Consider the following 144,179-nt stretch of genomic DNA (forward strand, 5'->3'; position numbering starts at 1 on the left):
TATCCTGATGCACTGGATATGTGATGAGAAAAAAAGGAGTAAAGGATGATTCTAAGTTTTTTGGTTACTGGAAAGATTGAGTTTCCATCAGCTGACATGGGGAAGACTGTGGTTTGAGCATGAGAAGATCTCAGTAGTTTAGTTTTGGAAATTTTATGTTTGAATTGGCCACCAGACATCCCGGTGGAGATATCAAAACCAGGCAGTCAAAAAGATGAGTTTAGAGACTAGAGAGAGGTGGAGGCTGGAGCTATAACTTGATTATCATCAGCAGGTAGCCACACTGACAGATGAGAGCCCCAGGAGAGGAGAGAAGAGAAGAGGCCCAGGATGGAGACAAGGGCACTAACATGTTAAGGAAGAATGGGAGGACCCAAGAATGAAGACAGAGGAAACTGCTAGTGCGGTGGGAGGAGAGCCAGGATGGTGGTGACCCGGAAGTCAAGGGAAGAAAGTGTGTGTAAAAGGAAGGAGTGGTCTGCTGTGTCACATGCTGCTGAACAATCATATGTGGACTGAGAACTGACCATTGGGCTTAACAATGGGGGACTCACTGTGACCTTGGGCCTTACTGTGACCTTGACATAAGAAGTCTTGTTACAGGTATGAAGGCAAAGTCTGACTGGGATGGGTTTCAGAGAGAACAGATGGAAAAGAATTGGACACAGTAAGAAGAGGCAACCCTTTAAGGAGGCTTGCTGCAAAGGAGAGTAGAAAATTGGGGGAAAACTTGTCTGGAAAAGTGAAATCAGAAAGGTTTTTGTTTTTTAATGTGAGGAAATTATCAGCATGTTTGTAGGCTGGTAAGAATGATTCATTAAAGAGGGAAATATTTTTGATGCAGCAGAAAGGAGAAATGATGACACTATGCTTCTAAATCTGTGGGGGGATGAGACAGGTGCACAAGTGGAGCAGCTGGCTTCAGGCAGGATCGTGGAGATCTAACCAGATTAACAGGGGCTGTGTTGGTTAGTTTTTGCAGCATACCAACCACCCGAAAACTTAACGCCTTTGCAGGTAGGACGTGGTTCCTCTGGTCTAGCTTGGCTTGACTGAGCTTCCCAGGTTTGCTGTGCTCTGTTAGTGTGCTGGCTGGATGTTGGATGATTCAGACCTTCTGTCTGTCTATTTGGCACCCATGTGTCACTCCTACACCTGGCCATTATCTGGCTGTCCACTAAGGTACCTCTGTTGTTTTCCACATGGCCTCTTATCTGCTGAGAGGCTAGTTCACATGGTGGTCTCAGATTTCTGAGCTCAGCCAGGGGAGACAAGCTCCAGCATGCAAATATTTCTCAAAGCCTCTGTTCGTATCACATTTACTGATCTCCCTTATGGCTAAAGCAGGTCACATGGCCAAGTTCAGATTCAAGAGTTAGGTTAAATAGATTCCACCTCCTGATGGAAGAGCCTGCATAATTACATTGCAGTAGATTCAGGGAGGGAGAGAAATTGTGGCCATGTTTACAGTTTGCTACAGAAGGGAAGGCAGTGGATATGGAAGAAGATGCTAATAGGTAGGTGGGTGCAATTGGGAAATTCTGGGAAATTCTGTTCTGACTGCTGCAGTTTTCTCAAAGGTAAGGGCTCAGGTTCCAAGCCCACACCAGGCTGATGTTGATTTATTCATTTACAATGAATATCAAAACTGGTTAGAGAACTGAGTGCTCATAGTAGTTTTCTAGAGTCCTCTTTGAGGAAAATATTTCCTAGAAGCCACCTAACAATAGAGGCTGGAATTCTTGTAAAGGGGGCCAATTGATAATGGATGTCTGATGCCAAGACAGCAAAGACATACCCATCCTTGAAAAGGAGACTTTCCAAGCTGATAGAAATATCTAGAAATACCCCACCTCCTAGGCACCCTACTCTGGATGTGCCACGTGGGTGCCACTGGACTCTGCTTTTGACTGTATTCTCTCTGTGGACCAGCCCCTTTATCCACCTATTCTCTCCTGCATGTTATCAGTGAGAGTGCAGAGGACTTGTGTCCTTGCTGTGGTCCTGGGATGCATTTTGGTTTTTCAGATATGTTTCATCCCAACCTTTACCTGTTGATCCTACTAGTTTAACTACTAGTATTCTGACAGGTACTTACACTTGGGTTTTTCTTTCTTTGAAGATATAGATTTTTTCAGACTTCTGTTTCTTCTGGAATGTACACTGCCGCCCTATAATTTTATGAAATCTCAGTCAGTGACCAGAAGCTTCTATTGGCCTGGCTTTATGATCAAAGAATGATTTGTTTCTTGTAGTAACATTACTCTCTCTTTTGCTTGGTATGAAAGTATTTGGTTGGAAACTAATAATTTTAGAGGGTAGAAAAGGAGGCAAGGTCAGTTTTGTGTACTAGATGTTTATGTAGCCCTCACACCCCTCCAAATTAGTGTCTGAAGCCCTAATCGCCCATGTGATGGTATAGGAGGTGGGCCTTTGGGAGCTAACTAGGTTTTGATATGAATTAGTGCCCTCATGAGAGACCAGAGCATGTCCTCTCTCTCTCCACCATGTGAGGACACGATGAGAAGGCAGCCAGCCATCTGCAAACCAGGAAGAGGACCCTCACCAGACACTGGATCTGCTGCACCTGGATTTTGGACTTCCAGCCTCCAGAACTGTGAGAAGTGAATGGCTGTTGTTTAAGCCCCTGGTCTGTGGAATTTGCTATAGCAGCTTGAGCTGACTGAGACAGTGGGCATACCTTTGCTACACCAAATGTGGTGTGACTTGGCTGAGGAAGCTTGGTTCAGTTCCTCTAGATGGCGTTTGAGGTGCACTTCCAGTGGGGCTCCATGCTTGCTGATTCTCCCCGCCTCAATCCTGGATTCTTTAATGAGTAAGACTCCCAGGAGAGCCCCAGTGTCTTGCCAATGGGTTTTAGCCCCCAAGAAGTTCACTATGGATTCAGTGTGACCAAAGAAATGACAGTAGAATGTTTCTTTGGGGTGAAAGCATTTATTACCCAGCTTGTTCTCCGGTGGTAGGTTGAGCACTAGCGTCTCTGCCTCCCCCCAGAGCACTGGGCCGAGCTCTTAATATAGCGCAATAATAGCTTATTGCCTACCGGTGTGGAAGCAGTAGCCTAGCAACAGGCCAGTTACATCATCAGGTGGTTTAAGTTCAGTGAGGATCCTGGCCATAGGAACCCCAACTTACCCACACCCACGTCTGGTCAGAAAGTTCAGAAAAGTTCCTGCTACTTCAGTAAGATTCCTGAGCACTTTGGCCAGTCGTGGGTGTTCTGGGGCAGGGAAGGGGCTTGGAAAGTGGGGTTTCTCCTTGCCACCCATTCTCTAGGGCTGGGTGCCCTGTGCTGAGTGGCTGAGTGCTGCCCTGATAGGGTTGCTGTAGGGATTAAGTGAGAGTAACGGTGGGAGAGTTCTGGCATGCCGTGGTGACTCAGGCAGAAGGAGAAGTGGCTCCTCCTGTTGCTGATACATGATATGTTCATATAATATGCATGACATGTAAAGGGAGGTTGGCTTTCAAGAGGGGAACATGAATCAGCCAGAAGGATGCGTGCTGTGAAGACAGATAGTAGAAGTTAGCAGTTATATTTAGTAAAACTATAAGCCTAGGGAGAGCACTGTGCATCTGTGTTTCTAGGCATGAAAGCACAGAACGTGCTGGAGGAGGGCTAAGCTTTAGCTGCACAGATGGTTCAGTTGCAGCCAGTCCTGCACAGGTTGAAATCTGGGTCTTCACTCTGTAACTTACCATGATGGATCCATTTATAAGGCCTTCACTGAAAGGCTGCATGGATAGAGGATGTGCAGAATGCAAAGGACGTGTTGGACTTTGTTCTTGTGCTTGACGATTTTGCGGAGAGAGAACTGTGAAACAACTGGACATTATTTGCAATCTAAACCACAGACCACATATTCGGCTGTTCACAGGAGCTGGCAGGTGGTGAAGCTGAGGAAGCACATCTGTTGTAAGAAAGGCCATTGCATACAACTGCATAGGCGTGATATAAGGAACGTTTGGCTTTACTGTGAGTTATAGGGGATGGTAAAAACAGAGGCAGACTGAGGATATGTCCTGTGGAAGGGGGTGGCAGCCTCAGCTTGGCTTCCAAGCTGCCAGGTGAATGCGAGCTGATAATGGCCAGATCTTCTGGGATGGCCAAAAGAAGCAAGAAATCCAGGTGTTTATATGCAATTTCTCAATTTGTGCAAGTTTTCAATTACTTATTAAGAATTGCAAAATGTGGATCTGCAGCTGTCTTTATGACCTCTGCAAATGTGGTGGTGAGTGGAAAGCTGGGGAAACAGAGAGGAGAGAGGGTGTGGGTGATCCTGGCTGCTCTGCTTCCCCCTCTTGACACCTGTTTCCCTTAGGGGGATGGTAGGGACATGGGGAAGAGAATCATTTGTGTGTTCCTATTTTACAAAACAATACTGAATTGTAAATGCAACAAAGGCAAAATTGTCCAACATTTGGAGAGTACACACTAAAAGTAAGAGCTTTCCTCCCTTCTCTGCACTCCCCTCATTTCCATCTCTAAGAGGGAGTCACTGATAACACCTTGTGTGTGTATCACACCAGAAATTTTCTAAGCATATGAAACATAGATTGATTTCTTTTTTCCTCTGGTTGTTGGAGGAAAGATGCGGTTGGCCATTGAATGGAGCAGAGCCCCACCTCTGTGCCTCTGTGTCTGCCATGTCTCCTGCTGGAAGGCCTTACCTTCTCTCACTTCTTTGCATCAGTGCCTCAAAAGGCAGCACAGTGTTTTTGTGAAGGGGACAGACCCTGTGCCAGACTTTCTGGCTCCATGTTCTGGGCTCTGATTCTAGCTGAGTTTCTTAACCTTTTCATGTCATGATTTTCTCACCTGTAAAGTAAAATCTGTCTCAGATGGTTGTTATGAGGCATGAATAAATACTTTAAAGGGCTTGGGGTAGGATCTGACACAAAGCAAGTGTTATAAAAGTGTTTACTGTTACATTGTTCGCACAGACCCAGCACTTGTTTTCTTTCTACCAGGAAACCTTCCTCAGCTGTCCCTAACTCATGCTCCTCTCTCCTCCTCCTATGTGCCTCTTTTAGTGTAATAATGCCACCTAATTGGCACCTGATTATATTAGCTCCTGTTGTTTCGACAGCTGACACAAGTGCATGTGTGTTGCTGACCTGTGGGAGGCAGGTGCCACACCTCTCACTTCCTGGTGTCTGAGGAGGCGTTGCAGGATCAGAGCTGGGGAGGGATGCAGGCAGAGGGTCCCAGAGGTCAGTGATGCTGCTGGGAGCCTGGGACCCAGCTGCTCCTTCCCTCCGGTGCCTGTTGGAGAGGAAAATCGAGTGTTTCCTTTGCTTTGAGCTGCTCTTGATAGTCCCCAGAAGGCGCCTTGCCAGAAATTTAGAGCAAACAGTTTTGGAAACCTTTTGCTAGCATCAGGGCCCTAAGGACAATGATGTTCAGCACTCTCCCCTCTCCAGGGAGCCTCTGAGGTTATCTCAGTAAAACTTTAATGCCTGGAAGTCAATTAGAGTGGAGAATTCTGTAATCAAAGTGGCAATGCTTTTATTGAAAAGGTGCAAACTGGAAGGGAAGTATGGCAGCTGTGTGAGGCTCGCAAAGCTAATGACTTGGGCTGCAGAAGGTTTGACAGAGTTAGGCTTATGTACCAGGCACCAGGGCAAGGGCAGGCTGTGGGGTGGGCCAGAGAGAACAGACGGGAGGGGGCCTTAGTAATTCTCTGTGGGGCGCTGCTCAGTTCCCAGAGCAGGTTCACACCTTCACGTTCCTGGCAGGTCCATGAGAGAGTTACTCCCATCTCCCATTTCATGGAGTTCAGAGAGGGTAATAGGGCACCAGAGTTGAAACCCTGACTTGCCATTTCTTTTCGGAAAGCAGGCCTGTTGGAGTGAGGAGCGTGATGGAGGGGAAACCCTGCTTTCTCTAAGCACACCCTCCAAAAGCAGCACCTCCTATGGCACCTCCTAAGGGGGTTCTGAAACTGTTAGAGGAAGTCACGGGAGATTTATGACTTAAACATCAGTGGACCGAAGCACAGGCTGTATGTGTCTGTTCCAGTTTCTTCTGCATAACAAACCACCCAAACCGATTGTCTTCCAACACCATCTTGTCTTTGTGGATTGTGTGGGTCAGGAATTCAGGCAGGGCAACAATGAGATGGCTTTCTACTCTGTCATGGCTGGGGCCTCAGCTGGGAAGACTTTTAGGCAGGGGTTGGTGGGGGGGTCACTTGGCAGCTGGAGCCACAGTCTTCTATGGGCCCAGTGGCTGGATGTCCAGGATTGCTGTCACATGGCTGACAGTTGATGGGGACTGTCAGCTGCGAGCTTAGCAGCTGGGACTGTTGATGAGAGCACCACATGTGGCCTCTTAGGTGTGGTAGCCGCAGGGTATCAGGTGCTCTTACATGGACTCTGGCTGTCCCCATTGAGTGTCCCAAGAGAACCAGGCAGACCTTTTTAGACCTAGTGTCCCTCCACCCCACTCTTTCAGAGCAGTCACAGCCTGCTAAGACTCAAGGGATGGAGACAGACCCCCACCTCTATATAGCAGCAAAGAGCATGCAGCCATTGTTTAAAAGCACCATACTGTCATTCCTTTATGACCCCACTAACCCCTAACTACTTTAGGATCTGTAGTTGGAGTCAGCAGGTGCTGGAATCCTGCCTTGGCTCTGCCACTAACTAGCTGTGTGACCTTGGACAAGTATCTCACCCATCCAAATTTCTATTTTCTTTATTTATAAAATCACTTATTATAAAATAAACTTTTAGATATATTGTCATTTATAAAGTATCTTTAAAATGTAGCCCTCCTTTAAAGCTCCAAACGGGATCATTAGGAAGGTTTAGAATATTCCCAAGTTGCAGACAGAGCTCTCATGCTGGGCAAGGGCTTTGTGACAATGGGGGAGAAAGAGGAGAGGGCCTTGAGAACTATGGTGGGGAGATGCACAGGCTGGATGGAGGAAGAGGCATGTGTGAGGACCCCCTGAGGCAGCAGGAGGCTGGAAGGTGATAAAGGAACGCAGGTGTGGGCTGCAGGCTCACCGCTGCTACCCAAAACAGGAAGAGAATTCTAAGGAAGATGTGTGGTCCAGAACATCCATGATGGGCCACAGGCTAAGTACCTGGCCAGGGAGGTGGGAAGATGAAATTGCCTAGGCTCAGAGAGCAGAGAGACAGTAAGTAGAGGGAAGAAGAGTATTCCTTTTTCCAGTCTGGTGGGGCTCTGCCCAGGGCTGGAGGAGCATGGGGAGACTGAATGGATGCATGTCAATGGCAGTTGTCTAACCTGATGTTTGGGGAGGAACAGGTAGGTGCGGCTGGTTTTATAAGTGTGCAACCTGTGCAGGTACACAGCCTGTGCTTGGGGGGCCTTGTGCTTGTTTTAATGCTCTGCTGTCACCATTTTGAAATTGTTAGTCATTTCTGAACAAGGGGTCTTCATGTCCTATTTGCCTTGGGCACAACAAATTGCATCCTGCAGGCAGGGCAGCTGGCCTGTAGCCTCCAGGCTTTGCCCTGAGGCTCGGCAGCAGGAGATGGGCCCAGATCCCTCAAGGGAAGACAGAGTCCGGTTACTACTGCTAGCTCCAGCGGGTGGGCCTGAGGAAGGCAGGTAGGAGATTCCCCCACCAGAGAGGCCAGAGCTGGGGGCCATGGCCCTTTGTTAAGAGAACTACCCCCTCAGGGCAGGGCCTGGGCTCCCCAGAGAGCAGACCAGGTCTTCTCCCTTTTAAGGTCAGACTCAGGAAGTCTGATGAATGGTGTTCACTGAAGTGCCAGCACCCAGCATAGGCTGGATAGGTTCAACGCACTGGCTTTCTCTGGGTGAAGCTGCTGCCTCCAGGCCACATGTGTGCCAGCTGCCTCCCTTCTGTTTAGCAGCTCTCAGCGGGCGACTCCAGGTCTCAGTGTCTTGGGGGGATTGATACCTTCCTCAGACTGACCCACACTCGTGGGGAGTGTCTGTGGGGGTCCAGGCCTTGGGAGAGACCCCATCATCTGTGGAAGAAGCCATAATCTAGGAATATGGGTCCCAGGCATGCTGTTGACCTTAGGGGCTGTGATGCCTGTAAAATGGGAGGGGTGTGCCGTGTGCAGGCATGTGTGTGTATATGTATTTGAGTGTACGTGCACATGTATGTATGTAAGGGGGAGGGAAATGCTTGCACTTTTTAAAAACACTTTTAATTGAAGTATAGTTTATACACTGTTACATTGGCTCATGTGTACAACACAGTGATTGGACAGTTGTGTACATTAGGAAATACCCCACATGCTACAGTCGACAGCCGTCACCATACAGAGTGACTATAATACTATTGACTGTATACCCTATGCAGCACTTCCATCCCTTCACCTATTTCACCCCCCACCCCCAACTGGTAACCAACTGTCTTCTCTCTGTGTTTGTGAATATTTCTGTTCTGTTTGTTTCATTTTTCAGATTCCACATATAAGTGCAATCATATGATTTTGCCTTACTCTATCTGACTTTTCTCACTAAGAAATGCTTATACCTTAACAGTGACCAGTAACCTCAGTGACTGTAGCTCAGGTCTTCTCTCCCTTCTGTTGGTTACCTCCCCATATCACCAGTCACTAACCCTGGTGGGCCCTTGGTAAGTTCTGAACCCTAAGTGGGAATATAGGAGGATTTTGACAGAACAGAGACAGGGTGTGTCCTGCCCCACTGAAGTCCATCCCATAGGCCTGCAGTTACTCCCTTTGACCTGCATCCATCTCTCAGAACCTGACCGTCCTGCTCCAGGCCCCACCAGTTATCCAGGGCCTGTCTGATACACCTGCTGGCTCTGATGCACAGCCTCTGGCATCTCTGTGGGCAGTGTGGGACCAGCCTCTTGTGACGTTGCCCTGTCGCACCCACTCTCACTGAACCGGGCTGGCCTGTGGGGATGGCAGCATGACTTCTGAGGGGAGGTCCTAGAGGCAGATGCCCATTGTGAGGGTGCTCAAGTGGACTGTAGAAAGGTCCAGGTGGTGAGGGATGGAAGCTGCCCACCACCAGCCAGCCAAGCCTCCAGCCTTTGTGCCAGCCCCTGCAAAGTGGGCCCTGCAGCACCAGCCTAGCCTCCAGATGATGCAGCCTCACAAGAGACTGAGCCAGAAGCACCCAGCTAAGATGCTCCTGCATTCTTGACCCACAGAGGCTGTGGGATAAAGCAGTTCACTGTCATTTTAAGCCATTACATTTTATGGTCATTTCTTATGGTGCAGGAGACTGATGCAGACTGTGAATGGCAGGTCTCTTCCCACAGTTCACACCAGCCCAGCAAACTGCTCTGTAGTTCAGGCCAGAATCCAGGAGTGCACTCTGATTCTTCTCCTACCTGCTGCCCCACTTCAGCAAGTTTTAAAGGCAGATTTTCCTTAAAAATGTATCACAAATCTGTCTGCCCTTTTCCATGTCCACTGCCATAACTTGTACCCCAGCCACAGTCACCTCTTTCTGGACTCCTGAAAGTGAGTCCTCGCTGGTCTTCCTCTGTCTACACTTGTCTTCCACAGCCAGTTCTCAACACAGATAGCCAGAAAGATATCTTTTAAAAATCAGAATACGTCATTCCTCTGTTAAGCCCCTTAGAGGCTTATGCCACATCTTACACCCGGACCCTCACTGCAGCCTTGACACTCCATGATGGGCTTCTGCCTGTCTCTGCCCCAACCTCCTGCAGCTAGAGCCACACTGGCCGCCTTGCTGCTCCTTGACTATGTTCCCGCCTCACGGACTTTGCTTTGCTGTACTGTCCTACAATGCCCCTCCCTAACCTGTCCAGCCCTTTCCTGAAGGCCCCACACTGTGTTGAAGCTTCAGCACCCATTTCACCTCCTTGGAAAGGCCTTCCTTGGCAGCTCAAGATGAACAACTCCCTTCACTGTCTACTCCCTTGTCCTCACCACTGGAGCACCATATTGGATCTAGGGTTCTTGGGTTGCAAGCAACAGAAACCAACTTTTTCCTATTAACTAAAATATCAACTGTGGGAAGACAGAAGTTGCTGGTCTAGTTGAAGGCAGCGCTGAAGAGCAGAAGAGACAGATGTCATGCAGCTCTGAACACACTGGGCTCAGTTGAACAGAGTGCATGCCCCAGTGGAGGGGCCTCAGGTGAAGAATGAGAGAACCCATCTTGGGGAATGTGGTCTAAGAGTGCTTAGTGGAAAGGGCCTGCTAGTCACAGAGCAAGACTGCTCTGGGATCCCTCGTAGGGCCTGGCAGGTGGCGGCAGGCAGAGAGCTTGGAGAAGATGACTGGTGTAGATGCCTTCCTAAGGCAGTTGGCCTAAAAAGAACTGGAAATGTGATCAGTAGAACTTCATTTACCACATTCTCCTGGGGACAGATCAGTGAACTGGTCATTATGTTCACCAGAGGCCCATTTAGAACATCTGGAAAAGCACACAGAACTGAGGGGTTGGTGATGTGTACATTTATCTCTAAGAATTTCCAACTTCCTGGTGAGTGAAAGAGTGAAACCCAACATAAGCAAGCTTACCCAGAGGGGATTTTGCTTTTTGTCTTTTAAATGGAGGTAGATCATTCTTTCATGAGAGCACTGTCTGTCATGATGGGCACAGGGCCAGGACCAGAAACTTTAGAACCCTTGCAACCCAAAGCAGTTCTTACTGTTCCTCTGCCTCCCTGTGAAGTAGGGACTACTGTTAACTTACAGATGAGGAAAGCAAGGCTCAGAGAGGTTAGAGTCACACTTGATCTTGTTTCTAGGATGGGAGGGTTCTTGTTTGTCCTGGCACAGTCCCTGCGAGTTCAGGATTCCCTTGTTTATTCCTTTCCCATTCAAACGAGGCTTGAGCTCCTGGCAGGGAAGGCCCATGTCCACTGAAGCCCCTCTTTCCAGGACAGAGAACTGCTCTTGTTCTGTCCCCAGTGCTCCTTCTTCCTGGGGGTCCTCGGATTGGGAAGGCTAGTGTCCTGTGCCCTTTGTCTGAGGATTGAATATTGATGGGTGGCCCCACCCTGGGCAGGGTGACATAGGACAAAGAGTACCAACTCTGGGGTGGAGGAGGAGTCACTGGGACCAGCTAATCCTGAGATTACAAACCTGCAAGAATCACTGTGGTACCATAAACAAAATAAGCAGGACAATGGGAGGGTGGTTGTGGATGTGGCCAAAGTCTCCTCTGAAACAGCATGGCTCCTGCTCAGTTCAGCTGTTCTGCCTCATGAGATTGTTGTGACAATTAAATGAAGTAATGCACATAAAGTGCTTGGAACATGTATCAGGCATGTGGAGGGTGCACTCATTAAGTATTAGCTGCTGCTAGTATTATCCTTACAGATGAGGAAACCGAGTCTGAGAGCAGGTCCCGCAGGATCAGTCAGTGTCAGGCGTTATGTGGCAGCCTGAACTCCTGACCCTGGTGGGCTCTCGGTTCCCTTCCTCTCCTTTCCTGAGTCATCAGCTAGCTTTGCTGTGTGGCATGACACGTGTTAATGACCACATAATGCTTTGCTATTGTATCTTTCATGCAGTATTTCTGCCAATTCCTCCTTTCAGAGAATCTCCTTCCCTTAATAAATGGAACCTTTAAGTGTGTCCAGTAGAACGAAGTGCAGTGGTTTCATCTCCCTGTAGGTCGCACAGGAGTAGTGCTTTATGGCAGTCCCTCACCCCCTGTTTTATTAGCTCAGTGGGGCTGTATTCTGTAAGCTCAGGCTTTCTCATTTAAATTGGGGGCTCACCTATTGTCTACCCAGGGCCCATTAAAAACCATTAAGAGAAATGGTGCCTTAGTAGGATAATCTGTACACTTTGCTGGGAGCAAAGCTCATTTCCTTTTGCTCTGTGAAAATGCCTTTTACGCTTATTAAAAGTTCCAGGAATTCTGCATTCTGAGTTGGTCCAGGGATGGTCCCAACAGAGCAGGCAGTGGGGCTCCCATTCACTTCTGAGCACACGGCTGTTTGGCCCTCACAGCTCCAGCCAGGGCCTGTGCTGGCCGGTCCCTACTCTGTCTCACTGGTTCCCAGGGTCTGAGTTAATGCCATCTCACCTTTCACCTCCTGTCAGGTTCACCTGCTTACCTGCAAATCCAAGGTGCAAGGGGCCACTCCCTATGCCTTGCGCTCTTTGAACTGCAATTCTTCTTGGGTTGCCTGTCACCATCCTCACTCCATGCCCCATCACAGGGCACTATGGCACTTGACCTGCAAAATCTGCCCTAAGTCAGGCGGCATAGATGCCCTTTTCCCAAGACTTTGGATGAGCACACAGACAGAAACAGGACTGATTCCTGAAGACCTCTGGTGGGGCTGGGCCCCGGAGGCCTGGCTTCCTTGGCATTCAGTCCTCTTAGCTCACAGAACTCTGGTTCCTGCCAGCAAACTTCAACCACTTCCCAAGTCTGTTTTTCTAAACTACTTCCTGGAAACAGAATTAAGATTCAAGGGAGGCAGATGCACCTTTGCATGTGTCCACCAGGTGAGGAAGTGCTCCTCCTGGGTGATGAGAATTTCCAGGTGGGAAGCCCAGCTGCAGAGAGGCTGCTGACAGGTGTGATGGGAGGAGGGTTCTGAATGAGGAAGATGGGGCCATGTAAATAAACTGCAACCTTGCAGCTGTGCTGTGCTAATGACATTACAGGCAGGGAGGGTGGACCAAGGGAGACCAAAGACCAACAGCCAGTTTGCCTGGCTGTAGCCAAGGGAGTGCGGCTCTGTGCCTGGCATTCTGGTTGTGTCTTACCCTGGGTTTTAGGCAAACCAGTTCTCCAGCATATCAGAAATTTCTGTGTAAGTTTTGGTTACAAAAACCCAAAGCAGCTACCTGTCTGCAGCTACCTCTTCCCCTTTGGTGTGCTTCAACCCCCAGTGAGTAAATTCTGGTTATTAATCTGGATTCTCTGAAATCCTGGTGCTTGAAGAAGCTGCCCAGGATAGCAGCCACTGCTATTTTGTTGAATAAATGAAATATTTCTGACTCATCAAAGCTGAGGGCAAGATTCTGGGTTTGACCCCATCCATCCGTGAGCTCCTCTCTGCTGGACCTACAGAAACTTGAAAGCCCCCATCCCTTCTGGTCCCAGAGGGACTGAAGCCTGGTTACAGATCCCAGCACCCTCTCCCCCATCACTCCTTGCCCTCCTATCTTCCCAAGAGCCTCCAATCTATAACCTCTTGCGGGTGTGGAGGCGGTGCCTCACTGGTGCCGCAGCGTGGGCCCTTGACCCCATAGGTGACAGGATCTGTGTGCCATGTCTCTGCATGGTTGCCCGGCTTACCCATGGACTTCCCTTCTGGGAAAGAGGTCTTCAAAACCCTCTGCCCCTGGAAGTGAGCCCCTTCTTCAATTGTCTCTGAGTGAAGTGCTCTGTGGTGTTGCCAGGATCCATGCAGAGTAAATGATTCTATTCTTTCAAAGCAAATTTGTCATTTTTTTCCTCAAAGAAAGCAGAAGGAAACCCTTCCACTCAAATCCATGGAGCCCTACTGGAAAGGATGCCCCCTGAGCATTTGGGTAGCTGAGCAGCCTGGGCTGCCTGCTTCTCTGTTTTCTTGGGTGTGGGGACTGGTGCGTTGTCGGCCACACTCTCCTCCTGCTGGGTCCCCATGTGCCGGGTGCTGGTGTGCAGGTCTGGGCTGACTCTCAGGGTGGCCACCAACAGTTTTCTCCTTTGCTGAGCAGAGGCTGAGTGACAAGGTGGGGCCATACTGAGGAGGGCCAAAGGCTTTGTAGGGAACTGGAGTCCATTTTTTTTTAGCTCAGAGGCACCCTGCCTATTTATGCATGTTTGGCTGAGTGGAGAACTGATTAGAGAAGACAAGGACTGGTGGGTCTGTCGTAATGGACCAGATGCCAGAGGACAAGCATGTGAGTCAGAGATTGGCAGTGGAGATGGAGAAACCAAGTCAGAGAGGTTTTGGAGGCATACTGCAGACTTGGCAGAGAAGTGTTTTATGGAGGATGAAGTTTAAAAGGTTCATGGAAGCCCACTTTAAATTTTATTAGTTATGTGTTTACTTTTACATATAGAAGCTCCTTCCTGCTCTAGTCTCATGTGAATGGCATGGCACAGGTCTGCAGAAAGCAGACATGGGTATGGCAGTTCTGGGGAACTCCGAGGGTTCAGAAGACTCTGACTCTCAAAAACTGTGGGCAACATGCCCTGCTCTTCCTCTGAAGTCCCAGGAAGCAGTTCCGGACTCCCAGGAGAGAGCTTGCAGTGTCTCCCGTGCCTCCTCATTAGAGCAGAAGCACAGAAGCTGAGTAGGGACAGAAAAGCCACATCCACAAGAAATTGCAGGACTTCACTACTTTATACCTCAAAAACCCCGGGATCATTCATTCTCCCCTTCTTTCAGCAGATTCTACTGAGTGCCTACAATGCATCAGGCACTGTGTTGATGCTGGAAACTCAATGGTAAGAAAAACCAGGAAGGAGTCATAGGCCTGGCAAAATTCACATCATCTGAGGAAGAAACATGTTGATGAATATAATGATGGAAATCTGTCCTTGGGATAAGTGCTAAGGAAGTGCACAGGGCTCTGAGGTCTGCAGACGAGAACACTGGGCCCAGAAATGGAGGTCTGTGGAGGTGTTCCCAAGGAAGTGTCTCATACTGAAATTTGAAAGGCTAGAAGGGGTTTGAGTAAGCCAAGAGGGTGGAGATGAGGGTTCTGAGCCGAGGAACAGCATATGCAAATACCCCGAGGCTGCAGGAGCTGTGGGCAGAAAGGTGTGGCCGAAGTCGGAAGGGCTGGGGTAAGCATGAGGGACACGAAGCTGCAGGGCCGAGCAGCCCACTTGGGTGGTGAGCCCTGGGAGGGGGCTTGTCTTTGTCATTGATTCTTCTGTTTAAAGTCTAATCACATCATGCCTTCACTGCATTATTTTTTAGGATTGCTTTCTTTTATGGCAAGTATTAGTTTTTACTGGATAATAGCAATATACAGACTTTTTAGAAGACTGTATTTAATCTTAAAAGTTGACTTGATTTAAATAAAAATGGTAAGTTAATAGTTACTCAGGAAGAACAGGCAGAAATCACAACCGTGGAGCAGAGACAACTCTCATGGAAGGAGTGTGGGTGTGGAAGTGGTAGACCTGGCCTGGAACCCTGGCGCCTCCAGCACCCGCTCTATGACCTTGGCACTGAGCAGCAGTTTTCTTGTTTATAAAATGGGGACAGTGGCACTCACTTTATGCGGTGGCTGTGATGGGTAATGAAGGTTCTAACAGTACTTGGCACAGCACCAGGCAATGAGAGAATTTTTTTACTGAAGTATAGCATATATACAATGTTATATTGGTTTCTAGTGTACAGCTCAGTGGTTTAACAGTTCTTTACATTATTAGATGCTCACATCAACAAGTGCAGTTACATCTGTCACCATGGAAACATAATAGTATCCTTGGCTATAGTCCCTATGCTGTACTTTCGGCCCTGTGACTAATTTATATTATAATTGAGATTTTGTGCCTTTTTATCCTCTTCATCTATTTAGTGGGAAGTGAGCCCAGAAAGGTGGGCGAGGTGGGGTCCTACTGTGTGACTTCGTCTGCAGGGTGCAGAGTTCTGACCCAAGGGGATGAACAGGAGGGACAGGAGCTGCGGGCTGACGTCTGTGGGCAGTACCTTAGATGCTCATTCTGAATTCCCTCTGCCCTCTCATAGCGGCCTCATGGTGCATGGGAATTACTGCTCTCCATAACTTTCAGATGAGGAAACTGAGGTGCAGAGGTTAAGCAGCTTTCCAAGGTCACCAGTCGCCTGGGCAACCTGGCCTCTCTGGGTGTGTGCAGGCTGCAGGGCCTGAGGGATGAGGTGGGCCAGGTTCCAGCCAGCTGGACAGCCAGAGCAGAGCAGAAACCACTCTTTCCGGTTTTGATTTTGAGTGACCACCGTGTACTCAGCAACAACAGTTTCTTTTTGTTTAGCAGACATGCACATGGATGGAAATCCACCATAGCCCACTGCTTGAGGGGTCCAAGGAGAGGCCTTGCAGAGGGTGGGCTCCTCATTTGAGCTGGATGGACCTACTCCCCAGTGTGCTGCTCTGCACTCCCTGGATGGCTCCAGTCTGCCCTGTGGTGGAGGTAGGCTCCTCTGGCTTTGCCTAAGGAAGAAGGAAGGAGAAAGCTCGGGTTGGACAGCGGGCCAATCCATCCCAGATCCTGGTTATAAGAGGTGGGGAGGGGAGAGCCAGAGGTCCTGAGGCCCTGTGCAGGAACAGAGGGTGGCTAAGATCAGGAGAGCATGGCCTCTGCCTTCTCGTGTTTGTGTTTCTGTGATGTAAAGCCCAGCCGGCATCTCCCTGCACTTCTACAGTCCCCCACAACCAAAAATGTCTTCTGTGAGGTGTGAGTGGGTGAAAACAATTCTCAGAAATACAGAAACCTGGCTTGTGACAGTATGTGTATTTTCATTGTTTGCAGATTTTCTGTTTTCATATGTCTCAACTGTGTCAGAACAAGCACATAACTGCATTTTAAAATTTAAATCAAATGTCACAGCATTATCTGAAGCTAGAGCATTCAGTCCATTTTTACGGTGATGACTGATAGACTGAGAACTATTTCTACATTATTATGTCGTCTTTATATACTGTACTTTCTGCTTTCTTATTTTTAAACAATCTCTACTCTGTTTTCTTTAAAAGAAATTGTGGTGAAATACACATGACACAGCATCTACCATTGACCGTTTTTCAGTGTACAGCTCAATAATGTTGAGTGCATTTACACTGAGACCCGTCCCCAGAACTCATGGTGCAACCCTGACGCCACCCACATTGGACGTCCCTTACTACCCCTGCAGCCTGGCAGCTGCCTTCTGCTTGTTTCAATTCGTGTAATGTCCAACAATCTCCATTTTTTCCTTTATTTCTCTTTTTCTCATTATAATTTTCTTCTCAACTTGTTAGGAATTTGTATGTTCTCTATTTTTTTTTTTTAGGGTATGTTCACTTTTGATTTTTTTTATCAAAGTATGGTTGATATACAATATTACATTGGTTTCAAGTATACAACACAGTGATTCAACAGTTATACATATCATTAAATTGTCACCCAACTAGTGCAGTTACTCTGTGTCCGTTTCTTTGCAAGTTGCTGTAGCATGCCCACTCTAGTCTAAAAGTAATTGACACTTTGGTCCTGCTGAAGTAGACAACACAAGGATCTGAGAATGTTCTTAATCCTCTCCCTCTTATGCAGTATTTTACCTCTCACTACCTTTGCACTCATCCAATTATTACTATTGTTACTGTTGTTATTACTAAAAGTCACTGTTTGCTTAGCTTTCCCTGCATAGGAACATATTTTTAGTCTCCACCCTTTCATGGGTCTCAGACTTTCTGTCTGGGACTGCTTAAGGTATATTTTTTAGAGTTTTCTTTAGTGAGGACCTATTGTTGGCAAATTTTTCTTAGATTTTGTCTGAATTGTCTGTATTTCACTGTTGTTCTTGAAGGATAGCTCTATCAGCCTGGAATTTTAAGTTGACTTTATCCCCCTCTCCCTTGGTGCTTCGATATATTATTTTGTTCCTTTCTGGATCCCTTTATTGCAGTTAAGGTGTCAGCCATCAGTTAGATTGCCACTCATTGGTGCATAAGCTGTCTTTTCTCCAGGGTGGCTTTCAGAACATAGTTACTTTTGCTTTTGATGTTCTGAAATTTTTTTGATTAAAAAAAGGTTTATCTTTCTGTGGATTTATTGAGCTTCTTGGACTTGAAGATTGATGTTTTTCTAACAATTCTGGAAATTTCTCAACTATGAAAACTTAATCTGAATATTGTCTTTTCCTTCTGACATATCAGTCCTTAATTTATCCTCCATGTCTCTTAACTCCCCTTACTTATTTTACATCATTCTGTGTTCCTTTACTGCTCTTCGGTATAATTTCCTTATATTTAACTTCCAGCTTTAAAATTTTCTCTTCATATGTGTCTAATCTGCTGTTTTACTTGTGTAACACATTTCTAGCTGCAGTTGCTAAATATTTTAATTTCCAGCCATTGTTTGTTTCACTTTAAAATTTGCTAAGATCATTCTTTATAGTTGCTTGTTCCCTCATATTTTTAAGCTTTTCCACTAGTTCTTAAGTTTTCTGTCTGATAATTCTAGAACCTCAAATCTTTGTGTTGTCTATTGCTTTGATTGGTTCTCACTCACAGTGACTCACTTCCTTGTGTGTTTAGTGATTGTGAAATACTGTTTTATCATAATTTAATTGTGAGAATTACTCGATGCCTGGATCAGAGAGGGATCCCTCCAGAAAGGACTCATGTTCACTTTTGCTGGCCTCCTTTTAGAGGCAGATGCTATTTTTTGCTTACTTTACACTGTGGTTATAAACCCCTTGACACTCAGCTTTTCATGGGCCCCTCATACTTATCCCACAGGAGTCTCATATCCCACCTCAGTCTCTTGGTCCTGCCGCAGTCTGTGTAGTCATCCAGCGGAAGCGGAAGGGTTCCAGTGCTTGGAGATCCTTTAGGTAGAAACTCGTTCCCACACTCTCCTCCATCCACAGGTTTCTATTTTGTCTTTATTTGCTGAGTCTTCAGAGCTTCTTAAAGGTTTTAGTTTTTCATCTTTTAATATTTTATCTGGTATTTTAGCTGTTTTGACTGCAAGAATGATAGGTATCTAACTCTTAATGTCACTTCAGAGTCTTCTTTAAATTCCACATTTCCTAATATATAAACTATTGCCCCATATTCCTTTCTTTGTTAGCATTTTAATTCTGAAATATTACTATATTTTTTTCAGTGCTGACTCCTGACTACAGGGAAGGCCTGTGAGCCTCTAATTAACTGGCTGTGAACAAACTTTATCTCCTGGGGTAAAATTTATTTACACAAACACCTCATGGAAAGTAGTACAGCAATTAAAACTCTTCCTTGTGATAAAATTGAAGGTTGAGAATAGTCTTTACACAAAAGATGAAATATAAATGTAAATGTGTGTTTACGAAAAGGGCCATAAGTCTTCAAATTTACACCTGTGCTGCATAGTTCATAGCCCTATCTATAATCATAAAAATGCCTTTTAATAGTGTTTTTTAAACTATTTTGTAGACATGTGGACTTCAACATTTGAATGTTGTCTCCTGTATCATGTAACTAAACTTTCCTAGTCTTGCTAACTAGTAGTCCTGTAAACATTTCTAGTGAAATCCTGGCCTGTAATGGCTCTATGTGTTTCTGAATCCCTTTCCCATTGACCAAGCTCCTAGGCTTGCTTTGCCTGCCACAGGATTATTAACAACATCCCAGCTTTTTTGCCTTAAATTAAGTGGTGGAAACATTTTTTCTATGCAACCCACGATGGGTTCAGCGGTTGTCCTCCCAGCTGAGCGGTGCAGAGCTGCTGTGTGTTGCTCATCGATCCCCCTTATTAAGTGCTTCATAAGTTGGTAGGAACTCAGTATTATGTATATATAAGGAATAGAAGAGAAACATAAGGGGAAGAAAACAGTCAAAATCCAAGTTTCTGAATAGCAATTAAATTTGCTATTGAGAACACCTGGCTTTCTTTAGGTGCGAGATGTCTGAGTGGGACCCAGCAGAGGCAAAGTTGATGTCCAGAGCCTGGGGGATCATTAGGTGACCTCCTGCCACTTAGCCCACCCTTCTGACTCTCTCCCTTAGGCCACCTGGATGTCAACAGCTACAGCCCGAGGGGACCAGAGTGTGGCTAATGGGACCTGGCCACCCCAGAGGCTGGGGAGAGGTTGGTCCAGTGCTTGTCATTTCTGCCAAAGGGCTTTGTGGTCCTGGAGAAGCTACCAGCTTGAGTCCACTCCCACATCCCACCCCTGGTCAGGCAGGCCCAGCATGTTGTTCCCTCCAATTAACTGTGCATAACAACAAGGAGTGAAACCAAATGATTTAAGTAATAATTTATCATATTCAGTTCACCATTAACAGCCATCTAGTGTTTCCTTTGCCCTTTCAAATGAGCCTTTGTTCGGATGCTCAGCTCTTCTGCGTGCTTGTAAGCTTTTAGCAAGTGCTTCCCGCCCTCCCTCTCTCCCACCCCTCCTGCTTTTCTTGAGCTTTGAAGCGCAAGTGTCTTTCTGGAAGCAGCTGAGCCATCTCCCAGTGGCATACTTCGCCCCATTTAGTAGGGAACTTGAATGTTAATTTGTGAGCCTGAACTCCTGGCTGGGAGCTGAGAGGGCAGGGAAAGAGGGCAGTCCTTGCCCTGGACTGGCCACCAGCTTGACTGGGATGATGAAGCTCATTCAGTATGAAGTGGGCAGAAGAGGGGGCAGGGATGTCAGTGTCTGCAAAGTAAGACCTGTCCCTGGGGGAGAGAACTCAGGAGTTCTGAATGGCGTGGATTTGGGGAGAGGCAAAGGGAAGTGTAGCTCACGTGGGGCCTGGCAGGGGTGCTGGCATCTGTTTGGGGAGGAGCCTCATGAGCCTCACCTGGCTGTGAGAGTCAGGTAAGTCAGGGAGGTGAGCCTTACCCAGATAGGTGCCAGTTAGGGGGCCCTTTGCCTGCTTGCTAATTTGTCTTCTCTTTGGGATCACATGGCTTATAAGCCTCCCTTTCTTAACCCTGTGGATTTTGGGGTGTGAGAGCCTGACCTTACCAAGAAAATCAGATAGTGGCCCTAATGACGTTTTACGTTTTCTGGGTCTGTTTACTTCCCATTCTGTTGGACTGTGTGTGTGTGTGTGTGTGTAAATGTGAGTGCACACTGGGCTCTCAGGGGCTCCCATCAAACACCTGTGTGCCTGGATTTGGGGCTGGGGTAGAGAGAACTGAGTAGCTGGGGATATAGGCTGAGTCCCTGAGCTGTGAGACCCCGGGCCCCCCACAGGGGCCTTGGCAGCAGTCACCCCCGGCCACCTTGGGGCCTGTTGGGCATTCTGATGGTGGGGATGGGCCCGAGGATGGGGGCAGGGAGGCCTCAGCCCTCACAGGAGTTGTGGGAGCCTCTGCACAGAGCATCCTGAGCAACGTCCCAGGGCTCCAGTACCCGTCAAAGCTTCCGGTCAGGGTACGCCTGCAGCCACTGTGCTGACCCTTCTCAGAAGGAAACACCATCCTGAGTACTGTGGGGAGGGGGCCTCCCTCCCCAGGCCTTCCAAGGAGCTGAGGTGCTGGCCAGTGGACTGGCCAGGGCCCAGGTAATAGCATACAGTGAGCTGAGGAGGGAGAGGCTGCACAGGGATCCTAACGAGCTGACTCTCCAGCACCTAGAAGACTGTACACACACGCTCACTTCACGGTGTCTCTTGAGTAAAGTGTGTTTAAAGTGAGGCCTCACAAAAACCTTGCTAAGATTTCCAGTACCCATTTTAATTTCTAAAGTTAAATAAAAAATTGACAGCAAGCAAAACAAGTGAATATTACCTTTAATTCCAAGAGACATGCTTCTTTACTAAGATTTCTTCTGGGGAAAGCATGTTATTTATTTGAGGGAAATGCCCAAATAAATTGCTTGAGATGGAGGGTGAGACCCCAAGGGCAGGCACCTAAAAGATAGAGGTGGCGTCTTTGAAATTGCTCTGCTCAAGACATCAAAAGAAATTTGCCTCATTTGCTAGAGGAAAGAAGGTAGGAAATGGAGGCAAGCAGAAAGTACTCAGGGTGCAGTGGGGTTGGGAATGCTGTGAGCGATCCCATTATGGGGGCAAATTACCTTGGAAACCGTAATCAGTCAAAGGGAGAAATAAAGTGGGAGAAACCTGTTTATTGCTTACACGTAGTCATCCACTTCTGCTCGCCTGTGTCTCTCATGACCCAGCTGCAAAAAGGGGCCCCACCCAACCTCTCTGGTCCCTCACTCTCCATTGTAATTACCTATTGATATGGAGACGGACTACTTCTCTCCACCCCTTGAAAACACCTGTTGATATGGAGCTGCTCTAAGGCCAGGCAAGAGATTCTGGAAATACTGCAATTTTACCTACTTATGGATACTGGGGACAGCAGAGGGACAGGCAGCTAATTCTGGGCTACCTAATTCTTTTAAAGGGACATGTTTTTTTAATGGTGACAGACGGCCACAGGGTTGAGCTCTCCTGGGGTTTAGGTTGGGCCACTTACATGGAGGTGGCCAGGGGAGGTCCTGGGCTGGGATTTTAGAGCAAGAACTGAGCCTCATCAGGTATCCATCTGGGCACAAGGCCATTAACCTGAGGTGGGTGAGGACCCTTGGAAAGGCTTGCAGTTCCTCTTAATATACCCAGTCATTCTGTCTCTAAACTGGGATCTTGTCTCCTGCGCACATTGTGAATCCATTTCCAGACACTGTTAAGTTTCCTCCGGAAATACTGACATTCACTATCTACCTGGTCAGGAAACAAGAACAGAGAAAGTAACCTGAAATGACCAACCCCTGGGGTGACACGAGGCAAACCTGCCTGAACTGTTTAAGGGGCTTTCACCTGAAGCCCTGAAACTCCAGCCTCCCAGGGATTAGCGGGCAGGGGGAGCAAGGGCAGGAAGGCAGCTTAATGGCTGGTGGGCTATGTTTCCTCTGCCCTGAAGCTCATGTCCTGTTTGCTGTGGATTCTCCAGCAGTTACCTTGCAGGCAGGTAACTGGTGTTATAGCCGACTACTGAGTCTCTGTTCCCTGCCTAGCCAGGCCTCTCTTTCGAGCTTGGTGGTACTGTTGCTTTAAGGCTGTTCCTTGCCTTCCCCCACTTCCTCCCTAACAAGGGCAAATGCAGAAGAATGCAGCCAGAGTAGATTGAGAAAATATTTAAAACCTATTAAGCATGGCTGCAAGTTTATTGTGATTCTTAAGTTAATTATATCCTTTTTGACTTCCAGCCAGTCCCTTCCCTGGGCGTCCATATAGACTTGGCCACCTATCCAGCCTCAGGCTGGCGGCATGCCTATCCACCATTGTCTCCTCCCTCCCTCCACCTCTTACCCTTCCTTCCTGCAGATAGGCCAGTGATCCACTGAAGCTGCTACTTGGTGGAGCTTACAAGTGGCAGTGTCTGTGGGGTGCATAAAGAATTGGAGTGTGTGTGTTTTGTACCCCTGCGTGGGGTGGGGACCTGGTAGCTCATGGGTACCACAAATGTAAGTGCCAACTTGCCACAACCACATATATTTATTTTAGCCTGCGCTTTACAGCTTACAAAATGTCCCCTATCACTTAATTCTCATCAGTGTTGTGCACAGATTTATCAGTATAATATTATCAGTGCTACTTTTGGATGAAGAAACTGAGTCTCAGTGAGATTTTAAAAAGAGATCACACAACTATTAGGTGGCAGAACAGGGTGGGATTCAAGGCCTGGTCTTTGGTTCTGAGCTGCATGTGTGTGTGCCCACATGCTTTCCTTCTACATCATACTGGTTCCCAAATAAAAATAAAGTTGTACCTTTGGGTAATACTGAAGAGTGTTCAAAGGGGAGTTCATAGAGATTGCCCCGTTTAATCCTTAAAGCCCTCTGATGTTGGTGCCACCAGGTAGAAGTGGATGTCAGTATTTCTGGAGCAAACTTAACAGTGTCTGGAAATGGACAGATCTCTGTCCCCAGGCTGGCAGTGGGAACTGCCTGACCTCCAGCTTCCTGAACTGATTGAGTCAGGGGAAGGCCCCTGAGCCTATTGGGGTCACTCAGCTCCTTCCCTAGGAACTTGGTAGCTGAGAGTGAAAGGGTCAGCCTGTGAATGCAGTGATTAAGAGCAGCCATCTTCTCCAGGTTGGCTGAGACCTGAGAAAGCCGGTGTGTTGTAAGAAGGGGAGCAGAGAGACAGGGGCAGCAAGAGGGATGGGGCAAGGGGATGGGGGCAGCAACAGAGATGGGGCAAAGAGGCAGGGACAGCAAGGGAGATGGGATGAGGAGATGGGACAAAAGGAGACAGCACTCCCCAAGTTTCTGTGGGTCTTCACATCTTTGGCTCTGTCCCATGAAGTAAGCAGTCTTTCTTCCAGATTCTGTGTGACACCCCTGTTCCCTACCAATGCAGTCTCTTTTTTGCTAATCCTCAATAATACATACCAGGGGATGGAAGAAGAGTGAACTAAATGCTGAATAGGTGCGAGGAAGGTAGAGGATGGAGCGATTTCCACTGCTGTGTTGTGGGAGGCTCCGTGATCTGGGCATTCAGGCCTCACTACCTCCATGTATATGCAACCCTTTGGCACGCAGGAGGAGGTCGGGGCGGTGGGGCGTAGGAGCACACAGAAGCCGACTTCTGGGGAATACCCAAGCAGATGGTTTGGGCACCCCAGCCTGCCCCTGAGATCAGTTCTGTGTGCTAACCACATCCTTCTGCCTCGCTTTTCCATCTCAGTGCTTCTCCAGAGCCACTGGAGCCCTCTCAGCCCCGAGACTTGAGGTGAAGGGAAATTAACCCCCATCTGAGACTAGAGGATCTGCTTCCAACATGGCAGAGACCTCAGTCCCCACCATGGACTCTCCATATGGCTGACTGAGTGTCCTTACAGCCTCCAGAGTGATAATCCAGGACAGAAGGGAGAAGCCACATTGCCTTTTATGACTGAGCCTCAGGAGTTACATGTGGTCACTTCTGCAGTGTCATGTTGGTCACAACTATTCTTTTTGGACAGAACCACACAGGAATGTGAATATCAGACAGGGGGCATGAGGGCCCTCTTGGTGCTGGTCACCACAGTGCCCCCGTGGACGACCCTCAGCCAATGGGGAATGTCAGCCAAAGAGCAAAGGCCCAGCCTCTTAATTCTAAGATGCATTCTACTGGGCCACAGAGGTCCTGGGCAGGCAGAGCCCTGGTGCCCTGTGGGCAATTGTCCAGCATCCCTGTGCTGGCACTCCTCCTCCTTAGCCTTCTCACGCCCTCCCTCAGTTCTGCTTCCTGTGACCCCCCTCCAAATAAATTGCGCACTGACCCTCATGTCCAGTGCTTTTGGATGAACCCAAACCAGAACAGGAAGGCGACCTCTGAAATGATGGTGAATTGGTGTGGAGCTCGTCATCAAGTGTGCTATGCAATGTGCTGTTGGGATATTGATGGTTAACCATGCAGGGGTCACAGGGGAGGGATGATTAGGAAAGTGGTTAAGGCAGCAGGAATGAGATTGGGAGACTGGGAACCTGGTAAGGGGAGGGCACCTTAGCAATACTCAGAGTGGGCACAAGGCCTGGGCAGGGCACAGAGTGGGGCATGGCTGGGCAGGGCTGCCAGTGTGGGGACAGTTTGCCTGGAAGGGCTTATCTCATAGAGGCAAGAGGCTTGTAGGCAAGGCTGGCTAGAAATGAAGGATGTGGTGAAGAGCACGACCTTACAGAGGAGCACCTGCTGGGACATCTTTCCCAGAACCAGATACATGGCACTGAGGTGCAGCCTGGGTCTCAGGCAGGGCTGCGGAGGTGCTGTGCTTCTGTGCGCTCACGACTTTAAAGTGCCTGTTGAATGTTAGGTGCTGCTGTGAGCATTGGGGCACAGCTGTGAACAAGTTTGCAAAACGTGCTCTCAACCAGCGTGCTTTCTTGAAGGGTCTCCCTGGGAAGTGGATTCTGTATTTCCTCAGAGCTGCGTCCCAGAATCGGTCACAACCAGCTCTCCTTGGCTTGCTCACTCAAAGTTTTCCCATGAATCATGCTGATTCTGGCTGCTCACACCTTCTGCTGTGGTTTGCTTCCCAGCCTCAGCATCACCCATTAATGTCTGTTTATTTGTACTGCTGCTGGGCCCTCAGTGGTGTGCATTAGGGAAACAGAAGGCGTGGTGGTTGTACAGAACCCAATCGAAAGCTAAAGACAGAGCCAGTGCCATGCTGTGACTCCACGCAAATTCAAGTTCGATCTCTTTAGTGGTAATCAAGCTGTGTGTGAGGCCACCTTAGCCTCCTCTTCTTCTGTGCCCCTCCTCTGGTCACTTCTCCATCCTCATGGAAACACTTGAGATTCTCTACACGTGCTCTGTCCTTCCAAGGCTGTATGTCCTTGCTCATGCTTTTCCTGGAAAGCCCATCCCCACTCTCTACATATTGAGTCATTACTCATCATCTGAGCCTCAGCTCAAATCCCACCTCCTCTTGGAAGCCTTCCCCAAATGAGTTGCTCCCTGCTCCCTGCTGTGGAGGTCTCTGTTTGCACCTTGCTTATAGCTTTCCATGCTCTTGCTTGCTAAATAGTTCTTTGTATGCCTTTCCTTCCCCCACAGCGGACTGCTTCTCAAGGGCTGGGGCCTTGCTTTGGTGTGTCCAGGTGTTCTGCAGTGGTGCAAGGTCAATGTCAGCTTTGCCAAATAAACACGTGGGAAATGTAACTACTGCTAAAGCCGATGCATCTTATGTGGCCACTGGTGTTGAAGCTGTCAGCTCATCAGAGGGCAGGACTGAGCCCAACAGTCTTGCTGCCTGCCAGCTCCTGAGAGAGATGACAGTGCTCTGTGGCTCCAGGGATGCAACCATGGCGGCAGCCTGCCAGTTCTGACATTGGCACCCACTTACACTTATCGTTAGGACTGAGCACAGGTGGGCTGCCCTGCCTTTGGAATGCATGTTTGGCTTCCCCAAGTTCTCCACAGGAGAGATGAGACTGGGGAGAGTCCTGAAGCAAACCCCACCCTGCTGGGGTGGCCTGTGCTTGTGCATTACTCTCTGTCACTCAAGTCCTTACTTTTGGAGTCATTTGCACTTACCTTGAAGATGGAGCTAGAAAGATTCTCTGAAACATCAGAATGGGGGGGTCTGAATATGACTTAATAGCTTAGGAAAATAATATTTTCAAAGAGTTAATTTTAAAAGACTAGGACCTTTTAAGATAATGGGTTTAGAGTCTCCTTTACCTCTGCAAACGCACACTTTTTTTATCCATGTAAAAAATGCTTTTTAACAGTAAGTGCTGCTCCTATTCTTTGGTCTTCTCTTATTCTGAGAGTCACCCTGAAATCAGATGAGGCTTAGACTTTCAGGTCTCTGCCCTGAGAACAGGTCCTACACTGTGCCAGGCCTGGTCTTCGGCTTGGGGCCTAGGTGCTGGATCAGCAGGGGGAGAGAGGCAACCTGGCCGTTTCCCTTCTAAAAAGTAACACATACTTACATGTAGTATTTGCTAAGTGTTTCACTGCTATTATCATACTTGCTTCTTAAGACTAAAGAGGTCTGAAGGAATGATCACATTTTACACCCAGAAAACTGAAGCTCGGAGGAACTGAGCAACCCACTGAACACCACACAGTCTATAGTGGTGGACTTGTGCTCCATTCTCCTGACTTGTGTTCAGTGCCTTTTCTGTTGGGACCCACATCTGCTGTAATTTCAATCCAACACTCCTTTGGACACCTACTTCCTCCTGCTTCCCTACAATGCCCATCTTGTGTCCTTTATCTCAGTTGGCTGTCACTAGCCTCTGGAAGGTGACATGGCTGAAAATAGCTTGTGGTGTGACACTTCCCAGGGAGATTTAAGTTTTCCCCAAGAACTATTAACAAAACAGAACTTTACGGGTGCAGGGGGAAGTTTTGGGTTTGGGTTTGACAACAGGTCCATTTGTGGAGTTGCTTTGGTGGCCACAGGGTCTTGCTGGTGCCCCTTATGACAACTACCTTCATAGCATGAATTTTCCCAGGTCTGCAGTCCCGTGTTGATGGCACAAGAGAAAAGGAGGAGGAGGAACCGAATGTGTCCCTGGTGGTCCTGGGGGTAAGACCTAGAGTCCCAGGACTGGTGGCCTGCAGGCCAAGCTGAGTACAGAGGCCCAGCATGGCTTTTCAGACAGACTTTTCTGTGTTCTCTCAGTCACTGGGATAAGGCCAAAGAAAAAAACAACCTGTTTCTTTATTAATGATGCTTTCTGCAGAGTTAGATTAAGCACCAATTAAAGGCAGATGCTTCCAAAGGACAAGTGCAAGTACCATCTCAGTCACTTCTCTGGTTACAGGGCTTCCTACACGAGCCTTTAAAATCGCATTGGCTCTCTTCCCATTTGCCTTCCTCACACTCTCTACCCGGCTTCCGAGCTGCCCCTCCCAGAAGGGCTTTGACCGCCAGGAGCAGGAGCTCAGATCGGCAAGGCTTGCTCTGTGGCGAGCTCTGAGGGGCTCCACTGGGCCTGCTGTCAGAGCCACCTTACCGGACAGGTGAGTCCTCTTGGCTGGGGACAGCCCTGTCTTCTGTTCTGGCAAGGCCGGACCTGCCACTGTGGGGCTTGCTGTGGTTTTTACCAGCATGGAGTAAAGGACTTTAAACCATTTCCTGTCAAATCAGAGGCAGAGACCAGTTGCAAGATTCGTGGCTTAGGGGATAGAGTCTGTCAGGTGGTCCTTTGCAGGAGGTTGTGGGGGTGTGGGGGCCAGAGATGGCTGGCAGGCCTGATAGCTGCTTGCAGCACTGGACTTCGTGCTTGGGTATGGACTTCTCCAAAAAGGATGTGCTTTATCTTGTCTCCCTCTGAGGCCACGGTAAATTCTCCAAGTATTTTATGAGTTGCCTGTGTCAGTTACCTTAATCAGAAAATAATGTGCACTTTTTTTTTTTCTGAAGAGTTAGCAAACTGGCCTTAGGATTGGTTTTATATTGAGCTCAGTGGTGTCAGATCTGTTCATTCTCATTCGCTTTCCGATTTTCTTACAGGATCCATGAAAGAGGAGGGGATTTTTTTTTTGTAACCCACATTAATGAACATGGCTTATGTGTCAACAAAGTTAATAAGTTGTGGTTTAGAATGCCACCCAAAATGGAACAAAGGGAATACTGTAGGGTTCATCTACGACTGGGTTGCCTGCCTTGGGTGGGTGGGGGGAGTGCCTGTGGGAGTGACATGTGAGTGGGGAGGTGGCAGTGAGGCTGATCATAGGCAGGGAGGGTGCCTTAGGCCCAGCTCCACCCCGTGCAATCGATGTGGCTTTCTCCTTGTGATTCCCACTCACCTCCTTGGACACCTTAGCTTTGAGTTTAAAGAGCTAGGCAGGCAGGTGGATTGCGTGGTGGTGATTAACTGGGACTGAGATTCTCCAGCACTTTGCCATCATAGGCAAGTACCTCAGTTTCTCTAAACCCTATATTTTCTTCTGTAAAATGTGGATGATATGATAATACCCATCTTGTAGACTTCCTGGGAAATTATGAGATAATCTGTTTGAAGCATTGGACACAGTGCTTAGGTTCCAGCTCGTAGCTCCACTAAACCTCAGTGTGGACCTTTGGCATTTCAGGTTGTGTGGACCAGATCTGTCATAAAATGTCTGCGCATGCAGTTGTGAACCTTTGGCAGCTTCCCCATGGGCTCGCCTTACTGGTGAGGGTCAGCTTGTCCAGGGTGGCTCCTTGCCAAGAGAGGAAACTGGAGAGAAACACTAGTCCAGGATATAATGCTAAAACCTCCGCGTCTTATTAGAAGGCCTCAAATAATTCACCTTAATTTCCAGGGGAACATTTCCTTACAGAAGCCCCTAAGGATAATGCTTATGTTATGAGATTGCTCTGAGGAGTAATGAGATCATGTATGTTCACACTCAGGGGAACAGGGTAGACACCATTGACAGATGCCTGTCACTGTAAAAATGACTGTGAATATCACATTAATTGAAAAGTTCATGATATAAAATTGCATATGCTTGACAATGGCAGCTATGTGAATATATGCATGAAAGACTGCAGGAAAGGAATATGCCAGAATGTCAAAGTGTGCATATGTCAGGTGGCTTTGGTTTGTGGGCAATCCTTTCCTTTTCTTGTTTTCTAAATTTTATTTAATGGATGATTCTGTCAGCCAGGGCCCTGACAGAGAACAGAAGACACATTCAAAGTGGGCCTTTTGAGGGCATTTTATTAAAGGGGCATTCCACAAAGGCACAAGCAGAGGGCAGTAACAGAGACAGTGCAGTCCTCAGTGTGGTGACAGCCTGGCACCTTCTCATCCCACACCTGAAGGGCAAGGGGGCAGAGGGAGGATTGTGGGATGGGCCCCGTGACAGGAGTGTGGCTGCCTACAAGGAGGGAGTCGGGAGGAGCTCCCTGATCCACTCTCCACTGTTCACAGGTCTCTTGCTGGTGCCTCCCATTGGCCAAACCCAACCAGACGCCCAAGGTCAAGGGATCTGATGAGCGGTCCCTGTGGATCCGCTTCATGGTACCGAGCAGGTGGGGAAGGAGGGACTATAGCTGTGGGCAAACTGGAGATGTCTGGTGCAGCTACAGCAGGTCACTTATACAGGAACAAAAGCCCTTGGCCTCCCTCTCCTCCAAGCTGGACAACTCCCAGTTCTTCAGAACCACATCCGCTGGGCTCCCACAGCGGCTGGGGCTGCCCTCGTGCGGCCCTGCTGGTCCTTGGCTCACCCTGTTCCCCCTCAGTGGGTAAATCCCTTGGGGGTTGAGATAGTGTTCATGTCACATTGCATTTCTCATGCCCAGCACATGAACAAATGAACAAGGGGTGTTCAGACCTAAGCACCTCTGTGGTGTGTATGGATTTGTTGTGGATGAGGGTATGTTTTCTGTCTGTCTTGGGGAGTGGGACCGTGAACTAGCTGGCAGGCCAGTCTCAGAGTAGCAGGCATCTCTGACAGGCAGCTCCATGCCTCCCCACCTCCCATCACCTCAGCGAGGTCTTGCAGAGCCTCCTCATGGGCCCCCTAGTCTCTGTGACTTCTCATGTCAAGTTGTAAGGCACATGCCTCTAGCCTCCTGGTTTAGGACTGCAAGTTGAGATTATACTTGCTTCCTTTGTGACTTAGGAATATTTAGAGCCAGTTACAGTAACCTGGCATTTTGACTCTCTATTTTGAATCAGAGGGTGTTTTGAACCCTTGGAGGATTTTTACAATCCTTTTGCAATCCTATGAACTAATACATACCTGCACATAATTCAAATAGAGTAGAAGGAAAAAATGTTGGGGAGAATATAACATGAAAAATAAGATATCTCCACCTTCACCTATACACTCAGTCCCACTTTTAATCATTTCAGTTTTTCAGTCTTCTGGCCTTTGTCTTGCTAACTCTAAATAATTATCTTGCAGTTCTATTTATTTATCAAGTTTAAGTAGAAGTTACTGAATTATCTCTATATTAGATGATGAATCTTGCTTACTGACAGTAATCATGCCCACCCATGATTTCTTCCAGTATTGTTACTTGTATTTTTTTAAATTAATTAATTAATTAATTTTATTGTCATTAATCAAGAATTACATGAAGAATAGTATGTTTATAAGGGTCCCCCCTTCACCAAATACCCCCCACAAACCCTGTTACAGTACTGTCCATCAGCGTAGTAAGATGCTGTAGAATCACTACTTGTCTTCTCTGTGTTACACAGCCCTCCCCATGCCCCCCCACATTATACACGCTAATCGTAATGTCCCCTTTCTTTTTCCCCACCCTTATCCCTCCCTTCCCTCCCTTTCTCCCCAGTCCCTTTCCCTTTGGTAACTGTTAGTCCATTCTTAGGTTCTATGATTCTGCTGCTGTTTTGTTACTTCAGTCTTTCTTTGTTCCTATAGTCTTTGGGTTTGAGGTGAGTCTCTTGTAAGCAGCATAGAGATGGGTCTTGCTTTATTATCCATTCTATTATTCTGTGTCTTTTGATTGGTGCATTCAGTCCATTTACATTTAGGGTGATTATTGAAAGATATGTACTTATTGCCATTGCAGGCTTTAGACTCGTGGTTGCCAAAGGTTCAAGGTTAGCTCCCTTAGTATCTTACTGTTTAACTTAACTCACTTATTGAGCTATTTTAAACACTGTCTGGTCATTCTTTATTTTCTCCCTTCTTATTCCTCCTCCTCTGTTCTTTATATGTTGGTTCTTTTATTCTGTGCTCTTCTGTGCTTCCTTTAACTGCTTTTGTGGGTAGTTGATTTTATTTTTTGCCTTTAGTTAGTATTTGGTTGGTCTGCTTTCTTTTCTGTGATTTTATTTTCTCTGGTGACATCTATTTAGTCTTAGAAGTGCTCCCATCTAGAGCAGTCCCTCTAAAATACCCTGTAGAGGTGGTTTGTGGGAGGCAAATTCCCTCAACTTTTGCTTGTCTGGGAATTGTTTAATCCCTCCTTCACATTTAAATGATAGTTGTGCTGGATACAGTACTCTTGGTTCGAGGCCCTTCTGTTTCATTGCAGTAAATATATCATGCCATTCTCTTCTGGCCTGTAAGGTTTCTGTTGAGAAGTCTGATGATAGCCTGATGGGTTTTCCTTTGTAGGTGACCTTTTTTCCTCTCTCTAGCTGCCTTTAAAACTCTGTCCTTGTCCTTGATCTTTGCCATTTTAATTATTATGTGTCTTGGTGTTGTCCTCCTTGGGTCCTTTCTGTTGGGAGTTCTGTACACTTCCATGGTCTGATCGATTATTTCCTCCCGCAGTTTGGGGAAGTTTTCAGCAATTATTTCTTCAAATACTCTTTCTATTCCTTTTTCTCTCTCTTCTTCTTCTGGTACCCCTATAATGTGGATATTGTTCCTTTTGGATTGGTCACACAGTTCTCTTAATATTGTTTCATTCCTGGAGATCCTTTTATCTCTCTCTGTGTCAGCTTCTATGTGTTCCTGTTCTCTGGTTTCTATTCCATCAATGGCCTCTTGCATCTTATCCATTCTGTTTATAAATCCTTCCAGAGATTGTTTCATTTCTATAATCTCCCTCCGGATGTCTGTAATCTCCCTCCGGACTTTATCCCTTAGCTCTTGCATATTTCTCTGCAGCTCCATCAGCATGGTTATGAGCTTTATTTTTAATTCTTTTTCAGGAAGACTGGTTAGGTCTACCTCCTTCTCAGGGTTTGCCTCTGTGATCTTGGTCTGTATCAATTTCTTCTGCCTTTTCATGGCGATAGATATATTTGTGGGGAGCTGGCACGTGTGTTGGGTAAGATAAAGTCCCTTCTTGCCAGTTTGTGGCCTTCCTCTCCTGGGAGAACAGCGGCCTCTAGCGGCTTGTGCTGGGCAGCTGCGTGCAGACGGGGCTTCTGATCTTGCCCGGCCCCTATGGAGTTTATTTAGCTCTGCAGTTGCTGTGGGTGTGGCCTGCCTCAGGCTGCTTCTCCAATATGGCGGAGCCCCATCGGAGGGGAAACAGGTGGGAGGCTGCTTATCACCGTGAAGGGCCTCCGAGCTGCGCTGCGGGGGTTCGGGCGCCCAGAGTTCCCCGGGATTCGCAGCTGCTGGGCTAAGTGTCCCAGGGTGCTTCCATCCAGCTGTGGGTTCCCTGTCCCTTTAAGACTTTCAAAAAGCACTCGCTTTTCTTTGTCCTGGGTGTGCCGGCTGTGGGAACTCGCTCACAGGTCTTGCTGTACTGTTTCCCTAGTTTCCAGCACCCCACGCACGCACTGTGTGTCTGCGCTCCAGTGCGGATGGCTGGGGCTGGGTATTTAGCAGTCCTGGGCTCCCTCTCCCTCCCCGCTCTGACTCCTCTCCCGCCGGGAACTGGGGTGAGAGGTGCTTGGGTCCCGCCGGGCCGCAGCTTGTATTTTACCCCCTTTGCGAGGCCCTGGGTTCTCACAGGTGTGGATGTAGTCTGGCTGTTGTCTTGTGTCTTCTGGTCTCTCTTTTAGGATTAGTTGTATTTGTTGTATTTTCAAAAATATATGTGGTTTTGGGAGGAGATTTCCGCTGCTCTACTCACGCCGCCATCTTGTTTCCACTGTTACTTGTATTTTTAATTTGATTTTGCTCTTGGTTACATGTATAATTTTAAGGGGTAAACATATACTTGTGTTGCTTGTTGCATTGACTTCCACAGAATGTCTTGATTCCCCACGTATTCAGGATGAGGAAATTGGTGCCTCTGTGCTTCCTTCATCTTTTCTGTCCTACTCCATCCAGCTTGCAACAAAATTTTATAGCATTTATAACATTTGAAGTTGATTCTGTAATTGCAGTGAATTCTGCTTATCTGTAGGATAATTGTTAAAACTAAAAACTAATATATAACCTTCATGATACAGTGATTTGTAGTTACTAGTCTCTACAACCAAGTATTATATTTGGATCCATGGAGAAGGGGATGGACTCTCGTGTCACTGGCCTCTGGTGCTTGACAGAGAATATTCTAAGTGTCAAAGTCAAGTGGGCTTTCTATTTTCCTCTATTCTTGTATTCTGTTTATTGTTCAGATCATTTACTTGGCTTCCCATGTAAAACATGACTTGCTGAAGAATGTTTTGTTTTCAGGAATTTTTAACTACCACTCTACTTTCTACTAATGCTTCTCAATAGATAAAACCAGTTTCTTTATCATATTCTTTTTGACAGAGAATTTAGAGGATTTTCTCAGCGCTCTCTAAATTCTAATTCTAGTTGGATCAATTGCTTTTTAAGCTGACTGAAGTGCAGTTACCTAGAATTATTTTATTTTACTCTTGGGTTAGGTATATCTTGGAGCCCATGCATCCTTTATTTTTTTGGATTCTCTTCATTGTTTGGGAGACCCCCAGCCTGGGTGAGTATGAGCGTATACTCATAATTTTTTTAATAAGCAGGTATTTAGGGTCTGAAAAATTTGCCTTCATACTTGATTATTAGTGAGGCTTGGGAAATAATTGGACTTAGCTAATTTAATTCTTTAACCAATTTTTAATGCAATGCGATCTATTTTCTGTATAGAACATTTTCAGAATTAAGTATTTTTTCATATATATTTCACAATGAAGATTTGAATCATTCCACATCTTAGCATTTATAGTATGTGCCATATGTATTTCATTAATTATTAACGTAACTAATTTTGCATGTGCAGCTTCTATTTCTACAGGCCAATTTCCTCCAAGTCTACTTTTATTAAAGAATATTTGATTCTTCTGTCATTTTTTTTTCAGTTAATAAGAAAATTTGATTGCATGTGATTTTGTTTTGTCAGATGTATTTGAGTTGATAGTTTCTATCCAGCCGTCTTTTTTCCAAGTCCATTTTTGCAGTCTTCCATATCACAGTTAAGGTGTGGCTCTTCAGTCCTCTTGTCATCTGTAGCCAGTTTTGAAGTGTGCAGTTTCAGGGCTTGTCAGTGTTGTTTTGTGTCATACGTTTTTATCGAGTCTCTTTCCCCTGGGAACCCAGGATCTGAATGGCCTGGGTGTGCAGCTTCCTGCTTAACAGTGTCATTTTGTGGCAGCAGCCCTCTACTGGGGCTTTGCTGTACCTCAGTATATGTCCTGTGTTTGCCATCCAGTGTCTTTCTTGGCTTGTCTGTTTTATAGGATCAGCTACCCTTCCTATGCTGTTGACAGCAGAAGACTTCATTCCCATCTCAAAGGTCTTTCTTGAGCTCTAGAACCCAGCATAGCTGCATCTCCATAGATGCCCACTTTGCCTATGTAGATTCAATTATCTGTATTTATGGAGGCAGTGGGCTGGGAGGTAGAGGGTGTAATTCAAGTCTCTTGCCAACCCCACCATCCAGCTGTATCCTTGAGGAGTCTGACCTGGACTGAATAGGCAGAATGCAGTGGGAGTGAGTCTGCAGCCTGTATTTCATCTCAGTTGATTGACATTGGCTCCCGCTATGAGAATGTCACTTTACCCTTAGCGTGTCTGCACATGTGTTGCCCTGTGGCTGTGAAACACAGCATGACTGCTTTGTTTGGGGATCAGCTGAGGAAAGAGCGCCTGGCTCTGGTGCTAGGAGGAGAGCTGGCTGCATGAGGCTTTCCACCAGTGATCAGGTCTGTGTCTTCAGTGTGGTGCCTGCTGAGGGCTTTCCAAGAGCAGCTTCAACTTTCTTTCTGCAGGTGCTGTTTTCAGAGCCGACTGCATGTGATTCTCTGCCATCCTGTGCCTCCTGGTTCTCTCCTCTTGCAGGCTTCACAAGCAGCTCCAAACTGACTTTGTTGCCCCACAGCCTTGCCCACTGCCCACCATGCTTGCTGTCTGAGTGGCACCACTGTCCACTTAGCTGCCCATGCCGGGAACCCCAGCTCTGTCCTGTCCCTCAAATCCAACTTCCCATGAGCCCCTTTTTAAGGCTGTATGTGGCCCTCAGATCTGTCTGCTCCATCAGGCCGTCCTTGGGGGTGGGACTGGTTGCAAATAGTTCCCAGGCTCCTCTGATTGCAGCCTCCCCACCTCCCCATCACAAGCCCTGTCCGCTATCACCAGTAAGAGGGATATTACAGAACCCCTGAGAGCATCAATCCTCTGTGATAATACTAGTGATGGTGACAATGACAAAAACCCAGCCTTCAGCAGTGCCTCTTCCCTCAAGGTGAAGCCCGAGCTCTTCACTAAGGGTTACAGGCCCACAGGCTCTCTCAGTGCTTACCGGAGCCTAATCTGCCCAGTGCGCCCCACAAAATCCCCGTTCCAGGCAAGCAGAACCTGTCGATGGATGCTTGATCTTTTCCCAAGGGTCCCTATACACGCTGTCTGCTCCTCTGCAACACTCTAGTGTCCCTGTTTGTTCTCGTCTATGTCTAATGTCTATGTCTTCCACCTCCTTAAGACATTAAGGAGCTGATAGGCCATCCCTGATTCCCCAAAGTGGGTTAACACCTCTCCTGTGCATAGTCCTAGTGCCTTCTGTTTCTCCCCATCATAGCTTTTGTCCTACTCTTTTACCACCACCTGTCTTTCACCTGCCTTCTCCACTACACCAGGGGCCGAGAGGAGGGACTGTGGGTTTTCTCCGTCAGTGCCTTGCCCAGCACTGTGTCTAAAGCAGACACTGAGCTCATGGTGGCTGACTGGTGGTGATCATTGTTGTTTACTAATGCTATGCTAGGTTCACATTGTGATTTCTGGGAGTGGTTTGGAGTCAGTCTTAGATTGGCATTCAGTAAAGAAGAAAGGAAGAGGGTGCTTGGTATAGGGAACACAGGCATTCAAAACCTGAGTGCTGCTTCTTCCTCTGAGTCTAGTCAAAACTGAGGTTGTAGATTCTGCTCACTTGGGGTCTTGCCTCTGCCAGGTCTGAGTCTCAGCAGTAAGAACTGTCATAGGCTCCTACATGTTAGTATAAATGTCCTCGCCTGTGTTTATGGCTCTTTTGTTCATATTCCATCACATTTTAAGAGCTTTGCTGACAGAAAAGACTCATGCCCTAGGGTTTTTTTTTTTTTTAGGAGAGCAAGGTACAGGCTTTTATTTAGAGATAAGCTGAAAGGACAAAGCTCCTGGCTCACTCCAGGAGGGGACAAGAGAGTCCATAGTGGTGTGTTGTCTAGGGGTTTTATAGGCAGTTGAGGATTTTCAAGAACATGAAAAAAAGCTAAGGTGTGTGGACTTATGAAGTGGTCCCAGAATATTTAGAATTGAATTAACACAAGCAACTTCCTGCTCTGATGATTTCTCCCTGAGATACCAGCATCTTGGTCTGGGGGCCTATGAAACAAGGCCACCTGCTCAGCCCCCAAGGTGGGCCGAGGCATTGTTTGCTAAAGAGTAAGTGAAGAATTTCTCACGTCTTAACTTCTTGGGTAGTAAAATGCAATCTTATCTTTAAGGTGGAATCCTTCTTGCCTTTTACTGTGTTGTTTATGACTGGGCCTGCATACTAACTTAGTTTGCCCAGTTTGCAAAATCACTTCATCAGATCTGAAGGAGGAAAGGCAGCACATAGGCCTGGGCCTTTTAGCATGCTCAGGTGAATCTTACATGATTATGAATGATTAGCATAATAAAAACGTGTGCTACTCTTATTTATCTGGGGAATATTAACAGATCTCACTGAAGAATGACTCTAGAGCTGAATGTTTAACACAGAGTATTAGTAGGGGGTTTCCTTGCACGTTGAGCGACGGGGAGAGAAGAAAAATAGGATATAAATAAGCACCGTGTACAACTTTCAACGGTAAAATTCTCCCAGCCACCCCGCAGAGATTGGGCCACACCGAATAAATATCCAGCTTCTGTCTCCAGGCACTGGTAGAGGAGGGACAGGTCAGGCAGTTCCGGAATGGCTGCAGGGTGCACCGGTCCACCCTCTTCTCAGAGTTGGAGCCTTGGAAACCAGGCGGGCAGTGGCAAACGTAGAGAGAGTCGGGGGCTGCGCCTCCCACACATAAGGCACCGTTGAAGCAAGGTCCATCCACATGTGACCCCGCTCACTTCACACCGCAATCAATAGAAGCCACGGGAACAGGCACGTTCAAAGGACCCTGGTGCTTCAATGACAGGCGCACGATCCGGGAGGTGGGCGCGGGCGGGGCTGAGGGCGCCCCGGAGCTGTGCCAGGCGGCGACGAGAGGCGGGTGCGCCGGGCGCAGGGAGCCGTCGGCTGCCGTTTCCTGGGGAGAGAGGCGCGGGCGTCACAGCGAGGCCGGGTGGGAGACCTTCCCTCGAGCGCCCCCCCGAGCCCGCGGCCGCCTCGCTCGTCCCGGCGGCCCCAGTCGGCGCTCCCGCTGCCTCCCCGGCCCGGAGGGTCCCCGAAGGCGCCCTGGAGGCGGGCCCGGGCGGAAGGGGCTCGGTGGCCTACGCAGCCTCGGGGTACCGAGGGCTGGAGGGTGCGTGCGCAAGGACGTGAGCAGAGGGGGCAGTCCCAAGGGTTTTGATTTTGCAACCCATGGCCCTGCCCACTCAGTTCCCCTTCCTTCCTCTTCTGTTCATACTGTGACTGCTTGTGTGCCATCTACAGGCCCGCTTCAGGGTTCAGGGGTTCCGTCTTGCTGTCATGCTTGGTGCCTGTGTCTCGGGCCTAGAGACTAGGTTCCTGCCCCACTGTTCTTGAGCTCAGCTTCCTATCTATACCCAGATCCTCCAGGAACAATGCCCGGCTTTGGTCCTGCCTGGGCCCGTGGCTCCTGCAGCACCCAAAGCGGTGGTCACCTCTCCTGACCTGTCCCACAGCTCATGAACTCCCCTACCCTCTTGCCTCAGTCTCAATTCTTGCAGGCCCCCGCAATGCTGTCCTTGCCTGTTGGAGTCCCGGGTGGGCTGTGTGATTTCTGCCTCCAAGCCCTCTGAGGCTCTGCTGCTTGTCTCTGTCCTAGAGGTGAAGATGGATGACAGGTGCTACCCAGTGATCTTTCCAGATGCACGCAACTTCCGGCCCTTCACTTCTGACTCTCTGGCTGCAATTGAGAAGCGGATTGCCATCCAAAGGGAGAGCAAGAAGTCCAAGCACCAGACCGCAGAATCCCAGCCTCGACCCTACCTTGACCTCAAGGTCTCCAGGAAGTTGCCCAAGCTCTATGGTGACATTCCCCAGGACTTGGTAGCAAAACCCCTGGAAGACTTGGACCCATTCTACAAAAATCACAAGGTAGGCCTGAGGCTGGCCACGCAGTTTACAGAGGTCAGGCTGTACTTCTCCTTTGCCCTTGTTGCCCTGGGAGCTTCCCTCAGAACTCACCCTCTGTAATGCATGTCCAGAGGAGACGAGGACTGGGTGCTCCAGAAAGGTCAACAAGAGTGTAGAGAAAACAGGGTGGCTGGGGAAGAGGACTGGATTAATGGTCAGGGAAGTTGGGGCAGGCCATTTCAAGTGACTGGCATTTTGATGCTGGGGACTCACTTCCCTGATCCTCATTTTTCTAATCTGCACAATGGGAATAACACCTGCTTTCCCTATCCTACAGCATATGCATGCTCTGGAAGCAGTGTATAAGCGTAACACGTTATACTGATCTGAAAGATTAATATAACTGTCCAGAATGTCCATTTCAGCAACAAGAGTTTACCTTGAAAAGCCCTTAGGCAATAGGCCCTCTAAGCTATAAAGTGAGATTTATGAAGGTAAAACCCTACACCAATACTTGACTGGTAATAGGTACTCAACAAATTGATCTAAGAATATGGTAATCAAACAGGCACATGCCCATTAGATGTAAATCCCATGCCAACATGTGATGGGCTTTCTGTTTCATCTACCTAGATGTAGTTCTTGCAAGGAAATCCTAGTGAAAGTTCCATAAGGGGGCCCCTGAGAGGAGGTGTGAGCTCTGGGCTCTCTGATAGCTGTTCGAAAGTCCAGGCACTGACAGAGCTGTCCTCGGCAGACTGTCCCCCCTGGAGAAGGCCCAGACCTGGCAACCATCAACTCACTGTGCCCAGCAGCGAGTGGAAATCCCACCTCCCTGGATCCAGTTCTGGGAGGTAGAAGGCTGGGAGTTTGGGGGAAGTTCTAGGAAATACTGGATATGAGAGCATTCTTTGTGGGCAACCATGAAAGACTGCTTCCAAAGAAGGGTCACCTGGTTCATATGTCCTTGAATGGGGACAGACTTAGGGCTACCAGGCCAGATGGGGAAAGTGTGTAGAGGAAAGTGGAGCATGAGTAGGAGGACAAGAAAGGGCAGGAGAGATGAGGGGCAGAAACACCCTAGTGTTTCTCCTTCCTCTTATGCCCCTGAACTTGGGGTACTTCTTGGAGGCAGAGTGACTGAATGTGAGTTAAGTGTCGGAGGCCTCCTTCTGCCTCCAGGCTGGACAGGAGACCCCCAGGCAGGTGGCAGCAGGTGTGTAGTGGACAGGCCTAGGAGGACAGGCTCTGTGCCAGCCTGGGTGGGTATTCCAGGACCATCTCTGCTCAGCTGGGGTCCCCCATTTAAAACAGAAGACGTGATGCTCATTTGGAGCTCAGCACATGCATAACCCTACATGGCTGGTGCTCCACAGTCATGCGAAGTCTGTGTGGCTGTCATCAGCATTCCACCTGGCAGACGAGGAACTCAAAGACCAGATGCGGACATGACTCAAGCAGGTCAAACAGCCAGAGAGGGGTGCAGCAGGATTCAAACCCAAGGGCTTTTCTGCAGTCGCAAGCCACTTCTCTCCATTTAGGGAAAGGGGTGGAGATTGTTAGCAAGCAGACAGGAGGAGCTGGTGCCTATCATTTTAATCGTAAAACCCTGGCATGTGTAGTTAAATGCACCATTAGTTGAAATATTTGAAGTACTCAGAGGATGCATTAATAAAATATCAAAATCACAGGGCACAGCAGCAGAGCCAGTATCATGCCACCTGTTAATCGGTAAGACCTGTCTCAAGGAGAGGTTTGCCCTCTGCCCCCAAATTGTCTTTCTATGCACAGGAAGGGCCCAGAACCCCCAGAGTGAGTCTTGGGCTCCTGAGCTGGTAGCTTTAAAGAACTTGGTGGCCTGTTTCATTTGGGTATGGAGGCAACGAAAATATCCTAGTCCAAACTACTCCCCGCTGCCAGGAGGCACCAGGCAGGGAGGTTCCGCAGCTCAGAGACAGTGGCTGGCGACTGGGTGCTGAAGGCTGGTGCCCTGGTGCCTCAGCCGGGGCAGCACCCCACCCCTGCTGACTTGGGCCTGTGGGCCAGGCCTGTCGTTTCTGCCTGAGCCATGCTGGAGCATGTGCCAAGTAGTACTTTTTGTAAATCTGGAAGGAGCAGAGACACAGGGAGACAGGAATGACCCTCATTCTGTAAGAGCTTGTGTAATGAACAGCTTTGGGGACACATAAGTGGACAGCAAGATTAATTAAGTATAATTAAATGGAAAGAGGGAGGCCTGGAGCTGATATCAGAAACCTGTGAGGGATGAGCTGTTTGTCCAGGGCCTGCTTCATTCCCAGAACCCAGGAAGACGCACCAGGAAGAAATAGACGCAGGCTTGTGTTCTTCAGGGGGCCCCAACTGGCACTTTGGTGGAACAGTGCACCACTGGCAGGTCCATCCTAGGTTTTTCCTGTACCTACACACTAAAAACCAACAGAGCCCCTGGAAATTGTGACAGACAGCCCAGAACACCCATATGCATTCCAGATGCCTTCTGAGGGCCTCCCCTGCCAGATGAGAAACAGCCAGATTTGCTCCTGTGTCCACAGGAGGATGGGGAGTCCTCAAGGTTGGAGTTGGTGGCAGACTCCCCCATGTAGGACTGCTCAGGCATGACAATATGGATTTCTAGGCCCCTTCTTCTGAGGGTCATTACAGAATTTTCATTAGTAATCAAAGTAATTTAAAACAATCTGCTGAATGTGATATCCAGTGCTACTTCCATGTCTCCAAGCTCTCCTGCTGCTCTGGTCTTGGAGTACAGTATGGAGGGTTTTGTATGCCCATTGTTCCCCTCACCCCAACTGTCTTTATTGTGGGACCCTGTGTGCTCCATTTTCTAGAGCATCTGGGTATCCACTGGGTGGGTGGCCCACAGCCCAGTACTTATCTTGGGACTCTGAGTGAGACCCAGGCCACACGGGGGGACCTGTTGGCCTCCAGAGTCGCAGTGTAGGTTGGTCAGAACCGACCTTGGGCTTCCACCTCAGCTGTCCACCCAGAAGCTGTAGTTCCACAGGAGCCAGGCCACACTACAACCCGTATGTGGTTCCAGTGCATTTTCCCCAAGTGAATTCATGGAAACTTGTTTTGTCACTGCATGTTATTCTTGTTGTGTTTTTTTGCAGACATTTATGGTGTTGAACAAAAAGAGAACAATCTACCGCTTCAGTGCCAAGCGTGCCTTGTTCATTTTTGGGCCTTTCAATTCCATCCGAAGTTTGGCCATTAGAGTCTCAGTGCATTCATATCCTTTTGTGGCATCTTATACTTCACCCAGGTCATATGGAAAACACCTGAGCCCCAGGCTGCCCATGTTTGTTGTGCACCCAAAGGCAGGTGGCTCTTAGGTGAGATGGCAGTTTGGGGAAGTAGTGTGCAGAGGCACCAAGGAGAAAGGGATGTTTAAGCTGAGACCCAAAAAAGGTTGTAAACTGCCAACCTGGGCCCCATATTTAGCTGACAAATGTGTTGTGTTGGACCTGCACAGTGTTTAGAACTTTTTGGAAACATTCTCTCATGTTAAAAGTCCACATTTCCAGGTTCTCTTGAAAAATGGAACCTCAGTCAAGGGTAGGCCTGCATTCCCACCTGGAAAAATCGGGGTAGTGAGACGCCGCTCCCTCTTTAGAGTGATACACGCCCTGTTTCACCACATCTCCACTCACCCCGCTGTGACCCATTAGCAGCCCCTTTCAACCATTCATGTGACTTGCCAGCCTCTTTGTACTTCGAGTTTTCAAACCTCAGTCCTACAGGATACAGGTAGGCAGGAATTACCAAACATTTCTGGTATGGACAGTGGTGGGCCAGACCCTGGCAGCCCTAGGCTAGGGGAGTGGAAAGACCTAGCCTGGAAGACATAAAGAAGTTCTGAGGAGTTTGGGGAGGAAGAAATGTTTAGGTGGGTTCTCTAGAAGCAGAGCCTGAGATGGGGCTTCTTACTTAAGTGAGTTAGTAGAGGACTACTCTCTGGAGAAGGAAAAACAGAAGCAGAACGGGGCTAAAAGGGGAGACGAGCAAGGCTGGGGTGCCAACAGAGCCCCACAGCTGGACTTATGGGGAGCCTGGGAGCATGAACTGGTCCTGAGCTACCTGGCCGGGAAGCCCTTCAGACATGTGGTGCTGGGCTGTAGCCCTCCCGGGAAGGGGGCTGCCATTTGGCCAGGCACAGTTCCTCAGGGGAGGGGACAGGAGTGAGCTGTTCTCAGCCACACTCACACTTAGGGGCCAGGTGCCTGTACAGGGACAGGGATCCGGGGGCACCACAGCCCCACCACAGCCATGATGCTGTGTGCCACCTGCAGTGTGCCTGCCTTAACGGATGTGGCCACGCTGTTCAGCATGTTCATCATCTGCACCGTCACCATCAACTGTGTATTCATGGCCATGGCTTTCGGGAAGGACAACAGTAACATAGACACTGACCAGGCAGAGTAAGTGACTGTCCTCACTCATGTCCTAAGCTTTTAAGCAAATGCTCCTTAAAAGAAGTATGATTGCATCAGAGTTTACATATGTAGGAAAGATAGTCACCCCAAATCCCAATCCCCCAACACAGATGCTCGCAGAGTTAACTTTATTTTTGTATACAGTTGTTTGTCTTTGAAGACCTTTAAAAATGACATTCATAATAAACATCACACACACAAATTTCATGTCCAGCTTTTAAGTGGTTTTCTTGGTGCTTACAAAGGCTTGTAGGAATCTATTTTGATGGCTATATAATGTTTTCTCAGGTAAATAAACCATAGTTTACCTGACCTCTAGAATTTTACTACTACACATAGAATTACAGCAGCACCTTTTTGCATAAAACTTTTAAAAACGGTTTTCTTAGGGTAGAAATACATTTCTAGATTCTGTTTTTAGAAGTAGATGTACTAGGTCAAACAATACATTTTATTTATTTAGTTATTATTAAGGTATGATTGATATACACTCTTATGAAGGTTTCACATGAAAAAACAATGTGGTTACTACATTTACCCATATTATCAAGTCCCCACCCATACCCCAGTGCAGTCACTGTCCATCAGTGCAGCAAGATGCCACAGATCCACTGTGTGCCTTCTCTGTGCTGCACTGTTCTCCCCGTGATCCCCCACACCATGTGTACTAAACATAATACCCCTCAGTCCCTTTCTCCCTCCCTCTCCACCCTCCCTCCCACAACCCTCTCTTTTGGTAACTACTAGTCCCTTCTTGGAGTCTCTGAGTCTGCTGCTATTTTGTTCCTTCAGTTTTGCTTCATTGTTATACTCCACAAATGAGGGAAATCATTTGGCACTTGTCTTTCTCCACCTGGCTTATTTCACTGAGCATAATGTCCTCTAGCTCCATCCATGTTGTTGCAAATGGTAGGATTTCTTTCTTTCTTATGGCTGAATAGTATTCTATTGTGTATATGTACCACCTCTTCTTTATCCATTCATCTACTGATGGACACTTTGGTTGCTTCCATATCTTGGCTATTGTAAAAAGTGCTGCGATAAACATATGGGTGCATATGTCTTTTTGAATCTGAGTTGTATTCTTTGGGTAAATTCCAAGGAGTGGGATTCCTGGGTCAAATGGTATTTTTATGTTTAGTTTCTTAAGGAACTTCCATATTGCTTTCCACAATGGTTGAACTAGCTTACATTCCCACCAGCAGTGTCGGAGGGTTCCTCTTTCTCTGCATCCTCGCCAGCATTTGTTGTTCTTTCTAAGGATGTTGTTCATCTAAGGATGCTGGCCATCCTTACTGGTGTGAGGTGATATCTCATTGTGGTTTTAATTTGCATTCCCCTGATGATTAGTGACGTGGAGCATCTTTTCATGTGTCTGTTGGCCATCTGAATTGCTTCTTTGGAGAACTGTCTCTTCATATCCTCTGTCCATTTGTTAATCCAGTTATTTGCTTTTTGGGTGTTGAGGCGTGTAAGTTCTTTATATATTTTGGGTGTTAACCCCTTGTCAGATATGTCATTTACAAATATATTCTCCCATACTGTAGGATGCCTTTTTGTTCTGTTGATGGTGTCCTTTGCCATACCGAAACTTTTTAGTTTGATGTAGTCCCATGAGTTCATTTTTGCTTTTGTTTCCCTTGCTCAAGGAGATACATTCAGGAAGAAGTTGCTCATGCTTGTATTCAGGAGATGTTTGCCTATGTTGTCTTCTAAGAGTTTTACGGTTTCATGACTTACATTCAAGTCTTTAATCCATTTCGAGTTTACTTTTGTATATGGGGTTAAACAATAATCCAGTTTCATTCTCTTGCATGTAGCTGTCCAGTTTTGCCAACACCAGCTGTTGAAGAGTCTGTCATTTCCCCATTGTATATCCATGGCTCCTTTATCATATATTAATTGGCCATATATGCTTGAGTTTATATCAGGGCTCTCTAGTCTGCTCCATTGATCTATGGGTCTGTTTTTGTGCCAGTACCAAATTGTCTTGATTACTGTGGCTTTGTAGTAGAGCTTGAAGTTGGGGAGCGTAATGCCCCCAGCTTTATTTGTCCTTGTCAGAATTGCTTTGGCTATTCAAGGTCTTCTGTGGTTCCATATGAATTTTAGAATGATTTTCTCTAGTTCGTTGAAGAATACTGTTGGTATTTTGATAGGAATTGCATTGAATCTATAGATTGCTTTAGGCTAGATGGCCATTTTGACAATATAAATTCTTCCTATCCATGAACATGGATGAGTTTCCATTTATTGGTATCTTCTTTAATTTCTCTTAAGAGTGTCTTGTAGTTTTCAGAGTATAGGTCTTTCACTTCCTTGGTTAGGTTTATTCCTAGGTATTTTATTCTTTTTGATACAACTGTGAATGGAATTGTTTTCCTGATTTCTTTCTCTGCTAGTTCATTGTTAGTGTATAAGAATGCCACAGATTTCTGTGTATTAATTTGGTATCCTGCAACTTTGCCAAATTCAGATATTAGATCTAGTAGTTTTGGAATGGATTATTTAGGTTTTTTATGTACAGTATCATGTCATCTGCAAACAGAGACAGTTTAACTTCTTCCTTGCCAATCTGGGTGCCTTTTATTTCTTTGTGTTGTCTGATTGCCATGGCTTAGGACCTCTAAATTATGTTGAATAGAAGTGGGGAAAGTGGGCATCCTTGTCTTGTTCCCGATCTTAAAGAAAAAGCTTTCAGCTTCTCACTGTTAAGTATGATGTTGGCTGTGGGTTTATCATATATGGCCTTTATTATGTTAAGGTACTTGCCCTCTATACCCATTTTGTTGAGAGTTTTTATCATGAATGGATGTCGAATTTTGTTGAGTGCTTTATCAGAATCTATGGAGATGATCATGTGGTTTTTGTCCTTCTTTTTGTTTATGTGGTGGATGATGTTGATGGATTTTCAAATGTTGTACCATCCTTGCATCCCTGGAATAAATCCTACTTGATCATGATGGATGACCTTTTTGATGTATTTTTGAATTTGGTTTGCTAATATTTTGTTGAGTATTTTTGCATCTATGTTCATGAGGGATATTGGTCTGTAGTTTTCTCTTTTTTGTGTTGTCTTTGCCTGGTTTTGGTATTAGAGTGATGCTGGCCTCATAGAATGAGTTTGGAAGTATTCCCTCTTCTTCTACTTTTTGAAAAACTTTAAGGAGGATGGGTATTAGGTCTTCACTAAATGTTTGATAAAATTCAGCGGTGAAGCCATCTGGTACAGGGGTTTTGTTCTTAGGTAGTTTTTTGTTTACCAGTTCAATTTCATTGCTGGTAATTGGTCTGTTCAGATTTTCTGTTTCTTCCTTGGTCAGCCTTGGAAGGTTGTATTTTTCTAGAAAGTTGTCCATTTCTCCTAGGTTATCCAGTTTGTTAGCATATAATTTTTCATAGTATTCTCTAATAAATCTTTGTATTTCTGTGGTGTCCATAGTGTTTTTTCCTTTCTCATTTCTGATTCTCAGAGAGTACATTTTGATGCTTTTATTATTTTTATTTTGGTATCATTAATATAAAATCACATGGACAACATTGTGGTTGCTAGATTCCCCCAATTATCAAGTCCCCACCATATACCCCATTACAGTCACTGTCCATCAGTGGAGTAAGATGCTATAGAGTCTTTTTTAATGCTTTTATAAGTATATATATTGACAAATATTTTCCAAAAAATTTGTACTAATTTACTCTACCATCAGCACTGTAGTCTAATAACCACTTTTACTACATTCTTGCCAGCATTACATTTTTTCTTCATCAATGTATGGAATTAAAAATGTTTGCATTTCCTTAATTTCTGGGTGGATTGAACTCTTTTTGTGAATCATGTATTCCCATCTTTTCCCATGTATCATTTTTGTTTGTTTTCCTGGTCAGCTTGAGTGAATTCTTTGTATAATTAAAATATTAACTTTTTGTGATTTTAAATTGGCTATTCAGACATACAAGTTAATTTTTCAACTGAGAGAGTCCCATATTTTGATAGGTGTTCTTTTGTATTGTTGTCTTAAGTTTTCTAATTTAATATGTTTACTGTTTTAGTGTTTCAGGAATATATGGAGGAACAAATTGAATAAATAATAAGATACCATTTATTTCTATCACATTTTTAACATAGTATAATCAATATATAGAACATTCTAGCTGCCCCAGAAACTTCCTTATGCCTCTTTTCTGTCAATCTCCTGACCTCTGCTCCCAGCCCCAGGGAAATACTGATCTTTCTGTGCCTGTAAACTAGTTTTGCCTTTTTTCCTAGAATTTCCCGTAAATGGAATCATATGGTATTCATTATACCATACTTTTGTGCTTGGCTTCTTCCACTTAGTATAATGTTTTGAGATGCATCTGTTTATCACTAGCTTTTTTTCGTTTTGTTGCTGAGTTGTAATCCACCGTATGCGTATACCACAATTTGTTTACCCAGTCACCTGTTAATAGACACTTGGGTTGTTTCCAGTTTGGGCTATTATGAATGAAGTTTCCATGAACATTTCAGGATAAAAGTCTTTCTCTGGCTATATGTCTGCATTTCCCTCAGTTAAATACCCTGGAGCACAATTGCTGGGTCTTAAGATAAGTATATGAGTAACTGCAGAGTATCCTGAAGTGCCTGCTTGTTACATTTCTGCCAGCAGTATATGAAAGTTTGGAAGTCTTTATTCATTTCTTCCTTCCATTTAATTTGATTTTAATACACTCTTCTGTTCCTAGCTTCTTATGGAAGAAACTCAAATAGTTGTTTTTATCTCTCTCTCCTTTTATTGTACTATTATAAAAGTTATAAATATCTATCTAAGCACTACTTTAGCCATATCCCACAGATTTTGATACATTGTCCTTTTATTACCTTCATTTAAAATTATTCCCTACTTCTTCTTGTGATGCCTTCTTTGTCACATGTGTCATTTAAAAGTATGTTTAAAATTTTTAAATATTCATTTTTTTCTAGTTATATTGTTATTGATTTTGAATTAAATCCTCTGTGGTTAGAGAGTATTTTCTCTAACTATATGTTAATTACCTATATAAGTATACTCTGTGAGATCTCAATCTTTTGAAATCGGGAGAAACTTGTTGATGGTCTAACTTGAGGAATGAAAAGAATGTGAATTCTGCAGTTGTTTGGTAAGATATTCTGTAACTGGTTAGGTTAAGGTGGTTGATAGTATCATTTAGCTCTTTCATACCTTCACTGCTTCTATTAGTACATGTATGAGTATTATATCTTCCTGATGTGTACATTCTTTTATCATTATGAAGTGTCTTCTTTGTCTCTAATAAAACTCCTGTTAGTATTTGTTTTGTCTGATGTTGATACAGCTACCCTGGCTTCTTACACTTGTTTGCGTTGTATATCTTTTTCCATCCTTTTACTGTCAACCCTTTGTGTTTGTGTATTTATAGTGTATCTCTTGTAAAGTGTGTGTCCTTGGTTTTTGCTTTTTATGCAGTATGTGCCTTTTGATGGAATGTGTAGTTCATTTTCATCTAATGTAATTATGGATCTGCTCGGATTTAGGTCTGCAGTTTTTCTATTGGTTTCCTTTTTTTAAATACAATATTATATAGGTTTCAGGTGTACAAATAATGATTCAACAATTATATGCGTTATGAAATGCTCACCGTGATAAAGTTACCATCTGTCACTACACAAAGATATTACAGTATTATTGACCATATTCTCTATACTGTACTTTCATCCCCGTGACTTACTTATGTTATAATTGAAAGTTTGCACCTCTTTATCCTCTTTACCTATTTTGCACACCCTCATTTTGTTCTCTGTATTTATGAGTGTATTTCTGTTTTGTTTGTTTGCTCATTTGTTTTGTTTTTTTTAAAATTCCACATGTAAGTGAAATCATACAGTATTTGTCTTTTCCTGTATGATCTACTTTAGTTCACATAATACCCTCTGGGTCAATCTGTGTTGTCCCAAATGGCAAGGTTTCCTTCTTTTTTTGACTGATTAATATTCCATTGTGTATATGCACTGCATCCTCTTTATCCATTCCTCTATTGATGTACAGTTCAGTTGTTTCCATATGTTGGCTGTTATAAATAGTGCTGCCATGAACATGTCTTTTTTAGTTGATCTCAGGGGAGCACATATCTTTGAGTTGATCTTATCCACTTTTTTCCTTGCTTCTTTGTTTCTCCTCCATTCCTGCCTTATTTTGTGTTTATCAGGTATGTTTAATATTTCATTTTCATCCCTATTGGTTTTTTCAGCTTTACTTCTTTTTATTTATTTATTTATTTATTTTTTAAGGTAAAAATAGTTTATTGAATTCTGCCTTCTGTCTAGTCCGTAGCTTTACAAGATAGACAAATATTTTAGGGTATTAGTTATAGCTCTATTTAATAATTAGAGGGAAAATGGAGTTAGCTTTTAGTTTATCTCCTCAAATATAATGTACATTTAATTTTTTTTTTTTTTTTTTTAGATAATTATTTTTTATTGAAGGGTAGTTGACACACAGTATTACATTACATTAGTTTCAGGTGTACAACACAGTGATTCAACATTTATATACATGATAATTCTAAGTACCAGCTATCACCATACCAAGTTGTTACAATATTTTGACTATATTCCTTATGCTATACATTACATCCCGGTTACTTATTTATTTTACAATTGGAAGTGTGTACTTTTTTTTGGTTGTTGTTGTTGTTAGGGCATCTCTCATATTTATTGATCAAATGGTTGTTAACAACAATAAAATTCTGTATAGGGGAGTCAATGCTCAATGCACAATCATTAATCCACCCCAAGCCTAATTTTCGTCAGTCTCCAATCTTCTGAGGCATAACGAACAAGTTCTTACATGGAGTACAAATTCTTACATAGTGAATAAGTTACATGGTGAACAGTACAAGGGCAGTCATCACAGAAACTTTTGGTTTTGCTCATGCATTATGAACTATAAACAGTCAGTTCAAATATGAATACACATTTGATTTTTATACTTGATTTATATGTGGATACCACATTTCTCTCTTTATTATTTTTAATAAAATGCTGAAGTGGTAGGTAGATACAACATAAAGGTAGAAAACATAGTTTAGTGTTGTAAGAGAGCAAATGTAGATGATCAGGTGTGTGCCTGTAGACTATGTGTTAATCCAAGCTAGACAAGGGCAATAAAACATCCACATATGCAGAAGATTTCTCTCAGAACAGGGAGGGTGAGGTTCTAAGCCTCACCTCTGTTGATCCCCAATTTCTCACCTGATGACCCCCCTGCGACTGTGCCTGTCTTAGGTTGTTCCTCCCTTGAGGAATCTTACCCGTCTCTGGCTAACCAGTCATCTTCCGGGGCCATACAGGGAAATGTTAAGTTGGTAAGTGAGAGAGAAGCCTTATTGTTTGAAATGGTTAGCTTTTTATTTCTTTGCATATTTATGCCCTGTGGCTTCTATGCCCAGCATTTGTCTTGAGGTATCTTTACCACTTGGAGGAGTTATGATACTCGGTAAATTTGATATGAGGCACGAATTCTATTTAAGAATTCGTTGTAATTAGGAAGGAAGAAGAAAAGCTATAGAAGTAGCAGGCGGGAGAAAACATGGGAAGATTGATTATTTCTTTGACATATCTTCTTGTAGAGTAACTTCAGCATGTATAGATTTTAAACTACTACTGAAATTGCGCACACACATTAACATAATAGGAGTATAGTTACATAACCAAAGCATACCTGTAATTACCAGCCATCTCCAGTGAAACCAAGAAAACCAGTTAGGCACCCTAGGCATTTGTGAAAACTTATCAATGATATGATGGTTATTATATAACTGAATTTGAATAGTTTGAGAAAAATCAGACAAATTAAAACAACCCATTCCTGGGCACTGTTCACATCCCATATGTTCTTTTAACAGTAAATAGTCTGTAGTTGTAAGATTTTGGAGCACTACAATTTGCACTTCTCCTAATTCTTGGTTGAGTTCCAACAGTATAGATCCAGTCAAATTTGTTGTTTTACTGTATGCACAGGCCAGCTTAGATATCTCCTTCATTCCCATGGCAAGTCCAGGAACTGGTGGGATGAGTGCATCTACAGCTGTAGCAGCGCGTGGATCTTTGTTGGGGTTTTTTGATGATCATCTTCTGGCATGAGTCTTCCCGAGAGTGCTGATGTTGGAAGTTCTTTTTCATATCGTATCTTAGTTCATTTTCGGGGTAGCCAAATTAGGCTTTGATCCTCTGTATAAACACAAACAGACCCTTTGCCTACACTTTTATATGTCCTTTATATCATTGTGTAGAACTCATTAGAGGTCACCACATAGGAACTGCATTTTTTTTTTTAATCATTAATCTACACTTACATGACGAATACTTTGTTTACTAGGCTCTCCCCTATACCAGGTCCCCCCTATATACTCCTTTACAGTCACTGTCCATCAGCGTAGCAACCTGTTGTAGAATCACTACTTGTCTTCTCTGTGTTGTACAGCCCTCCCCTTTCTCCCACCCCGCTATGGATGCTAATCTTAATACCCCCCTACTTCTCCCCCCCTTATCCCTCCCTACCCACCCATCCTCCCCAGTCCCTTTCCCTTTGGTACCTGTTAGTCCATTCTTGAGTTCTGTGATTCTGCTGCTGTTTTGTTCCTTCAGTTTTTCCTTTGTTCTTATATTCCACAGATGAGTGAAATCATTTGGTATTTCTCTTTCTCTGCTTGGCTTGTTTCACTGAGCAAAATACCCTCCAGCTCCATCCATGTTGCTGCAAATGGTTGGATTTGCCCTTTTCTTATGGCTGAGTAGTATTCCATTGTGTATATGTACCACATCTTCTTTATCCATTCATCTATAGATGGACATTTAGGTTGCTTCCAATTCTTGGCTATTGTAAATAGTGCTGCGATAAACATAGGGGTGCACTGATCTTTCTCATACTTGATTGCTGCATTCTTAGGGTAAATTCCTAGGAGTGCAATTCCTGGGTCAAATGGTAAGTCTGTTTTGAGCATTTTGATGTACCTCCATACTGCTTTCCACAATGGTTGAACAAGTTTACATTCCCACCAGCAGTGTAGGAGGGTTCCCCTTTCTCCACAGCCTCGCCAACATTTGTTGTTGTTTGTCTTTTGGATGGCAGCCATCCTTACTGGTGTGAGGTGATACCTCATTGTAGTTTTAATTTGCATTTCTCTGATAATTAGCGATGTGGAGCATCTTTTCATGTGTCTGTTGGCCATCTGTATTTCTTTTTTGGAGAACCGTCTGTTCAGTTCCTTTGCCCATTTTTTAATTGGGTTATTTGTTTTTTGTTTGTTGAGGCGTGTGAGCTCTTTATATATTCTGGACGTCAAGCCTTTATCGGATGTGTCATTTTCAAAGATATTCTCCCATACTGTAGGGTTCCTTTTTGTTCTATTGATGGTGTCTTTTGCTGTACAGAAGCTTTTCAGCTTAATATAGTCCCACTTGTTCATTTTTGCTGTTGTTTTCCTTGCCCGGGGAGATATGTTCAAGAAGAGGTCACTCATGTTTATGTCTAAGAGGTTTGTGCCTATGTTTTCTTCCAAGAGTTTAATGGTTTCATGACTTACATTCAGGTCTTTGATCCATTTTGAGTTTACTTTTGTATATGGGGTTGACGATGGTCCAGTTTCATTCTCCTACATGTAGCTGTCCAGTTTTGCCAGCACCACCTGTTGAAGAGACTGTCATTTCGCCATTGTATGTCCATGGCTCCTTTATCAAATATTAATTGACCATATATGTCTGGGTTAATGTCTGGATTGTCTAGTCTGTTCCATTGGTCTGTGGCTCTGTTCTTGTGCCAGTACCAAATTGTCTTGATTACTATGGCTTTATAATAGAGCTTGAAGTTGGGGAGTGAGATCCCCCCTACTTTATTCTTCTTTCTCAGGATTGCTTTGGCTATTCGGGGTCTTTGGTGGTTCCATATGAATTTTTGAATTATTTGTTCCAGTTCATTGAAGAATGTTGCTGGTAGTTTCATAGGGATTGCATCAAATCTGTATATTGCTTTGGGCAGGATGGCCATTTTGACGATATTAATTCTTCCTAGCCATGAGCATGGGATGCGTTTCCATCTGTTAGTGTCCCCTTTAATTTCTTTTAAGAGTGACTTGTAGTTTTCAGAATATAAGTCTTTCACTTCTTTGGTTAGGTTTATTCCTAGGTATTTTATTTTTTTTGATGCAATTGTGAATGGAGTTGTTTTCCTGATTTCTCTTTCTGTTGGTTTATTGTTAGTATATAGGAAAGCCACAGATTTCTGTGTGTTGATTTTGTATCCTGCAACTTTGCTGTATTCCGATATCAGTTCTAGTAGTTCTGGGGTGGAGTCTTTAGGGTTTTTTATGTACAGTATCATGTCATCTGCAAATAGTGACAGTTTGACTTCTTCTTTGCCAATCTGGATTCCTTGTATTTTTTTGTTTTGTCTGATTGCCGTGGCTAGGACCTCTAGTACAATGTTAAATAACAGTGGGGAGAGTGGGCATCCCTGTCTAGTTCCCGATCTCAGCGGAAATGCTTTCAGCTTCTCGCTATTCAATATAATGTTGGCTGTGGGTTTTTCATAGATGGCCTTTATTATGTTGAGGTACTTGCCCTCTATTCCCATTTTGCTGAGAGTTTTTATCATGAATGGATGTTGAACTTTGTCAAATGCTTTTTCAGCATCTATGGAGATGATCATGTGGTTTTTGTCTTTCTTTTTGTTGATGTGGTGGATGATATTGATGGACTTTCGAATGTTGTGCCATCCTTGCATCCCTGGGATGAATCCCACTTGGTCATGGTGTACGATGGTTTTGATGTATTTTTGAATTCGGTTTGCTAAAATTTTGTTGAGTATTTTTGCGTCTACATTCATCAGGGATATTGGTCTGTAGTTTTCTTTTTTGGTGGTGTCTTTGCCTGGTTTTGGTATTAGGGTGATGTTAGCTTCATAGAATGAGTTTGGGAGTATCCCCTCCTCTTCTATTTCTTGGAAAACTTTAAGGAGAATGGGTATTATGTCTTCCCTGTATGTCTGATAAAATTCCGAGGTAAATCCATCTGGCCCGGGGGTTTTGTTCTTTGGTAGTTTTTTGATTACCGCTTCAATTTCGTTGCTGGTAATTGGTCTGTTTAGATTTTCTGTTTCTTTTTGGGTCAGTCTTGGAAGGTTGTATTTTTCTAGGAAGTTGTCCATTTCTCCTAGGTTTCCCAGCTTGTTAGCATATAGGTTTTCATAGTAGTCTCTAATATTTCTTTGTATTTCTGCGGGATCTGTTGTGATTTTTCCTTTCTCATTTCTGATACTGTTGATTTGTGTTGACTCTCTTTTCCTCTTAATAAGTCTGGCTAGAGGCTTATCTATTTTGTTTATTTTCTCGAAGAACCAGCTCTTGGTTTCATTGATTTTTGCTATTGTTTTATTCTTCTCAATTTTATTTATTTCTTCTCTGATCTTTATTATGTCCCTCCTTCTGCTGACCTTAGGCCTCATTTGTTCTTCTTTTTCCAATTTTGATAGTTGTGACATTAGACCGTTCATTTGGGATTGTTCTTCCTTTTTTAAATATGCTTGGAGTGCTATATACTTTCCTCTTAAGACTGCTTTTGCTGCGTCCCACAGAAGCTGGGGCTTAGTGTTGTTGTTGTCATTTGTTTCCATATATTGCTGGATCTCCATTTTGATTTGGTCATTGATCCATTGATTATTTAGGAGCGTGTTGTTTAGCCTCCATGTGTTTGTGAGCCTTTTTGCTTTCTTTGAACAGTTTATTTCTAGTTTAATGCCTTTGTGGTCTGAAAAGTTGGTTGGTAGGATTTCAATCTTTTGGAATTTACTGAGGCTCTTTTTGTGTCCTAGTATGTGGTCTATTCTGGAGAATGTTCCATGTGCACTTGAGAAGAACGTGTATCCTGTTGCTTTTGGATGTAGAGTTCTGTAGATGTCTATTAGGTCCATCTGTTCTAGTGTGTTGTTCAGTGCCTCTATGTCCTTACTTATTTTCTGTCTGGTGGATCTGTCCTTTGGAGTGAGTGGTGTGTTGAAGTCTCCTAGAATGAATGCATTGCATTCTATTTCCTCCTTTAGTTCTGTTAATATTTGTTTCAGGTATGTTGGTGCTCCTGTATTGGGTGCATATATATTTATAATGGTTATATCCTCTTGATGGACTGAGCCCTTTATCATTATGTAATGTCCTTCTTTGTCTTTTGTTACTTTCTTTATTTTGAAGTCTGTTTTGTCTGATACCAGAATTGCAACACCTGCTTTCTTCTCTCTGTTGTTTGCTTGAAATATCTTTTTCCATCCCTTGACTTTAAGTCTGTGCGCGTCTTTGGGTTTGAGGTGAGTCTCTTGTAAGCAGCATATGGATGGATCTTGCTTTTTTATCCATTCTATTACTCTGTGTCTTTTGATTGGTGCATTCAGTCCATTTACATTTTGGGTGATTATTGAAAGGTATGAATTTATTGCCATTTCAGGCTTTAAGTTTGTGGTTACCAAAGGTTTAGGGTTAGCTTCTTTACTGTCTTACTGTCTAACTTAACTCGCTTGTTGAGCTATTATAAACACAGTCTGATGATTCTTTATTTCTCTCCCTTCTTATTCCTCCTCCTCCCTTCTTCATATGTTGGGTGTTTTGTTGTGTGCTCTTTTTAGGAGTGCTCCCATCTAGAGCAGTCCCTGTAGGATGCCCTGTAGAGGTGGTTTGTGGGAGGCAAATTCCCTCAACTTTTGCTTGTCTGGGAATTGTTTAATCCCTCCTTCATATTTAAATGATATTCGTGCTGGATACAGTAGTCTTGGTTCGAGGCCCTTCTGTTTCATTGCATTAAGTATATCATGCCATTCTCTTCTGGCCTGTAGGGTTTCTGTTGAGAAGTCTGATGATAGCCTGATGGGTTTTCCTTTGTAGGTAACCTTTTTTTTCTCTCTGGCTGCTTGTAATACTTTGTCCTTGTCTTTGATTTTTGCCATTTTAATTATTATGTGTCTTGGTGTTGCCCTCCTTGGATCCCTTGTCATGGGAGTTCTGTGTACCTCTGTGGTCTGAGAGGCCATTTCTTCCCCTAGTTTGGGGAAATTTTCAGCAATTATTTCTTCAAAGACATTTTCTATCCCCTCTTCTCTCTCTACTTCTTCTGGAATGCCTATGATTCTTATATTATTCCTTTTATATTGATCACTCAGCTCTCTTAAAATTCTTTCATTCCTGGAGATCCTTTTATCTCTCTCTGCATCAGCTTCTCTGCATTCCTGTTCTCTGTTTTCTAGTCCATTAATGGTCTCTTGCATCTTGTCCATTCTGTTTTGAAGTCCTTCCAGAGCTTGTTTTATTTCTGAATTCTCCTTCCTTAGTTCTTGCATATTTCTCTGCAAGTCCATCAGCATGGTTATGACTTTTGTTTTGAATTCTTTTTCAGGTAGACTGGCTAAATCTATCTCCCCAGATTCCTTCTCAGGGGAAGATGTAGCAGATGCCGAAGCTGTCTGGGTTAGTCTTGTCTGGATCATATTTTTTTGCCTTTTCATGTTGACAGGTGCTATTGACTGTCAGCTGGGAGGGCCAAAATTTTCACTTACTACTGGCCTTTCTTTACTGGGACAACTGCGACCCCTAGTGGCTTGTGTTGGGTAATTGCGTGTAGAGTGGGTCTTTGTGTCTTGCCTGGCCGGGAGGGAGAAATTTCCCTTTCTGTGGGCGGAATTTGTCTCAGGCTGCTTTTCTGCTTTCGCAACGCCCGGTGGGGTGATGGATGGGGGGGCTGCTTGACTGTTTGCCTCCGTGAGGGGTCTCAGAGCTGTTGCCCAGGGGGTTAGTGCACCCGGTTTTCCCTGTAATTTCCAGCTGCTGTACTGTGACCTGGGTTGTTTCCGTCAAGCTGTTAAGTCCCTGTCCCTTTAAGACTTTCAAAAAGCCCCCGCTTTTCTTTGTCATAGGGGCATCAGCTTCAGCACCCGCTCAGAGGTCTTACTCCCTGTTCCCCCAGTATCCAGGGCCCCCTGGGCATGTACTGTGTCTGCGCTCTGGCCCGGATGGCGGGGGCTGGGTGTTCGGCAGTCCTGGGCTCCGTCTCCCTCCCGCTCTGCCTATTCTTCTCCCGCCGGGAGCTGGGGGGAGGGGCGCTCGGGTCCCGCCGGGCCGGGGCTTGTATCTTACCCCTTTCACCAGTCGCTGGGTTCTCGCTGGTGTAGCTGCAGTCTGGCCACTGTCCTGCGTCTTCTGGTCTCTCTTTTAGGGCTAGTTGTGTTTGTTGTATTTTCAAAAGTATATATGTTTTTGGGAGGAGATTCCCACTGTCCTACTCACGCCGCCATGTTGGCTCCGCCTCCTCAGCTTTACTTCTTTGCATTATTGTGGTTGCTCCTTCTCTATTGCTGAGTGGGACTGAGAATCTGGTTAAGACCAGCAAACTCAGGGTTGGTGCCTTTGAGTGGGGGACATGTACTCCCCTGGGAATCCTGGCAGTATCCCAGGGAGAATGGCCCCCCTTTGAAGGGTGAGCTGCTCCATGTGAGGGGCTAACTGAGAGTGTAGGGGTGCTGTTCATTGTTTCCTTCAGCATTGTGGGAGGCGTCTGGGGTCCACAGAAGGGTCCCACGGAGGAGACAGGCGTGGAAGGGGGCGTTACTCCAGAGTGGTGGTTTGCCTGCTCAGCACTTCCGGTGAGATGCAAGGAGTCCTCTTCTCAGCAGGAAGTGGTGGCCCAGCTGGAAACCAATTTTCAGGAAGGCCATTTTCACTACTAAGAGACCTGTAAGGGGAGAGACAAAGAATCTTTGTCTGGGCTGTAGGGAAGTGGAGAGGCTTGGTGGGAGGGGGGTGCTGTCCCTGGTATTTGGACTAGCAGTGGAGCTGGGAGAGGGCTGTTGAAAGTGTCCTTGTCGAAGGAGGCATTCAGCTGAGTGGTTAGTCCCATGGCCCTGACAGTGACACCCTCCAGAGGGCTCATTGCCTGGTGGGTTGAGGTCTCCCCTTCATGGAGCTCCCCCCGCCTCCTGTTGGTGGACATGGCTCTACTACAGATGTCATCACGGTCTGCCTGTCCCACACAGGCCAGGCTTCTGCTGGAAAAGAGAATGGTGGTTGTGAGAGGCTAGATGGTCAACAGAAAGGGCAGCAGGGGCTGCTGTGCAATTTGTTTGAGACCTAGATGAAAGCTTGAAAACCCCCCCTGCCACAAATCCTCAATTACAGCCTTTTTACAAAATGCTTATAACTTTATAAATTATGTCTGAGTTTAAACAATAGTATTTCAGGGTAGACATTAATTGTCTGCTGTGTTCGTTTGTCACCAAAATGGTCAGCTTAGAAAAAGGCTGAAGCAGAGAGGAGTGCATTCCTGCTCTTGGTCTTGGCTCTGGGGGATTTTTCAAGTTCCCAAGACCTTAGTTCTTTAGCTTTGGGGGCTCACAATGGCTGAATAGTATACTGGAAATTGTCCACTTCCTTTACTCTGAACCCGTAGATTGTTTGAATCGATCATTTCTGTCCCCAGTGTGGAACCTCTGTGTGTGTGTGAGAGAGAGAGAGAGAGACCCAGCATTTTTGACAGCTTGGGGTTATAACCAGCAAGGTGAGGCATTGTGCTTTTTTGTTTTGTTTTGTTTTTCTTTGGAGAAGGAGGAAGGGGAAGAGAAGAAATGAATTGGAGGGTAGAGCATGATGAAAGACTCAGGGAAGAAAGGGAAATTGTTTTTTAAAAAATTGTGATAAATGCTCAGCACAAAACGTGCCATCTTAACCACTTAAAGTGTGCACTTCAGAAGGATTAAGTATATTCACATAGTTATGCAATCATCACTACCATCTCCAGAACTCTGTTCATCTTGCAAAATGAAAACTCTGTCTGCATTAAACTGTGACTCCCCATTCCCTACATCCAGTGCCCGGCACCCACCATCCTACTTCCTATCTCTAAATGGTGATTCCAGGTCCCTCATGTAAGTGGAGTCATACAGTATCTGTCTTTCTGTAATTGGTTTATTTCCCTTTGCATAATGACCTCAAGGTTCATTATGTAGCAGGGGTCAGGATTTCCTTCCCTTTTAAGGCTGAATAATATTCTATTGTATAGACCACATTTTGTTTCCTCATTCATCCATCACTGGACACTTGGGTCGCTTCTACCATTTGTGTAGTGTGAATAGTGCTGCTATGAACATGGGTATACAAATATCTCTTCAAGACTCTGCTTTCAATTCTTCTGTAAATACATCTAGAAGTGGGATTGCTGGATCAATGAGAGTTCTATTTTTAACTTTTTGAGGAACCTCCATACGTTTTCCTCGATGGCTGCACCATTTTACATTCCCACCAGCAGAGCACTAGGGCTCCAATTTTTCCATGTCCTCACCAACCTTGTTATTTTCTATTCTTTTGAAAGTGGCCACCCTAAGGGATAGGAGGTAATATATCATTGTGATTTTAATTTGTATTTCCTTGATGATTAGTGATACTGAGCATCTTCATGTGTCTGCTGGCCATTCTTTGGGGAAATATATATTCAAGTCATTTGATCACTTAAAAACTGGATTATTTTATACTTTTGTTTTTAAATTTTTATTTTAAATTAAAAAAAATTTATTGGCATATAATTGATGTACAATATTATATTAGTTTCAGGTGTACAATATAGTGATTCAATATTTATATGCATTGCAAAGTGCTCTTCAAGTTTAGTCTAGTCACCAGCTATCACCACACAAAGTTTTTACAGTATTATTGACTATACTCCTTAGGCTGTACATTACATCCCTATGCCTTACTTACTTTAAAACTAGAAGACCACCTCTTAGTGTCCTTCACGTATTTCACCTATTCCCCACTACCCTGGCAACCATCAGTTAGTTCTCTGTATCTATGACTCCATTTCTATTTTGTACTGTTTGTTCATTTGCTTTATCTTTTTAGATTCCACATATAAATGAAATAATATGGTATTTGTCTTTGTCTGGCTTATTTCACTTAGAATAATATTTTCTAGGTCTATCATGTCACAAATGGCAAGACTTCATTTTTTTATGACTGAGTAATATTCCATTATTTACATGTATGTGTGTATATCTATCTATCTATCTATCTATCTATCTATCTATCTATCTATATCTTCCTTATCTATTCATCTATTCATGGACCCTTAGGTTGCTTTCATATCTTGGCTATTGGAAATAATACTTCAATTAACATAGGGGTGCACATATCTTTTTAAATTAGTGTTTTCATTTTCTTCAGGTAAATAACCAGAAGTAGAATTACTGGGTTGTATGGTATTTCTGTTTTTAATTTTTAAAGGAATTTCCATACTGCTTTCCATTGGCTGTACCAATTTACATTCCCACCAACAGTGTAGATGGGTTCCCTTTTCCCCACATCCTTGCCAACACTTGTTATTTCTTGTCTTTTAGATAGTGCCCATTCTAACTGGTGTGAGGTGATATCTCATTGTGGTTTTGATTTGCATTCCCCTGATGATTAGTGGTGTGGAGTATCTTTCCATGTGTCTGTTGGCCATCCGGATGTCTTCTTCAGTGCCCATTTTAAAAATCAGATTGTTTGATTTTTTGATATTGAGTTGTGAGTTCTTTATGTATTTTGGATGCTAACCCCTTATCAAATGTATCATATGCAAATATCTTCTCCAATTAAGTAGGTTGCTTTACAGTTTTATTGATGGTTTCCTTTGCTATATTTTGAGTTTGATGTTATCCCACTTGTTTATTTTGCTTTTGTTGTCCTTGTTTGAGGAAACAGATCCGATAAAATATTACTAAAACCAGTGTCAAAAATCTTACTGCTTATATTTATCTCTAGGAGTTTTATGGTTTCAAGTCTTACATTTAATTCTTTAATCCATTTTGAGTTTGTTTTGGTATATGGTGTGATTTTTTTTATTGTTATTGAGTTGTAGGAGTTCTTTATGTATTTTGGATACCAACTTTTCATCAGAAATATGATTTGCAAATGTTTTCTTCTAGGAGCCTTATAGTTTCTGTTCTGACATTTAGTTCTTTAATCTATTGTCAATTAATTTTTGTACATGGTATAAGGTAGGGGTCCAATTTCATTCTTTTGCATGTGCATATTGAACTTTTCTAACACCCTTTGCTGAAAAACTGTCATTTTTCCATTGAATAGTCTCAGTACCCTGTCGAAATTCATTTGGCCATATATGTGATGGCTTATTTCTGGGCAGTCTGATTCCAGTGGTCTATGTCTGTCTTTATGCCACCACCACACTGCTTTGATTAGATTTGTAATGAGCTTTGATATAAGAAAATGTGAGGCCTCCAATTTTGTTCTCTTTTCTCAAGATTTTCAGGATCCCTTGAAATTCCATATGCATCTCAGGATGGATTTTTTGTTTCTGCAAAAAACGTTGGGATTTTAATTGAATCTGAGGTCACTTTAAGTAGTATTGACAATTTGATAATATTAAGTCTTCTAGCCATGAAAATAGTTGTTGAAAGACCCAGTTTTGAGCTGTGTCATTTACTCTCTTTGTTCCTTTGCTATCATTATCTTCTGTACATCCAAGGGACAGCTCTTGAATAGCTGTGACCTACTACAGCTTCAGGTCCTAGTGCCCCATGTTGGCTGAAATTCTTCTCAAGAATTTGCCCATGAAGCTAGACATTGAAAAACAACTTTATCTTTGGGCCTGTTTCTCAGAAATTCTAACTACCAGGACTCGCCTGAGGAGCTTGCCTTTCTGAACCTGGTATGCCGAAGACCAGTGTGTTAAATGTCGGACGAAATGGAATAACCCTCACCAACGCCTGATCAGACAGGTGGGCTCTCTGCTGATCACATCACTTACCATGTTTCTTCTTGTTCTGAATGATTTGCTTTGCAGGTATGTCTTCACTGGGATTTATATTTTTGAAGCTTTCATAAAAATATTGGCAAGAGGTTTTATTCTGGACGAGTTTTCTTTTCTTCGAGATCCATGGAACTGGCTGGATTCCATTGTCATTGCAACAGCGTAAGAATGTTAAAAATTTTTAATTGTAGAGTCTTGTGCTGGGAAAGAACCCTTTGGCTTCCATCAGGGCTGTGCGGATGCACATGAGTAGCTAAGTGTGGCCCCAGGAGTGCCCAGAGCTCTGAGAGTAGTGTCGCTGTTCCTGAACCAGGAAGCCAACCATCCAGAGGCCTCTGCACACCAGTCTGTGTCTGGGTCAACACTTTTGCCCTCATTCAGTCAGCTATCCACTCACCAAGCACTGGCTGCGTTCTGTGCAGGATACAGGGGTTGGGGTTGAGATCCTGAAAACAGATGAACAAGGAGGCGCCCTTTTGAAGCTCACAGTCCAGGTGAGCAGAGAGATAGCCAGGGAGCATTACAGCCGGGTGGGGTGCATGCTGACATAGAGCTGGGCACATGCAGGCTGCTTTGTCTCATAGGTTTGTGTCATATGTGCCAAATATCAAGGCCAGCGGCATCAGTCTGTCATCCCTGCGCACATTCCGAGTGTTCAGAGCTTTGAAAGCAATTTCAGTGGTCTCAGGTAAGGCACCCTGACTCCACCTCAAGTCTAAGGCACCTCAACTCTCAGGGGAGGGAACATTCTTTTATATCTAAAATTGCTCAAAATGGCATGTAAACCAAACACAAACTCTGCTTTACTAATTTATTCGATCATTCAACAAATATGTATTGAGTGCCTAATATGTGTAGGCACTGTGCCAGCTGCTTGGGGGCATCCAGGCCAGACAGACAAGGCCCTGCCCCATGGGGCTTCCCAGTAGCGGACGTGGGGGACAGACACACGCAATGCCTGGAAGAGCTGTGTAAGTCATCCAGCATGTTGAGGTGACGTGAGCCATGGGAAGACAAAAAAGGGAAGGGCACCGCAGGAGGGCTACTGGGAGTCCCGGGGCCGGGGACGAGGGTCACAGTCTCAGTAGAGAAGCCAGGATGGAGTCCCTGAGCAGACAGGACGCAAGCAGACTTGAAGGAGAAAGGCAGTCCCACCAGCAGGTGTGGGGAGAGTTCTGAGCACAGGGAAAGGCCGTACAGAGACTGGGGACAGGAGGGTGTGGGTGGGGCTGCAGCAAGTGGTGCAGGGTGGGGGGTGGAGGCACCACAGAGGTGAAAGGCCATGTGAGCGCGGGGAAGGCTTGGGCTCTGCTGGAAGGAGATGGGGACCCCACGGTGCTTGGGGCAGAGAAGTCACAGGATTACCGGCTGTATGGGACTGGGAGGCTGGATGGGATTGGAAGGTTGGATGGTATTGGAAGGCTGTGTGGGACTGGAAGTCTGGACAGGACTGGGAGGCTGTGTGGGACTGGGGGGCTATACGGGGCTGGGAGGTGGAGGAGTAAAGGTAGGAGCCAGCAGACCAGATGGGGCATGGGCCTCACTGTGGAGATGTGCTACTCAGATCTCCAGTGGCAGGGAGTGCAGCTGACTAAGGTCCCCAAAGGTCCCAGCAGCCACCCGTCTGGATTCGGCCTACACTCACATTCATGCCTAGATCATGCTTTCCCTGGGTGTCTGGGCATCTAGTGCAGACCCCTCCTGGAGGCTACAGGACTCTTATCATGGGGGTTTGGCTCAGGGGCTCCCTGGAAACCTGGTTGAGGCTCTCCCATGAGTGGCACTGCATTGGAGGCTCCCTCTGTCCAGTCCTGCCTCCGACCCTCTCTCCATTCAGGTGTCAGCCCTGCATTGCAGTCTGAGGCTCTCCTGCAGCTCTACTCCCTCCCCCTTAGGCTTCTCAGGCATTTCACTCCACAAATCTCTCACACATCTGGGCCCAGAGTATCTGCTTCTCAGAGAACCCAAACCGACCCAAGAGGCCAGTGCTGGTGGTGGTCTCAGATCAGGCCGTAGCTGAGGAGTTGGTGGCCAGTGGTCAGACTCTGTTTAAACTAGAAGGTAGAAACAGTAGGATATCCTAATAGGTTGACAGTATGTGTGGTGTGAACAGAGGAAAAGAATCAAGGGTGAGTCCAGGTTTTTGGCCTGAATGACTGGGAAGATGGTGTCGTGATAGACCAAGAGCAAGAAGGCTGAGGGGGCGGATCTTGGGGTCACATTAGGAGTTAGCTTTGAACACGTTCAGTTGAGATGGCTGTGCAACAAGTAGGCAATTAGATATGAGTCTGGAGTTCCAGGGAGCGGCTGGGCTAGAGGTATCATTTTGGAAATGATGAGCCTGTAGGTGGTGTTTAGAGCTGTGAAATCTGGTGAGATCTCCACGAGGGTCAGCACAGCCTGAGACTAGAAAAGTACCAAGGACTGAGTCCAAGGCACTGCAACCTTCATGGGGAGAGAAGAGGAGAAACCAGCAAGGGAGACAAGCCGGAGCCTTCAGTAAAGTAGGAGGGAGAGCAGGGTGGTCTCCTGGGAGGCACGTGAGGAAGGCCCTCTGGGAATCAGGATGAGGCCAAGGAAGGGTTGTGAGGATGAATTCCAGTTTGTCAAAAGTAAGCTTATCATCGCACACCCTTGCCCTCTCCTTCCCCTTTCCTGTCTTTCCTTCACAAATAAAGATCTTCCTTCTCTGGGTCCTTCCCCATCCCTTCTCTCCCCCTCTGGTTTCTGCTATGGTAGGCTTGGCTCTAGTCTCTAGACTCTGGGTGGTTGGGATCCTTTCCAACAGGTGGTGGGTTACTTTCTGAAATGCCAGTAAAACAACTGCATAGTGAAAAAGAAGTTGTCAGTCAAGGATGCTTTATGTAGAATTTGTCTCTCTTCCTTCTTCCTCTTTTACAAGGTGGACCTTGTTTTCCCAGGTGGATTTGGGGGCTTTCTGCATGATCTGAGTCCCTCGTATTGCCTACGGGTCAAGTGTACATTCCCTTCCTGAGCAGCTTTGGGGTCCCTTCATCTCTGAGCAGTCTCCACTGAGACTCGTGAAACACATGAGATCCCTGATGCTTTTTGGAAGTCAGCGTGTGAGGCACAATCCTTTATGGGACTGTAAAAATTACTCAGGAATCACAACTATCTTTCATTCTGATCTTTCTTTGGAGAAGGCTCATGTCTCTCTTTATAGAAGAACATCAAGCTCAGATGATGCTGGAGTTCCTTTTGCCTGCAGCTGGGGACATAGTGAATGTCCCATCTTGGCTTGAAGGCTCCTCCTCAAGGTGGAAGGTCATTCGCTGTGGCCTCCGGTCAGATGCTGCTTTGTGTTCTCAAGTCTGCTATCCCTGTTCACCGATCAGTTGACCCATCATGTTGTGCCACCCCCCCGCCCACATTCACATCTGGTTGTTTCTCCCTCCAGCTGTGTTGAGAGCAGAGTCCATGCCTCGGAGGTGTGCAGGCTGACTTGTTCTGGTTCCCCATCAGACTGTATGTCTTTTTCCAACTCCACATCGTGGGACATCACCTTGGTAGCTTGAGACCATTTAGGGAAGAGGGGTGTGGAGAGGGAGAAGAGGGATCTGCAATGTGGGATTACACAAACAGGGAAATGTGTAAATGCTGCAAATAAGGACTTTCCCACTCGCCTGCCACCTCCCCACAGATAGCTGGTTTTAAACATTTACCAGCATACTGCAGATTATGTCCTCGTTATTCTGTAACTTTGGCAGCCTAAGAGTGTGCCATGGGCACTTAATAGAGATTTCCTGAATGAATGAAAAAACCCTATTATAAACAGTAATCTGAGTGTTTTTCCTAGGATACCGTCATTATTTGGGTCCAGACAAAGCTCCTGCTTCCAGCCCCCTGCCTCCCCTTAGCTAGTCTCTGGCGCCACCTGTACCCGGTAGCTAGGAGGTGGTGAGCACTAAATGTTCAATACAGCTCTTGCTCCTCTTGGGGGAGTGCACTTTGGCCTCTGAGCTGTGTGTGTGGCCCTGTGAGGAGGTCCTGCATGACTGTAACCAAGCTATGCCTTATGTGGGTGCGGCCTGCTTTCTGCTCAGAGTCTTCTCACCTGCTCTTTAAACAGTCCTGTGGCAGACATAGGGCAGGAGGCTGAGGCTGAGTCCTGGCCTGGTGGGCCACCAGCGACACACAGCTTCAAAGGCACACCCATGGCGTGAGGATTCCCATTCCTGCTGCCGCCGGCCCCTTGCCTGTGCCAGGTGTGGGGGCCTCTGCCCATGCTGTGCTCCTCCTCAGGGCTGAAGGTCATCGTTGGGGCCTTGCTGCGTTCTGTGCAGAAGCTTGTTGACGTGATGATCCTGACCATCTTCTGCCTCAGCATCTTCGCCCTGGTAGGTCAGCAGCTCTTCATGGGAAACCTGAACCAGAGGTGTGTCAGGAGGGACTGTAACAAGTCCGTGTACCTTGAAGGTAAATGGAGATGTCCCCCTTTCTGCCTGGCTTGTGCATGTTGAACACTGAGTTCCCCACTCCTACTGCTCAGACATCTGCATTCCAGAGGCTCCTGGGAGCAGGGATGGCTGTCCATGCATGGCTCTCATGGGGGCAGGTGCTTTGCTTAGAGAACAGCCTCACTCTGTGGCTTTCCATGGAGAAGGGAAGCCTGGGGCTGCTTGCACGGCCCCCATCCTTTCCCATGTGCTTCTCTGACTGTATCTGTGCCATGGTGAGCAGATGTCTTCAACATGCCTGGATTTGACCAAAGGTGGCCTACAACTTCCAGCCCCATCCCCAAGTGTTTTCTCCACTGCTATCACTTCTCTCTATGCTGTGCCTTCCCTGCACTGAGGTCAGCCCTATACCAGCTGCCTGTGTCCTGAATCTCATGTAGCCACACATTCTCCATCTCTGTCTTGCTTTATGAGTTTCTTGTGGGCTGAGTCTGTGTCCAGCTTCCACCATGGGTGATCTCTGGTTTGCTGTTTTGTCCTGAGAGGCAACGTGGTGGTACTGTCTCTGCTCCCCTCTCCTTCCTTTCCCCTCATCTCTTTTGCTCCCTGCTGAGGGCTTAGGCTCAGTTCCTCTCTGGACATCCTCTTAAGTCATTTAAAGGGTCTGAGCCATCTGTTCCAAGCATAATCTTGGCATATTTGCTATTCTTTTTCCTTTATTTTTTTCTTGAATTTATGATTCTTTCCTTCTCAGACTACTGCTTTGAAAAGAAAGATTCCGCTGACTACAGAATATGTGGCACCTGGCAGGGTGACAGGTAAGAGGTGTATATGCTCCATTTTCCACCCAAGCAGAGCATCTCTAGACCTTTGAAGTGATGTGGCAAAAATAGTCTTCATCTAATGATTTGTAGGAGGAACTCTCAAACAGTACTGGTTATTTCATGTGTCCAGGCAAGTTTTGATTCTAGAAAAAGCCAAAGGGAGGAAAACTAGCAAGAAATAATACAGAGAATTTCCCTGGGATTTAGGACACAAGTCCCTCAATGCCCCCTAAAGTGTCTAACACTGCATGAAAAAGGACCATGCCAAGGGCATTATCATGGCATTTCAGAACCTTTGAGGAAAAGATCTTAAAACCAACAAGGAAAAACAGATCAACCTAATCTTCTTAAGAAGTACTTCTCTATGAGCAGGAATGTAAGTAGTGATGAAGTCGGATGGGATGTTGAGGAGCTGACCCTCATTTTCCAAAGCAGGGAGTGAGTAAACAAGGAATGAAACTAATCAATTAAATGGCAGTGTAAGCCTGGTGTTTCAAGATATGGACATGAAAGAGTTATAGGTTGTTTGATTTGGAGGTGTGTAAATGATGGTTAAAGAATGGTGGAATGGTTTTTAGCACAAACCTTTTGGTATCAGTGATTTTTAAACCACACGCATCTATTACTTTGGTAAAGATACTATGTTTATTAAAAATTAGGAAATTATGTGCCCTCAGTATGTCTGATAGATGCACTTAATGATGTGTGCTTTGGTGATGTGGGTAAAGACCTGTGTTTAAGATATCCATTGTTTGCAAAGTAAAACCCAAATGTTTATAAGAGCAAAAAGACTGTTAACAACTGAAACCTAAATATTCATCATGAGCAGAGCACTTAAATAAATCACAGGACTGCAAGACATGAAAATAAATGAGACATTTATCTCCCTATAAGCTGACATGGGAAGTCTCCAGGCTACACTGTTCCATGAAAAAGCAAGGTGGAAGCGTTTGTTCAAAGACCCCTCCCACTTCTCTGTTGTAAAAGATGAACATTGATGTACATGTGCTCTACAGTCATAGAAAACTTCAGAAAGTTACAAAAGTGGCTGTTAAACCATTGCCTCTAGGATTTGGGACTGAGAGTCTGGGAAAAGGGGGAGACTTTGTAGTTATAGTATAGCTTTTTTTTACCATTGATTGTTCACTATGTCACTGCACTTAATTTTTCAGTGAAAAACTGCTAATATGAACTGACTAATCAGTCCATTTGAAAAGAGCCAGTGAGTGCCCGCATTAAGGTGGCATCTGGGAGGCTTGGTAGAGGGGGGATGGCCACTCTACAGACACCCTCTGTACGAGGATGTTCTGGTGTGAGCCCAAGGGCCTCCGAAGAACCAGTGCCATGGTGGGAAAAAGGGGAGTGGGGCTGCAGGGAATGTAATTCTTTCTCTATTCCCTTGTTTCCATGTCTAGTGCCTGTTCTGACCAGTTTGAATGCTGCCACACCAAAAATAATCCTGACTATAATTATACAAATTTTGACAACTTCGGCTGGTCTTTTCTTGCCATGTTCCGGCTTATGACCCAAGATTCCTGGGAGAAGCTTTATCAACAGGTTATCTATTGATTCTCTCCTTCCCTCCCTTATTTATTACTGATCTATCTTTCTGATCAATTATTTATAACCTACTGTCTATCTTCCAGCTTTGTCATCTATTCCTTATCAGCTCTGCTAAATTCTGTGTTAGATCTTCTATTAGAAACAGACTCCCCAAATTACAAATATGATATTTGGAAGAATACTGCCAAAACACCACATCTTCCTAGAGATAGTACCCACTCCAGGTTCCCCACTGCTTGAAGTGCCACCACATGTACTTCAGGCTTCATGCAACATTGCTGTCTGTCTTCCTTGTTAATTTTAAAATGAAAATACCCTTGAGAAAGTCCTAATAAAGTCTCTAAGATGGGGATGTGACAGGTGGGTGACCAGAGACTTGGGTGATGCTGAGACCGCTGAGCCAACAGGTGCGGGGGGTGGCCCAGTTGCTACGGCATCATTTCTGCTCGAGATGACGGCCGCCCTCTGTGGGCGAAGGTCCCAGACACGAGCATGAGCTCTGTCCCTCGCAGACCCTGCGCACCTCAGGGCTGTTCTCAGCCTGCTTCTTTGTGGTGGTCATCTTCCTGGGCTCTTTCTACCTGATCAACTTAACCCTGGCCGTTGTCACCATGGCTTATGAGGAGCAGAACAGGAACGTGGCTGCTGAGACAGAGGCCAAGGAGAAGATGTTCCAGGAAGCCCAGCAGCTACTAAAGGAGGAGAAGGAGGTAGGGACACGTGGTGTCAGGTAGTGGGGGCTGTTTGTGGGTCTCCAGAGGGCCTGGGCCTGAGACTTGGTCTCAGCACTTTCTCAACTGATGCTTTTATCAGAAATTTAGTTCCTTAAAGATTGGTGTTGCAGCTCTCTCTCACTAACGTGTCCTGGTATAGAGCTCCTGAGAACAGGGGACCCTGGTCTTGATGCTCTTTGACCTTCTGAAACCTGGGTCTTCTGGGACAGATCCCATATTGCTGGCTAGAGAGGAAAAATGTATGTTTATGCGAATTAAGGTTTCTCCCCAAGCTTGCTGTGGGAATCTTGTGGGATGTTGTTCAGAGCATTTGGGAAAGCAGAAATGGTGGCTTTAGAGACAACAGCAACTATCATCTCTGCCTTCCTGAAACTCCTGTCATGTTTACAGGCCATTCTCTTTGTTTCTCTGGTATCTTAACATTTTTCCAGTTTTAAGATTCTGACATTCAATTCTAAGATTTCAGGGCAGGGACTATGTCTTATACTCTTTCTCACCACTGACAGATATTTGTCAGGGGAAGCCCAGCATAAGTGCTTAAGGTCTGCATCACCAGCCACCAGCATTTACTGAGCATCCAGCACATGTTGGACACTGTGCTGAGGTCAGTGATACAGAGAAATGAAAGTCAACCTTGCCTTTGGGCTGCAGTGTCCCTGGACAAGCAGGACATGTTCCCCATATATATATTGACGAGCTAGCACATTCCAAACAGGTGATGAACAATCTGAGTGGTTCACGGTTACCAGAAGAGAGGGCAGAGTGCTCACTGAGATGGAGGTCATCTGCAGTGTTCTGCGGGGAGGTGTAATCTGTTCACTAATTGCTTTTGTTCACTTTCTAAGGCTCTGGTTGCCATGGGAATTGACAGAAGTTCACTTACCTCCCTTGAAACATCATCTTTTTCCCCAAAGAAGAGAAAGCTATTTGGTAATAAGAAAAGAAAGTCCTTCTTTTTGAGAGAGTCTGGAAAAGACCAGGTTCCAGGATCAGATTCTGATGAAGACTCCCCAAAGAAGGCAAGTCTTGGCCGAGGGATTAATGATACCATAGCATGGTTCACGCAGCAGGTCAAGTTGTCAGTTTAATCTAAAGGATTCATTAACTGATTTACTCATTAATCCATTCACCCTTTTGAGCATACTTTCCTGCATTCATGTGTCTAATCAATTCCCCATTTATTTACAGACATCTGTCTAAAGGCTTGACAGTATTTACTCTCTGCTTGGCTCTGGGGGGTAGGGTAGGTAGATACATGTGGTGTGTGAAACATACAGCTAGTAAGGAGACAGTTATGGCCCAACATGGTGACTGATGGGATGGTCACTATGGAAGAAGAGGGGAGCAATGTCTTAGTGGGGTTCCCTCCAAGCCAACCCTGGGACATTAGGGTGCAAGTAGATTATTTGGGCAGTGATCCCACAGAGGGAGAGGAGGGGAAGGAGGAGATGATGGACAATTAAGGTGCATTACCAAACCTACTGCTCACAAAGGTACTGGAGTCTAAGGTCCCTGGAGAGAGGGCACTAGGGTATTTGTACACCAACTTTGGTCCATCACTGGTTCAAGACTGCTGGGGTCAGGAGACAGTGTTTCCTGTATTCTGACTTCTGTGCATTAGGCAGAGGGTGTTCTGGTCACCTGAGAAAGCTCTCAGATGAGGCCCAAGGACTTACGGATACTTTGAGAGCATCTGCTTCAGACAACCAACCAGACTGGTGTGGGCTGGGGTGGAGCAGCAATTAGAAAACTGTTCCCAGAGGGAGCTGTGTCCAAGCTGAAATGTTTACTGTTTGTCCTTTGCTACAAGGCTGAATGGAGCACTAGGGCAGAGAGAGCAGCACATGTGAAGTCCTGGAAGCAAAGGAGAGCAGAACATGACTCAGGAGAGCACATGCAAGTGTGTGCATGTGGGTGTGTGCGTGCACATGTGCACATGCACATGATGAGGTTGGGGTGTGGCAAGGAGCTGTTGAGTGAGATGGGGGCCATCACAGAAGGCCTGATATCATGCTAAGAAGTTCACCCTTTATACTGAGGGCAAGGGAAAGAAGTATTGAAAGGCTTTAAGCAAAAGAGGGATGTGACCAGATTTACTTTTTTGAAATTCTGGGTGCATTGATGAGAGGTGGCTGGAGAGAACAAGACGAGGCCACTAAATAAATGGTTGCAGGAATCCGAGAAGGAAAGACAGTGGTTCAGTTATGGGTAGGACAGGAGGGTGAACAGAGATTGCAAGTAACAGTGATCTGCAGGAGATAAAGCCTGGCAGTTGACCAGGTGTGGAGGGCGGAGTGAAGAGCTCCGGAGGTGGGTGTGCTGCGGAGTGGATGGGGTGGGGAGCATGGCCACCTCTACAGGGCTCTGGGCTCCTGGGCAGGGGCTGGGGCTGAGCTCTTTGCTGACAAGTCACAGCGTATTGAAGAGACTGCAGATACTCTGAAGTACTTTGTAAGGTTTTCCTTGTTTCGCAAAACAGTAGACAAAGACCCAGATGCCTAATATAAAGTGTCTTTTCCCCTTAACTGGAACAGGAGATAGCCACAGAGAGCTTCCATGTTGCCTTCAGAACAGCCTAGCACAGAGAGACAGTCTTCTCTGGGGTCCTGGCGTGGCAGCACTTTTGGAAGTCAGGAAGGACAGCTGAGTTTTCCGGCAGTTTATAAAGGTAGTTAGTGCCCTTTAATCTCCAGAGACATTAGAATTGTTGGCATAGTGATATCAGTAGCTCTCGGGCCCACACAGCTTGAGGAAGTGCTTGAGGGTTAGTGTGTCGACTTTGTGGGACCTACTTTGACCCTTCTAGTTAACGACTGTTTCAAAATCTGCATAGGCAGCTGTTCAACGCTCTTCACTATAGGGCCCCAATCTACCTTTCTAAATGCATCCCCTACATCTGCTCCTCAAAAACATTTCCAAATTAGACTCTTCTTTGTGTTCATACCCTGTTCCATTGCTCATTTGCTTTTGTAAAGTTTTGTTTGCTCTTGGTTGACAATGGATATATCATGGAGAAAGAAAATTTTCTGTAAGTAGGACTTTCAAAATGTCCATAATGAGAAATATGGATGGTCAAACCATACTCTCGTCTATTGGCTATGAAATGGGAAAACTGAACATCTGGCATACCGTGAAGCTGAAGTGAGTTGACCTATATAAAAGACTGGGCACCACTGGATGTGGTCCTGAAACAAAGGTTGGAAGTTTCCAGGAGAGGCAGCCTCTTCCCTTGGAAGGTCTGCCATGCCTGCCTTCTCTTGCAGCCACACCTCCTCGAGCAAACCAAACGATTGTCCCAGAATCTGTCCCTGGATCCCTGTGAGGAGCACGGAGACCCCTTCCAAAGGCAGAGGGCACTGAGTGCGGTCAGCATCCTCACCATCACCATGCAGGGTAGGTTCTGCTCCCAGCCTTATGGAGAGCCTGCTGTCAAATGGCCTTCCTTCTGCCTCTCCTGCCCTGCAGAAAGCCTTCTGCAGCCCCCTGTATTCCTGCAGTGACTTCTGTGCCTTTGGGAGAATTTGTGCAAAGTGGCATGGCAGAAGGGGCCTTCCCTGTGGGCCCACCTGAGCTGGCACTTGGGTAGCAATGGGAACTGGCTAGACTTGGATGGGTCTTAGGACCAAGAGCACAGAGGGACCCCTAGTCAGGCCTGGTAGTTATAGGAGGTCTCGGTGACTATGACAATCAATGGAGAGGAGAAGGCACTGGACTCCCAGCAGGTGACAGTTGTCATTGAAGTTAGAGTGAGGAGTCTGGCATGGACCAAAAAGGTCTGTGCAGATGGCTGGAACCATCTAGTGGACCCAATTAACAGCAGGTAATAGGGACCAGCTAAAGTGTGGGTGTTCAAAGGCAGGACTCAAGTGATGAGGTCAAATGAGTCCTTAGCACTTTTGAGCTTATTGCATTACCTTATTGGACTTGCACGGGTCCCCAAAATAGGGCCAGGGAAGTTGTGGGGTGCAGCTGCCTTACGGCATGAACTCTATTAGCTGATAGAATGCCTCTTGTTTGAATGTTGGCAACTGCTGCTGCCTGAATGTCTCCTTCCCCTGAGCCCTGCTGGCCCCTTCTTCCTCTGTCACAGCTGTCACCACCATCTGCCCTGGGCTTGTGTCTGTCTTCCCCACGGTTCACAGCCAGTTGGTGTTGACTTCCTATCTGCATCTCCAGTGGAGCAGCCCAGCTCTCTGATGCTCAGCACAGCATAAAGCCCTGAAGTGCTCAATTGTACCACATGGATGTTGTATGTGGGGCCTTTCTGGCTAGTCAGTGCCCTCCTTGATCATGTTGAATCATGGGAGACCTAGGAAGGGGAGGAAGGCAGGCCCCTTGGCGAGAGCGGCCAGACTGGTTCAGAGCTAACTCTTCACCTGCTCTTTGATTCTTCTCCAGAACAAGAGAAATCACAGGAGCCTTGCCTCCAATGTGGAGAAAACCTGGCCTCCAAATACCTTGTGTGGGGCTGCAGCCCCCGGTGGCTGTGCGTTAAGAAGGCCCTGAGAATCGTGATGACTGACCCCTTTTCTGAGCTGGCGATCACCATCTGCATCATAATCAACACTGTCTTCTTGGCCATGGAGCATTACAAAATGGACCCACATTTTGAGAATATGTTGTATATAGGGAATTTGGTAACTTGAGGCTTTTTAAAATATAAAGCATATTTCAAACTTTGAATTATAACTCTTTTAAAGTTTAAATATTTTGTGAGTTTTGGTCCTAGAGTTTTGGTCCTCTTAAATAGAGTAGGAAACAACTGTTCGGATTTTGGTTTTACCCAGTTCAGTGCTTTTCTCTGGACCCTGTATAGGCCCTCTAGTATGTTAAGGTGTTCTTTGTCATCTGGTGGAGAATTTTAGCCCATTAGCTCATTAGCTAATTAGGGTAGAACAGTCAGTGGGTAATTATTTATTTCTGTTATTGGGAAACCAAGTTTCCCTTGGGAAAAGTACCTTCTGCAGAACTATGAACTGAAGAGTTCTTGAAAAATCCAGAGGATGACTAGTCATCCAGGAGTAAGCCAGAAGTAAGTAGACAGCTTCAAAGGCTACCTGTCTGGGATAACCAAGAAAACATCAACCATATCCAGAGACCCATGCTAATGAGTACCATGCTCCCCAGTGATGCTGATGACATCATTTGTCACAAGATAATGTGACTGCCATCACTTGGGGTTATTCCCCCTGCGGTGGAGGGTCAGGGCCTGGCAGCTATGGGAGTTAATTTTGCTGGGAGGAGGTAGGGTGGGCTTGGATTTCCAGACTTGAGCTTGTTTCAGTGTGTTTCTCATTGGGTGGATTCAGTCTCAAGTTAAATTGGGAAAACTAAGATAGGGGAACTGATTTTTCAAGAACTCTTCACTTCAGTTCATAGTTCCTGCTGAAGGTATTTTTCCTAAGGGAAACTTAGTTTCCCAAATAACAGAATAGCAAATAATTACCCACTGAATGTTCTACTCTAATTAGCTAATAGGCTAAAATTCTTCTTCAAGTTTTATTTTTCCGATTTAGAAAGCAATACATACCTGTTTTAATTTTAAAAATAAGTAAAAACACAGAAAAAGGAAATGCAAAGAAGAAACTCTGGATCCTGCCAGCAAAGATGATCACTTTTAGCACTGCAGAGTATTGCTGGGCAGTGTGTGTGTGGATATGTGTGTTCATAGTTCTTAAGTTAATTTTATACATTGATCAGAGCCCTCTGTACATACTGAATCCAGAGTTGGTTCACAGAGCTGCTTCTATGCATCAAGTTTAGGATGGAGTAGAAGCAGAGACAGGTGCCTGTCACCCCTCGTTCCACATCCCTCCCTGGAGCAGGGATGCAGTGAGACTGCAGCATAGGACAGGCAGTTCTCCTTGCAAACAGTTTGCATTTAAGTTCCTTAAGTTTCTGCCTTCTTCCCAAATGTATGCATGGATCTGGCTAGAGGCCAAGCTACATGACAAACCTAACACACAGTACTGTCTGCTTGGCTGGGGTCTTCCAGACTCCAGGCCAGTAGACTCAGCTATCTCCTGCTGAAATATCCCAGAAATGGCCTGACAGTGTTTCGCTTGGAGGCAGAACACTGTCCCCTCTGGACCATGGCCCTGCCTCAGCAGAGGCAAGCAGATCCACCTTTCAGCACCTGGTGGGTGGAATTATTGGATAAGTTCCAGAGAATACCCAGAGAATACAGAGTTGTCCCCCTGGACAGGGTTTCCTAAATGCAAAGGTGGTCTGTACATCCCTTCATTTGCTGGTCTGACTGTGGGAAGTGACAAAAGCCCCTCTCAGGTTTCCCTCTGAGTAGACATCCCGGGTGTCAAGGTGAAGCTGCACTTTGTAGTTGGAAGCTGGCTAGTTAAATGACATTCTCCTTCAACTCTCCAGGGGCAGGTGGGGGCATGGGGACACTTGGTATCCAAGTATACAGGCAGCAGCTGTACCCCGGCTCCTGAAAATTGGAAAGTATGGAGAGCTGGCCTGTTGCATGTGCCCCAACCCTAGACACACATGACAAAGGTGGCAGCCACCTCATCCATCGTGTCACCATGGTGGTAGAGGGAGGCGTCGGAGGCTTCAATTCCAAAGAACACAGTCAAACGTCCTTTCTTGAAGGGGTGGGGCAGGATTAAGCTGGCCTGTCGAGTTCTGTGGGACTGGACTTGGAAGTGGACTCTGGGCTTTGGGATCGTTTGAATCAGCAGAGCGCACCAAGCTCCCAAGAAGCCATAAAATAGTAATTGAATTTGATTGCAGTACCAATGGTCCCAAGGCATCCATCTAGGGATGCTGTGAGACTAGCCATCTAATGCCTGAAGGAGACAGGAGGAGGAATGTGTCCAAGGGGATGGGGGCCAGTGCGGCGTATTAGCTGGAACAGGCAACACTGACTTCTTTTAGGACCCACTGTGGCCTAGGGCAGGGGTAGGCAGCAGGGTTTGAAAGGAAAAGACAGCTTTCAGTCTTCCCTGCCACCTGGATTTCTTTTTATTTCCCTATCTTGGACTGACCTCTGCCTATCCACCCCTTTATTTTAACACATCATTTTACCTTAGGGATTTTAAAATAAATAGTTAAGTCATTGAATCACCTATAAAAGCCCATCATCTATAACTTTTGATAAGTACATTTAAACATTTATGGGTTATTGATCTATCTTTTCCAATACTGCAGAGGAGTGTCTTCTGACAGTCTCAATATTACCTTATTATTTCCATACCATTGTTTTCTCATTTGTGTGTGTTTGTGTATGTTGGCTATGAATGTGCTGTTGGCCATGAAGAAATGCCTCACTTTCTCTTGACAAAAATAGAGAAGATCACTTTAGTTTTGAATTTGGCTACTTATTTCAACATTCTGCAAATTTCTTATTTATCTAATTTACAACGACAAATTATTTTTGCCCATTGAAATTACATAATTTGGCACTTTTGGGGACTCTTGCCCCTCTTTTAAATTCTTGGCTGTTTTTCTAGATCCTGTGTCCTGAGTGAGTTTTTAGGACTATGTTCCACAGCTAACCTCCTTCCAGCCATAACCAATCTGGGTTTATCCTCCATATCGAGTTGCTCAAAGACATTTTCTGTCCCCGGCAGTGATTTTCAGCTCTCGGTTCGGGGCCCCCTTTTGGTTTTGTCTGGTCTGGGTATTGAGGCTGGGTGGTCAGGCAGACCCCTCCCGGACCCGGCTTTAGGCAGGATGCTCGCCTTCAGTGCTCAGAGCTGCTGTGGCCCCTCCGTGTTGGAGTTTTTCTTAGTATTTGAAAGAGAACTTGGAGGAGGTATCACCAGACACATCCTGTCACTGTACCATCTACAAAGAAGCCAATTTTGCCTTATATTCAACAGAATTGGAAATAATTATTCTGCATCCTGATGTCCACAAGCTTGGGAATGTCGGAATGGTACTAAGGAGTGGGCAGGAGCCCACAGAGGCAGAGTGGGGTTCTCTTTTCCATGCACTTTAGGGTGTATTGTACCAACAGGAGAGTATATTATATTTCCATTTGGAACTTCTGTAATTCCCTCGGACCATTCTTAAAAGTGTATCTCCAAGGAGAGGTAGCTTCCTTTCCTCATTCTTCTTTGTCTCACTGTAGGTTTTCACTGGCATCTTTATGGCAGAAATGTGCCTAAAAATCATCGCACTAGATCCCTACTACTACTTTCGCCGAGGCTGGAACATTTTTGACAGCATTGTTGCTCTTCTGAGCTTTGCAGATGTGATGATCAGTATAATTATGGGGAAACAAAGTTGGCCATTTTTCCGTTCCTTAAGAGTGGTAAGGCATTCATTGTCTTATTTTACTGAATAATTAGCTGCCAGGATTGGAGGGAGTCTTGAGTGAGTTCAGTAGCTCTTTTGGATTAAACTTTAACTCATCTTGCCTTAACCCGAGAATCAAACGCATTTCTCTTCCTGCCTAGTTCTTTAATACTCCTGGGAGCCCCAAGGGTCTTCTCTCAGCTGAACCCCTACTCCCTACTCCCCCACAAGATGACCCTTGAAGCAACCTGGCACAAAACTGTGTCTTCTGGTGGCAGGAGTTTGCTCTTTGCATTGTGTGTGACCCCTGCAATGAGCCTTCCCCCATGGGGCTCTGAGCCAGGTACCCACACATCTGGGCTCCCCATTGGGGCTGAAGCCCAGGAGGGGCAGTGCAGGCAGCAGGCTCCTTCCTGTAGGGACCCTCCGCACTGCTGTGCCTGCCATATTCCTGTCCTGCAGTCTTCACCCTCCATCCACAAATCACCGGAGCATTCTGGCAACTTTGCTGAGTCCCCGCTCTGAGCTGACACATGCCAAGGCTCAGCCATGAGGAAAGCACTGTCTTCAAGGAGTCTACAGTCCAGGCTGGAGACAAGATAGGGCCAGAGGCATAGCAGAGAGGCCTGCATGGAAACTGCATCTGACAGGGGAATTGGAAGACTACAAAAAAGTGGCCTTTTGTCCTCCACCAAAGATTTACTGTTTTTGGAGGGGGATAGATAGGATTTCTAAGCCTGCAGAGTAAGGTGTTTGATTCAGTTACCTACGCATACATTTATACTTGGGGAATGTCAGGACATCTCACTGCTCCAAGTCAGGCATTATAGGCTGCTCTTCTAAAGCCTTACTGGCACTCAGGTGAGTGAAATTACATTAGCTTTATGATTGCTGAGGGTCATTACAGCCATGCTCTGAGGCGAGGAACTCTGTGGTGTTGTCTGTCTAAGAAGAGAAACATTTCTCCTTGAGATGATTTCTCCCCCTGGCTCCCCTCTGCATAGGCAGCTTGGTCGTTCTCTTGGAACTTAAGTCCTGCTGACCTGCCATATTTCCACCCCCACACAGTTGATACTTCAAAGGACTGTACTTTGGAGTACAACCAGTGGTTCCCATTAAAAGTTAATATAGCAAATAATGTGTGAACGTAGTTGCTGTGCTTTCTTTAAGGTTATTGTCTCCTGCAAGGTCTGGAAGGTCCCATGGAAAAGTTTCTCTTTGAAAAAGATGTGTGTGTCTTGAGTAGCTGATGCTTTTTCTCTCCTGGGTACAGAGCATTATCTTACTCTCATCACTGTTACAAAGTTTAGATTCAAACTTGTGACCTGAATTATATAAAGAGGAGTTAGCAAACTTTCTGTAAAAGGTCAGATGGTGAAGATTTTCAGCCTTACAGGCCACATGGTCTCTGTCAAAGTCATTCAACCTTGTTATCATAGCACAAAAGAAGCCACAAATACTTGAGAACTAATGGGTGGGGCTGCATTCCAATAATACTTTGTTTATGGACAGGGAGATGTGAAAACCTTACAGTTCCCCTATGTAATGAAGCATCCTTTTTGATTATTTTCCGACCATTTAAAAATGTAAGAAACGTTCTTACCTCTTCGGACATACAAAAACAGAAAATGGACTAGACTTGGCTCTCAAGTCAGATCTTTTGATCCCTAGTATCTTGTATAGGATTCCAAAACAGGAAATGTATACAGGATATGTATGTTCAGTTCCACCATTGTGATCGCAAATTCCTCATGATTTTTAAAAAATTAGAACAAAATATTTCCATGTTTGAAACACAAAGTAGACACAGGTAAGAGATTGGGACAGGAAGTTGTGTGACTGTGTTTAGGATGGATAGCTTTGAAAAGATTTTTGAAAGTCATAAATGCTCTGGTTTGGGAACACGCCATTGACTTTATTCCTGAGCAGATGGAATTTGTCCTTAACTGGCTTTTCTTCCATTTTTTTTTTATTGTCTGTTTTTACAGCTGAGGGTCTTCAAGTTAGCCAAATCCTGGCCAACTTTAAACACATTGATTAAGATTATTGGCCACTCTGTTGGAGCCCTTGGAAATCTGACTGTTGTCCTGGCCATTGTGGTCTTTATTTTCTCAGTGGTTGGCATGCAGCTTTTTGGCTATAAATTCAATGCTGAAAAGAAAAATGCGAAATCCTGTGACTCTACAACCCCCTGTTTTCGACGCTGGCACATGGGGGATTTCTACCACTCCTTTCTGGTGGTATTCCGCATCCTCTGTGGGGAATGGATCGAAAACATGTGGGAATGTATGCAAGAAGCTGATAAACCACTGTGCATTATTGTCTTCCTGTTGATCATGGTGGTAGGAAAACTCGTGGTGAGTGTCTTAGAGTTTTTTAAAGTCTGTGGACTAAAAAATGCATAAGCTTCCTTCGCAATACTTCACTAGTGAAAATTGTCATTTTAAACATAATATTACAAACTGAATGTTATATTATATGACATTAAAAATCTGCACTTAAGTTTGGCTCGAGGAAGGTGTGAGAAGCATGAAGTGAAACCTTGTCTCGTGTGCTTGGGTTGACTGATGCCCCACTGTCCGTTCTGCTCCTGTGATTATTCTAAAATAATCATGTTCTCTTTGCCAGTGATTGGCTGAGGTAGGGCTTGTGACTCAATTTGACCAATAAGGAGTGTTCACTAAGGAAGGTTTATTTTTCTTATTTATAAAAAGAAAGGATGAGGGAATAAATGATTCTATTTCTTCCTCTGGCCCTTCTTACGACTGTGACTCCTGGTAGGACTGCAAACTATCCATGTGGGCAGTTCCAGCAAAAACCCCTTGTGATTCTGTCTGATCCCCAAGGAATACACACTTGATTTTGCCACGTGGCTCTACCATTCTGCTTTACCCTGGCCAGGGTCCACAATACATGTTGCTTTTGTGTGGATAACCTGGTTTTGGCTATTTGTACCCTTTAACTCCAATTTTTCTTTTGTCTTATCTTGCTGTCTCTATTACTTCTTACATCTTCTCTCCTTTTATTTATTTTATAGATGAACTTCCTTTGGAGACAGAAGGACATGCACTCTCATTTGCCTTTGTATTGGATATTGGGGGAAAATTGTCCTGAAAACCTACTGTGTCCTCTGCTTTGCTAAGCTTTACACTTTCCTTGTTCGCCAGGTGCTCAACCTCTTCATTGCCTTGCTGCTCAATTCCTTCAGCAACGAGGAGAGGGATGGAAACTTGGATGGAGAGGCCAAGAAAACCAAAGTCCAGTTAGCCCTAAATCGGTTCCACCAGGCTTTTTGTTTTGTGATATATACTCTTAAGCATTTTTGTTGCAAGTGGTGCAGGAAGCAAAACTTACCAAAGCAAAAAGAGGTGACTGCAGGCCCTGCTGCAGAGAGCAAAGATATCATTCCCTTGGTCACAGAGGTGAAAAAGGGCCCGGGGACCTGGGAGGAGTTTGGTGCACACCTTTCTGCACCACACACCTTGATTGTTGGCCATGACCAGACTTGGTTGGCACCACTTGCAGAGGAAGAAGATGATGTTGAATTTCCTGGTGAAGATAATGCACAGCCTGTCATACAACCTGAGGCCAGGAAACAGGTATGAAGGTTCACACATAAACTTAGAGGTCACACGAAGCTAGAGTTGCCATGGGGCACTGGTTACCTGCCCTGTTCCAAGCACTGTGCAGGAATAATAAGGGTGTAAAATGTGGGGCTGCCCCTCAACACCACATACATATCCCAAGGCTGGTTCTAATCATGGTCCTGCGCATGTAACCCAGATCGGAGGTGTCAGAGGAGTTCAGAGGGTGAGATCAGTGTGACCTGGGGATACAGGGGAATCTTTGGTTGAGCCCTAAAAGAAATATAAAGAAGGATTGGTTGACAAGTGAGGAAAGGAAGTGTGGAAAGTGAACTAAGTGGCATAGACAAGGAGACAGTGGTGTCAACAAACTCAGTCTCTGCAGGGACCAATGAGGGGCTCGTGGGTAAGGGGTGGTAGAAGATGAGGGCTGTCAGGAAGTGACAGGAAGTGACAGGGTGATGGATACCCTAAATAATCAACTATGGACTTCATTCTGGATGCAGCAAGGCTGTTTGTATAGTCCTGAATTTTGCACGGGTGTTGTAACATACTGCATCCCACCAGCAGAGTATGGGGTATATTCCATTTGCTCTACATCCTTGCCAATGTTTGATGTTGTCGGCCTTCTTCATTCTAAGCATCTTAATGAGTTTGTAGTGGTACTTCATTGTGGTTTTAATTATTATTTCACTGATAGATAATGATATTGCATAACATATCTTCATTGGTGAAAGGCCTTTTGCCTGGTTTTATTGAGGGATTTGTTTTCTTATTATGGGGTTGTAAGAGTTTGCTACATATTCTGAATAAGAAGTCCTTTGTCTGATATGTACATTGCATGTATTCTCTGTCTGGTTCAGCTTTTACTTTCTTAATAGTATCTTTCAATGAGCAGAAACTTTTAATTTTGATGAAGTGTAATTTATTTATTCTGTTCTTAAAATGGTTTTGTTTCTATTCTAAGGAATCTTTGTGTAGGTGCTTATAGCCATAAATTTCCCTCTAGGCACTGCTTTAGCTGCATCTAACAAATTTTGGCATATTATATCTTCATATCCATGGATCTTAAAGCCTTTTCTGATTTCTTTTGTTATATCTTCTTTGATCTGTTATTTATTTAAGGATGTTTTGTTTAATTTCCACATACACGTGAATTCTTCAAATGTCTTTTTGTTATTAAATTTTAATTTTGCTTCAGTGTGATCAGAGAACGTGCTTTATACAATTTCAATCCTTTAAAATTTATTGATGCTTGTTTTGTGGCCTAGAATATTGTTTATCCTAGAAGTGTTCCATGCACACTAGAGAAGAATGTGCATGCTATGTGGGGTTGAGTGCTCGATAGATGGCTATAAGGCATAATTGGTTTATAATGTTCAAGTCTTCTGTTTCCTTGTTGATCGTCTACTTAGTGTTGTATTCATTTCTGAAAATGGGTTTTTGCACTCTCCAACTATTAACTGTATATTTCTCCTTTTAATTCTATCAGTTTTGCTTAATATATTTTGTGGCTCTTCTGTTAAGTGCATATATGTTATAAATGTTTTATCTTTCTGATATATTAGTGCTTTTATCATTATAAAATTTCCCTTTCTGTAGTAAACATTTATTTTAAAGTCTATTTTAAAGTGTATTTAAAGTCTGATATTAATATAGTTGCTCCATTTTTCTATGGTTGCTGCTTGTATAACATTTTTTTCCTATTTTTTTCTTTCAAGTTATTTGTATTTTCAAATCTAAAATGTGTCCTTTGTAGACATTGCATAATCTGGAGCTTGTTTTCTTACTCAATCTGACAATTTCTGATTTTGTTTAGAATTGTTTAACCAATTCATGTTTAATATTATTATTGATCTAGTTTTTTTCCTCTAATATTTTACTGTTTTTTAATGTCTCATCTTTTTTATTTCTCTTCTCCTTCACTGCCTTATTTTACATTATTTGAATACTTCCCAGTATAACATCTTAATTCTTTTAATGATTTTTTTCCCAGTTTTTTAAAGTTATTTTCTTATTGGTTACTCTGGAAACTACCATATTAAACTAACCTATCAGAATCAATGGCTGGTTTAAACTAACCTAATTTCAGTGAGATACAGAAACATTACTCATATAGCTCTATTCTCTCTCCACTGTTTTTGTATTATTTTTTATTATACATATTACATCTATATATGTTAGAAGCCCAGCAATACATTTTTATTGTTACTGTTTTATATAATTATATTGCTGACAAATCTCTTGTAAAACAAGAAATTTAATTAAGAAGAACCTTATTGTTAAGAAGCAATTTGCAAACTGGGGAGGTGCAGCCCTTGGCTAGGAACCAAAAGTCACTCCAAGGAAACAAAGAGAAGAGGTTGTGGTCATAGTAGTTTTCTGCCCAGTTCCCCACACTGGCCTGTAAGTGAGGGGTGAAAGCTTGTTGAGACTTGATTGGTTGATGTAAGTCACATCTGACTGATTTTCCAGCCATTGTCTGTTTGGCAGTAGTAGCAGGGCCATATAAAGGACCGTCTCTGCTTTGGAGAGTAGACTTCATTTCGTAGTTCTTCTAAGGATAAGAATACATGTGTGGTCTCCTGTCAATACGTGGCCATCTGACTCCATTTTGTTTCAGGCCTTGTTAGCCTGACAAACCCATCATGTTTTCTGGCATAGCTGGATTTGCAGGGAGGTGGAACTCAGTTCGTTTGTCTTATTTTCACAGTGTTTGCTAGAGAAGCTGAGAAAAGAAAGGAAAGCAAGTATATATTTATAGAGCTTATTTTTTTATTTTCTTATTTACCATTTCTGGCTCTCTTCCTTTATTTCTGTGAATTGCAGTTACCTTCATATGGCATTTTCTTGCTCCAGTAGAACTTTGCTTCCACTCATCTCTTTGGTGCTGTTACTATCAAATATATTTTATTTCTATATGTTACTTGCCCAACAGTACATTAATTTTAAACATTATTTTACACAATTTTAAAAAAATCAGTTAAGAGAAGAAAGGGAAGGTATACATTTATATTATCTTTAATAATTACATATTTACCCTTTCCTGTGCTCTTTGCCTTTTTGTGTGGACCTTTATTGCCATTTAGCATCACTTGCGTTCAGCCTGAAGGATCTCCTTTAGTATATCTTGTAAGGTGAGTTAGCTAGCAAAGAATTCTGGTTTTATTTATCTGGGAATGTCTTTATGTCACCTTTGCTTTTGAAAGATAGTTTTGCTGGATATTAAAATCTTGGTTCACATTTGCTTTTTAATTTCAGTGCTTTTAATATACCATCCCACTGCCTTCTAGTCCCCATTGTTTCTAAAATGGTAATTTCTTTGGGATCCCCTGGTACATTATGAGCCACTCTTCTCCTTGTCTTTCATCATTTCAGATGCATGTAGGTGTGGATCTCTTTGGTTTATCCTGAGGTTTGGTTAACCTCAAAGGTTTATCCTACTTTGATGAGTATTATGAGCTTCTTAGATGTGTAGATGAATATTTTTAGCTAAATTTGAGAAATTTTCAGCCATTATTTCTTTGAGTATTTTTATGCTCCTCTTTCTCCTTTCTTTCTAGTTGGTGTACTTAATGGTGTCCCACATTCCTCTGAGTTTCTTTAAAGTTTTCTCTCTGCTCTTTGGATTGCATAATCTATTGATCCCTCTGCAAGTTCACCAATTCTTCCTTCTGCCAGTTCAAATGTATTGCTTCTTCTAGTGAATTTTTTTAGATTTCTTCACACTCTGGGCAGGATCCCTTAGCCACTACTCCAGGTACTTGGGGAAGAGTAGCCTCTCACCCTCTCAGCTTCCCTCTTCCTGCATGGAAGCTCTGGCCTACAAACTAGGTGGGGTGATGACTAGTATTATCAAGCTGTTGAACCCAGAATAGATTGTCTGTCCTATGAATGGAGGCTGGTTTGAAAAAGGAAGCCCAAAATGTTGGGCTTATTTTCCAGGAGGAACTTAGCCTCTTTAACTCAGAGTTTGAAGGGATAAGAAAAGCTAGGCGACTTACATCTTCTGGCAAGAAAAATATACCTTGATTGGGAGGTGAGGGTAGAGGAAACCTCACCTTCTTGGTCACACATGCCTAGAGTTGGGCTTCCATCAAACTGAGCTGGGGGATGGGGAGGGAGAGAGAAGGTTATGGGTCAAGTGCCATGGACTCCTGCTATTATTATTAAATTTTTTGTATTTTATTGAATAAATACTTCTTCATTTGCTGTGTGCCCTTAGAATAATTTCCAGAGACTTTAAATGATTTATTTAAAAATATTTTTTATGGTTTATGCTTATTTCCTCCAGATGCATGTCCACAGAGCTCCTATACTGCCATCCAATAAATGAAGCTCTACGTATCTTTTTTATTAAAACCTAAACTTACTAATTTTAATGACACTTTCAGATTATTATATTAATTTTTTTTCTTGAGTAAGTTCACCTCTCAGTAGTTAATTTTGGGGTGCTACTGGTTTTATGTTTGTCTCCTCATATGTTTTGGAATGCTAGTTTGAAAGCTCATTTTTAGTGAGAGGATCTACTCCCTTGCAGTCTAAGTCCTGTGATATCTTTAATAGGCCCTTCTAGGACATCCATTTCAGAACCAAGTCTCAATTGCCATCGTGGGATTCTTGTCTAATGTGATACTAGTCATATTGCTGATCCAGTTGTTGAACTAGTGGGTGCCTTTGCCCAGGTCCTGTTCCTGAGGCTGTACTTTCTCTGGCCTCTCTAGGTATTCACCCTTATATAATTGCAATTCCAAGCATTGGCCACACTTTGTTTGGCTTTCTGTCTTAAGTGGAAGAACTTCAACCCAGTCTACAATTTCAAGTGTTGGAATAGAATTCAAACTTGTTGCACCTCAAGTGAGATGCCTAGGAGGCTTATTAATCCATGCTTCTCTGTGTCAGGCCTATGAGCTCCATCAGGAGACCAGGAAGTTCACCAGCCCAGGAGCTCAACATGTGGAAATTGATATGTTTCCTGATGATGATGTTCATCTGTCAGTACAGGATCTCCGAAAGGTAATTTTCCCAGGGTGTTCCTTGAAGACTCATCCTGTACACCTTCTCCAAGACCATCATTCTGTAAAAATATCAAGATTATTGCAGAACAAACTGCCAGAGTCAGATCTTACACAAAGATCTAGACCGGGTTTTTCCATCTCTCCGCTGTGACATTTAGAGCAGGATAGTTCTTGGTGCCAAGGGCTGTTTTGTGTATTGTAGAGTGTTTAGCATCATCCACAACCTCTACCCACTAGATATCAATGGCATGCCTCAGTTGTAAGATAAAAGTGTCTCTAGACATGCCAAAATGTCTCCTGGAGATAAAATCAATGAGAACCACTGGTCTAGACCTGTTATTCCAGGAGTAGAGATAGCTGAAAATTACAGTCTCAGTAAAGTAGCCTCTTCTTCTCTCTTCTTCACCTGGCTTCCCTATTTGGGAAGTGGATCAGAGGTGCAACTTATAGGGAGGAAAATGTTGAGGTACTGTGTCTTCATACACCCTGCCTTTCTTCAGCCATGGGAGAGCAATTAGAGATTTTCCTCTGAAGTCAGGGCTGGTCAGAGCATTTAGAAAAGGATCCAATTAGAGGGACACATTCTAAATACTCTCGTATCTAGGAGCCTTTGCCTAGTTTGCTTTCTCTTGAAGAAGTCAAACAATGCGGGGTTGGGTACTACCACTGTGAAAGGGTCTTGGTAAGTGATTCCCCCTGTCCTTTGTTCTGTTGTGTAGATGTCTGATGCTATCAGTGTGCTCTCAGAATGTAGCACCATTGATCCGCATGATCCCTTGGGATGGGTACTGGAAATGGTTCCCAAAAAGGAGCCAGAGAGATGTTTTCCCAAAGGTAAGTGGCAGTATTTCTGCATCCAGTTCCCAGGATATTTGGATGGGATTCTCTTATTCTTTGAAGCTCTTTGGCTTTGATGGATGCCTTCTTCTACTTGTACTGGAGAGAAAGTGAAGAAAGGCACCCATAGAGGTTCTTGGGGCCATTATCAGGTCTAGGCAAAGGGGGTTTCAGGAAATTCTTGATTCAGGTGGGTTCAACTTACACAGCCCAACAACCAGGGTAGAAACTCTAGAGAACTCTTCTAGAAAGCCCATTGGGCCAATATGTCTGTGACTTTGTATAGTCCCCAGGACAGCCTTTGTCAGAGTATATATATTTGAGGTCATAGACCAAGAGAACTCCACCATAAGTCCAGGTGGCTGGAGACCCTGCCAGGCCCTCAACTCATCCCTTAAGATTTTTATCTGGAAGCAGAATAGCATTGCAATTAGGGCCTTCAGCTGTGGAGGCAGACTGCCAGAGCTCAAATGCTGCCTCTCCATTGACTAGCTGTGTGACTGGTTCAATCTACTTCGCTGCTCTGTGCCTCATTCATAAAATGGGTATAATAATAGTATCTACTGCAGAGAGTTGCTGTGGGCATTAAATGAGTGAATGTAAATCACTTGAAAGATATCTGGCCCATAATAAGCAATCAGAAAATGCAGCCTTTTATGATTCCTTGAGTGGATGTAGTGGTGCCTTCATTCTGTCCTGTATTCATTGCGGGTAATTTATTTGTGCCTCTCTCCCCTGTGAGGCCCTTAAAAACAAAGGCAGTGGCTTAGTCAATATTGTATTTCTAATCTGAGAATAGAATTTGACCCAGATTATGGGCTTAACAAACACTGATAGAAGATAGATAGATAAATAGATAAATGAATGAGTGAATCTAAATATTAAAAATTTCTCCTAAATTTGAGACTAGTCTGGTCTCACAAAGATCACCGAGAGTGGATTTCCACTCACTCCAGGTTGTTTGACAGCCCCAAAGCTGCTGGCGGGGTCAGACGTCAGGCTAGGGATAGATTGCTATTGTCCTGATTTACATGTGAATGGTCCTTAAGGTGTGCACAGGATATCAACAGTGGGGATGGTGAAGAAAAGTTGGGTTTCTGGTGGGAGGGAGGAGTGTAATAAAAGCAGAAAAAAATAGCTGTTTAGGGAAATTAACCTACTGATGCTCTGAAAAATGGAGATAGGAGGGCTAGGCAGAAACCTCACAGGGGCTGAGGAGGAGGACTGAATGGAATGTTGTGACCACCGTGAAGTGAGCATCTAGAGGGTATGAGGGAGGGAGGAGGAGACAGGTGAGCATGGAGATGTGTTCATGCTGACAGCCTGTATGCTGGGAGCAGATGCTCAGCTACGTGTAAACACCTGGACATTGATCAAATTCTTCCCTGCTTGGTTTAGGTGGTTCACAAAGCCTGTGCCCACCCTTACTTCATCCCCTTAGTTCCTGGAACACCTTATTATTGCCAAAAAATTGCTGCCTAATCAACACGTGTCTGAGAGATTCCGCCCTCCAGGCTGGTTGCCTGTGCTGGCCTTGGCCGGCTCCATTCATGTGAGTGGGTAACAAGCGGGGCTCAGCTGATCTGGCCTGGGCCCATCAGGGCAGCTTGGCCCCGTACCACATGTCTATTCTGGAACCAGTGGGCTGACCCAATCTGCTTTTCTGTGGAGGTGGTTCAGGAGAGCAAACAGAGCTGTAAAGCCTGTCAAGGCTGGGCTCAGAATGAGCATTCTGTCACTCCCACCCCACAATATTAACCAAATCAAGTCACAGATTCCAGGGGTTTGAGGGCCCTGTAGGGAAGGAATCACAAAGGCCAGGGATGCACTTGAGGGAAGGTGGGGCGGAGAGTGAAGCTGCCCAGGGGTTTGCTGCAGGCACCGGTGATGGTGCCAGTCCTCATTCCTGCAGGCTTGGGTCGCTGCTCTCCACGCTGCGCTACAGGCTGGACACAGTCCCCCTGGATCATTTGGTGGAAACTTCGGAAAACCTGCTATCAAATAGTGAAGCACAGCTGGTTTGAGAGCTTTATTATCTTTGTGATTCTGCTAAGCAGTGGAGCCCTGGTGAGTGACCACAGCCCCTTGGGGTACTGGGGATCATGGCAGCTGGGCAGCTGTGTTCTGACAGGGCCTCTCGTGGGGTGTGTTCTGACGGGGCCTCCAATGCCGGGAGACCAGGCCCCAGTGGGCTCTCGGCTGCTGCTGCCCCTTCGAGGACAAGATTTTGCACAACTTCTAGAGTGGTCCTCCTAGTGGGAAATCCCCGAGCCAAAGATGCACTCCCTGGGGGAGGCATCACCAGACCAACACTTGGAAGTGGTTTTGGAGTCTGGCCCTTGCCCCTAGGTATGCCATCAATCTTGAAGGATTTCTAGATATTTCACTCTGTCCTACGTGTTTCCTCCCCTAGACAGCATCGCTGCTACCCCCTCTCTTCCTGAAGACCGTAGTGCTGCTTTCTAACAGGCAAACCATTAGGGGGAAAAGGCGACAGTAGGGACCAGATCAGGATATAGTTAAGTTGTGTTGGTATTTCCCACTACTCGCGGTCCCTTGAAAGGAGAGCAAATACAGCTTTATGTGCCTGTCAGCTCCTTCCATTCTGAGGTGGTGTGTGTCCCAGGGAGTGTTGGAAATAACTTGGAACCCATCAGCCTCCATGGCTGCACAGTCATAGGCTCCTTCCTGTTCTCTCTCCTTACCATTTGGTTCTTCTTACCCTTCACCTCTCTCCTTGGGAGATAGTATCTTTCTTTCTTATCACCTATGTGTATTTCTCTCTGTCCCTCCCTCTCTTCTACCTGGGTGTCTCCCCTTAAATGGCCATAATATGGAACTAAATTCTCTCACTATTTGTTATATGAGCAATGGAATCCTGGGCTCCCCCTTACTGATATAGAGTCACAGACAGTGCACAATAAGTCACTAGAAAATGGAAGGAACACAGAAGTGTTTTGTTCCTTCACCATTGCCTTTCTGTTTAGTGATTTACACCTGCATGATGTCTGTGTGACAGGAGATGAGCATGTACTTGGGCCTGTGATCAACAGACATCTGTGTTTATCTGCCTATCCTCAACACAAATTATTCCTTGAACAAAGGGTGAATTTCTCTAAAAGCACCCCAGAGGACTCCCTGGATTCATTATTACTGCCCACTCTTGGTCCAGGGCCCTGTACTCTTCTGATGGCTATGCTTTCACTGGCTACCTACTCTTCTTCAGGTGGTGGGGTTCTTCCATGTTTTCCACCAAGGGTGACTGGTGTCTCCCAAGCCCTGTGCTAGTCAGTGGGAAAGCAGTGGTGTTGCCCAAGTCACAGCACGTGCTCTGTGGCGCCAGACAACAACCCTTCTCATCAGAGGAGGAGCCAAGGCACACGATCCTCCTGGTCCTCATCTGCCTTCCGATAAGGCACAGGTGGGCTGGCAGAGTGAGGCTGAACACACAGTGCAGAGGGTCCCAGGACAGGCACCCAGGCCCTGTTTCTCTACACATGCTTATGGAGAAACGGAGATAAGAAACATCTAGTCCCTCACCATGGCATGTGATGTGTTGACCAGCAGCTTCAGCATCACCTGGAAGCTTGTTAGACACACACAGTCTTGGGCCCATTCCAGGTCCACTGATTCAGAACCTAGGTGGTTTGGGGCTCATTATTGTTGAGGAGCTCTGGTCTGGCCACTATGTAACAGGGGAAGCTTCCTGGATTAGGAAATGGCCTTGTTATAAGGTGGGGGCCTTCGTCGCTCATTGCTGATGTCAGTCTCTTCTGTTGAGCAAACTGAAACCTGCTGAGCCAGCATCTTGCTAAGTTTCCAAACTGAGAGAGGAAATGAGTTTCCAACACCATTCAGATTGGTTTCTCCTCAAGAGACCACCCACAGAAAGTCCCTGATTTCTGGGAACTTGGAGTCTTATAGGACAAACAGACAGAGTCCAGGCAATTGTAGGCCAGGGCCATAGTGATGTACTCAGAGAGGCAGTGGGTGACACAGAGCCTTGGAGAATGGGTACTCAACCCAGTCTTGGAACAAGATGGACAGTGTCCTATAGAAAAGATCAGCTAAGCTGAGATCTGAAGGCTGAGATGAGGAGCCAGCAGGGCAGAGGAGGAGATGGAGGGCCTTTTACAGTCAGAAGCCCAGTTGGGACTTGGAAGCGAGACTGCGCTTGTGTGTCCTTTCTCCCCAGCCCTGGGGCTGTGTGGTTGCCTTAGTCCCTGCCAGCCAGACTGGTTTCTTCGTTGCCTTCAGCTTTTGCCCAAGTGTCATGACAGGGCTGGTGCCAGAGCCCCTCCTCTGTTTTCTTCATCCTTTTTAACTCTGTAAAGACTAAAAGGACAGCTGACGCTTGAGTTATCTAGAAATCCTCCAAGATTGTTGGTATACCTAGGGGCAAGGGCCAGACTCCAAAACCACTTCCAAGACACTGAAAAATGAGTCACACTTCAGGTGAAGGATATGTTTGCACATAGCATGTAAAGGCATCTCTCCAAAGCTAGGATGTCTCTTTTTCATGATTGCACCTAATGAGTATTGAATATTCAAAGTAATTTGTACTGTTTAGGTGGAGGATGGGTCTCAGCTGGATCTGGAGGGTGGCTAAGACATGTGGACTTGAGGTCATAAGTAACGGAGTGGCACTGTAATAGAGCCACTAAGGTAGTCAGGAAGGTGAAAGATGGCCTATATCACCAGTGGTCCTAGAAAAGTTGGGAAGACTTTGTTGGCAAGGGTTGAAAGGATTTGGGAGACCAGGAAATGGTGTGGTGATCCGCTGGGACAATATTTCTATATCCCAGGCGTCAGTGATGAGAGCCTTGGGAACTAGAGTGGCAACAGAAGTTTAGAAATAGGATTTTCCTTCAAGTTTTCCTTACTCAAGGAATTGATTCCTTTGGAAAAGTTCAGCCTTAATGCCTTTTGAGCAAAACCTTGTCACCAAGAGAGAAACTAATTTATTCAAATAAGAAGAAAAATAAAAAGAAATGTCAGCAAGGAGTTTATGCAAATAGCCAGCCTGGTTCATGGCTCTGCTTTATCCTTTCAGGTATTTGAAGATACTAACCTTGACCAACGACCCAGTATCCAAGCATTACTTAATTGTACTGACAACATTTTCACATACATTTTTATCCTGGAGATGGGTCTGAAATGGGTGGCCCTCGGATTTGGGAAGTACTTCACCAGTGTGTGGTGCTGGCTCGATTTCGTCATTGTGATTGTGAGTTCACCATCCCTGTGTCCCATGCCGACGGGGGCTGGGGTGGGCATGGAGGAGGGAGCGCATGGGGACCCCATGGGAGCCACCTCTCCCCTGTGCCTCGTGTGGGTGTCCTCCGCAGTGTTCCTGCTCACAGCACTTGTGAGTAGTTGGTGCTTCTCCCTCAGCACCTTACGATCCCGGGTCCTTTTGTTGCACGCTGCACCACCGCCCTCCCCACCGTTCTCCATGAGCACTCCTCAAGTCTGATGTGTATCTAGAATAACTCTGAGGGGCCTCCATTTAATTTTCTCCTTCCAAATGTCTCTTTCCTTTCAAGACTTCTCAAAGCGGGTCAGCCGCCAACAGACTAGGTTGGTCTCCATCTTGATTTGTCAAACAACGTACGAGGATTATCCACATACATTCTTCCGTTTAATCTGTATAGACATCACCTACCACACTGAGGACAAGGAAACCTGAAGCTTGGATGACCAGCAGCTTGTTTCGTGGGGAATTGGGGCTCACACCTTGGTCTCTGTGTGATGCTGAGGCCATCAATAGCAGTAGGGGGCCACACTTAGTGGGCACCTTCTCTGTTTCAGGTGCTCTGCCTGTGCTTCATTTACATCCTTCCTGTCAGACAGCACAGTCACTCCATGTGGTAGGTGTACTGTTATTTTTCTCATCTACATAGAAAGAAACTAAGTCACAGGGAGTCCCAGAAACATAGTAAAGGTTGCCCAGCTGGAAGTGGTGGAGGTGAGACTTAAACCTACATCTCACTCCAAAGCCCTTTATTTTAATTTTCACGTCCTTTCTGCCATGAGCTAATTATTTGCTGTTTAGTGAAGTAAATATGACAAATGCATAAACATAAGCATCAGCACACCCTGCTGGAGAACCATGGGTTGGTGGTGGACACTAGCAGGCCATGTGTAGTTGCAGCACTTTAGAAGGGCATCAGCACCAGAAGGCTCCAACAGAAGTCAGAGGAGGGAATAAAATCATCCACGTGACTTTCAACCCTACCAGTTTTGGGAATGCAAACCACTCTGCATCCATGGTCTTATTACATTGACGTGCAGAATCCATAAGACAGTGGATTTACTGGCCTAAACTGCAGAGACTGGTTGTAGAGCCATTTTTTTTCTTTCTTTCTATCTAACTATAAGCAAAGTGCTTCCCTCTTTTGACATGAATAAAGACACATGAATAAAAATAATGAGTGTGGACTATAAATTGCTCAGATTTGGCCTGATACAAATTTGAAAACATAAATCTTACATTAACCACTAAAAATACCAAAACAGTGATCCAACGTCATAGTGTCAAAAAGGGTACCAGGCTCAGACAAGTTTTTACCAAACTACCAAGGAGTGGTGCCATATACCAAATGTTTGCATCTTCCAAAATTCACATGTTGAAACATAATCCCCAAAACATTGGTATTTTCAGGTGGGACCTTTGGAGGTGCTCGTACAGAAGAGCCCCCCTCCACCCCAGTTTCCCCATCCCTTCTGCCATGAGAAGACATGGGGAGAAAGCTGTCTATGATTCAGGGAGCAGGCTCCCTCCAGACAGTGATTGTGTCTTGGACTTCTCAGCCTCTGAACCATGAGAAATAAATCTCTGTTATTTATAATCTACCCATGCTGTGGTATTGTGTTACAGAGGCCTGAACTAAGATAAGCAGTTAGCCCCAACCTTATTCCAATTGTTAGAAATGAGAAAAAGAGGGGAAGCTTGCAAACTTATTTAATGACACAAGTATAACATTGAAAACAAAATGAGTGGGACAAAAAAGAGTAGAACAAGAGGAGAAATAATCTTATATATCTTTATAAATAATAATATCTTTATATCTATATAAATAAATATCTTCATAAATCCCAGAGAAGGCACCCAGTAAGTGTGGTCCACTATTACTGTTGCGTGTCTCAGCATCACACAGACCAAGGTGTGAACCCCCATTCCACTTGAAACAAGCTGCTGGTCATCTGAGCTTCAGGTTTCCTTTGTCTGTAACATGGTAGGTGATGTATAACGTTACTTAATTTGGGACATTATTTTGTGTATTAAATGAGAGGATGTGTGTGATTCTGTTGCTTGTTAATTCTGTTGCTTGCTAATCAAGAGTATATAAAATGATCTTTAAAAGTTTGGAGTAGAAAAATGCAAACACAACCACACAAAAAGTACAAATTTAATTATATCCAAATTAAAACTTGTGTTTTCTATTCAGCTATATCCTAATCATAGTCAAAGACAGGTTAGAGCCTGAATATTTGCCATGTATATAATAGATAATTATTATTCACAATATACAAAATCTCCCTAGAGATCAACGAGAAAAGGACAACTCAGTGTAAGAAAGGGAGAAGGATGCACCAGGCAACTCGCAGAAGGAGCTCAAGTTACCAATAAATGTGTGAGGAAATACACACTGGTTAAATCACCAGTTAGCACAGAAATGCTGATTAAAATGAGACACTTCCTTTTCCTCATCAGATTGACAAAAATTTTAAACTGGGGGTAATATCTAACATTGAGAAGGATATAGGAAAATGGAATCTCTAATCACTGTCGGCAGTTTAAATGGTACAGTCATTTGGGGGAAAGTTTTGCACTATTAAGTAAAATTACAAATGAGATCAATTTATAATCCGGAAATACCACTTCTAATCAAACATCTAAGGAAACTTCCTGTTCGTGCACCCAGGAAAAATGCACACACATCTGTTTAGTTTGCTGTTCATAGTAGCAAAGAAATAGAAATAATGTAGATCCATAAAATACAAATATTACGTGCTGTGTTACTTTACAACAGTTAAAAGGAACAAACCTTAAGAATATATGTCAACATGATGAATCTCAAAAATAGTACAGTGATAAATGCAAATTATATAGACAAAAAAGATAAAACTGGCCGCTGACTTCCCACCCTGAAGAATGCTATACAGTGGGAAAGAGTGTGGGCATTTTCATGTCTGCATGTCTGTGGGTGCTTCCCAGTGTGGCAGAACAGAGCCTGAGGGTGAGGTTCCGGCTGAAAATGTGTACATTGTACCTCTAGGAACACTTCTCCCCCACCCTTGCCAGCAGTGATTTGGTAAAGCCAGAAGAACTACTGGGCTTTGCCATCTTTTCCCTGTGGCTAGGAACAAGGCAGGAGTACTTGTGGACAAGCTGCTTCGACAACTCTCCTGACAGGTGATGCAGTTACAAACAGAAGGATAAGCAAAAAGCTTACTTTTAAAAAACTTTATAAATAAAAAAACATTTTGAATTGATGGTGATTTTTTAAAAATTGACTATGAATTTTAAAATCTTGTTATTTTGCCATATTAACTCACTTAATTTCTCTCAGCTTGCAGATATTTTCCTATGAGATGGGCAGGATTGGTGGGGAATGTTTTTAGGTAATAGCGAATTCTAGCATTAGCTAAGTCCAGCATATCATAATGCACTTAATATATTATTATGTGCACATAATGCACATAATAACACAGCATAATGGCCTGCTGAACAATTCCCCTTCTGGTTGGAGCCTCTGAAAGCTCTGCATGATCAGTAAGGATGACTGAGGGTCTGCCGGTAGTGGTCTTCAGCTTAAGCTCAGCATATTTGTTAAACTTTAATTAGTGTTTTTGCAAAGCTTTCCAATCCTCAGTCCTATTCTGTTTGGAAGAAGTATGTTGGGAGAGAAAACTGGATTTAATTCTCCAACAAGTGAAAGGAAATACTAGCAAACAAATAAGTTATTTTTTGTTGTAACTTCTTATTTTGATATTATTTCAAACTTCCAGAAAAGTTGTAAGAAATAGTGTAAAGAATCCTTCATACTATTTCCCCAGATTCACCAGTTATTAACATTTACCCCTATCTGCTTTGTCATTTCTTCTCTTTTTTTCTAAACTGCTTGAGATTAAGTTGCAGACAGCAACCCCCGTTTACCCTTAAACATTTCAGTGTATATTTCCTAAGGTCAAGGATGTTATTCACATAATTATGGTAGAATTATCAAAGTGAGGAAATTTAATATGATCCAATACTAAAACCCACATCCATTCTCAAATTTTGTCATTGTCACCACAAAGTCTTTTATGGCTAATTCTACCCATCCACTGCTACCCTCCACCCCCAAATCCAGGGTCCAGTTCAGGACCCCACATGACGCATCATCATGTCCTGTTGGTTTCCTTTAATTTATAACAATTTCTGAGCTGTTCTTTGTCTTCATTAAACAAATAATATAAATTCATTGTTCTGATCTGTCTGGGCTGTAGTTTGGCCAGACAAGGAGAAAAATAGTGTGTCCACTTGCCTTCCCACTTCCGCCAGGGCCTGGCTGATCCCTGGGGGCATCTGCCTCTCCTGAAGGCTCACAACCCCCACTGGCATCCCTGGACACCAAGTAGGCACTACCCAGGGCCCCTCTTCCCACCAGGTCTCTGTGATCACTCTCATGGACATAAAGGGCTTGAAGTCCCTCCGCACTCTCCGGGCGCTGCGGCCCCTGCGCACACTGTCCCAGTTTGAAGGCATGAAGGTACTTGGAGTGAACGGGAGGAAGGTCAGCGGGTAGAAGTGGCCAACTGCCCTTCTTGGGCTGGGCTGTGCTTCCCTTAAATTGCCAAGCTTTTCCGGTACCCCTCCCCATACTGCCCTGTGCTTACCATAAGAGAGATGGAGAAAAGTCTGAGAGTCTCCATTCTGTAATAGCCAAGGGGGCCGAGTCTCTGCCTCTGTCCTAGGCAGGTGTCCCACAAGTGTCTAACACCATCAGCAGAGGACACTTGTCAGGTGATCCTCGGGGGCAGCAGAGGCAGGCTTCACTGGATGGGGTGAGGTGGGGCTGGCAAGTAGGTGGACTTGCAGGATGTCCAGCCTGCTCATTGCCCCCTGGGAGAGGAAGGGCTTGGTGAACCCCACCTAGAGCGCCTGTGAAGCTTCCCTTTTGTTCCCCCAAGGTGGTAGTCGATGCCCTCATCGGTGCCGTACCTGCCATTCTGAATGTCTTGCTTGTCTGCCTCATTTTCTGGCTCATATTTTGTATCCTGGGAGTGAACTTCTTTTCTGGACAATTCGGAAGATGCATTAATGGGACAGATACAATAAATCACAGCATTGTTGCAAACCGAAGTCAGTGTCAAAGTGGAAATTTCTCCTGGGTCAACGAGCTGGTGAACTTTGACAACGTGGGAATGGCTTACCTCGCCCTGCTGCAAGTGGTAATTGCTGTTGGTATGCTTTCCACTTGAAGGGGAGATACCTTAAAAGAATTTTAAGTCATTTCTCAGCTAATGAAAATACAGTGACTGCGCTGAGATAACAGAATCAAATCCCAATTCCTCACCCGGGAGCCAATCCCCTCTGGTAATGTCCCCTGCACCATCCCCTGCCCCCCACCCCAGTGAGCATATACTGAGCCTCAACCCCCAGTTCATGTCTCTTGTAGGGGTCTGTGCATCTCACCCTTCCTAGGAGGTGCCGTGCCCCCCAGAGCTCCAGCCAGAGAGGAGAGGGGTGTCAGAAGCTACGCCACCCCATTAGTGATAGTCCTCTGCTCAAAGCAGTCCTAGGTTAAACCGCAGTTGCCAGGCCTCCAACCGACAGTGCGGAAGATGTGACATCAGGAGAGCCTGAGCTAGGCTCTCTCCAGGGTTGATTCACAGCTTCTCTAGCAATTTTTAAGGCATAAATTTCTTTGGTTTTCAAGCTTTTTACCTTGTGCAGATGAAGAAAAAGAATCCGAGACACCCATTTTTGAATTCCCTTCCATGGTTCTTTTATGTAGACATTCTGTCCTGGGCTGGCAGTCATCATCTTGCATCTGCCACCGGGTCTGCTTGCTCTTCAACAGCACTTGTCTGCTGATAGCAAGTCTATAATTGCATTTGTGTTTCTCTGCTTTTGTTGCAGGCAACGTTTAAGGGCTGGATGGGTATTATGTATGCAGCTGTCGATTCCAGAGGGGTGAGCGTGTGTTCTGCCATATCCTAGAGTGCTAGAGTCAAATCAGGGGCAGTCCACAGCTTCCTGCATCGCATTTCCAGTGGCCAGCGCTGTTTGCCTTGCTTTCCTTGGGACAAATGCTATGCAATAGGGAGAAAAGGGCCCTTATCCACCCTCCCTTGACTATTACGTTGTAGCACGCCCCAAAGCCCAGTCCTCTTTCTCCATAGTGACCAGTAGACCCACTCCTGTAGGTGGAGCCAGAAGCAACAAAATCACAGGATGCCTTGATCTTCTTCTCTTGCCTTTTCTCCAAATGGGTGGGCAGGCAGAGCCAAATTTCAAAGGGTACTTGCCCTTGACTGTGGGAAACTGTAAGACTGGATTAAGTCTGAACAAGAGAAACTTTCCCATGGCTCCTTCCCTCCAAAAGATGAGAGGGGTTTCTGGTGATCGCCACCTATCAAATTCTAGTTGAGTAAAAATGATTATGGACTCCCAAAGTTGGGAGAATATTCAGCAACCTAGTCCATTTCTATTTCCCAGTTGTGAATTTGAGGAGTGGAAGGGAAGGCCATTGTCTAAAGCCATACAGTGAACGAATGGTTGAATCCAGGAGGAATCAGCATTGTTTATTTCTGTCATCACACTTGTGTGTTGTTCTGCTTTAGAGTCTGCAGAGTTAACACCTGGCACATAGTAGGTGTTTAACCCCTGTGAGCTGGCGGTAGCCATTGGTGGGGATGAGTCATGCAGTAGTCACAGGAGGCAATTTATAAAAGGAAATATTAAAAAATACTAATGTGCTCACTTTTTTGTCTGAGTACATGGTCTTTACCCCAGTTTACCTTAGGCATCCATCGCCATGGGACAGACATTGGGGGTGGGGCAGAAACATCATGCAGATGGTGAGAGAACAGGTATGTGGCTTACCTGTGAACCCGCAGTGAGTGACAGGGCCGAGGTGTGGAGTGCTGCCTGTCCTGCTGCTGGTGCTTGGACGCCGTAACTCGTATATACTGGCTTCTGGCACGATGGCCTTTGTGTAGTCACAGAGCATCCTGCTGGCCTCAAATATTGGTGAAACCATGGGTCTTTCTCCCCTTTGACTCCTCTTGGGCTCAAACACTGACTCTCTGCCATATCTTCCACATGGTCTGCTGGCCCGGCAGTCTACTCCCATTGCTTGCCATATAGGCCACCAGGCTATCAATTCCATTTCCAAGCCACGTGAGAACTGAAAAAGGCTCAAGAGACCCGTCTGATCCTGCTACTCCAGCCTCTAAGTCGTCCAGAGTATCCAGGCCTTTCCTGTGCAGTTTTCTCTTGGGAAATTATGGAAGTTGAGCAAGAATACCCTGTTTGCCCAACATGTCCCCCCCAGTTTACTGGCCCCAAGTCCTCTCTCCAGACCCAAAGATGGAGAACCAGGACACACATCTCATGGCTATGACCTCTCACTCATTTTCCAACAATTCCCTAGGTGCAAGTGGGACAAGCTTTTGTCCTTCCCCTCTCCTATCTGAACCTCCTTTTGCAAGACTTTTTGCCTGCTACATAGTCTTATTTTAAATGTCAGATGCTGAATAGTAATTCTTTTTTTCCATTCCATTGTTTCTGTACTAATTCCTACTCTTAGTTCACACAAGTGGATGCCTCAGGTCAACTGCAACTAAGGTCAGGCACTCTTAAAGGCAAAAAAGAAGTAATATTTTCAAATATTTACCTCCATTGCACTGGGCCCTATGGTAGCTGCTGAATAGCAAATATCATAAATGCATTGGACAGGTGCATTCCATGCTAGATACTAGGAAACAGAGAGCAACAGGACACCAGCACAGACTCAAAGCAGCAGTGGGTGCCATCTGAAGGCTATAAGGTGGTAGCCATCCTACAAGAGTTGGTAGGCAGCCACCTCTGCCCAAAGAGAGTGTGCCCTCCTAGGTGGCTGCACCTCCGTCTGGCTGCCTCCCATCATGTGTCCACATAGATGTCCTTGAGACCTTCTCCCGGCATGTGTGATCATGTGCTCCCTTGCCTCCACCCCAGTGGTTCTCCACCACTTAGCAGAGAAAGCCTAGCCTCCCACCACTCCCTGCCCCACTGCATGGTGCCCAGGCCACTTGGGGAACTGAAAGAGGTGCCCCTGGGCTGGGGCTGTTTGTGGGGCTGGTAGTTAATGCTGCTGCTAGGACCTCTGTGCTCTTGTGAGTATATGGCAATTGAGGCAGCTTATGTGTTTCTTTACTAATTGTTTTCTCCTCTCATTAAAAAAATCCCTAACAGAAAGAACAACAGCCCAAGTTTGAGGAGAACCCACTGAAGTACCTTTTCTTTGTGGTTTTCATCATCTTTGGCTCATTCTTCACTCTGAACCTCTTTATTGGTGTTATTATTGACAACTTCAACCAACAGCAGAAAAAGATAAGTATGGGTGTTGTCCTGGTTTGGTGTTTTCACCTCTCTCCTCCCAGGGGCGTGAAAGGAATATAATTCTAGTCTAGATTCTTGTACAAGGCAGAGGCTGGCAGCAGCTCATGAACAAAGTGGGAGCCACTTGGAGAAGATTCTTGAAGATACGGCTGAAAAGGGACTGAAAACAGTGGGGATTATTAAATCCTTGTTAAGTCCCCCTTAAATAAGGACACTGTTGAACCCTAGTAACCCTAGTAGAAGAACAACTACCAGGTTTAGTATTTATGACACTGGAGTCACATTTTAGTAACTTTTCAAGTGTACTGTGTTATCTCGGATAAAAAAAATAAATTCTTTCTGCAAACTTCTGTCCTGGTACCAACACCCAGCAGATTTATTGAACTTATTTGGAAAGAGATGGATGGGAAGAAGCAGGTTTTGGGGAGACTTTTCCCCCACACAAACAGATGTTTATTTTTCTGACTCTATATTTCATAGGAGCTTTGTAGTAGATATGGAAAAAAAAAGGAAGATAAAAAGTAAATTTAAATCACCCATAAAGTGACCACCAAGTGGGAACCATATTAGCTGAAGCACCATGGTTATGGTCCGATCCCTTCCAGCTCCTTTCTAACTAAATCCGTAGTCCTTTCACATGGCTGAGATTACAATTACACAGTTATTTTAATTTTGTAGTTTCCTTACTCTCCATTAGTTCTGAGCCCATGTCATGAAATTATATTAGTTATGCCAGTTTCCAGGGCTGAATTACATCCCATATTTTGGGTAGATAATAACTTATCTTAATCATTCCCTCTCTTTTTTTTAGATATTTAGGTCATGTCTGGATTTCTTGCTCTTGTAAAACAATCATAAACTTCCCTGACATTCTTTATGTGTATCTCTGATTAACTCCTCAGGATAAGTTCCTAGAATTTAGGGCATTAAAGATATATTGTCAAATTACCTTTCCAAAATGCAATCCTGGGGTACTTCCCTTTCACAAAATGTGAAAATGCCTTTTTACTCTATTCTGATAATCCAGATTTTTATAACATTACCTTTTTTTGGCTTGATGGGTAAAAGTGTACCTCATTGCTTTATATGCTTTTATTTGATCATTTGCAAAGTTTATACTTTTCATAAGTTGATGGCCATAGGTATTTCTCCCTTAAGAATTTCTGTTTATAGCTTTGTCTCTTTTTAAAAGTGAGATTGTCATCCTTCTTATGCTTATATGTAAGCACTCCAATTTGTAACTTGCTTCTTATTTTTTTTGTAATGATATTTTTGACTTAGGGACATCTAGCATCTTTATGGAGTCAAACTCCCAATCTTGTCCTTTCTGAATTCTCTTGTATTTATGAAACAGAGAGCATTTCTCAGTCCTAAAATCTGCTAACTAAACATTCACCTTTGTTTTCCTAATAGTTTTATGGCTCTTTTGAATTTTTCTGTTGAACCCTTGTAATCCATCCAGAACGTATCTTGATGTTGTGGCCTTCTTGGTGTCTGTGGGTAGAGTCATTCCCTGTCCATGCACAACTGTGTTGCTATCTGATACTCAGAACCGTGCTATGTAGGGTCACCTCTGTCACATGCACCTTGATTGCAGTTGGTACCTGCAATTTAGATGTCAGGCCTTGTGATTTTACTGTTTTGAAATCACTGTTTTGATCAGGCCATAGCATTTTTTTTTGTTTCACTTTGTATACACTTTTTTATTTTTGTTTTCACTTTTCACTTCAAACATGCCCAAGAATATACTAAAATGAATCTAAAATATCCCTCCCCTGGCACAGCACTTACTGACTTAAGAACATCCTTCTGCCATCTGTGCCCCTTACCCAATCCTGACACCAAATTTCCTTATAGAGCAAATCACAGACATCCCAACATTGAATTTACAGATACTTCAGAACCTACCTCTTTTTAAACATAACCACACTTCCATTATCATACCTTAAAAATTTTGACATGAATTCTTTTAAATTTGTCAAATACCCAATGTTCAAATTTCCTCAAGTCTTTCATTGTCTTAAAATATGTATTTATTCATTCTTTGATTAATGGATGTTAAAGATTTTTTCTTTTCAATCAGGATTCAGATAAGGTCCTGCCCTTATAATGACTTTCTTGCGCCCTGGATGACAAGATGTTTCCCGCACCGGGAATCAGCGGTTTGTCTAAGGAGTCCTGGTTTGTTGCAGGAGATGGTGTCCCAGGACCACAGCCTGGAATGCTTGCCCTTTCTTCTCTGTTTTTCAGTGCACAGAGTAACTTCAAATGAGGACTTCAAGGAAAAATGTATGTGGGAATATGAATGCCATTCATTCAAATTCAGGACCATGAGGTTTTCATTTAGCTTCCTGTAATACGTCTATATCTCCTCTTTTCCACACTGAGAAACCTGATTCTCATGGCTACAGGAATGACAGCACTAAAATCTTCCACAATTACTCATCTTCTTTTCCCACAGCACATTCATAGGACAGTCTCCAAATACGGTATTAGCACCATCATGATGCATATCCCTACTGCACACTCTCGTGCCTGCTAAGCTTCCCGAAACAACCAAATCAACTTCCTGGGCTGTACTTTTTTAATTGTGGTAAAATACACCTAATATAAAATTTACCATCTTAACCATTTTTAGGGTATAGGTCATTGGTATTAAATACATTCATAATGCTGTGCAACTGTCATCAACATTCATTTTCATAACTTTTCATCTTGCAAAACTGAAACTCTATGCCCATTAGACACTACCTGTCCATTCCTCCTCCCCCAGCCCCTGGCACCACCACCCTACTTTCTGTCTCTATGATTCTGACTATTCTAAGTGCCTCATATAAGTGGAATCATTCAGGATCTGTCTTTTTGTGATCGGTTTATTTCACTTAGCATCATGTCCTCAAGGTGCATCCATATTGTAGCAAATTTCAGAATTTCCTTATTTTTAAAGACTGAATAATATTTCATTGTATTTATGTACCACAGTTTGCCCCTTTATTCATTCATTAATGGACACTTAGGTTGCTTCCACCTTTTGTCTATTGTGAATCATGCTGCAATGAACAAGGGTGTGCAAATATTTCATCGAGACCCTTCTTTTAATTCTTTGGGGTAATTCCCAGACATGGATTGCTGGGTCATATGGTAATACTGTTTTTAATTTTCTGAGGAACTGCCATACTGATTTCTACATACTGTACCATTCTACATTCCCACCAGCAATGTACAAAGATTTTAATTTCTCTGTATTTTCACCAGTACTTGTTTTCTTGTGAAATTTTCTGGTGCTCTGTGATAGTAGCCATCCTAATGGGTGTGAAGTGATGTCTTATTTTGGTTTTGATGTGCATTTCCCTAATAGTGAGGGATACTGACTACCTTTTTATGGGATTATTATTAGCCATTTGTAGATCTTCTTTGGAGAGATATCTATTCAGGTTCTTTGCCCATTTTTGAATCAGGTTGTTTGGTTTTTTTGTTGTTAAGTTTTAGGAGTTCTCCATATATTCTGGATATCAATCTTGTATCAGATTTGCAAACGTTTTTCCCATTCTGTGGACTGCCTTTTTACTCCATTGATAGTGTCTTTTGATGCATAAATTTAAAACATTTTCATGAAGTCCAGTTTGTCTATTTTTTCTTTTGTTACCTGTGTTTTGGTGTCATATCTAAGAAACTGTTGCCAAGTCGATGTTGTGAAGCTTTTGTCCTATGTTTCCTTTTAAGAATTTTATTGTTTTAGATCTTACATTTATGTCTTTGATCCATTTTGAGTTGATTTTTTTATATGGTGTTAGGTAAGGATTTGATTTCATTCTTTTTTATGTGGTATCCAGTTTTCCCATCACCCTTTGTTGGAGAGACTGTCCTAGGGCTGTATATTTTTGGTCCATACTGATGGTGTAAATTCAGACCCCTACCCCTTCATCAAGGCAGGCCTGCATTTACACATCATCAGGGAAGACTGGGATTTTTCCCATAGTACAGACGTAGCACTAGTTGTCTTCCATCACTGACAGAGAGATTGTTTTCTTCCTCACCCTCTCATTGCAGCACTTGGAACGTCCCAGATTCATGCAGGAGCCTTCGCATAAGCATCACTGCCTTTTTCCCCGGTGACCCCACAGTGGTGATTAAAGGCCAAATTCTAGTTTTTAAGGAGATTAGCAAATGCTTTAGGGCCAACCATGGCTTCGGGGCTAATTTACTACTTTGTCTTTTGCTTGCTCTTGATTTTTAGACCCTGGAGACTTTCCTTACTTTTGTGCAAGTTCAGCTGCGTATTTAAAAGTTCTGTTTTATCTTACCTAGCATTTTTAAATGTTTTACCCCCACCCCCAAAATTTCCAGAAATGAAAATTATAGTTCATTTTCTATTCTGTCTTGCTCAGTAATGAAAACATTTAAAGCTCTCTGATTTTTTTTTTCCCGAGAATGGCTCTGGACGGATTTTATGAATCTACATATATGTGTGTGGGTATGTGTGTGTGTGTGTGTATGTATGTATACATACATATATATATGTATACATATGTATACATACATATATATGTATACATATATACATGTATACCCACACACATATATGTATGTATTAGATATATGCATTCATTAGGAGAATTTTAATTGCCACTTTGTGGGATATTTTCTTCAAATTTTTGTTACTGATTTCTATTTTTGTTGCATGGTGGCTTCATTATAGTGAACTGAAATGTATTTGATTTTTGTAAAGATTCTGTGGATGTTTGCAAAGAATTTGTAATCTTTGTTTATATTATAGAAAGTGAAATGTAACTGATAAAAGTAACATTTCTGCCTTACTCCTTAATTTAAACCATGTTTCCTTGCAGCCTTCCCCTAGAGTCCAGCCTCTTTTGCTTCTCATTGGAATTTTAGGGATTGTTAATAGAATGTAATATAACTTTGAAATTGTTCCTGAAAATTCAGAACTTATTTCCAAACTGCTGTTAATTATAATTAGCTCTTATCTTCTCCATATACTTAGGTGGTCAAGACATTTTTATGACAGAAGAACAGAAGAAATACTATAATGCAATGAAAAAATTAGGATCCAAAAAACCTCAAAAGCCCATTCCAAGGCCTCGGGTGAGAGCAATTGATTGATTCTAAGTACATAGATCCATTAAGTGGTCATGAGGAAGTCAGATATCTGCAATGCCATTCTCCTTTTTTTTTTTTAATTTAAAGACATTATCCTAAGAATTCAATAAAACCCCAGATACACAGGTGTATGGCTCGAGTTCTTAGGAAAATTCAATGTTCAAATTTAATAGAAAGAACTAGGACAATAGCTTTAATTTGCTTTTTTAGGGAGAGCATAATAGGTGCTTAGTATATACTCCTTGCAATGACATGAGCTTAGCAGTTTGTTTTAACTCAATCTTGGTCAATTTAAAATGTATTTATAAGATCTTTTACCAGTTTTTTCTCTTGTGCAGTTGAAGCCATGCACACTGGCTCCACTTCACAAGTATTTGTGATTAACTTTCTGTATCAGGAGTAGGTAAACTTTTTCTGTAAAGGGTCAGACAGTAAATATTTCAGGCTTTGCAGGCCTTATGGTCCAGCCATTTACTCACCTCTGCTGTGGGAGCACAAGAACAGCCATGGGAGATGAAGGATGAATATGCATGGCTGTGTTCAGCTTGATTTAGAGACACTAAAATTTGGATTTCATGTAATCTTCGCGTGTCAAAATCTTATCCTTATTCTTCTTTTGAGTTTTCCCCTAAACATTAACAAATGTAAAACTGAACCTGAGCTTACGGTCTATCCGGGAACAGGCAGTGGGCCACATTTGGCCTAAGGCCATAATTTGCCTCCTCTGCTACCTGTGAATCCTGCTTCACTTGGCGCGAAGCGTGGCTCTGTGGTTCCAGTCTAACTGGGACCCTGGGATTGGGGACTGTTTGATTATAAAGTCATATAACGGCATGAGTGCATTTTGACAGCATTCAAGGTGGGGAAGGTGAGTGGGGGCTGACGAGTCTGGGAAAGCAGTACGGAAGAGGGCCTTGATGTCTGAAGCAGGTAGAAATTTGGAGATTGTTATTCAAACACAACACCCCTAATTATCAAAGAGATGTTTAATTTGCTGGTATTCCCAGCACTTAGAGTAGAGCCTGGCATAAAGTGTTTCTTAGTTATTACTAGTTGAATGAAAGAATATGTTTTAGGGCACAACACAAAGTCCATCCCACTAGGATCAAACCATTGTGTTGCAGTAAAAATATCTATGCATGTTAGTGCAAACTGTTTAAAATCTATACAGTCAAGAATTTTTGACCAAGGGGGTAAATGACAAAATTATATTTGGGGATATTTATTCTGTTAACAGGATGTGGAACTTCAGTCCACCTAAGCTAAATCTAGCTTGGAAGTACCAATCTAGAATGAATTTCACTTTGAAGTTCTTATTTGAACTTGAGCCAACAAAAAATACAGAGAATTTTTATTTACATGTGCGTATTTTACAACCACTGACACAATACCTGGTGGTACTAGATTTGGAATTAACTAAAAGACCCATGGAACTGAGTCCCCATATATTTACCAGTTTATTTCACAAAGAATAGGAAGCAAGCCATGAGCTCACAGCCAAAGAGAAGTTGTGGCCCAGATGCAGCTTCTAGGCCTCTCCACTGCTCTGGGCGTGTGTCTGCTTTACCCTGGGAAATGTTCTTTGTCTTTTATGACACGTTTGCCATGTGGCTCCTCTGGGAGCAGGTGCCATGCCACAGCCCACAGCCCTCTGTGTGTAGCTACAGTTCACTCATCAGCTTCACAATGAGTGATTCCAGTAACCAAGCACCACCCCACCAACTGATGCACATTTATGTTAGCATCTATATCCCAGGGAGCAGTGTTGCTTCAGATAAATCCAACATCATACCCCCAGATGTCCCTTAGTTTGAGCTAAGACTGCATCAGCTGTTAGTCCTTAACTCATAGCTTTACCTTCCCACAGATTTTTTTTTAATCTCTAAAATCTAAATATTCACCCTTGGAACAAATGAATAGCAGTTGCATGTTGGGGAAGGCCCAGCTGTGTGAGCCTGAGCAGTGATGCATATTATTCCCAGCAGTAGAACAAGGGGTCTGGAATCATTTCTGACTCCTTCTGGACTGTTCCCAAGGGCAGCTGCATTACTGGGTGTAAGAATCCCACAAGGTGTGGGAGTCACTGCATTCTAAAGGGATGTAGGGTGCTTTGGGTCATCTGCCACTTTAGGTCACTTACATCTTAATGTCCTCCGTTTGTCTAAATGTCAGAGCTGAACTGTAAGGCTGGTGCTTCCCCTCACCTCACCCTTGTCCTCCCAGTCATTCTGCCTCTGGAGAGCACCCCTAAAAGCATCTTTTCTCCAGGTCCTTTCTGACTTCCCAGATGCATCCTCACATAGCAAATGCACTTGACGTTTACATTTCTTCTCCAGGCTCCTTGACAAGAGCTTTAGGGCTCCTGGAGCCCACTCTGAAGCACCGCCCTCCCATGTTGTCCCGCTGTCTTTCTTTCATCGCCCTCACTCCTATGAGTGACGTTATTCACTCTCATGGTTTTAATCCTGTGAGGATTGGTGCCTGACCTCCACACTCTAGCTCTGCACATGAACTGCAAACCTGAGCTCCAAACTCTGCCCATGGCCCTCAGATGCCCCACTGCCACCTCAAACTCAATGTGTGCAGGACATCTTCCTAGCTCCCTTCAGAGCTCCTGGTCCTCTGGTCGAATCCCATAGACCCCTCATTCAAACATTCCCTGCACCCCCCTCCCTCGCTACTACTTCTGTATTAGCCCTCAAGCCCAAAAGCTTCTGTCTTGCTCCACTATTCCCACCACAAACCAATGTCATCTTTTGCTCAGTTACCATAACAGATGCCTAGGTCCCCAAAGATAAATTGTTCGGGCTCTGAAAGTCCCCTAAGTGTAAGAAATGGGTATACTTTGATTAGATGGTGATACAAGGCAATGTGATAAACCCATATATTGTAAAACTAGGAAGGCATAGCCAAGCATGCCAACAACATCAGCGTCTGAGTTGGTGCTTAACAACAGAGGAGTGCCTCAGTGGTCAGATCAAAGAGCAGAATGATTGAGTCCTTTTGCTGCATATGGAGGTTGGCTGTGCGAGCTGGAGCCATAACCTTTGCCAGAGCAATCAGCATGTAGTCACTATGTGAGCAGCATGGCCATCTCGGCACAACCCAGTATACACACTCACCATCAGCAATGAAATAATGAACTTTTCTATTACGTTTTTAGTAACCATTACATCACAGCCCCTTTTATCTAGCCTTACCTTCTAGGGAATGAAAATTAGCAAATTGGCATTCACAAATTGCTTGAATAGAGGGTTTTGGTTAAGACTAAGGTCTGATTATTCTGAACTGACGTATGGAGATCTGGAGATGTTAATTCCATTTTGTCCAACATAATTACGTGGGCAGGTATTTTGTGCACTAATATTATTGAAGTCAAAATACAGAAACAGATGAACTATAGAGACCAAAGTTTATATTTTCATTACTAAGTCCAATATGAGCTGTTTTTATTTAAACTAAGCAACATCATCCCTCACATCATCACATCAAGATAATGTTGTTACTAAACATTTTTCCCTTTACATTTTTTATTTTAAAATGGAATTAAAGCTAATAAGCCTATAGCTTAAAACCACTTACCCAATTAAATTTCAGTGAAAATATAGATACAAGAATTTCTTGCCCTTTAAAAAGGGCCTGGGCATTTTTCAGGGAACTGCTTTAGTTGTAAAGGGCAAATCCTGTTGTATATACTTTTCGAAGGTATGTGATTTCATTCTTTCAACTCAGAATGACCTATACTAACTTTTTTCCCCCTCAGAATAAATGCCAGGGCCTCGTGTTTGACCTGGTCACAAGCCAGGCCTTTGACATCACCATCATCATCCTCATCATCCTCAACATGCTCTGCATGATGGCTGAGTCAGACCAACAGCCCAAAAGCATGGAAGACGTCCTCGAGCAGCTCAACCTGGCCTTTGTGGGCATCTTTACAATTGAGTGTCTCATCAAAATATTTGCTTTGAGGCAATACTACTTCACCAATGGCTGGAACCTATTTGATTGTGTGATCGTGGTCCTTTCTATTGTTAGTAAGTAAAAGCAGCAGCCAGAGGGGCCTTCGTCTGAGAGCCAGAAGTGAACTTGTAAATTGTATCATTTGGAAGCATGTCCAGACTATTCCAAAGTGACAACTTAGGCTTATGTGGTTTCTGGAAGAATGCATAGGTGCTCCTGTGCCATTCTCTGCTGGGAAGCGGCTAGGAGTAATTTCCATTACTTTGGCTGTCTACAGTGTTGAAAGGGAGAGCTCAGTGATTATGTGGGCCATTTTTCCAATGGAGACAGACAAAATTAAGATAACTTATAAGTTTCTGTAGGGGGTACCTGTTTTATCCAGATAACTGAGTCAAAATCCTACCTTTCCTGTGTGACTATAAGCCCTAAAAAACATTTTTTAGCTTTAATGATTTAGCATTTAGTTTCCCTGTTTTTGCTTAATTCAAAATCCATGTGGATATAGATCACAATTATTGTGCCCAATGACGCTGTGGGGCCTTCCCTCACCTCCTATATAGCCCTACCTAGATTTGGCTTCCAAGAGTGTGTCCTAGGGACAATCAGTGCTCTCTCTTTATTCTTTATCCCTTGTTAGCTTAAATCCTAACGTGAACTATGCATGTCTCAATTGCTTGGACCCCGTTCTCCAACCAGCCTTTCCCTATAATCAGTATATTTTCCCAAACCATAGGCAGGATTAACCACAAGATTTATGAAAGAAAAATAGGGAAAAAAGAGCTATTGCCACATACCAATATTATATAAAACGCACGCGCACACACACACACACACACAACTTTGAAATTAAATTCTTCACAGCTAAACCATAAGAGTTTATTCTGAGTTTTTGAAGTTTGCTCTTAACTAAACCGATAATTTGACTTTTTATAATTATGTAAAACTGCCCAGGGGCCCCTCTCATAGTTCAAAAAGCAATGAAGTCAATAAAAACTGATTTCACAAGTGGAAGCTTTTGTGCTATCTCGGAAAGGATGCACTGAACAGATATGCTGGATCGAAATATTTCAGTTGCTGTCTCCAGAGCAGCAGTGCAGACGTTTCCAAGAGTAAGACAGTGGTACAGCTCCTAGTCTGATCTGGTTTCTAAGCCATGACGCTTATGTAGATGAAGTTTAGCAGTAGATTCTTACCCATGCTTACGGTTAAATAGACCTTAAGTCTTCATGAACAGCCCCTCCTCCAGTGTGCAGAGGGCAGCTCAGTTTTCCATTATTTACCAAGCTCCTTCCAGGCAGCACCAGGCACTGTACAGTGTGTGGGAACGTCTCTGACTTCTGTCCTTTGAACACTGCTAGGCAGTTGCAGCAACACTGCATTTCACTGGGTAACATTTTGCTCCAGGAAGGAGAAAATCCATGCATTGAGCAAATGTGGGCAACATTTTATGTGCCTTTTCCAGAAGGTCTGCCATCCAGCACAGCCTCCACACTTTCCCAAGCTCTTCCTAAGCTTTCAGAGAAATACAAAATAAGTCAGTCCAAGTGAATCACTCTCTGGGAGTTAGCAATCCAGTTGAGGTATTAAGGCTTCCTCACCTTAAAGAGTCAGAAAACGATGAGGGATTAACTGGACACTAAATCCCATGGTATGCAAAAGAACTGAGCTTGGAGAAAGGGTGGATTACTGTCGGTGTGATTAGTCAAAGAAATAATCAGGAGGTGGCCTGAGAGGACGGACCTCCTCCAGTTGTTGAATTGGTACTTAATAAGTCCCACACTCACCAGGGTTGGCTGACCAATTAACATATGGACTAAAGTTCTTTGGCACAGTTGGGCAGTTGTTGAAGTATATCACTAACTAGTTCTCTTCAGTCATTAGGTGACAGCAGGTAATTTTGGGTGACCATCACTTCCAATGACTAGGGGATCCCCAGAGCAAGAACAAGGCCATGTCTTCACAAGACAAGCTTGTTCCAGCCATTTTATAATATCTGGGCCAAAATGTGGAGTCACTTCAAATCCTGTGTCACTTGCCTGCAGAGCCAAATATTTAGCTGTTCACAGGAACCTTGGTTTGTGATGCCATTTTTGGAATGTCAACAACAATAGGGAAAGCATCTCTGATTTGGTCTCTTCAGTGTTTTGATTTGGGACCTCAGACATCCTTGGAATGAGCATATTGACAAACAGGAGCTGCCTGGGTGCTTTGGCCCAGAAGGGAGCATCCCAGCGCCCCATCTCCCTCCAGCCCTATCTGAGCCTTGCAGCAGGCTGTGTTCAGATTCCTCTGTACACATAAGACTCTGTCCCATGCAGGAAGTTGGGGGTTAGAGGTTCCACTATTTCTGATGACAGCTCAGGCTCAAGCCAACCTTCAGTAGCAGAAATTTCTCCTTGCACTGTACTGTAAAAGAGCCCACCACTAGTTTATCTGTTTTCCATTCTCCGTATCCAGTGAATATGGGAACCTGTAGACAGCCTGTTGCACCTAAAGTCCCATGCAACAACTTATGGCTCTTGGAGGTTATTTTCCAAGTTAAGGCACAGATATTTTCCCTGATATTGTTCATATGTGCATAAATTGCAAAGAACGCTTAAAGTTGGTCCCACCAAGGTTTCGAGGCGGGAGAGGCAGGCTGGGTCTGAGGGTGGTGTGCCTGCAGGAACTGACCACCCCTTTCCTTCTCCAAGGTACGATGGTCTCTGCCTTGGAGCACCAGGAGCACATTCCGTTCCCGCCAACACTCTTCAGAATTGTCCGCCTGGCTCGGATTGGCCGAATCCTGAGGCTGGTTCGGGCGGCCCGGGGAATCAGGACTCTCCTGTTTGCTCTCATGATGTCCCTTCCCTCTCTATTCAACATTGGTCTTCTACTTTTTCTGGTTATGTTTATTTATGCCATTTTTGGTATGAACTGGTTTTCCAAAGTGAAAGAAGAGGCTGGAATTGATGACATATTCCACTTCCGAACTTTTGTTGGTAGCATGCTCTGTCTCTTCCAGATAACCACGTCAGCAGGCTGGGACGCCCTCCTCAGCCCCATGCTGCGAACAAACGACTCATGTGACTCCAGATCAGAAAACTGCCACCTGCCTGCTGTAGCCATAACCTACTTTGTCAGTTACATCATCATCTCCTTTCTCATTGTTGTCAACATGTATATTGCTGTGATTTTAGAGAACTTCAACACAGCCACTGAAGAAAGCGAGGACCCTCTGGGTGAAGATGACTTTGAAATATTCTACGAAATCTGGGAAAAATTTGACCCAGAAGCAACCCAATTTATCAAATATTCTGCCCTCTCTGACTTTGCTGACGCCCTTCCTGAGCCTTTACGTGTGGCAAAGCCAAATAAATTTCAGTTTCTTGTGATGGACTTGCCCATGGTGAGTGGAGATCGCCTCCACTGCCTGGACATTCTCTTCGCTTTCACCACCAGGGTCCTCGGTGACTCTGACGGCCTGGATAGCATGAAGGCAATGATGGAGGAGAAGTTCATGGAAGCCAACCCTTTCAAGAAGTTATACGAGCCCATAGTCACCACCACCAAGAGGAAGGAAGAGGAACGATGTGCTGCTGTCATTCAAAAGGCCTTTCGAAAGTACATGATGAAGGTACCTCCCTGTGCCTTGGGGGACAGGCCTCCTTCCCCACTGCAGAAACTCTGCAATGGGGACTTGTCCAGCTCTGGGGTGTCCGAGGGCAAGGTCCACTATGACTGATCCCCTCGCCCCCTCATGGTCTCACAGCCTTGCCTGCAGCCTCTGAGCTCCAGGGGCCCACAGATGAACTAGCCATTCGGTTTCCTTCTGGCTACAAGAAGTGATGTTTCAGTGTTTATTTCAAATGGTTCTTATTGACAGATACAACTTAAGGCTGCCTGCCTACTAACCACTGGTACTGTTTTATGAAGGAAGAAGACTCTAGAAGGGCTGTAAGGACACGCTAGTGTTAGGATTGAAAAATAATTCAAATTATGTCAGAACAAAAGAATGAGAAACAAAAGACACATTAAAGTTTTAGATTGTGTTTCTCCATGTGTCTTTAGGCACATTGTCTGGTACCTTTGATATCTTCCCCAGTGCAAGCATGTGGCTTATCACAGAGAGCACCGTTGTATGCTAAGTGAAAACTCAAAACCTGCCAATAAAGAAATAGCTTATTACAGATATTTTTTAACAACACTAAGTATTTGGGGTTTATTTCAAACCTCAGGGCATGATCTTGACATGTCAGTTATCACCTTTCACTAGCTACAGTCTCTGTTACATATATTTGGAAAAATAAATAATAAATTCATGAGACTTGTCAGCTTGCATTTCATTCAGATAGTCCCCTGAAAAGTCCTCTTGCTCAGTGGTTGGGCAAGTAGTGGTTTACACGTGGTGTTCTTCTTGGAATTAAAGACTTCTTTTCCGTGGGCAGAGGGGTCCCTGTGCAATTCAGTTAACAGATGTGTTCCTGAGGGCCAGTGCAGCACCCTTGTGTGAACTGCTTCTAACCAGGCCCTTAGCCCCAGGAGCACTGGTGCTTATGAAGGAGAATTAGACAAGTGTTCATGTGCCGGTACTGGTATAACAGTTGGCTCTTTGGAGACAAAAAGTACCATGATTTGTAGCATTTATTGATTTCTATGGTGAATATGCCCATCATGGCTGATTTCAAGTCACCAATATGATATAACTGAACGTGGAGTCGGGAAGAGATGCCTACAAGCAGTTCCTCATGAGCTAGTTCTGGCTGGCTCTGTGCATCACCAGCTGGAACCCAGAAAGTCTCTGTTTAAAAAGTCTGCAGTGGGCCCCTTGGGTAAAGAAAGTGCCCTCCTAGCGGCACCCAGATGGCAGGATCAGGGGGCCATGAAGCCTCCTGGTTAGCCCATGATGGCAGCCCTTTGATGAGCCTCACACTCAGGTCTCGCTGAATATCTGCATAAAATGCAGCCCAGAGAACAATGCAGGCCCATCAAATGGGTCTCACCGCAGAAGTAGCCCAGGACCCTCCTACAAACTGGAGATGGGCAGGGGGAAGAACCTGCATTGCAGTGATCTAGATGTGGAGGAAAACACCGCAGGAAGTGTGTACCCCTCAGCAGGCTGGAGCGGCAGCTGAGAGTCTGAGGTCTGAGCCTCCGGCCTGCTCCTCGCTGCCCGATGGATGAAGGCTGGTACATGGGGGTTTAGTGCTTGAAGGCACTGGTTACTTTAAATGTGTACAAGACCTGGCCATGAATAGTTTTCATGTTCAAGGCCTGAGTTTCATGAGGTTTGTAGGCAGCCTGGGCAAACAGTAGTGATGTGTTTAGGAACTAGGGAGGCACTGAGGTGTTTGGGGGGAGTTTTTACCCAGTGGTTGCCATGCATCAGGCACCAGCTAAGCATTTGTCATCAATGATCTCATGTGCGCCTTGTGGTCACTCATCTGGTGGAGCCAAGCCTTTGTGTTGTACTGGGGAAGGGGGAACCAGTGGCTTCAGGACCAGGAGACCTGAGATGGGCACAGGACACCCATGCAGGGCTGTGAGGGCTTCGTGGGAACCACCAGTTCCAAAGTCATAGCTGGTTCTGCTCGAGGCACTGGGATGACCTGTGGCTTCCCTAAACGGTGCCTCTGGTTATGAGCTCTGTACGGATCCCCACCAAGCTTTCTTGAGAGGGAATGAGGCTGGCCCTCATCCAGTAGGGTTACTGCTTGGCTCTGTAGGGTGTGGTCTTGCTCATTCCAGATTACAGTTTAGGGGCTTAGATGCTAATTGTTCTGTGCAGAAGCTTTGGCCCTTCCCACGCACACCTGTCTCTCCCCAGATGGCCCCATTCGCCAGGGCTCGGGCCCGGAGCCAGTTCCTGGGGAGAGCGCAGGATCTGCTGTTTCAGCAAGAGGCTGAGCCACGCTTTCTTCACTAGGTGGCAGCAAATACCCAGCAGGTCCTTTTCTGAGCGCTGCACTGAGTGGGAGCCCGGTGCTCACAGAGCCAGAGGGCTAAGGGAGGAGAGCCGAAGCAGGAAGTGGTGAGTTACACGCCTAGATAGGGCTAGAAAACACCTGCTCCCCAAGGAGCACCCACTGTACAGGACCCAGGAAGTTCCCAAGAGGCGGAGGTTGTTGGAGCAGTGTTTCCTGGAGCCATGCCGAGGGCCCATGGCAAAGAGCCCTGCCGGCCTAGAAGGCCAGTCCCCTGGCTTCAGAGACTTCTCTTCTCCGGGCAGAGGGGTCCCTGCGCAATTCAGTCAACAGATGTGTTCCTGGGGGCCAGTGCAGTGCCCTGTGTGAACTGCTTCTAACCAGACCTTTAGCCCCAGGAGCACCAGTGCTTATGGAGGAGAATTAGACAAGTGTTTCATGCACTGATGACACAAACAGAATAACAAGGGCCACAGGCCCTGGACTCGCCTCTGCTCTGAGATTGCAGGAGTGGACTCACAGGAGGGCTTCTCCAGGGCCTGGGGCGCTGACAGATGTGCAGGGCTGTGACAGGTGGCGTCTGAAGTGGAGGAAGCAGCAGCGGCAGCTCCACGGAGTGTGCAGGTGCAGAGGGCATACAAAAGAGGGGACCCCACTGACAGGACCCAGAGTACAGACTGGAGCAGCAGAAACGACTGGCCCAGGGAGCCTCAGGTATCAGAGTGAGGAGCCTGAAAGTGCTTAGGAACCAGGGAGGCACTGAGGTGTTTGGGGGGAATTAACCAGGCGGAGGGTGCAGGGTGGGATGGAGGAGAGGCGAGAGTGTGGTCCTGGGAAAGCCGGAGGGCGAGGGTGGCAGGGGCCAGGTCATGGGACCCCAGGAGGGCATGCCAGCTGGCTGGCCACAGAAGAGGCTTCTGGGGGGCACCTCAGGAGTTTTGGCCAGGGTGACAAGGTAGATGGCAGTACCAGTTACCAAGCTCATGAGTATAGACAGGCAAGGCTTTGGGGTTTATTTTTGTTTGTTTCATGGCTGAGGAAGGAAAAACCCAACAATTAATTCAGTTTTAAGTGTGCTGAAGGCTTAAGATGCCAGACCCCAGAGGTGATGCCTCTCCAGGACTGGAACTTGAGGCCATGGCCCAGACAGGAGTGTGCAGCCCAAGAGTGACACCTGAAACCCCAGGAGCAGGTGAAAGCATGGGGGAGGGGAGCACACCCAGCCTGCAGGCCTGATCGCAGAGAGCAGAGAGAGGCCAGGCAGAGCAGAGAAGGGTGTGGGGGCCTGGGGAAGGCAAACGCCACAATACGTGGTGTGGGCATGGAGCAGGCTTCAGAGAAATTCACGGCCTGCAGGAATACATGGCCCCACCTTTTTGTCCCTTCCACCAAGAAGCAGGCAAGGAGCCAGGGCACAGCATGGTTGTGTTCCAGGAAGGGCCCCCACTCCCTGCTCCTTTGCCTTTTTATGGAGCTAGGCGAGAGCTAGCCTCACACGCCGTCCCCACTCAGGGGCCAGCTGTTCCCAGAGCTGTCTTGGCATGTCAGCTACCAGCACCCAGTGCCCTTGGGGAAGCTGAAACCCTGAGCAGCTCCTCGCTGAAGGAGGGGGAGCCTGGTCCCAGAGAGCTCGTTGCCTGGCAACCCTGACAGAACCTGGTGTGCAGTGGGCACTCTCGGCCCTCCCCGCCCTGGGGCCTGTACAGGGCGGTGAGCCAGAATGGCTACGTGCTGGGCACTTGCCCTGGACTCGGAACCACTTCACTAGCATCAGCTCCAATCTTCACAGCAGCCCCCAAGATGGAAACTGTTTTCAATCTTTATTATTCCAGTGAGAAAACGGAGGCACTTAGAGGAAATAAGAGGCACATTCAGGGCCGCAGAGCCAATAAGCAGCCCTGACGGGATTCCAACCCAAGCAGTCCAGCCTGGAGCTCAAACCGTCAGGTCGCCACCACAGACAGAAAGGGACAGTGTGATTGAGGCAAGGGGAGGGGTGGTCTCCCTGGACATGACTGCAAACCTCTTACCATCTGCTTCCCTTCTGGGGAAAATGCAGGTTTTCCAAGTTCTCACCCGTGGACACATCCTCCACCTCTCCAAACTCTGACACCCCCAGTTCTGTCATGTGTGTGGCTCCCTAATATTTTGGCATGTCCACCCTTCCACATTCACTCCCCCCTCCTCCAGGCATGCACTGGTCAGTCCTCTAGCACTTGGTGCCTGGGGTGGGGGGGACTGTCCCCTCCTTTGGACAGTGTCCTCTTGTAATGTCAACTACAGGTGTGCTAGTCAGACAGTGGTGTCCCGACAGGTGTGATGGGGAGCTGACTCAGTCTCCCTTAGTCTCCATAGGCCCCCAACCAAACCACGCAAGCGGGCGTACAGTCTAAGAGCATTGCATATAATTGACAAATAAAAATCATATACATCAAAGTGCACAGCATGATGGTCTGATATGCGTGTACACTGTGAAACGATCACCACAATCAAGGTAGTTCACCCATCGCCTCACATCACCTTGTTTTGGGGCAGGGAGTGGTGCCAAGAAAAGTTAAGATCTACTCTTTTAGCAAATTTCTAGTTATAACAGAACTATTAACTATCATCATCCTATATGTTAGATCCCTAGAACTTATCTTATTACTGCCAGTCTGTGTTCCAACCAGCATCTCTCCAGTTCCCCGCTGCTCCTGGTGGCCACCATTCCACTCTCTGCTCCTGTGATTGGACAGTTTTTGATTCCACACAGTAAGTGAGACCATGCAGCGTTTGTCTTTCTGGATCTGGCTTAATTCAGTACCAGTTTCATCCATGTTGCATGTTGTCACAAATGACAGGATTTCCTTGTGTTTCATGGATAAATGGTATTCTATTACACACACACACACACACACACACACACACCGCATTTTATCCATTTATCCACTGATGGACACTCAAGTTGTTTTCATATCTTGGTTATTGTGAATAATGCAGCAATGAACATGGTAGTACAGATAATCTCTTCGAGATCCTGATTTCATTTCCTTTGAATGTGTACCCATTCTGTAGGGGTTTGCTGTAGCTCTGTTTTTAAAAGTTTTTAGGAACCTTCATACAATTTACGTAACAACTGTACCAATTTACATTCCGACCAACAGTGTACAAAGTTTCCCTTTTCTCCACACCCTTCCTATGTCTTGTCTTTTTGATAATAGCCATTCTAATAGATGTGAGGTGACATCTCATTGTGGCTTTGATTTGCGTTTCCCTGATGATTAATGCTGTTCAGCAGCTTTTCATGTACCTGTTTGCCATCTGCATGTCTCCTTTGGAAAAATGTCTGCTCAGGTCCTCTGCCCACTTTTTTGTTGGGCTGTTACTACTAGTAGTAGTATTTTGCTTGAGCTGTATGAGTTCTTTATATATTTTGGATGTTAGCCCCTTATCAGATAAAAGACTTGCAAATATTGTCTTCCATTATGCAGAAGCTTTTTAGTTTGATGTATTCCCACCTGTTCATTTTTGCTTTTGTTGCCTGTGCTTTTGGTTTCACATCCAAAAAAATTAGTGCCAAGAGCAATGGTAAAGAGCTTTCCCCCTATGTTTTCTTCTAAGAGTTTTATGGTTTCAATGTTATGATTCAGGCTTTAATCCATTTTTAGTTGATTTTTGTATATGGTATAAAATAGTCTTATTTCATTTTATCCTGTCCCCATTGTGTATTCTTGCCATGCATTTCAGATCAGTTGACTGAATATGTGTGAGTTTATTTCTGGACTCTCTATTTTACTCCATCAATCTATGTGCATGTTTTTATGCCAGTATCACCCTGTTTTAATTACCATAGCTTTGTAATATAGTTTGAAATCAAGAAGTAGGATGCCTCCTGCTTTATTTTTCTTTCTTGAAGTTGGTTTGGCTATTCAGGGACTTTGGTGGTACCATATAATTTTTAAGATTGTTTTTTCTGTTTCTGTGAAAAACATGCCAGGAGATTTTGGTTGGGATTACATTGAATCTGTAGATTGCTCTGGGTAGTGTGGACATTTTTACAATATTAATTCTTCCAATCTGAGAACATATGATATCTCTCCATTTATTTCTGCTTTCTTTAATTTCTTTCATCAATATCTATAAGTTTTCAGAGTATACTTCTTTTATCTCCTTGGTTATATTCATTCCTAAGTATTTTATTGTTTTTGATGCTATTATAATGGGTTGTTTTCTTAAAAAGTTTTTTGAATAACTTATTCCTAGTGTATGGAAATGCAACTTGTTTTTCTATGTTGATTTTTGTATCCTGCAACTTTACTGAATTCATGTGTTAGTTCTAATAGTTTCTTGGTGGAGTCTTTAGGAATTTTTTATATATAAGATCTTGCCATTGGCAAACAGAGACCATTTAACTTCTTCCTTTCTGATTTGAATGCCTTTTACTTATTTTTCTTGCTTAATTGCTCAGGCTAGGATTTCCAGTACTGTATTGAATAAAAGTGGTGAAATCCATGTCTTGTCTATGATACCAGAGGAAAAGAGTTCAGCTTTTCACTGTTGAGAATGATGTTACTGTGGGCTTCCTTATATATGGCCTTTATTATGTTGAGGTACATTCCTTCTATACTTAATTTGTTGAGAGTTTTTAATCTTGAAAGGATGTTGAATTTCTCATATATTTTTTCTTCATCTATTGTAATGATGATGATTTTTTATCCTTCACTTTGTTAATGTGTTTCAGGCTTATTGATTTACATATGATGAACCATCCTTGCATCCCAGGGATAAATTTCATTTGCTCATGGTGTATGATCATTTTAATGTGTTACTGAATTTGGTTTGCTAGTACTTTGTTGAGAATTTTTACCATCTATGTGCATCGGGGATATTTGCCCATGATTTCCTTTCTTGAGTGTCCTGTCTGGCTGTTGTTTCAGAATAATGTAAGCATTTGTCACACTAAACTTTCTTTTTAGAACTGCTTTTGCTGCTTTCCACAACTTTTAGTAGGATACACCTCTATGTTTGTTGTCTCAGGATATTTTCTGAAGTATCTTTTGATTTTTTATCTGAACCATTGGTTGTTCAGGAGTCAGTTATTTAATTTCCATTTATTTGAACTTTCCAATCTTCCCCCTGTTTCTGATTTCTAGTTTCATACCATTATGATTAGAAAATATACTTGATATGGCTTCAATCTTCTTTAATTTTTTTTAACTTGCTTTGTGGCCCAACATATGATCTATCCTGAAGAATGTTCTGTGTGTACTTGAGAATAATCTGTGTTCTGCTGCTGTTGGATGGAATGTTCTGTATGTGTCTTTCAGGTCCCTTTGGTCTATAGTGTTGTCCAAGTTCACTGTTTCCGTATTGATATTTTTGTCTGGATGATCACTCCAGTGTTAAAAGTGGGATATCAAAGTCCCTACTGTAATTGTATTGCTATCCATTTCTCCCTTCAGCTCTGTTCATATTTGCTTTAAATTTAAATTTATATTTAACTGTTCCAATGTTAGGTGCATATATATTTTCAATTCCTATACCCTCTTGATGTATTGACCCCTTTATCACTGTATAGTGACCTTTGTCTCTTGTGACCAATTTTGATGAAAGTCTGCTTTATCAATATAGGTATAACTACTCCTGCTACCTTTTAGTTACTATTTGCATGGAATATCTTTCTCCCTTTACTTTCAGCTGCTGTGTATCCTTAAAGTTGAAGTTTAGTCTCATGTAGGCAGGATATTGTTTGATTTTTTAAAATCTATTCAACCACTCTGTGTCTTTTGATTGGAGAATATAATCCACTTGCACTTAAAGTAATTATTGAGAGATAAGGATTTACTATTGCCATTTTGTTAATTGTTTTCTATTTGTAGTTTCATTGCTACTTTCTTCCTCTCTTGTTTTCTTCCTTTGTGATTTATTTTTGGTAGTATGTTTTAATTCCTTTCTTTTTCTCTTTGTGTATCTACTTTTCTTTGAGGTCACTATAAGATGTACTTCTCCTTCCAAATTTTTATGATATTAACATATTGTACATTCATCAATATCATACAATACCTTTCATATTGTATATTCATCAACAAATTATTGTAGGTATAGTTACTTTTAATACTACTGACTTTTAACTTTCATACTAGAGATAAAAGTGATTTACACATCACCATTATAGTATTAAAGAATTCTAATTTTGACTATACATTTACCCTTACTAATGGAGTTTTGTACTTTCATATGCTTTATGTTATTACCTAGCACCCTTTCATTTCAACTGGAAGAACTTCCTTTAGCATTTCTTGTAAGCAGTTCTAGCAGGGATGAACTCCTTTAGTTTGCTTATTTGGGAATGTCTTTATCTCTCCTTCATTTCTGAAGAACAGTTGTGCTGGGTATAATATTCTTGGATTTCAAAATTAAATACATTTTCTCTTAAAAGACACTGTTAAGAAAATGAAAAGGCAAGCCACAGACTAGGAGAAAATATTTGCAAAACATGTATCAGACAAATAACTTGCATCTAGAATACACAGAGGGCTCTTCCAATCAATAATAAGAAAAACAATCTAGCAAAAGAACCTACGAAGATTTTAGCACATGGCAAAAAAAGTACATGAAAAGGTGCTCAGCATCTTAGTCATTAAGCAAATGTGAATTAAAATCTCAGTGAGATATCATGACACACCTTTTATAATGGCAAAAAGAAAGGAAAAGAGAAAAAGAAATAAAGATAAAACAAGAAAAGACTGATCACACCAAGTTTTGGTGAGGACATTGAGCAATTGGAACTGTCATATATATCACTGGTAGGAGTGTTAAACAGTGTGGATACTTTGGAAAGTAGTTTGATTATTTCTTATGAAGTTAAACACAGACCTATAACAAAAACCAGCCATTCCATTCCTGAGAATTTACCCAATAAAAATGAAAGCATATGTCCACACAAATTCTTGTACACAAATATTAATAACCACTTTATTTTTAATAGCCAAAATATGCAAACAACCCAAATGTCCATAAATTGTGGACAATTGTCCATATCCAATGTTACATTGAAGTACAAAGGAATGAACCACTGATATATGTGATGCCATGAATGATTCTCAAAAGAATTATGTCAGGTGGAAGAAACTAGACAAAAACAAGTGTACACTGTATGACGCCATCTAAATAAAACTCTAGAAAGTGTAAACTAGCTGTAGTGACAGAAAGTCAGTCAGGGGGTACCCAGGGCTTGAAGAACGATTGCTAAAAAGGGAGGATGAAGGGGCATGACGAACTTCTGGGGATGATGGTTATGCTCACTATCTTGACTGTGGTGATGGTTTTTTTTTAAATTTATTATATTATTTATTCGAAGTACATAATTTTTACCAATTGTTGAAAACTAAATAAGAAATAAAGGTGGAATAAGTTGTTGCATTTATATTATGTAAGTGAAAATCTATTTTAAATAGAAAATATGACCATGTCCCTTTCAAAGGTTACTGTAAAAAAGGTTGCCATTTCAACTGTGTGCTTGCAGTAAAATCTGAAATGAGTTTAATGTTATTTATAACATGTATAAAGTTCTGGGTGACTTAAAGGGCATTAATTTTTTTTGAGAGGGTATTTCTCATATTTATTGATCAAATGGTTGTTAACAACAATAAAATTCTGTATAGGGGAGTCAATGCTCAATGCACAATCATTAATCCACCCCCAGCCTAATTCTCATCAGTCTCCAATCTTCTGAAGCATAACGAACAAGTTCTTACATGGTGGACAAATTCTTACATAGTGAATAAGTTCTTACATGGTGAACAGTGCAAGGGCAGTCATCACAGAAACTTTCAGTTTTGATCAGTCATTATGAACTATAAACAATCAGGTCAAATATGAATAATCGTTTGATTTTTATACTTGATTTATATGTGAATTCCACATTTCTCCCTTTAATATTATTATTATTACTTTTTTAAATAAAATGCTGAAGTGGTAGGTAGATGCAAGATAAAGGTAGAAAACATAGTTTAGTGCTGTAAGAGAACAAATGTAGATGATCAGCTGTGTGTCTGTAGACTATGTGTTAATCCAAGCTAGACAAGGGCAATAAAACATCCACGGATGCAGAAGACTTCTCTCAAAACATGGGGGGTGAGGTTCTAAGCCTCACCTCTGTTGATCCCCAATTTCTCACCTGGTGGCCCCCCTGCGACTGTGCCTGTCTTAGATTGTTCCTCCCTTGAGGAATCTTACCCATCTCTGGCTAACCAGTCATCTTCCGGGGCCATACAGGGAAATGTAAAGTTGGTAAGTGAGAGAGAGGCAATATTCTTTGAAAAGGTTAGCTTTTTACTTCTTTGCAGATTTATGCCCTGTGGCTTCTATGCCCAGCATTTGTCTTGAGGTATCTTTACCACTTGGAGGAATTATGATACTCGGTGAATTCGATATGAGGCATGAATTCTATTTAAGGGTTGTAATTAGGAAGGAAGAAGAAAAGCTATAGGAGTAGCAGATGGAAGAAAACATGGGAAGATTGATTATTTCTTTGACATATCTTCTTGTAGAGTAACTTAAGCATGTATAGGTTTTAAGCTACTACTTAAATTGCGCACACACATTAACATAATAGGAGTATAGTTACATAACCAAAGCATATGTATAATTACCAGCCATCTCCAATGAAGCCAAGAAAACCAGTTAGGCACCCTAGGCATTTGTGAAAAATTGTCTATGATATGGTGGATGTTGTCCAACTGTACTTGAACAGTCTGAGAGAAATCAGACAAATTAAAACAACCCATTTCTGGGAACTCTTCACATCCCATATGTTCTTTTAACAGTAAATAGTCTGTAGTTGTAAGATTTTGGAGCGCTACAATTTGCACTTCTCCTAATTCTTGGTTGAGTTCCAACTGTATAGATTCAGTCAAATTTGTTGTTTTACTGTATGCACAGGCCAGCTTAGATATCTCCTTCTTCATTCCAATGGCAAGTCCAGGAACCGGTGGGATGAATGCCGCTACAACTGCAGCATCGCCTGGATCTTTGTTGAGGTTTTTTGATGATCATCTTCTGGTGTGACTCTTCCAGAGAGTGCTGATTTTGGAAGTTCTTCTTCATATCGTATCTTAATTCATTTTCTGGGTAGCCAAATTAGGCTTTGATGCTCTGTATAAACACAAACAGACCCTTTGCCCACACTTTGATATGCCTTTTATACCATTGTGTAGAACTCATTGGAGGTCACCACACAGGAACTGGTTTTTTTTTTTTAAGAGAAAGGAATATTATCAGAAAAGTATACCTCCATAGCTGATCATCTGACACCCTTTAAGTGATCAAAATTAAGGATATTTAAAGCATGCATTAATCATTGATTTACAGTTAGTTTTATCCTATCGGAGTAATCCCCCTTCACTTTCTTTCTTTTTTTTTCTTTCTTTTGTTATCTTTAATCTACACTTACAAGAAGAATATTATGTTTACTAGGCTCTCCCCTATACCAGGTCCCCCCTATAAACCCCTTTACAGTCACTGTCCATCAGCATAGCAAAATGTTGTAGAATCACTACTTGTCTTCTCTGTGTTGTACAGCCCTCCCCTTTCTCCCACCACACCCATGCATGCTAATCTTAATACCCCTCTTCTTCTCCCCCCACCTTATCCCTCCAGACTCACCCATCCTCCCCAGTCCCTTTCCCTTTGGTACCTGTTAGTCCATTCTTAGGTTCTGTGATTCCGCTGCTGTTTTGTTCCTTCAGTTTTTCCTTTGTTCTTATACTCCACAGATGAGTGAAATCATTTGGTATTTCTCTTTCTCTGCTTGGCTTATTTCACTGAGCATAATACCCTCCGGGTCCATCCATGTTGCTGCAAATGGTAGGATTTGCCCTCTTCTTATGGCTGAGTAGTATTCCATTGTGTATATGTACCACATCTTCTTTATCCATTCATCTACCGATGGACATTTAGGTTGCTTCCAATTCTTGGCTATTGTAAATAGTGCTGCAATAAACATAGGGGTGCATCTGTCTTTCTCAAACCTGATTGCTGCGTTCTTAGGGTAAATTCCTAGGAGTGGAATTCCTGGGTCAAATGGTAAGTCTGTTTTGAGCATTTTGATGAACCTCCATACTGCTTTCCACAATGGTTGAACTAGTTTACATTCCCACCAGCAGTGTAGGAGGGTTCCACTTTCTCCACAGCCAACATTTGTTGTTGTTTGTCTTTTGGATGGCAGCCATCCTTACTGGTGTGAGGTGATACCTCATTGTACTTTTAATTTGCATTTCTCTGATACTTAGTGATGTGGAGCATCTTTTCATGTGTCTGTTGGCCATCTGTATTTCTTTTTTGGAGAACTGTCTGTTCAGTTCCTCTGCCCATTTTTTAATTGGATTATTTGACTTTTGTTTATTGAGGCGTGTGAGCTCTTTATATATTTTGGACGTCAAGCCTTTATCAGATGTCATTTTCAAATATAATCTCCCATACTGTAGGGTTCCTTTTTGTTCTATTGATGGTGTCTTTTGCTGTACAGAAGCTTTTCAGCTTAATATAGTCCCACTTGTTCATTTTTGCTGTTGTTTTCCTTGCCCGGGGAGATATGTTCAAGAAGAGGTCACTCATGTTTATGTCTAAGAGGTTTTTGCCTATGTTTTTTTCCACGAGTTTAATGGTTTCATGATTTACATTCAGGTCTTTGATCCATTTTGAATTTACTTTTGTATATGGGGTTAGACAATGGTCCAGTTTCATTCTCCTACATGTAGCTGTGCAGTTTTGCCAGCACCATCTGTTGAAGAGACTGTCATTTCCCCATTGTATGTCCATGGCTCCTTTATCAAATATATGTTTGGGTTAATGTCTGGAGTCTCTAGTCTATTCCACTGGTCTGTGGCTCTGCTCTTGTGCCAGTACCAAATTGTCTTGATTACTATGGCTTTATAGTAGAGCTTGAAGTTGGGGAGTGAGATCCCCCTACTTTATTCTTCTTTCTCAGGATTGCTTTGGCTATTCGAGGTCTTTGGTGTTTCTATATGAATTTTTGAATTATTTGTTCCAGTTCATTGAAAAATGTTGCTGGTAGTTTCATAGGGATTGCATCCAATCTGTATATTGCTTTGGGTAGGATGGCCATTTTGATGATATTGATTCTTCCTAGCCATGAGCATGGGATGAGTTTCCATCTGTTAGTGTCCCCTTTAATTTCTCTTAAGGGTGACTTGTAGTTTTCAGAGTATAGGTCATTCACTTCTTTGGTTAGATTTATTCCTAGGTATTTTATTCTTTTTGATGCAATTGTGAATGGAATTGTTTTCCTGATTTCTCTTTCTATTGGTTCATTGTTAGTGTATAGGAAAGCTACAGATTTCTGTGTGTTGATTTTGTATCCTGCAACTTTGCTGTATTCCGATATCAGTTCTAGTAGTTTTGGGGTGGAGTCTTTAGGGTTTTTTATGTACAATATCATGTCATCTGCAAGTAGTGACAGTTTAACTTCTTCTTTACCAATCTGGATTCCTTGTATTTCTTTGTTTTGTCTGATTGCCATGGCTAGGACCTCCATTACTATGTTAAATAGCAGTGGGGAGAGTGGGCATCCCTGTCTAGTTCCCGATCTCAGAGGAAAAGCTTTCAGCTTCTCGCTGTTCATTATAATGTTGGCTGTGGGTTTATGATATATGGCCTTTATTATGTTGAGGTACTTGCCCTCTATTCCCATTTTGCTGAGAGTTTTTATCATGAATGGATGTTGAATTTTGTCAAATGCTTTTTCAGCATCTATGGAGATGATCATGTGGTTTTTGTCTTTCTTTTTGTTGATGTGGTGGATGATGTTGATGGATTTTCTAATGTTGTACCATCCTTGCATCCCTGGGATGAATCCCACTTGGTCATCGTGTATGATCCTTTTGATATACTTTTGAATTCGGTTTGCTAATATTTTATTAAGTATTTTTGCATCTACATTCATCAGGGATATTGGTCTGTAATTTTCTTTTTTGGTGGGGTATTTGCCTGGTTTTGGTATTAGGGTGATGTTGGCTTCATAGAATGAGTTTGGGAGTATTCCCTCCTCTTCTGTTTTTTGGAAAACTTTAAGGAGAATGGGTATTATGTCTTCTCTGTGTGTCTGATAAAATTCCGAAGTAAGTCCATCCGGTCCGGGTGCTTTGTTCTTGGGTAGTTTTTTGATTACCGTTTCAATTTCTTTGCTCGTAATTGGTTCGTTTAACTTTTGTGTTTCTTCCTTGGTCAGTCTTGGAAGGTTGTATTTTTCTAGGAAGTTGTCCATTTCTTCTAGGTTTTCCAGCTTGTTGGCGTATAAGTTTTCATAGTAGTCTTTAATAATTCTTTGTATTTCTGTGGAGTCTGTCGTGATTTTTCCATTCTCATTTCTGATTCTGTTGATTTATGTTGATTCTCTTTTTCTCTTAATAAGTTTGGCTAGAGGCTTATCTATTTTGTTTATTTTCTCAAAGAACCAGCTCTTGGTTTCATTGATTTTTGCTATTGTTTTATTCTTCTCAATTTTGTTTATTTCTTCTCTGATCTTTATTATGTCCCTCCTTCTGCTGACTTCAGGCCTCATTTATTCTTCTTTTTCCAGTTTTGATAATTGTGATGTTAGACTATTCATTTGGGATTGTTCTTCCTTCTTCAAGTGTGCCTGGATCGCTATATACTTTCCTCTTAAGACTGCTTTCGCTGCGTCCCACAGAAGTTGGGGCTTTGTGTTGTTGTCGTCATTTGTTTCCATATATTCCTTGATCTCTATTTTAATTTGTTTGTTGATCCATTGATTATTTAGGAGCATGTTGTTAAGCCTCCATGTGTTTGTGAGCCTTTTTGTTTTCTTTGTGGAATTTATTTCTAGTTTTATACCTTTGTGGTCTGAAAAATTGGTTGGTAGAATTTCAGTATTTTGGATTTTGCTGAGGCTCTTTTAGTGGGCTAGTATGTGGTCTATTCTGGAGAATGTTCCATGTGCACTTGAGAAGAATGTATATCCTGTTGCTTTTGGATGTAGAGTTCTATAGATGTCTATTAGGTCCACCTGCTCTACTGTGTTGTTCAGTGCTTCTGTGTCCTTGTGGTGATGGTTTTACAAGTGAATGCCATGTGTCAAAATTTGTCAAACTGTATACTTTAAATATGTGCAGTTCATGACATGTCATTTATACTTCAATAAGTCCATTAAAAAACAGTCCAGTTCTTTTGTTTTATGGGTCTAAATGGAAGTCTCCATCAGCCTCTGGGTCTCTAATTTTAGCACTAAAATCAAAGGGAGAGGCTGCTGCTTTTCAAGAGGGCCACTGAGCCTTGACACCTGCCACCTACTGGGGAGACATACCAAAGGTGGTCCCCTGTCTGGGAGTGAGAAGTGACTGCCTTAATATTTGGGAAGCCCTTGGGAGATAGGAATTGAGACAGTTCCCTCAATAGGGAATGACAAAGCTCAAAAACCTTCTAAATACTATCCTGTCTTAACTCTTCACTATACAGAGAACAATGATGCCCAGACGTTAGTAATGAGTTAGACGAGGTCCATGATTGGTGGCAGGACAGGCTGAGGGGCAGAATGGCAAGTGGGCCAGTCTGGGAGGGGAGGGCCTGCATGGCGGGTCTCCTCCCTACCCCAGCACAGGCGCCGCTGCTTCAGAGCTGCGGCGGGCCCTCTGACTGCTGCCCCCACCTCCCCTCCCAGAGTCAGTGATGGCCAGTTGCCACTGGCCACTGCATCCTGGCCTGCATTCTCTCTGGGCCTCACTTCTCTTCTCCCTCCCGGGGGAGGGCTCCACTGGTCGGAGGATGGGAGGATGGGCTCTCTGCACCCCAGACGCTGCCCCAAGAGGCAGGAAATGCCAGGCACTTTCCTTCTCCCTACAGACTTCATGAGCTCATTCTGGTAAAAGTTTAATGCCTGAAAGTCCATTACACTTAAGCACACTCTGACAGGCCTCATCTCAGGGCCACTGGGGCTCCCTCTGCACGATGCCGGAAAATGTCCCTGCCCTCCCTCCCCACGGCAGGGTGGACCTCTGCTTTACCACCAACTTGCTGTGTGACCTTGAGCAAAGCGTATCCCTTCCACAGGCCTGCCTTTGACATTAATGAAGAGGAAGGGCTGCCTCAGATGCTCCCTGGGGCATGTGCTCTGCTTGTTCATCCTCACGGCCCCTCATCCGTGGGAGCACAGAGCAAGAATGAAGGACATGCCCAGGTTGGAGGTCTGTAGGGCAATGGTCAGGGGCAGAAATGCCAAAAAGCAGAGGTACAGGGAAAGGAGAGAAATTCTGGATGGGTTTCTGTTCATCTGAAAGGCATACACCTTGTAACTGATGTGCAGAGCACAGTCCAGGTTACAGTGACGTGCCACCCATCCTGTGTGGCATCAGCTGCACGGCCATCCCAGACTTGCCCCAGTGCTGCAGCTGGAGTCAGCATGGGCTAAATGGTGCAGCAGGCCCCTGGAGAGAAAGATGAGGTGCCTGTTCTCCCAGTGTAGACGGGCTGGGCACTTTGCCTCTAATCTGCCCTCCCATTCCTTCCCACACAGGCTCTCCAGCCCTCAGGCAGGTCTTTGCAAACTCCTGGTGGGTCCTGCCCCCTCCCTTCCCTCAGTTCCCTCCCCTAGAATGTCCTCCCCTCCTTGTTCCCTTCCCGCAGCAGCTCTGGACATGACCTCAGGAAGCTTTTCTGCTTAACTTCCCTCCAAGACGACTAAGAAGCATTCTGCCCCCACTGCAAACTCTGCATAAGCTGTCAGTTCACAGAGACAGCTGGGGCTCGGTGTGGGGGAGGCTGTCTGGGAACACGGGCCACACAGGTTTTGTTTGCTTCTCCAAGATGTGCACCCTGCACCCATCCTGCCACGGGGCCCTACACAGCAGGACAAGCCCCAGGAAAGGGCTGGTGGCCCTGAGAGATTCATCCCAAATCCAAAAAGCTGGCTCTTCTGAAAAGGTGAGCCCTTCCCTTGGGACACAGCAGCCAGATTCTGCTTCTGGTTGAGGCTGCTTCAGAAATGTGGGGCAATGTGTAAACCCAGGACCCCCTTTCTAGATGGAACTCCCTACTTGACTCTTCTTGGGCCATCATTCTCTGCATTGGTCAAATTACTCCCTTTGCTGCCTGTTCTGGCCAGAGATGGTTTTGAAAATATTTAGCCTGGTAAGGTCTGGGCCCTGAGCAAACAGTATGCATGTCACTGTGTGCTGGAGGTGGCCAGGACCGGCCAGAGCACGGAGGGGGCAGGACTAGAGGTTTGGCCAGTGTGATTCTTCAGCTGTTGGACCACAGGACACTTTGGGGCCAGGGGTCACAGGGGAGGAGCCAGAGCAGATGGACCACCAGACAACATTTGGGATGCTAGTTAGAATTCATTTACCCACATGCCCATCCCCATTCTCTGTCCTTCTCTTCCTTGATCTGTGTCCTGGGAGGCAGGTTTTCAGGCTGCATCAGCTGGACTCGCTTGCCACCTGACTTCCAGTTGGTTCAGTCAGTGGGAGGTACCAGCAGGCAGCACACGGGGAGGAGGAGGCAGGAGGGAAGACCACCCCCTGGCCTCGTCTTAATAAGCAGGGAAGGGTGAGTGGCCAGGGCGTGCTCTTTCCTGCTCCCTTTTGCTCCCAGCTGTGTTCCAGCAGTGGCCGTGTCCCTCCAATGCCTTAGCTCCTCTGTGCACACCTTTCCCGAGGGCGTAGCTCTCCCTGGGCTCCCATAACCAGCTTCTCCTTGGCCCGTCAGGTCTGGGAGTGGAAACGCTTCTGCCATTATTGCTCCAAGTGCTGAGCGCTGCAGCCATAATGCCCAGGTTTGCTTGGCATGCCCAACAGCAGACATGAGGATATGTCATTTTGGGGATTAGGTTACAGAGGACTGTAGCTTCTGTCTTGGGTACCCTCTGGCCTGCTCTCTCTGGGGTCACTCATTCTGGAGGAGGCAAGCTGCCATTTCCTGAGCAGTGCTATGGAGAGGACCACATGGTGAAGATCTGGGGTCTCTAACTAATAGCCAACAAGAACTGCAGCTTATCAACCATACTCTGAATGGGCTTGCAAGTGGATCCTGTAGCCCAGGCAAGTCTTGAGACAATGCAGACCCTATGGACAGTTGGGCTGCAACATCACAAGAGACCCAGAGTCAGCACCACCCAGCCACACCACTCCCAGATTCTCATCCTACAGAAACCGTGAGATCATAAATGCTTGTTAGTTTAAGCTGCAAAATGCGGGGGCAATTTGTTACACAGCAGTAGATAACTAATACAACTCCATCCATGCCTCTAGAAGCAGAGAGTTCACTCAACGACTTCCAAACCATCTGAGGTGGGTTCTACTTTCTGACTAATACAGGGGCTAAAGGCAGCTGCCATTTAAATGGCATGGAAAAGAATCCCAATCTTAACCATGCAGTGGTTGTACCAGTGTGTTCCATCTGCATACCTTCTGCCCCATCCATCACCTGCAGATCTGGTACTCTGGGCCAGAGCTGTTGACCTTAGGGAAGGCTTGGCCTGGGCAGGCCCAGGGATTGAGGAAGGTGTAGGTAAAGAGGAGGAGGGGGAAGGGGAGGCAGTCAGGGAGCTTGGTGGCAGAATAGAAGATCAGGCCACAGTTAGTCCACAAAAACCAGGAGAGGCATCTTCCTGGTCCCTGCCTGCTGGGCAGTGGATCTCACCTAGCTTAACAGAGGGACCAAGGGGAGAGCCGGGGAGGGTCCAGTACAGGTGAGAGTTCCTGGGTGGGCAGTTTGTATGGTTAACTTAGCATTATTTCTAGGTGAGCTTTCTTTAAAGCTCCAAATCCTGACTGTGTCGGGTTCTCAGCCTCCCAGGCTGTTCTGTCTGCGAGCCAGCACGCCAGCATGCCCCGGCCCCCACGGCAGCCCAGCCTGGAGGGCCAGCACCCCCACTGTGGGCAGGGATCTCTCCTCCCTGCAGTGGCCAGCAGCATGCAGGACTGCCTGGGGCCCCTTTGAATAGCAGGTGGCCTGGGGTGCCCTCCTGAGTCATTTCCTGTTATTTTCCTCCAAGAAGTCCTGCCATTCTTTAAAATAAGAGTTGACATTTTTACAGAACTAACTTCTGGGGCCTTTTGGTCAAGAAAAAAAGCAGGGATGCTGTCTGTTCTATTTACAAAGCCATTAATTGGCTTCTTTATAAAGTTAGACCCTATTATAAGCTGAATTGGAGTGGGAACACAGCTTTATTTAGTCCGAAAACATCAAGCAGTCTTAAAGGATTCTTTATAATAACTGAGTGTTCAGTGGCAAGAAGACTGGTGGGGGTCGATCTGTTTCCCAAAGCCATGGCATTGCCTCAGGGCTGATGCTCACTGCCCACCTCTACCTCAGGTGTGCCCACCTGCCCTGGAGGGACAGAAGGGGAGGAGGTGTGGCCCAGAGCCATGCCACAGCACCAGACTGCAGCTCCCGCTTCCGCATCTGGGTACCATCCAGCTCTGGGGAGAGGGGCCAGATGAACAGCCCCCGGCCAGAGGGCTGCTCCAGGCCTAGCCCAGGCACCCCTGGCACCAGCCATGTGGCTCATGACACCTCCTGGCCCTGTGGTCTGCCAGCCGCTGAGCTTCCCAGGGGAATTCGTGTCTACACAGCCCACCCATGTAGCTGAGGAATCAGTGGTCTCCCTTCATCCACGTCCATCTGGGCCCCTGGCACCAGCTGCATAAATCACTTTGATTTCTCTCTCTTTGGGGTACACAGAGCCTCTGGGTTTCTCAGACTTTAATGTGCAGATGCATCACCGGAGGGACTTGCAAAAATGGAGGCTTGGCTCTTATTCAGCCCCTGGGAGGGCCTGAGATCCTGCATTTCTACTCGGCAACGCCGATGCTGTCCGGTCAAGACCACACTGTACGGAGCAAGGTCTGGTGTACACCTCTCCGTGACACGCGGACGACAGACCCAGAGGGGGAGAGTGACTTTCGCAAGAGGCTCACTCAGGCTGGGGGAAGCGTCTCAGGCGAGCTCTCCGGTAGCCTGTTACCTGGCCTTCCCCACGATACAGGCCCGCAGCTCTTCAGGAAGTGCTTCTTAAACCTTCACGGGCACCTGAATTACCCGCAGCCTTGTGAAAGCGCCAGCTCTGTCTTGGGAGGAGCTGAGAATTTTCATTTCCAGCAAGCTCCCCGGTGATGCCAATGCTGTTGGTTCTCGGGACCCATTTTAGAAGTGAGGTCCTGGAAAGAGCAGCAGCACAGGGGCTGTGAGGCGCTGTCACCTCACCACAGCGGCCAAGGGACGTGGCCAGGCCAAAGGTAATTCTACCCTCCTGTGGAGGTGCTTTCCTGCCTGAGGCCAGCCCGGAGGCGGGCGTGCTGGGGAGGCGGCTGCTGGAGAGAGTTTAGAGTGGGGCCAGATCCCAGGTTTCTGTGGCCCGGCCACTCACTGAGACAGTGCTCGGTGTCCATGCAAACGCTCCCAGGGCCCCATGCCTGGGACCAAAGTAGGCTAAGGCAAAACAAAGTGTGGTAGAGGTGGTGAAGGGCTGTCCTGATATCCATTCTCCTCTTCTTAGTAAAAGAAATCTGATTTTATAAGAGGTATCAAAGGGCCCACCTTAAAAAAACACAGCTCTAACCGTCCCTTGAAACTAGCAGGAAGCTTGCACTAAGTTCCGGCTGATGAGTTACCCTTGGAATTGCCCGCTGAGGCTTCTGGGAAAGCTCCTAAAGGAGGGGGCTCAATTTGTTGATAAACACCATTTTATCCCTCACCACCTCCTTCTTCCTGCCTGGAAGCAGCAGGCGACCTTGAACGAACCCACTCCTCAGTCTCTCTGAGGCTCTAATCATTTGAAAAATGGAGACACTCATGGCAATACCTACTCCATGCGATGGTTGTGACCCTCAGATGGGACACAGCTCAATTAGCCTCCGGTATTACTACTATGTATTAAATAATTATTTATGTATTTTTGCTACATTTTGAAGGGTCAGGATGGGTGTACCGAGATAACAAAAGAGTAGGCCCATTCCTCCAAGGAGTCCCCAGAGTCACTCCTTGAAGAGAGTTGCTGAAGCTTTGCCAGGGAATCCCTCAGAAGCTGAGGAAGAAGCAAGCCTGTGGGCAGCTGCTGTCCCGGGACCCAGCCGCAAGCCTCTGGGTGGACGCTGTCCCAGAGGTCCGTACCCAGGGTGCCTGGGCATCCGAGCGTGAGCACTACGTGGCTTTGTCCAGGGCGCCCCGCTGTGTGCAGAGCTCTTCAAGGACTGGCCACTCGAGATTCCTCTGGCCTTTCTCTGTGACTTGCAAAAGTGTGTCCCTAACTCAATTTCCTTGGCATTCATCTGGGAAAGGTAAAGCCGCTGGCTTCTCAGGGCTGCTGTGAGGGCCCAAGGAGGCTTATGGGCGACAGCCGTCACAGTCTGTGTCCATCTTCCCTCAGTGACCTGGCAGTCCCGGCCCAACTCAGATTTCCTTCTCTGCAGCTCCGAGGCTGAGGGCCCCCCCGCCAACCCCCCTGCTGCTCTGCAGGGCCCTGGCCACGGGGACCTGGGGCGGCGCTCTGGTGCAGGCCAGGAGAAGTGGGAAGAGGCAGCCAACACTTACCTGAACGAATGGGTCACTTCTCTGTGAGGCAGTGAGCACAGGGGCTGCCTGCGGTGTCTGGCGGGGGCCCATCTGCTCCCCCAGCACTGCCTTCTGGACAAGTGACTGGACTGAGTGAGCCTTTGTTCCCCCCTTCCTGAGAGCTGCCTCTTGCCCCAGCTCCTGTTGGCTGCCTCTCCTGGTACTGGCCCAGCTCAGGAATTGCCCACCCACCTGATTTGGGTGCCAGAGTCAGGAAGGCAGGGGTCCCAAGAGTGCCCCTCACTCCCTTTCTACCCCTGTGATGGAACTGAGACCAGTGGGACAGACACCCTGGAGCTCTAGAGTCCCGGCTGAGGGTCCACGGGCGGCTCAGGGGAAGGCCTGGAACCCATGTGGGGGTTCATCAGAGGGCCGGGCGGTCACCCTGCTCCCCGCTCCCTTTGTTCCACCTGTTCCAGCTGGGAGCCCCGTACACCCCGGCCCCTCAAGCCCCGCACCCAGCTCTTGTCTGCACCTCTGTCCACACTCCAGTCTGACTTGGTGAGATCAGCCACACAAGGCTCTGGCGCCTGGCGAGCACCGGAAGGGGCACAGGCAGCTTTGCGTGCATCAGGGCCATTCTCTCCTGCCCTCACCTTCCTCCACCAGCCAGCATGGGCTGCTGCAGAGGGCCAGTGCCCGAGGTCCCCTGCCTTCCCGCCTTGGCTGTAGCATGCCCAGGGCAGATGCACGGCTGCCAGGGTGCAAGGATACGAATGAAGGGGCTTCCACGTTCCCAAAAGCTCACGGACTCCTGGCCGAGCCCAGTGGGCTGAAGGGGAGTCCTGGGATCTCTTCCCCCAACTCTGTGGTCCAAGGGTGTCCCTTTTATGGACACATTCCCATTCTGAGCTCAGCAGTGGGGACTGGATGCAGAGGTCCACACTCTTTGTGAGAGTGGGGAAGAAACATGAAAGCTGGTCTCTAACTGCATGCCAGAGCTCAGAGCTGGGCGTTTTCCCCAAGTCCTGGAAGAATGTGGCCCACAATGCTAACAGTGGCTACTCTGGAGTGGCAGAGTGTGTGTATGTGTGTGTGCATGCTTGTGTGTGCGTGCATGTGTGTGCTTATGTACATATGCCTATACACATGTGTATACGTGTGCTGTGTATGCTTGTGTGTGTGTGCATGTGCATGTTTTTCCCTTGGGCTTCTTAGATGGACTGTGCATTTTCTGATGAAGTGCATTGCAATTTTATGGTTAGCAAAACAAAATAAATGACAAGCTCTAGTTGGAGCACAGGAATCAGGCATACATCAGGTAGAAACGAGAAGAGCAGCCACAGCAGCTGGAGTCGTGCTCAGAGATCTGCTTCTGCTTGTAAGCAGCCTGCTGTGTGACCTTGGGTGAGTCCTGCCCTCTTTGGGCCTCTGTTGCCAATCTCTGAATGAGGAGATTGAGTGGCTCTGGCCTTCCCCAGCACAGATGATCTGTGGTTAGCTTGTTCTTAGAGACTCTGGATCCCCAGGAAGATTCTGGGAAGAATCTCTAGGAATGGGGCTCTGTACTATGCCTTTTAGGACCCTCCCAGGCAATTCCTGAAGTTTGACAGTTGCTGCTGAACAGGACACTCTGCTGCCCTTCTGCCATCCATGGCTGGGCCTCCCCCCACTTCACCTTTCCACCCTCCCCATCTAGAAGAGCCAGATACAGCCTTGCCTCTTCTAGGAAAGCTCCAGCCTATTCTGACCCCCTCCAGTGAGATCCTTGGGTGAATTTCCTGCTCTGAGTGCCAGGAAGTGCGTCCTAGGGAGATGGCAGATGGCTTACCACATTCCAGTTGTTGCTGACCAGTGAGGGGTCCTGGGCCAGGATGCACCCTCCATTACATCAACAGCAATTTCTCAATAGACACAGCTCCCTTCCACCTGCCGGCTGGCCTTCAGCTCCACTCTGCATTGCCATCTCTGTTGGCCACAAACACAGACAGGTTGTTCTGGAATTACATGCACCAAGTGTATGAACCCTCAAGCCCAAACTATGAGCTTATTGAGGAGAGGCTGAGTGCCCCTCCGCTGGAATGCCAGGTCCATGCACAACTCCCGACAAGGAGAGACTCAGTCCCCGCTGTCTCACTGCCACAGTGCTGCCCACCCTTTACCCTCATCTTTACCCTGTGGTTGGTTCATGGATCAGGGGGGCACCATCTGTGTCCTGGGAGAGCAGTCGTCTTCCCCCAAAAGCTCCCTCGAAAGAGAGCAGACTTCAAACCAGCCCTCCCACCCAGTTCTAATCTGATTCCAATTATCAAAGACATCTTTTCACTATAGAAAGCCTGGAAAGCACAGGAAATTAACTGCATTATTAAAAGTGCATTTTCAAAAACCCCCCCTCTGCCAGTCCCAACTTCATTCATTTATTCAATCATTCATTCAGCAAATACTTGGGCTGATGTTTCTCTCCCAGAGTAAGCCAGAGAGGCAGAAAACAAAGGCCACAGAGCCATTCCCACTCTGCATGGAATTGCTAACATCATTTTTGATTTAAGATACGTAGTTCATTTCAATTAAATATATATTACATTGAAATGCTCCTTGGACTCATATTTCATCTTGGATTGAAATATCCATTAGCATCCATTCCGTATTTCTTTTGTCCATTTAGATTACACTGTGTTCCGAGCCCCCAATTCTCCTGGGCATGCCACAGCTCTTAGAGACACCCTGCCTCTTTCAGCCCATCGCTGAGATTTTTCTCCAGCTGAGGGCTAAGAGGTTTGAGAATGCAAATGTTTTCTCTTCTTATAAAAATCTCTTCGGCCAACTTCTACCAAATCCAGATCAGGCAGCGCACATTTTCCTTTGAACAGTAAAATGAAACTCAATTGTCTCAGGACAGTGCCGTGATTTCTCTGCCATTACTGATTCAGGCATCTTTTCTTCTTCTGCCTATTTTTTCCTCTTACTTTGCAATTATGAAAACAGGTATCAATTATGACTCTAAAACAATTGTCATTTAAACGAATGTGAATCTTTTGCAAAGATAATGTGAGCAAGAGTGTATCTCCCCTCCCGGCACCAATTGCAATTGCACCCAATCCTATTGCAACAGGAGCTTGAGGTACAAAATGAACTCATATCTTTTTTCGTATTCAGTTCCGTGCAACTCCAAGCGCCATCCTGTTCCCTGCGAGGGGACTTTCTTGCCTCGTGCTGCCTGCTCATGCAAAGTTCAAGAACCTGAACGATGTTCTCTGCACTTGGTTGTCCGGGTCCGGTAAGCTCCCAAGGGGAAAGGAATTCCTTCCAGCCGACTCGTTGACCCCTATGCAGCATGTTCCTCTCTCTTCCCAGTGACTTATCCCTCCTCAGAAGTTTGGGGTGGGAGGTAGTTCAGTGACTGTCATGCCTGCAGAGCCCCAGGCCTCCCAAACCAGTGCCCTGTTATACCTTCTCCCAGAGCACTGGGTCCTGAAGAGTCTCTGGTGAGTCCCCTCAGCGGCTGTGGCTAATCCCCCAGATCTCAGCTAAGTTCAAGGATTTAATTGCAGCTCTAGCATTTATCAGCTGTGTGACCTGTGAGGACCCACCCCCACCATGAGCTCCAGCCTTCTTATCTGCAATGTTGGGACAAAAAACATTCAGACAGTGGCAGCCACTCAGCCATGGCTCCTGGAGCGAGAGGGATCCTTCTGTCCTGCCTGAGCTGGCAGTGGCCATCCACAGGGAGAGGGCCCCGGCTTGGGAAGCCCACCTCTGAGTCTCAGACAGCTGGGACGTCAGGGTGGGAGGGGCCTGCAGAGGGGCCCACGGGGTTCCTCACAGCAGGGTCAGGACCCAAAGCATCAGCACACCCTAAACTCGTTAGAGATGGGGAACCCCACGCTGTCTCCGACCCCTGTAGTCAGAATCACTGGGTGGGACCCAGGAATCTGTTTTAACAAGCTCCACAGGTGACGCTGATGCACCCTGACACTTGAAACACTGTCCTACACATGCCATCTCATCTCCCCAGCCTGGCACCAGGGCACTCTGAGACCCAGGCGGCGGAGACCAGGTCTCCTGCATACCTCGCCGAGGGTCATCCAGCACTGCCTTTCAAGCCCCCTCCAGGACGTGCTGTAATCTCCCACCCAGCTCTTTGCCATGACTCGGGATGTCCCTCCAAGATCCCGCTTCAGGGGCTCCCTTTGCCATGGCTTCTGGAACATCCCTCCAGCTCTGCACAACTTTCCTCCCCTTCCTGAGGGGGCCGCAAGACAGTCATTCTGCCACTTTATCCAGACACTCTCCCAATCCGCTCGACACCCTGACTGTGCAGACAGAAGGGTCCAGACTCAAGTCCTGCCTGACAATGGCTGTGAGATCCAGACAAGTGGCTTAAAGCATCTGGGACTCGATTTGCTCCTGTGTGGAACGGGGCTACGGTGGGTCAGACAAGGTCCTGGAGCACACTGGGCAGGTTCTGGCCACCTGCTAAGGAGTTAGCTGCCAGGAGGAGGTGAAGAGGGGAACAGAACTACAGAAGGGGTCACAGGCACTGGAGCAAGACCGGCCCAGTGAATCTGCCGCACACCTCTGCTGTGCTCCTGCTGAGGGACATCTACCTGGGAACCAGACAGGGGCATCTCTCAAGACTGAGGGCAGTGTCTTTTCTTTTCTGAGTCACTGATGTCCCTGAGGCACCAAGGACAGTCCCAGGCCCTGGATGTGGCCATGTGAGCAAGAGATGGGCAGGTCGGGGACAGGGTGCTGCCAGCCTCCTCCCTGGGCTTGGGGCTCCTGGGAGGCTGAGACCCTCATTGGCTGACTCATACTTGCAGGACAGTCACGTACTCATCCACCAGGTCTTCTGCAGCTCTGGGCCATGCCGGCAGCGGCCTCTGGTGCAGCTGTGGGAGCTGGTGAGGAAGGAGCCCCCAGCACCTGGCGGACAGACATTCAGTCCAGGGACTGACTACCTCTTGGGGGCTGTGGCCTGGGAGACCCCTCCAGCCTCCTCTGTGAAATGGGTTAGTAGGGGCACCACCTCACAGGGCGAAGCGGGATGGTGCAAGCAGAGTAGGAAGGCAGAGGGCCACATGTATTCAGCTGTTATTACTCCTCCCTGGCTTCAGAGGCTGACAGGTTAGGATCAGGCCTGAGAGGACTTTCTAGACACACAGGCAGACCCACTGCAGCTGACAGCACCTCTGTTCCCAGCTTCCAAGGGCTGCGCCAGTTGCCTTCTCCCCCGCCAGTCCTGCCACCACCCCCTCCTCCACAGGTCCCCGGGGGCCAGCCCTCAGGTACTTCTGCAGGCCCGCCTCCCTCTCTGAGTCCTCCTGAGAATCTGACCCATGACGCAGCTGGGTGAGGCACCTGTTGGCTGACAGCCATGTCTCTTGGCTCTGGGTTCCTGCCATTTCTGCACAAAGGCACAGACCCACCCCCCACACATGGAAGGAAGCCCCTGACTGAGAGAGTGGCCACCAGCCTTTGGGCCTCTGCAGCCACCTCACTGTCGTCTCCTTCTTTAGGTGCCCCTGCATCAGTTCAGTCCCTTCTTAGCATCCACGGTGCCTTTCTGAGCTGCAAATCCAGCCACACTGGCTTCTGTGTAAAATGACTCCCCTCTCCCTCTAGGACAGCCTGAGCGCCACAGCCTCTGCAGAGGGCAGCTGGGCTTGGGGGCTCCTGGCCTTTCCCCCAGCTGCACCTCCTCCTCCCCCTCTTCTCAGAACACCCCGAGCTTTGCTATCACACAGTCTATATTTCTGTGCACAAATGCCTCCTGCTCCCACCTGCAATCCCAGAGTTGACCATCCCCTCCTGTCTCCTGTTGCTCGAGCCACTGTTGCCAGCCATGCAGCATTGTGATTACCAACTCAATGGGCTATCTTCTTTGCCCTCCTTAATGGGGGACACTGGCTTCAGTCAGTTTGGTGTCCCTAGGCCCTGGCACAGAGGGATGCCCTGTACACAATGCAGAAAGCCCTGCTGTGCCAAGTTCTTAAAGCCTCCTTCGGCTGGAGGTGGGCGGAGGGACTAGGGCACCTGAAACTCAATCGTTCTTCCAGAGGCTCTGGGCCCAGGAGTTGCTGCCTGAATTGCAGGGCCGTTTTGATCTGGGGATCTAACCCAGGCAGTGTATGCCCACAGCCATCTCCATGGGAACCATGTCAGGCAAAGCTCAGCTCAGAATGAGCAGCCTGGCTTGGTCCTGGACCCTGTGGGGGCCGATGTAGCACAGGGCTGGCTCGCCACCCGCAGTCCCCGCCTCAGGGCCCAAAAGGGCCTGCAGCTGCAGGCCTGGGTGGGCAGGTTGCCGTGGAAACCAAGCTACTCGCCTTTCCTGGTGCTTGGAGTCCTGACAGGGAGGCCCGATACCACAGAACACCTCAGCCCTGGGTTCCCTGTCACCCTCTAGGCCGGTGACTAGGGCACATCAAAGGGAACAGAGATGAAGACAGGGCTCAGAGGAGCAGGGAAGCTAGGGGACCAAGGAACAGACCCTGGAGCCCTCACTCCTGCTTCCTCTGGCTACTGCCTGGCAGGAGTTGGCTTGTCCAAAGAGCAATAGTCAAGGGGCAAGAGTCATTCACACCTGGGAAGTTGTGGCAGCAAGAACCTCGGGAGACCCCGAGCTCTCCTCATCCTTGTGCTGCAAAGCAGGGTGTCACCGGTGAAACCTCTTAACCTCTGTAGCCCAGTTTCCCCACGTATAAAACAAGGACTGTTTGATCCACCAGATAGCCCTCAGGTGTTATTATGCAAAAGTAACGTGTAAGCTAGAAAGCCCTTGTTCCTGTAAGGGACTGTCGTAATAGCAGACTAGAACCATCACGTCTGTTCAAAAGAATTAGGCAAATGCACGCATGGTGAATGGCTGGTGGATCTAAAGGAACAATTCCATTGTTCCTGGCTTGGTACCAGGGCCTGGAGACCCAGCAGGAAGTGATGGATCCTGCCCCAGAGGGACTTCCAGCCTCACAGAAGGGCTCTTCGTTGACCTACTATGTGCCTAGCACTGTGAAGCATGCCTGAATAGGCAGGCTCACACTCTTCTCAAGGAACACAAATACAACTTCTTAGGGAGGTGAACACGAGACACACACCTACAAAGCACAGCAGGATGGCTGCAACTTACTGGGGGAGAAGATGTGACCGGTGCCTTTACTTGGGATAGAATGGTTCCTGGATGCAGCATGGAAAGGGGAGGTGTAGTCAAAGGGGGTGAGAAACAGACTGTGTCATGCAATGATTCTCCAGTTGTCTGGAGCAGAAGAGATCTTTGCAATATATGTTGCTTTATGGAAAGTAACTCTTTCTTTTAATACACTTAAGGTGTCTTGAGCACCAGGTTCCAATGTGTATGCGTGTGTATGTGTGTGTGCACATATGTGTGTTGGGTGGGGTTCCCTCATATCCAACAAGTGTGTCTCTGGCACTGGCTGGTGTCCTACAATTCCAATCAATTTTGGCAGTGCCTGGAAGTCAGATTCCTCCAGCTAAGGGCTCAGCCTACAAGCTTTCTGTTAAATAACAAAAATTCAAGCAAATAAACTTAAAGATATAATTGACTTCATTGAATGATTAATAAATAGGACAGTATCCTACCTAGCAAACAGAAGGGAGCTCAGCCAAGCTGTAGAAAAGGAAGGTTTTTTTAAAGGCAGAAAGGGGGAGCAAAAAGGAAATTTTTAGTAAAGAATGCACATTTCAGGCAAGCTTGCCTTCCTCAGAGTAATGGAAAGGGTCTATTGGGGAGATTATGTCACTAGAGCTGACAGGTAACATCAGGTCGACTGGCTAAAGGTTCCACTCCTGGGGAGTTGGAACTGCAATTAGGTTAGTTATGAAGTCTTGGTCTGTGGATGGGGGCTTAGCACAGGGGACTCCATGTGGGGCCTGCTGTCTCCTTTTAGACAGCACCTTCTACTTCAGATGCCGATGCAAGCCCAGGGTGTTACCTGTGCCTCTGACCGACTGGAATAAGTCAGGGTGTCATTCCCCCTCCTTGGGTTCCATTAATTTTCTGGAGCAGCTCACAACTCAAGGAAACTGCTTTCTCTCTCCGTCACCCATTTATTATAAAATGTCTTGAAGAAGTGCTTATTCCCTCGGTGACAGAAGCCCTTCATCTCCCTCATGTTCCCGCTGCAGCCGCCGTAGCCCTATGTGATGCCCAAGTCTGGTTATGTAGAATGTGCTCTGCATTATCCCAAGGCTCATGAAGTGGCCGTGGTGAGTCAGCTGCCAGGGAGCTGCCTGCTCTGCCTGAATTCGCATTATCATGAGGTATGCCATCACAGGGCACACCATCGCACTCATGTTCAGAATTATTTGTCAGTATCTCTCTCCCACACTAGACTGTGGGCTCCTGGGTCCTCAGTAAATACGTGCTGAATGAATAAACAGTGAATTCACATGCCATGAGTATCCACCCTGGTTTGGGGGGTCAGGGAATGTGACCTCAGGGAGTGACATTAAGTTTGAGGGCAGGAAGGATGACGAAGTATTAGGAAGAGAAGCAGG

The 144,179-nt window shown here is 45.2% G+C and overlaps 1 protein-coding gene across 2 annotated transcripts; it reads left to right on the forward strand.

Moving 5' to 3' along the window:
• The first annotated feature begins 3,661 nt into the window (after positions 1 to 3,661).
• Positions 3,662 to 114,552, forward strand: SCN11A (sodium voltage-gated channel alpha subunit 11). Of its 2 annotated transcripts, none has more exons than XM_057491494.1 (27): positions 3,662 to 3,994; positions 38,808 to 39,079; positions 42,190 to 42,307; positions 43,395 to 43,497; positions 62,372 to 62,500; positions 62,923 to 63,026; positions 66,602 to 66,775; positions 67,511 to 67,574; positions 68,996 to 69,137; positions 69,656 to 69,853; positions 70,723 to 70,896; positions 73,141 to 73,270; positions 74,276 to 74,514; positions 77,970 to 78,152; positions 80,125 to 80,493; positions 81,304 to 81,735; positions 86,623 to 86,736; positions 87,458 to 87,572; positions 89,488 to 89,642; positions 92,629 to 92,802; positions 97,232 to 97,333; positions 97,755 to 98,015; positions 98,707 to 98,760; positions 101,026 to 101,167; positions 106,175 to 106,275; positions 110,054 to 110,324; positions 112,944 to 114,552. In XM_057491494.1, exons 2-27 carry the CDS (start codon positions 38,816 to 38,818, stop codon positions 113,972 to 113,974), a joined length of 5,343 nt encoding a protein of 1,780 aa, XP_057347477.1. In that variant the 5' UTR covers positions 3,662 to 3,994; positions 38,808 to 38,815; the 3' UTR covers positions 113,975 to 114,552. The 2 variants fall into 2 exon arrangements, with proteins under 2 accessions (XP_057347477.1, XP_057347478.1); XM_057491495.1 differs by having other exon boundaries at positions 3,662 to 3,934.
• Positions 114,553 to 144,179: the final 29,627 nt, after the last annotated feature.

This window comes from Manis pentadactyla, chromosome 14 (genome assembly GCF_030020395.1).
Source record: "Manis pentadactyla isolate mManPen7 chromosome 14, mManPen7.hap1, whole genome shotgun sequence".
NCBI lineage: Eukaryota > Metazoa > Chordata > Mammalia > Pholidota > Manidae > Manis > Manis pentadactyla.

Coding starts and splice junctions, on each gene's coding strand:
- SCN11A (XM_057491494.1), top strand. CDS start 38,816: ATGGATGACAGGTGCTACCCAGTGATCTTTCCAGATGCACGCAACTTC. Junction 81,736..86,622: donor AACCTGAGGCCAGGAAACAG/GTATGAAGGTTC, acceptor TCTCTGTGTCAG/GCCTATGAGCTCCATCAGGA. Junction 106,276..110,053: donor AGCCCATTCCAAGGCCTCGG/GTGAGAGCAATT, acceptor TTTCCCCCTCAG/AATAAATGCCAGGGCCTCGT.